Below are 144,179 nucleotides of genomic sequence, written 5' to 3'. Positions count from 1 at the left end.
CTGTGAAGAAGGCACAGGCAGCTCCTTGTGACTCTGGGCAAGTCACTTAACCCTCCATTGCCCCAGGTACAAATAAGAACCTGTATATAATATGTAAGCCGCATTGAGCCTGCCATGAGTGGGAAAGCGCGGGGTACAAATGTTAAAAAAAAAAAAAAAAAAAAAATGAGAGGTAAATTGGAGGTCATCTAAGGTTTATGGCATTATAGCAAGAAAGAAATTGTGCAGACTGGATGGAGCTTAACTCTCATCTTCGTATTCTGTTTCTATATTTGCATCTCCACAGAAGAGAGCTGTAGAATGCCTAGAAAATGCACATGTACTATACTTACCAAGTAGTCATAAGGGTAGCCTTTTTGCACTGTAAAACAAGCAAGTAGTGGCAGTTAGTACAAATGTATTAGGGGTAGTTGTATTGTCAGGCAAGTGAACTTGCATCTAAATTATAACTTACTGCCTAAATTTGCTTTGCAGAGAATATCAAGTCCAATCTTTAGTAGGAGTTTTGCTGATTAAACTCTTGAATTGGCATGCAAAAATCAGAGACAGTGATAAAAATAGTTGCCGCTGTCTCTCCCCAGCCCCACCCCCACATGTTCCAGATCCTGAAAACAAAATTGACTTATTTCATGGTATTGATTTACATTTAACAGTTGTATGTAATAGAGTGACATTTATTTGATGGAATTGCTTTCAGGCCCACCAGAGTGGTTTGCTGCAGAAGCTCTTGGGTGAAGGCATAAAGGCATATGACTATGATCTTATCATCGTGGGTGGTGGCTCTGGTGGTCTTGCGTGTTCAAAGGTATGACAATTCATTTACCTTTGTGGTTGTACTGCTTTGTGGTTCTTTTGAAAATGTTATTGATGAGAATTAACCTGAAGTTTCAAAATCAGCCTAGCACGATGGACATTTTTACCTAGTTGGCTGGGTGAGCTCTTTGTGGCCGTCTCTCTTGTTTCCAACCCAACAGAAGTTAGAACTATACAAAAAAGATTGTGAATGTCTGGAAGCAAAATAGCTCTCTGAAGTTTGACAAAATGGGACAAAACTTGGCATGTGAGGAAAAGCTGGTAATGACACATCAAATAAAAAATGGGCCAAATCAGATAGAAGGTTCCAGAGGAATAAGCCCCACAGAAATATGGTTCTGTTCACACATAGGAGGAGGAGTTCCATCTCTGTAGCAGACAGCAAAGCATAGCAGTGAAAGGAGTTGCTTCTTCCAAACTGCCTTTCCCTGTTCTCTACTGTTCCATTCCTGTAAAAATCCCCCCCCCCCCCCCACAACATTACACATTCAGAGCACAGACACACTACTGCATTTTAAGGTATTCACATTTATTTAGATGTTTGTTTTTTTTTTATTCTACTGTGAAATTCTTATTGAATTGTACTATTTTCTTACTGATTGCTGTGCTTACTGCCAACTATTATCTGTTGCCTTGGGCGGGGCCGGATTGAGGCACTGGCCCAAAATTTAAGGGAGGTCTGATGTGCTCAGGATTCGAGGTTAGAATAGATTTTTAAACTTCCACATTAGAAGCTAGAAGGATGGCTAAAGAGTCTGGGTGTTTTTCGGAGTTCAGAAACTATCTGTATTTCTCCAGTAATCCTTCTTGTGCTTGGCCAACCCTGTCTGTTTTCAGGGTAACCTTTTTGGATGACAACACCGCAAGTGTGCCCCATCACCCTGCTGTCTGCAAGAAAACACTTGTTAGGTTAACAGCATTGCTATTTGGATACCGGCTACACGGATTTGTCTATATTTGCAGTAACTGACACAGTAAACTTAGTGATTGGTACCCAGGATACTGAAAACATTTCAATATGGGTTACTGTTGAGCTAAAGCTTACTAGGTACATCAGGTTTGTAAGGAAGCTTCTTTAATATACTGTCAACTGTGATAATTGTTTGAAAGTAAAAACAAAATGGATGGAGGTGATGTAGTATAAGATCTTAAATGGAAATGTTCCTGATCGATTTTTATTGAAATACAATGAAGCAGATTTAACTGTTCTTTGTTTATCAGGAGGCAGCTTCATTTGGAAAGAAAGTCATGGTGTTGGATTACGTCGTACCAACACCTTTGGGTGCCTCATGGGGTAAGCTTCATAAGTACACTTTAAAAATTCTTGTATTGGCTTTACAGATTTTGATGCTTTTGTTTTTGTAATTGTCAACATGAGTTATCCTGATGAGCAGTACAAGTGGCTCTCATACTCTCTCTTTTGTACTGGGAAATGAACTGTAGGGATTCTGCATGTGGTAGAGTGAAAACAGCTGCAATTCAAGGAGTTAACTGAGTTTAGAGTCAACTGCCAGATCCTCAAAACCACCATTTCCCGGAACTTCTTTTCTGAGATTCATTATGGGTCATATGGTCTATGGAGTGGTTCCTCAGGCCAATTTGGTTTTTTTTTGTTTTTTTTTTGTTATTTTAGGGCTTGGAGGTACCTGTGTAAATGTAGGCTGTATTCCAAAAAAGCTGATGCATCAAGCAGCACTTCTAGGCCAAGCACTGAAAGACTCAACAAAGTTTGGATGGGAATATCAAGAACAAGGTGAATTTTTAGTGACTTGATTTGTTATAGTATCACAGTAAGGGAACAGATCTACCTGTGCATATTGAGAGGTAAAAAAAAATACCCAGTTCTATGTTTTGTATTGTTATGTTTACCCCTGTAGGGCTAAATTCTATATAGCACGCCTAAAAAAATCGGCGCTGGAATGAAAATGCCTAAGCGTATTCTATAAAGTACGCCTAAATTTCCGCATGGTTTATAGAGTACACCGAGCGCCCTTTTAACGTGATTAAATTTACTTGCAAGTGTGTTCTATAACAATGTGCAGAAATGCCCATGACTTGCTCATTCCGCATCATGGCCAAGCCCCCTTTTTAACTATGTGACTTAGAGTTTAGGCACATCACGTTATACAATACGCTTAGACAGCTGTGTGTGTGTGTACATTTTAATTGTTAGTGTCCGTGTTCATTGGCAATTATTGGCGTTGATTGGCTTAACTAATTAAGTTGCATGCACAAATATAGAATACGACTGTATTTGCATGCGCAACTTTAGTCGCACTATATAGAATCCGGGGATTAATGCTCAATATAAAGCTTGTGTGTGGTTTTTAGTTTTTTGGCAGAAAAGGTGAGCGGGGGCGCTTGTGACCTTAGGACTATGTGTCCTACAGTGAAGAAAGTTACCTGCCTTATTTTGTAGTTCTTGATGTGAAAGCAGTGTAAAGCATGTGCACCATATTCCCTCAAGACTTTTGCCTTGGGACAAGAGTAAATACTTTAGTGAATGAGATTAAGGGACCGCGGGAAGTAGCCAGGCTGTCTCCTGCAGTCAGTGCTGGACCCGGATATTCAATGCCGGGCCAAACTTAGCCTGCTCTGCAGTGAAAATCACTGGCTAGCTGGTTATATCACACCAAGTGGGTCGTCGCCAGTGTTTTTAGAAGAATTTTGAATAAACGTTGATTTGAACACCATCTGTGAGAAGTTTTGTTACTCTGCTCCTTTTGCTTGGTGCTCTTTTTCCAGTAGAGTATTTTGCCTTCCGTTTATGACTAGCCAGTTATATCGTGCAGCTATTTTTATCCAGTGCTGAATATTGCCGAAATGCGAAAATGTTGTTTTGGCGGTCAAACTGTTTTAAAATATCGAGCGGTAACTCTTTTAAAGTAAGTCCTTTGTTTCATATGCCTTTATTCAGGTATAGAGGATGAAATGTGACCTTTCTGTTTTCCCATTATCTAGTTCAGCACAACTGGAGCACCATGAAAGATAAAATTCAGGATTATATAAGCTCTCTGAATTGGGGTTACAGGGTAGCCCTGCGAGATAAAAGCATTAAATATGAAAATTCTTATGGAGAATTTGTTGAACCACACAAAATAAAGGTATGTAATTACCATAGCAATGTTTTACAAGGAGTCCTTTTCCTGTCATTATTTTTTTTCTAGTTACTGGAATTTGTGAGCAGCCGTAATACAAAAGCAGAGATAACAGAAAATGAAGCCACAGAGTTGCATGCAATTTGTGAGGACATGACTCACTAGCCCGAGCCAGTCTGGTTATTTGTTTGCTTGACTTTGAAGCCAGTGCAGTAAGTGTGCTGGGCTTTGCTGACCAGCTCAGTTTGTACAATTTTTTTTTTCACCCTTGTAGAAATAAGCTAGCTGTGCAGAGCCTTGGGTAGACATTAGCACACCATACATACCTTTAAATCCATGCTAACAAAGCTGTTAGCTTGTCTGCACAGAAGACAGGAAAGCTGAGCGCAACACTGGGGCTTCAACACAACGTCTGAGGAGGAGAAAAAGATTAGCCCATTCTTACATAAGAACATAAAAATAGCCACACTAAGTCAGACCAATGGTCCATCTAGCCCAGTATTCTGTTTCCAACACCGTCCAAGCCAGGTCACAAGTACCTGGCAGAATCCCAAATAGTTGCCAGCTTAAGGACTAGCAACGTTTTCCCAGATTCCATGCTAATCTTTGCAGAAATATGTATTTTTTAAAATTATTTAAAATTTTTTTTATTAAAATTGCAAATACAAAACGGAAAATGTACAACATACTTTATCACAGATGTTTGTTCCTCACACAGTCCATTTTACCCAAAACCCACCTCATACAAAGCGCCATAACATATAGACAATATAAAAAAAATGAGAATACTGGATTGAAGGTTTGGACTCCTTTGTGATGGATAGATGATGGGGGGGGGGGGGGCGGGAGGGTTATAACTCAGCCAATACTTATACATATACTTCATGCAAAATATAATATTGCATTGAACGTGTGAATACCTGTACGTAAAATAATGCAGTGCAATATATGCTAATAGGTTTTTTTTTTTCTTTGTTTGTTTTATGTTCACAAGACATAGGTGTTTGCACTAGTAGCAACTATGTGCATATCTTGGGGGGGGCTCTCCCACGATGGTGCACATCTTTGTGCTTGTGCTCTTTGCTTACAGAATTGAGGAGCAGAATTTTTGTGATGCGGTTACTTTCTATTATAGCCCCTTTGCTGTTGCATGACAGAAAAGCTGAAAATAGGAAATTGGTGCAGTGACATAGACTAGCAAGTAGGCTTTGTGTAAACATGTCTGAAAGATTGAATTACATTTATTGTCACACAGACATCTAACTCAAGTCACTTAACGTTAGTTTTTTACTACTTGTATGGTTTTCATGATGCTAGAAGACATACAATGCAGTTTGAAACAAGAGGACTCAAATACTGAAAACTGTAATGAAGAGTTAGCCATTGCAGATATTGCTACCAGTCAAAGCTGGAAAAGTTCTTAGATGCCTGAAATTGGTATTTGATGTCGACCTGTGGACTCAGCCCAGGAGAAGCAGTTGTTGATTTAGAGGGCTTGGACTAAGCAGAGCTTAGCATTTCTGTGGGAGGCTTAGGAGCTTGAGGCTGCTCCCTACCAGTACAGAAGAGAGACTGGTGAAAATAAAGTAAAATTGCACAGGAAAAATGTAGAACCAAAAATGGAGACAAAATTTAAAAGAAAAAAGAGAGAGAAACTTAGACAAAGCAAGAGATCAAAAATAGATATGTTGAAAGATTTAAAGTAAATTACAAGGATATAGTTTAGTGCTGGTGTTTTGAGTTTTGTTTTTAAATATTTTTCTACCCCGATACACGTCCTTACTCATGTCTCTCTAAATGGTTGTATTGCACCACATTAACTGGCACTAGAAATCTCTAAATCAGGGCTTTATTTCTAGGAACATGGCCTGAAATAAGGGTCTGCCTCTTCTCAGACTCCAGAGCAGCATGGATGTTTTGTTCCACTCCATCCCTTCCAAGCAACCTGCAGGGAAGGGGGGGGGGGTTGAGCTTGGAGCAGAGCAGCAGACATCCACTCTACTCTGTCAGCCCCTCTTCTGGTCTGGATTTGAACTTAAATCCCCAAAGCAGTGTGAGATTTGTAGTGCCTGATCTGCCCATTGGCATTTCTGGATTAAGTCCTGTTTAAATGATTCTTTAAACTTTTAATGAAACCGTTCTGTTAATGCTGAGGATAGATAAAAGCACATTGTGGGGCATCTTGTCTATTTCACTTCCCAGGGTGTTCCTCTCATGATTTGTTTAGATCTTGTATATTTTATGCGTATTTATTTTGGATGATTACCCCATTGGTTCTAAGGTTTATCTGCATATAGAATTTTTCCTAGACCAATATTTTAAAGAAGAGCAAGCATTGTGTTCTCACCAGAGCTGCAATAAGTTGCTGTGAAACTCCATTTGGCTACTGGAGGATTTTTGTTTCCCTTAGCAAGTGCTCCTTGTCCTTGCCTTTCATTATTCTGTACGCCATGAGTGGGCTCAGCCCTCTATTACATAAAATTAGCCACACCCACAATTGTGACTTGTTATGTTGGAAATTGTGTGTAACTTGTGGAATTTGTTTCATTTTTCTGGGTACTAGACAACAAACAGAAAGGGAAAAGTGGTCCATTACACAGCAGAGAACTTTGTCCTAGCAACAGGTGAAAGGCCTCGATATCTGGGCATCCCAGGAGATAAAGAATATTGTATTACAAGGTGAGAGCATATCCCCTGTGGCTGAATTTGCCTATGTTAGATTATTGGAGTCTTGAGGCTCAATTGTTACATAGAGTATGGTCTTTATCTTACACAACAGGGATTGTTGGAACTGTAAAGGCAGTGACTGAGCGAGGACAATAACATACTGGCACAGAACAGAGAAGCCTGGAATAGTTCTGTGCTTTCTCAGCTAAGTCAAAGTTAACACACAGTTACTTGAGATGAGAAGAAAATCTCTTAAATCTTAGTTTTATATCTATAGGTGTAGATATGTGGATCAATATCCAAAGCGTTTTAACAGCTCCTGGCCAGTTAATTGCTTGTTTGAAGCTAACTGGTCACATGTCAGCACTTAACCAGCTAAGGTCACTGCATAAATAGGACTACACATAAGTCAGTCCTATTTTATGCGGTGCCCCATAGCTGCTTAAATGTTGAATATTGCACTTAACTGTCTATGGTGTAGCCTGCTCTTCTAATCAGTGCCATAGCCCAGACGTTGCCTGGCATTGAATTTCCAGGGATAATGCTGGCAGTGGTCAGCAAAATGCAGGAGAACTTTTTTCATAAATAGGAAATAAAATCACTGCAGAGCAGTTCAGTGTAGCAATAGGAAGTATGAAACATGTTGATTAACGTCATTACAAAACTAATATATTGTAATAAAATTTGAGATCTCAAAATTTCTAGATTGGTAAATAATAGCGTTTACATTATTGAATAATACTCTTAAAGAGGTCATTGCACTGACTAGCCTTGATCCTTTCTGTCTCTTTGTACTGTATCCAATTCTGGGTCCTAAGACTGCAGTTCGTGGATCGTCTCTTGCTCGCACAACAGATACCCAGAATGATTTGGCTTGATTGTGCTTATAATGGTATCCCATAAATAGCATCTCTTCAAATGTATGACCTGTGAATTATCATTCTAGTTTAGTTGTAATGTGGGGAAATATGTATGATGGTAGCAGTCTAAAAATAGTTGTTGCAGGAGGCAGAGATGGAGAGTCCATATTTTCTTTGGGGGGGGGGAGGGGGGATTTAGCTCATGCCTTTTCATTGCAAGTCAAGATGTTGCATTCTGCTGTGGTAGGTATTTTCCTGTCCCAGAGGGCTTACAGTCTAAGTTTATACCGGTGAGAAGTGATATACTCCAGATCGTAAGGACCACTTGGTCACAAGGATTAGAACCGTGGCCTACACTGGCTTGTCTTGTTCGTCGCCCATTGCTTTAACCATTAGGCTAATTCAGTGTGAAAACATGTTATCTTGACATCTGCCACCTACAGCTGTTTCAGTGTATTTGTTGCAGGGGAAAAAAAATAGTAAAATGAGCTTGTCCTTTCCTGTGCCCTCTCCTTCAGTGATGACCTCTTCTCACTGAGTTACTGTCCTGGCAAGACTCTAGTTGTGGGTGCATCTTATGTGGCTTTAGAATGTGCCGGATTTCTCGCTGGGCTTGGTCTAGAGGTCACCGTGATGGTTCGGTCCATCCTCCTTCGTGGCTTTGATCAAGAAATGGCAGAAAGAGCAGGTGCCTACATGGAAAACCATGGTGTCAAATTCATCAGGAAGTTTGTCCCTACACTGGTAAGGTTTTTGTATTTTTTAATTCCTCAGCACTTAGTAATCTATAGATAGGACGTGTCTGTAACAAACAGTTGTATTTGGAAGGGAGTTGAGTATAGCAGGTTGAGTGAAATGGCATTTAACTATAATTTTAAAAGCACTGTACTGTAAGAGTGAATGAAATGTAAATCCTAAAACAAGTGTTGCTTTATACAGATTGAAAGGTTGAAAGAAGGTACACCTGGAACATTAAAAGTGACAGCCCGGTCCACAGAAACGGAGGAAACTATTGAAGGCGAATATAACACTGTAAGTATTTATAGAGGACGGTTCCTAAATCCTACTGTCTGCATATGTTAAACTGAACATCTGCTTCCATTATAACACAGTAACAAATATCTGTAAGAAAAGAATATACATGGACCATTATCAGCCAGCACAAAAGGCCACAAAAAGCAGTACAGTGGCATTTCATGTGTTATTCATCCCTTTTCTTTCATTAACAGTCTTTTTAAAAACCAGCTTATGTTTATTTCACAAGACGTATAGTCAAGGACAGGTGTGATTAAGTATACGCATCAAGACTTCTGAGGCAGGCACGTGTGTGCCGAAACATGGTACCGTGTCAAGTTGTCCTTACTAAACAGTTTCACATTGGGAGTCCTGAGTCTGTTTTTGAAGAGCCTGATCCAGTTCCCAGTCCTTTTTTTGCCATTATCAGGCAGAACATTTGTTCTTATTTGGAGGATGCAGACTACTTTCTTGGACATTGGACTGTAACTCTGGTCGGATCCTAAGTGATGAGTTAAACCTCTGCCACCATCTACCTGACTCTTCTAATTCCCTGTGCTTGTGTGTTCGGAATTACTGGTTGTGACCTGTTATGCATAGTTGCACTTCCTTGCATCTTTTAGCTTGTGATGGCTGCCTTAGCAAGATTTTGACTATGTGTTTCTTATCAGAAACAGGATACTTGCTTCATATTAACTATTTCATTGGCAATGTTGCCTCACTTTAACCAGTTCCTTAGCGGAAGGTGTCTTTGAGGTTGGTGTATGGTCTGCAATTATTCTGAATAAACCTCATCCATTTTGATTAGACAAAACTAATATTGTATTTAGTTTTTCCCAGTATTCTCAGCTTCTTACAAGTTACTAAACAACCAGTACCCTCATGTATAAGTGGTATTGGTAAAAGCTGCTAGATGTGCAGATCACATGAAAAAGCACTATTCTCTACTGCTGATTTGAGGGAGCAAACCTATATGATAAACAGACTGCTTTTACTGCTCATGAACTAACAAAAATGTAACAAACTGTAATGTTTTTTTTTATGCTTGGTTTCCTTTAGGGGGGGGAGAGGATGGATAATGTGTGTGTGGTGTGTCTTTAACAGATTGTGTTATATGGGGGTCTAATTTCTTCCTGATCTTTAAAATCTTAATTTTATATTTCCTTTCATATATTTTTGTATCAACTGTCAGTTTTTAACCTGCTAAATGTAATAAGTGAGGATAACATTAGTTCTCTGTGCTTCTGTTTAGGTTCTGATAGCAATTGGCCGGGATGCATGCACTAAAACCATTGGCTTGGAAAAAATTGGGGTTAACATTAATCCAAAGTAAGTTGCTGGGTTTTTATGGAGTGAAGGCAGGGAAGAGTTACTGTTAAGCCTCAGTTTTTTTTTATAGTACCGATACATTGTTTTCCCATTTTCATTTATCTTAGAACTGTCTAACCTTGTGTTTTAGTTTTTTAAAGCATATTGGTCAAACCCTAAACTGATTAGCCAATAAATGTAAAAATGGGTACCAAGTAAATTTAGTGTGGTGACCTATGCAGCATGAAGGTTCATAATTTGAGTGACCTTTCATACTGACTGGTTTTTCCCCATCATTTTTGAGACACTGAATATTGCAGTGAGTTGCTCAATAGCTGTTTTTGTTTTGAAAGTTTTAGTGTGGCTCGGAAAAGTAAACTAAGTAAATGAAACTGTTGTACTCAAGGCAGGTTCACAAAAGGATAAATGATTCCATAGCGTCCCACAGATCAATCCAGAGAATTGCGGGTTATGTCCCTCTATCAGCAGGTGGAGATATAGAGAACTTCATGAGGTTTACTATATGTGGTCATGTGCAGCCACCTTAACTTCAGTATTCTGTCTATCTAGTAGGTGGATGGTCATAACCATGCAGCTCTGGATTGATTTGGCTCCTGGCCTGGTCCCCAGGTTCTAGTTGAGCTTCTGGGGTCTGAGGTGTGCTGATCCTTGGGTGCACACCTGGTGGTGCCAGGTCTCTCCCTTCCTCCCCCATCACCCCCTCCGCTCTGCCTGACCAGGGTTTGTGGTTCTCACTCTCCTGATGAGTCTGAGGTTTCTTTTTCTCTGGCGTCCTGTCCTGCCTTGAAGAAAAAAAAATGCTGTTTTGAGCACTGTTTAAAAAAAAAAACTGTCTGATTCGTCCAGCGGAGCAAGCTGATGCCAGTTTGCAGTATTGGCTGAGGACTTGGCATGTGACAGCGATTCCCGAGGTGGTGAGTAGTCATTACCCTACCTGCGCCAGTGGGGAGAGCAAAAGCGGTTTTCACGGTTTCCCGTGCCGGAGCTCCACAGTACAGCCGGACTCCATGGTGCATTGTACTCCTTCCTGGCTCGTTTTGGCAGGTGCAGGGCAGCTGTTGAGCGCACGTGTGCGCCTAATGGTGCCATCTTTCCTGTCATGCCACATGGCAAGGCTGAAGCACCAGCGCTCCCTTGGGGCCCAATTTGTCTGGAATTCCAGCAGGCCTTTCAGAAGATGTGACTGGGGAACTGGGGTGCATTGCTCCCAGTTTCTTCATATTTGGTATTTAAGAGCTTCTGCGAAGGAGGCCTGGGGCAGTCTGCAGACTCTGGTGGGAGTCCTCGGGTCTTCCACAGCTTTGAGTCTCCCAAAGCAGATTCACAAAAGGGTAAATGCTAATTTTCTTTCAATTTTTGTTGATATTATACTATACATTTTACTGCTGGAAATTTAGTCTGCCTTTTTATTAGCACACTGCATAGGTATAAGTTAATAACATTCAACCCTTGATCAGAAAATTATTTAGGGAAAAATTAAAATTTTTAGGCAGCTTCCAAGGTGGAAAAAATAGCTGTAATAATAAAATGGAAGCTTGGTAAATTAGCAGTTATAAGAAACCACAGGGGTAAAGTGGTGAATTTCTGTTCTTTAGAGTGTCACAGTGATTCAGCAGTTTTGCTTATCTGCAGGATGTGGGTTGGAAAGAGGTTTTTCATATAGAGGATTCTAATTCCTGCCTATGAGAGCCGGCATACAACTTATGTACCATGTGTTCTTTAACCTTTGCTGATTATGAACAGTTAAAGAGGATACTTTGAATTGGGCTTAACATGCACATTGTTCGAAATTTCAGGAATTCACCTTTTCATAAGAACTTAAGAATGGCCATAGTCGATCAGACCAATGGTGGTCCATCTAGCCCAGTATCCTGCTTCCAGCAGTGGCCAATCCAGGTCGCAAGTACCTGGCAGAAACCCAGTTAGTAGCATCATTCCTTGCTACCAATCCCAGGGCGACCAGTGGCTTCCCCTATGTCCATCTCAATAACAGACTATGGACTTTTTCTCCAGGAACTTATACAAACCTTTTTTAAACCCAGATACACTAACAACTATTACCACATCCTCCGGCAAAGAGTTACAGAGCTTAACTAAATATTTAAAAATATTTCCTATTTGTTTTTAAAGTACTTCATATAACTTGATTTAGTGTCCCCTTGTCTTTGAACTTTTTGATTGAGTGAAAAATCAATTCATCTCTACCCACTGTACACCACAGGGGCTCATCCTGATGTTCCCAGAACACACTAAGTTATAATCATTTTTATTTAATGCAGACTTGCTCCTGCCTCTGCCGGTCCCTATGCAGTTTTGTTTAATCCTAAGAGCACATAGTAATTAACCTTAAAAACTATGGCTACAATTCAGATTATTAATCGGAGGGCATAGCCAGCAATCCATTGATGGAAAGGGCACAGAGATTACTGGGGAGGGGGACACACTTCCTCTCCCCCCGCCCTAACATTAGATATCATACCTTTGCTGGTGAGGATGACAAAGCTTTGCCAGTTGAAGAAATCCATTTCCAGAGCGTGACCCCTCCCCCCTTTTCCTCCTTCCGGTGCCTCAATAACAAGGAAGTCCGTGAGATGCAGACACTCACTGAACATGCTTGGGGAGTGGCTGTAGCTACACAGTTGAATACTGCGCTCATGAGGTAGCATGTGGAGGAATGTGCAAATTTAGTCACCTCACTTGTCTATTTTCCAGATCATTTATAAATATGTTAAATAGCATGATCCCAGTACAGATCCCTATGGCACTCCACTATTCACCCTCTTCCATTGAGAGAAATGGCCATTTAATCCTACCCTTTGTTTTCTATCCAGTAACCAATTCCTAATCCACAACAGAACATTGCCTCCTTTTCCAAGACTTTTTAAATTTTCTCAGGAGTCTCTCATGAGAAACTTTGTAAAAAGGTAAAAAGCCTTCTGAAAATCTAGATATACCTCATCAACCGGCTCACCTTTATCCACATGTTTCTTACTACTACTACTTAACATTTCTAAAGCGCTACTAGAGTTACGCAGCGCTGTACAATTTAACATAGAGGGACGGTCCCTGCTCAAAGAGCTTACCATCTAAGAGACAAATGAACAGTCAAAGAAATGAAGCAAATTGGGTGAAGCAAGACTTCCCTTGGCTGATTCCATTCTGACTCTCTCCACTATACTATGTTTGTGTGTTCTGTAATTTCTATTCTGCAGGATTGAGAAGGAGTCATCTGGTGATCTACTGTGAGGTGGGGGTGGCGGAAGTTCTTTGGCGTAAATCACTTCAGAAACTATTTGTTTAAACTCAGCATGCTTAGCTTGGCTCTTCATCCTTCCAATATACATAACTTTTACTAGTTTTAATTCAGTAATGTAAAGCATTTCATAAATAATTGCTGATGTCCAGTAACTGATTTAACCTGGGAAATGTCCTTTATATACCAGGAATGGTAAAATACCAGTCAATGACAAGGAAGAAACGAACATCCCTCATATTTATGCCATTGGTGATATCTTGGATGGAAAACTGGAACTTACACCTGTGGCCATTCAGGCAGGCAGGCTGCTGGCAAGAAGACTTTATGGTGGATCTTCTGTCAAGGTAATTTCAAATCCTAGTTGCACTTTGTTCTTAATACACCTTTCTCCGTATTTGTATTTAAAAATGGTTTGAAAATTGCCTACCCTCCTTTTGTGGGTCAATCTGCATATTTAAAAACTAGGTGTGCTGTTGCAGGTTTCCCTAGGTAATATTTAAGCAAAGTACATGCATACTTTCCCTCTTGAGAACTGATGCAAAGTCTGTGAGTTAGCTTACCCTTATAATAAAGTTAAGAACTGTAAAACCACTCCTCTTTATCTGCTGAACTGTGATTATTTGCTAAACAAGAAGTGGAGATTACATTTATTGGTGGTAAATTTTGGCTGCTAGCTTTCAGGCCTCAAATGAAGCAGTTTTAGATGGGAATTAATTGTTGGGGTTTTGATGCTTGTATCCATTGCCTCTATTTGCTAGTTCTTGTTTCAACAGCTTAAGAGTACATGAAAATAAGACTTGTAAATGTTTTCATGTTGCTAAGCTTTCTTTTGGCACCAGCAAACTGTGGGCAGGGCTGCTTTCAAAATGCTCTGTCAACTACTAGGGTTACTTTTCAAATGCTTAATGATATGACTCTGTGCTCTTGTATCCTCTGAAATTCAGTGGCAGGGACCTGACCGTTCCTTATAAGAAAGAGAAACACAAGGGTTTCTGTATGTAGGGAGGTGATTAGGGGTCATTAACCGTTTTACTACTACTACTTAACATTTCTAAAGCGCTACTAGGGTTACGCAGCGCTGTACAATTTTACCATCTGAATGAAACTGGCTGAAAGTTTCAAGTTTTATTTTGGGGAGGTAAGGCCTACAAGGAGGACAGACCCAACCATACAGAACATTATTGAATTTGGCGAGTAGTAAGCTTGTAAATAGACTTATTTTGAGAGACCAGTTTTCCTGTACAAAGAATGGGTAAACGTGTCCTGCATTCAAAGGAAATCTGTTTTCTTTTTCAATCTTAGTGTGATTACATCAATGTTCCAACTACGGTGTTTACTCCTTTGGAGTATGGTTGTTGTGGACTGTCAGAAGAGCGAGCTATTGAACTTTGTGGAAAGGAAAATATAGAGGTGAGACTGTTACCTTCTATTTTAATTTGTTTCATTTCCCTGTCCTTTTCTCCCTATAAACATTGTCAGAGATGAATAAAAATGTCGCATTTATCTAAAGTGCCTGTAAGCCTCCTGTCTGTTGCTTAAGTTTTGCTTGTAATAATGCCAGAATACATTTCTCTCTCCTTTTTTAAAGAAGATCCTCTTTTGCTTTACCTTTTCTTAAAAGGTAGAGTATCTTATTTGTTGTACTGTTCAGTTTTTAATTCGTGCTTTGGTAAAGCTGAAGTAGTGCTACTTTCCTTAGCGTCCCTCCGGACCGGACCAGGATTGGACTGATGGGTTGTGCTCGCCTACCAGCAGGTGGAGACTGAGAAAAAAACTCTGACTCTAGAGAGCCAATAGGAGCCCTGGCCATGTGACCTTAGCCTCAGTATTTTCTCAGTCTCCCAGCAGGTAGGAAGTGAGCCCATTAGTCTCTCTCCTTTTCTCTTTAGATATTACAGATATTTGTGATAATTCTTCTGTGCCTGGAATCTTATTTAGAGGCTTGACAGGGTTTCCTTTCTCTTCTTTCTTTGACAGCCTCGGGGGTGTTAAACTCGGGTGTCTCGAGTCCATCCCCCTTCCTCCCCATCTCCCTGGCTTAGCAGGGAAGGGCCGTCCCTTTCTCTGGAAAGGTGTACCGTCTTTGGGAGAGGCAGCCACTTTTAACAGGTAGCTGCTTTAAAAGAATTAAATCAAATAAAAGGAAATTCAAAGAAGCAGCCTTTCTTTCCCCAGACTTCTAACGAGCAGGCAGCTCCAGTGTTTTATTATGATTGAGGGGTTATAAAAAAAACAAAAAAAACAGAAGAAAATAATTCAGTATCTGTGACTTTAAACAGCGATTTTTCTTGTCAGATTTAATTTCCTCCATTTTCTTGCGTTTTGGCGGCGGCAGTTTAAACAAATGAAAAAAAAAAAAAAGAAAGGTGCGAACCGCGTAAGCGCGGCCACCTGTTTTTTCCGATATGGCTTAAAAGTTCAAACAGCTGCTGTCGGTCAGCGTCGCGCAGTTCACGCAGCCGGAACGTGTAAATTTTGCTCTCCCTTCAAGGTTTCTTCGGGTCCGGTGCTGCCTCCAGTTTTTTCGGGGCCTTTTTCGCCGGCAGTTGTTTCTTCGCCGTTCCACTGGGCTCCGCTTGTTCGGAGGTGTCGGGCGCGCTGTCGACGATCGCCACAGGGCCAGTGGAGCGAACGGCGGCCATTTTGTTTCTCCCTCCATCTTACCAGTCGGGGATCTCTCTGCTGAAGGTAAGGCTGCAGTTCATAGAGCAGTTCGGCTCCAAGATGTGTACACTTTTGTATGTGCTGAACGGCGTATTCTAAAATGCTCTTCACATCAGCAGGCAATATTTGGTTGAAAGGGGGCTCCTTTCATATATGGATATATAACAAGCTTTTCTTCTTTTAAATTTCTATGTATCACGGGGCTGTTAACACTAGTTTTTCTGGTGCTCAGTCATTTTCATTGCCTGGTGGAAAATCTACATCTTATCATAATATCATAATTCATTTCAAGCATTTTCCTCAATAGCTGTAGTATTATACAGTGTTTTAAGAACTTTAGAAACTTTCTCTATAGGCATAGAGTAAATTTCTGTCTTTCTCATTCCCTGGTGAATAGGACTACATTGTCTAAGAGTCAATTGATTGGTACTTTGTAATTCTGACCATAATATCTTAGTTCCTTTCAAGCATTTTACTCCATGCCTATGATGTTATATAGTGTTTTAAGAACTTAACAGACACTCACAATGGCTGTAGTGTTATACAGTGTTTTCTTTTTCCGACTTTAAGAAGCCTTCTCTAGAGGCATACAGTATATTGTTCAGATGCCATGGGGATATATCAGCTCTTTCATATTCTCTGAGGGACAGTCCTGTCTACCAAGCTCCCAGTCACTCAGCTGCCTTAGCAGGCATGCTTTATTCATGTCTTCCCTTCTTTTCCAACTGCCTTGAAGCCTCTCATTTTTCATTTTAGCTTTCTTCTGGTTTTTACAGGACATATGGTCACTTAGAGAATAAAGTCATCCTTTCACTTAAAGATAGTGGACGATCCTCAAACCATCTACTCGTGTTTGTCTCTACTCTATCAGTTCAGCATTGGCAGATTATAAACATCCTGGTTTGGTCCAGTATGCCTATACATACCATCTGCTATCTCTTCCTCTTCCTTAGAGACCTGATGTTATATCAAGCTTTCTTGAATTCAGATACAGTCTTGTCTACACTGCCTTCACCAAGTGGCTGTGGCACAACTTCACTTTTTTCGTTACAGGTAATTTCCAAGTTTGTCCTTTTTCATTTTCATTCTATGCGCCTTCACTCCAGAGTGTTCTTTCAATTGGAAGGGGATTCACTCACTTCCTGTGTATTTATACCATAGGTACATAAGTATGGTTATGCTGGGTAAGGCCTAAAGTCCATCAAGTCCAGCATTCATATCTAATAGGCATAGGTACATAAGTTTTGCCATTCTGGGGAAGCTCAAATGTCCACCTTTCTACAGCCAGAACAGCATTAAAGAAAAGAAAAAAAAAAACCTCTCACGAGAGTATCGAACAGAAATCTCTGCTCCAAAAGCAAGGCTTTGCAGTAATTCTGCAAACTAACGCATACAATATTTGCCATGGCTGTTCACCACTAGGAACACCGGGGACCCTGGGCCTAGGTTCGGTGTTTTAACCTGAAACAAGCTCAACATTCATATCTATTGGGTGTGAGTCTGGTACTACTACTACTACTTAACATTTCTAGAGCGCTACTAGGGTTACGCAGCGCTGTACAAATTAACAAAGAAGGACGTTCCCTGCTCAAAGGAGCTTACAATCTACATCTCAGTGAGGGAGGACGCATGACCGTGGTACGTGGATTAGTGGTATGTGGATTAGGGAGATCCAAGAAATTACAGGCCGGTGAATCAGACGTTCATACTGGGACAATTTTTTTCTGTCCGGAGCGTACTACCATAGCTGGTGGACTCCTATATTCAGAACTTTCTATATTCAGAACTTACCCAACTATGGAACGCCATAGAGATAGGGTTGGAGTTTGTAGCCCTATTTAACTGGTGTCCTTGGTCACCCTTCCTCTTCTCAGGATCCAGAGAATGGCTAGTTTTTTGCTTATGCATTAACCGGTCATTTTCAGCAGTACTCTCTCTTCCGTTCTTTTATAGATCTAAGAGGATGTTCATGGCGCTCTTAGGGTCATTTCATTCTTACCTAGACGACTGCCTAATTGGAGAAAGTCTTATCAGCAGAGTTCTCAGGTCACGCACCGGGTGTTGCATTTCTTACAGTCTCTAGGTTGGGTGGTGATTGTAGCCAGGCCTCTCATTTGATCTCTCATCAGATATCTCTGATTTTCTCTTTGTTTAGTTAGGTTGGCGCACAGTCTTTTGTCTCCTCTTCAAACATCCCAGTTTATATTTTTCTTGGTGACCTTGGGCCTTCGGCCATTTCCTCGCTCTATTCTGCAGAATGCAATTTTACTTTCTAATGCCCAAGAAGGAATTTTCCTTCATCCTATTGCGAATCTCAGGGTCATCAATCGCACTATTTAAGTGTCATCTAGTTATCTCAAGAACCTTAGTTCTGTCATTGGGATGCTTCGTGCAGTACACTTTTGGCAGAAGCTTGTTTGTATATATTTTTTTTCTGGGGGACCTCAGCAATTCGTTTTACCTTCGGGTGAATTTTGTTTTCCCTACTGACAAACAAGGCGGAGAGAGCTATGTTGGTCCTTGCCATGGCAATGGGTTATGTCATCCGCCAAGGAGGAGTTAAGAGTATACTCTTGAGTTTGTACTCATTTTTTCTTAGCTGTGTCACCCTGCATTTAGGTGAATGGACTCTCATTTTTTCAGCCTTACTTCCTCACTGCGACACTTCAGGGCTATCTCTTTTTGCCTTCAGGCTCACGAACATTTCTTGCTTCTTCCGTTCAGCAACAGTCTTGACGGAGACAGGGACAGATGCCAACGTCCAGCAGGGGTTTTTCAGCCTTCTTTATGCGTTTCTTCCATCATCTCACTAGGTGTTTACGCAGAACCAAGGCACCCTTCTACATCCGGACCCCCAGTCACTCAAACTTATGGCGTGGTTACTGGGTCTGCAACATCTTTGATATTTTCGCAGGAAGTACTTCAAGTTTTAATTGCTTCCAGACAGAAATCTACATTAAAGTCCTATGAATCAAAGTGGCGACGGTTCACTCTGTGGTACTCCTCTCGCCACTTCATTCCACAAACAGTATCCATTTTGCATGTTTTGGAATATCGTCTGCATCTTGCGAAATCTTGTCTGTCTTACTCATCCATTAGAGTTCATTTGGCAGCTCTATCAGTGATGCATGATACTGTTGACAACCGCACGCTTATGCAGCATCCACTGTCAAAGCGGTTTCTTAAAGGAGTCCTGCACCTGTACCTCCAGCTAGGTGAACTAGGTGAACAGACTCTTAAAGTTCTGTTTTCTAGTAGCCATAACTTTTTCTATAAAGTTTTCCTCTTCAAGCAGTGTTTCCCAGTAGCCATTGCAGCAAGTGGATCTATGTGTGGAATACTTCTACGGTTGGTAACTTCTTTTCGGTCTGCTGTAGTTTAAAGTTTTCACCTTTCCAAATCGGTTTTTTCTTATTGGTTTTGTCCTTCTAGCCAGTAGGCGTAAAAGTTTTTCATTGTTTCTAACCCGCTATATCGCGAAGGATCAAGGAAATGAGAATGTCTATTTCTCTTCTCGCTGAGAGGGCAGTTCCACAGCGTATTACAACATATTCCACAACTTCAGAAGCGGGCTCTATTCTTACTACGGCGATTTTTGGTGCTCTCGGTGCACATTGGTAAGTTGGCAACTTAGTCCTAGTTTCATTTTATTTTGCTCATTGGGACACACTACATGTTAGTTGTCGCCAGGTGGCCTATGCAGCATGAACATTTCTCTGCAGTTTTCATAGGGTCCCTCCCTTCAGATTACTGCTTTGGTACTTCCCATCAGTCCAATCCTGGTCCGGTCCGGAGGGACGCTAAGGAAGGAGAAATTAGATCTTACCTGCTAATTTGCTTTCCTTTAGTCCCTCCGGACCGGACCAGGCCCCTCCCATGTTCTCTCTACTCTTTAGCTTCTTTTATTAAGTAGGAAGTGTATTCATTCCTTTACGATTCATGGAACAATACTATATATATACAGAACTTTATGTGGTCTATACCACTTCTCTGGTGGTTGCTGGTGAGCTCAATTGCTGGAATCTATCTATAAAACCTTAAATACGCCATACCACTTCTCTGGTGAGAGTTGTGGCTGAGCTCAGTTGCTGGAATATCTATAAAACCTTAAATATGATTTACCACTTTTCTGGTGAGAGTTGCTGGTAAGCTCAGTTGATGGAATATATATAAAATCTTAAGTGGGCCATACCACTTCTCTGGTGAGAGTTGCTGGTGAGCTATAAGACAAGTGAGCCATACCACTTCTCTGGTGAGAGTTGCGGGTGAGCTATATTATACGTGAGCCATACCACTTCTCTGGGGAGAGTTGCTGGTGAGCTATATTACATGTGAGCCATATCGCTTCTCTGGTGAGAGTTGCTGGTGAGCTATATTACATGTGAGCCATATCGCTTCTCTGGTGAGAGTTGCTGGTGAGCTATAGTACATGTGAGCCATACTGCTTCTCTGGTGAGAGTTGCTGGTGAGCTATAGTACAAGTGAGCCATACCACTTCTCTAGTGAGAGTTGCTGGTGAGCTGTAATACATATCGGGCCATACCGCTTCTCTGGTGAGAGTTGCTGGTGAGCTCTGATACTTGGCATTGCCGAGTGCTTTGTGGCTGCTAGGATTCCATACGGCACAGAAGGTCTTTCTTTCTTTCCTGCTTTGTTATTCAAATACTGAGGCTAAGGTCACATGGCCAGAGCTCCTATTGGCTCTCTAGAGTCAGAGTTTTTTTCTCAGTCTCCACCTGCTGGTAGGCGAGCACAACCCATCAGTCCAATCCTGGTCCGGTCCGGAGGGACTAAAGGAAAGCAAATTAGCAGGTAAGATCTAATTTCTCCTTACAGAACAAGAACAAAATAGCCATACTGGGTCAGACCAATGGTCCATCTAGCCCAGTATCCTGCCTCCAACAGTGGCCAATCCAGGTCAGAGGTACCTGGTAGCAACATTCCATGCTACCGATTCCAGGGCAAGTAGCAGTTCCCCCATGTCCATCTCAATAACAGACTATGGACTTTTCCTCCAGGAACTTGTCCAAACCTTTTTTTTTTTAAGCCAGATACATTTCCTGTGGCAGCGAGTTACAGAGCTTAACTATTCTTTGCATGAAAAAAAATATTTCCTCCTATTTGTGTAAGTATTTCCATGCAATTTCATTGAATGTCTCTGGTCTTTGTACTTTTTTGAAAGAGCGAGAAATCGATTATCACTTTTACCCATTCTACACCTCTCAGGATTTTATAGACCTCAGTCATAGCCCCCCTCAGCCGTTTCTTTTTCAAGCTGAAGATCCCTAATCTCTTTAGCCTTTCCTCATATGGCAGGAGTTCCATCACCTTTATCATTTTGGTCGCTGTTCTTTAAACCTTTTTCTAATTGTACTATATCTCTTTTTTTTTTTTTTTTTAAGATACAGTGACCAGAATTAAACGCAATACTCAATGTGAGGTTGCACCATGGAGCAATAGAGGCATTAAAATATTCTTGGTCTTATTTTGCATTACTTTCCTAATAATTCATAGCATTCTGTTTTGCTTTTTTTGGCTACCACCACCACCACACCTGGGCAGAAGATTTCAGCTTATCTGCAATGACACCTAAATCTTTTTCTTGAATGCTGACTCCTAAGGTGGACCCTAGCATCAGGAAACTGATTCAGGTTATTCTACTCAATGTTCACCAATTGCATTTGTCCACATTAAATTTCATCTGCCATATGGATGCCCAGTTTTTCAGTTTCCTAAGGTCTTCCTGCAATTTTTCACAGTCCACATGTATTTTGAATAGTTTTGTCATTAACAAATTTAATCACCTCACCTCACTTGTCATCCCAATTGCCAGCTCATTTATAAATGTTAAATAGCACCTGTCCTAGTACTGATCCATGCAGCAATGTTCATCCTCCTCCGCTCTATTTTCTGTCCAATAACCAATTCCTAATCCTCAGAAGGACATTGCTTCCTATCCCATGACTCTTAATTTTCTCAGGAGTCTGTCATGAAGAACTTTGTCAAATTTTCTGAAAATCCAGATACTCTACATCAACTGGCTTATCTTTATCCATATGTTTATTCAAGCCTTCAAAGAAATGAAGCAAATTGGTGAGGCAAGACTTCTTTTGGCTGAACCCTTGCTGACTGTCCCATTAAACCACATTCCTCAGCGACCCTCCAGACCAGTCAAGACGTGTGGTTATGTCCTCCTACCAGCAGAGGTAGACTGAGAAAACACTAAGCTTTTGAAGCCTGTATATATAACCTGTGCAGAACCTCCACTAGCCAGTATTTTCTCAGTCTCAGCAGAGGTAGCAGTTGACAGCCTGTGCAGTCTCCAGTAGTCTGGTGAGGTAGTTTGTCATTGGGTCGTAGGATTTTTTTCCTTCCAAACTTTATTCTGTTGCAGTACCCTGTACGTGTGTGTAAAAAAAAAAAAAAAAAAAAAAGTGTTTAGGGGCCCTGGGTCCGATGGGGCCCAGTTTTTCCCCCTGGGGTGTTACACCTATGTTTGGATCCCTCCCCCTGTGCTGCTCTCTATTTCTGTTTGCTTGGCACCTTTGTGCCTCGGCTGCTTTCTCAGTATTGTAGCCTTGAGTGCCTTACAATTTCCAGATGCCAGAATTAGAGTACTGTACCTTTAAGGTCAGTTATTCTATTTCGTTTTGCTTGGCAGCTTTGTGCCTCGGCTGCTGTCTCAGTATTGTAGCCTTGAGTGCCTTACAATTTCCAGCTGCCAGAGTTGGAGTACTGTGCCCTTAAGGGCATTTATTTCTTTATTTTCAGCGGACCGAACGGGGGTTTCGATTCCTTGCTGGAACGAGGGAGCAGCGCTTTCTTCAGTGCTTTTGCAGTGTGAGTGAGTTTTTGGTTTGGCGCATTTGTGGAACAGCTTTTCCCTTCCCTCGTGGTTTATGGCGGCCCAGCTCTTCCGATGTCGCTCGTGGCGAGGGGTAGAGGCGCCAGGCGCTCAGTGTAGCTTTGCGGTGCGCCTATAAAGGTGGCTGCGGCTCCCCCCGTCTTGACCGCGGAGGGATCGATGGTGTCAGGAGTCTCCGGGTTAGCGGGAGCGTAGGCAGGGCCGCTGTCAGCGGGAACAGTTTTGGCGGGAACGGCCGCCATCTTGAGTCCGACGCGGCTCGTGGAGCCAGCTGTTTTTGGGCCTGCGGCCTCCATTTTTGGCACAAAAGGGCCTAATGACGGTCCAGGAATGGTGGGCTTTCCTCCAGATTTTGTCTGGACGCGGTATCAGGCCTGGAGATCGGGACCCCCCCCCCCCCCCCCCCCCCCCAATTGGAAGATGGGGCTGTTTCCGTCTTGGCTGAGAGACCATGGTTAGAGTGGTCAGAGGACAGGCAATGTTTTTCTCCTGTAGCTGCAGAAGCTGCGCTTAGTGATCTGGGGGAGTCAGATGGAATTGACGGCTCTCAGGAGCAGGATTGTTGGATTCCTGGAGAGGATCCTTCAGTAGTGCGGATTTTCCATAGAGATGAGCTGTCAGAACTCATAGATCAGGTGTCGTCCACCCTTCAGTTTGGTCCTGAGGTGGCTTTGGGGGAAACTGTCCAAGATCCGTTGGTGAAGGGCATTCAGCGTCAGGCGTGATCCTTCCTTATGAACAAGGATCTCCGGGAGATGATTTGTCAGGAATGGGATTTGCCGTGTAAGGTGGCAAAGGCAATGGCGAGGCTTTATCCCCTCCCTCAGGACGATAGGGATTTCTTTAAGGCTCCCACGGTAGATGCAGTAGTGACGGCAGTAATTATAGCTACGGCTATCCTGGTTGATGGAGGAACGGCCCTCGATGATCCTCAGGATAGGAGGTTGGGATCTTTTCTCAAGCGTAGTTTTGTTTTGTCTGCTCTAGCCCTGCAGGCCTCGGTTTGTGGGGTTTTGGTAGCTCGGGCATGTTTTCATTGGGCCGAGAAGCTCCTGGATGATTCGGTAGATGTTGGTTCTTCTGGGGGTCAGGAGTTAGCCAACTTGGACATGGGTTCATCCTTTTTGTCTGAGGCGTTTATGATTTGTTGCGTACTTCAGACAAAAAAATATGGCTATGGTTGTGGGTCTCTGCCACTTAAGGGAGCTGTGCTCTTTGGAGAAGATTTGGACAAGTTAGTGTGAGGTCTTAGTGATACCAAGGTTCTTTGGCTTCCAGATTTTCAGTTCAAGGCAGGGGCCAGAACTAGGTCCTCTCGGGGACGGTTTAGGGAGGCTCAGCGGTATAGGCCGGGCAGATCGAGTGGGACCTACCCCTAGCTGTCTGTTCGTCTGTCCAATTTAGATTGTAAGCTCTGTTGAGCAGGGACTGTCTTTTCATGTTAATTTGTACAGTGCTGCGTAAGTCTAGTAGCGCTATAGAAATGTGTAGTAGTAGTAGGACCTCTAGGGGTCGGTTTTTCCAGCGCACACAGTTCTTTCGTGAGAGTCGTCGCGGAGGGCGTGGCTTTTTCGCGGGAGGTTAGTATTCAGGCCACAGTTCCCAATGAAGGTGTGCGGGCTCAGGCTCTGGTGCATGTTGGGGCTCGGCTGAGTCTGTTTTACCAGAGCTGGGCCCAAATCAGGTCAGATCAGTGGGTTCTTGAGGTGTTTCGAGGCGGATATGCGCTGGAATTCGAAAGCTGTTCTCCCGAAGTGTTTCTGGAATCACTCTGTCGGTCTTGGAGCAAGAGGGCAGTAGTGAGGGACACTCTGCGGTGGCTGCTCGCGTTGGGAGCCGTGGTTCCTGTTCCTTCAGATCAGCAATGCTCAGGGTGCTATTTGATCTATTTTGTGGTCCACAAGAAAGAGGACACTTTTCGTCCATTTTAGATCTCAAAAGGGTCAATGCGGCACTCAAGGTGCCCTCTTTCCGGATGGAGACGTTGCGGTCGGTCACTGGTGCGGTCCGGAAAGGAGGGTTTCTCGCTTCCCTGGATTTGACGGAAGCTTATCTTCACTTTCCTTCGTGCGGCCTTTTGGTTCCAAGTTACAGGGTCTGATTCGTCGGTTCCTTGCAGAGAAGGCGCCGACGGCCCGTACTTATTGTCAGGTCCTGGGCCTGATGGCGGCGACCATAGAGGTAGTTCCATGGGCCAGGGCACACATGCGTCAGGTACAGTCAGCTCTGCTCAGTCGTTGGTCCCCTCTGTCGCAGGACTTGGAGATGTGTTGTCCGCTGTCGGTGGCCCCTCGTCTCAGTCTCCGCTGGTGGCTCAACCCGCGCAATTTGGGAAAAGGATTGCCGTTGGAGTCCCCACAGGGGCTGGTAATGGTCACGGATGCCAGTCTGCAAGGTTGGGCGGCACATTGTCTCGGTCAGGTAGCTCAAGGCCAGTGGTCTCGGGCAGAAGCAGAGTGGTCCATCAACCGGCTGGAAACTCGGGCCATTCGGGTGGCGCTCCAGGCCTTGCCGTCGGTTCGCCACAAGGCAGTCCGAGTGCTCTGCGACAACGCCATGGCAGTAGCGTATGTCAACCGTCAAGGGGGGACGAAGAGCCTTGGCAGTGCAGTTGAACTCATCTTCCGGCTCTCTTGGCAGTGCATGTGGCCGGGGTAGGTCACATAGATGCAGATTATCTCAGCAGGCACACTCTAGATCCCAGAGAGTGGTCTTTTCTTCGGTCAGTGTTCCAGCGAGTTGTGTCGGTCTGGGGACTTTCGGTGATAGATCTTAGGGCAACGGCTCGCTATGCGCAAGTTCAGAGATTTTTTTCAGTCGCTGCAGAGACCCTCGAGCGGAGGGAATCGACGCTCTTCTGTTGCCTTGGCCTCGGGAGTGGCTGTATGTGTTTCCTCCGTGGCTGTTAGTCGGTCGAGTAATATAGCGCATCGAACATCACTCCGGTCGGGTGGCTCCGGATTGGCAGCGTCGACCATGGTACGGAGACCTGGTGCGGTTGGCAGGGGCGGCGGCCCTGCCTTTGTTGGGATCAGTTCTGTGTCAAGGCCCGATAATCATGCCGGATCCGGCTCGGTTTTCGCTTACGGCTTGGCTCTTGAGCGGCACAAGTTGAAGAAGAGGGGGCTTTCGTCCAGTGGCTTTGCTACGATGTTGAGTTCCCATAGACGATCCACTTCCTTGGCGTATGTCCGGGTTTGGAGAATCTTTGAGCACTGGTGTGAAGACCATCGAGTTCGGCCGTGTCGCTCTTCGGTGGCGGAAGTTTTGGAATTTTTGCACGATGGTGTTGATAGGGGTCTGGCCTTGTCTACACTGAAGGTTCAGGTGGCAGCTTTGTCATGTTTTCGTGGGAAGCTTCAGTGAAAGTCCTTTGCTTCTGTGCCTGAGGTAGTGCGTTTTTTGAAGGGTGTTAAGTTGCTACGTCCGCCTCAGTGACGGATGGTGCCTACGTGGGATTTGAAGCTAGTTTTGGATGCTTTGATCAGGCCTCCGTTTGGGCCTCTGGTATCGGCATCTTGTAAGGATGTATCTTTAAAGACGGTCTTGTTGGTGGCGATTACTTCAGCACGGAGGGTTTCAGAGCTTCAGGCTTTGTCTTGTAGGGAACCATTTTTGTCCTTTTCTGAGGGAAAGGTTTCGTTGCGGACGGTGCTTTCCTTTTTTGCCCAAGGTGGTTTCCGAGTTCCATGTTAATCAGGTCATCTCTCTGCCAGTGTTGGGTGATATGGCTGGAGATTCGGAGCAGCGTGGTATTGCCAAGCTGGATGTCAGGAGAGTTTTGAGTTATCTCTCTGGAACTCAGGACTTCAGAGCCTCTGACCGTTTGTTCGTTCTTCATGGTGGCCCAAAGAAGGGTGCAGCGGCTCCTAAGGTGACCATAGCACGGTGGTTGAAGGAGGCGGTTGCATCTGCTTACTTGGTGAAGGGTCCTGTGGTGCCTAGGGGCTGATCTGCTCATTCCACTAGGGGAATGGCAGCCTCGTGGGCGGAGAATAGTATGATTTCTCCGTTAGATATTTGTCGGGCTGCGGTTTGGTTTTCGTTGCATTCCTTTGTGAAGCATTATAGGATTCCTGTGCATGCAAAGGACGAGGTGCGCTTTGGGGCAGCAGTTTTGACCTCTGGCCTTAGTAGGTCCCTCCTGTAAGTTAGTTACTGCTCTGGTACGTCCCACGCGTCTTGACCGGTCTGGAGGGTCGCTGAGGAAGGTAAAATTAGATCTTACCTGCTAATTTTCTTTCCTCTAGACCCTCCAGACCGGTCAAGAGCCCGCTCTGTCTGTATTGGAGGCCAGGAGGTGTGTTTGTTGGATAATTCTTGGCTGCTGTAGATTGTTTCTCTAATTGCAGACTCTGTTTATTTCTGTTTTGTGATAGGAGTCTGGGACAGGTGGGGCTCTTCTTTGATAGTCCACCTGTAGAAGCCCAACTGTTTTATCAAAGGCAAAGGAACATGTTTCCGTAAGAGCAAGCGGAAGATGTTTCTTGGTTTTTGCAGTTTACTGTGACCACGTACAGGGTTGCTAGTTGTTGTTAGTGTTTTTTGTTTCTCTGCTTTGTCAGGGTTATACTGGCTAGTGGAGGTTCTGCACAGGTTATATATACAGGCTTCAAAAGCTTAGTGTTTTCTCAGTCTCCCTCTGCTGGTAGGAGGACGTAACCACGCGTCTTGACCGGTCTGGAGGGTCTAGAGGAAAGAAAATTAGCAGGTAAGATCTAATTTTACCTTTGTCTACGTGTTCTGTAATTTTATGTCTTATAATTTAGATTGTAAGCTCCTTTGAGCAGGGACCGTCCTTCTTTGTTTATTTTGTACAGCGCTGCGTAACCCTAGTAGCGCTCTAGAAATGTTAAGTAGTAGTAGTAGTTTCCAGTATTTTGCCCAGCACTGTCGGGCTTACTGGTCTGTAATTTCTCGGATTACCCCAGAACCCTTTTTAAATTCGGTGTTACTTTGAACACCCTCTAATCTTCAGGTACTACAGATGATTTTAGCGACAGGTTACAGATCACTAACAGCAGATCAGCAATTTCATGTTTGAGTTCTTTCAGTAACCTGGGGTGTATGCCATCCTGTCCAGATGATTTATCACTTTTTAACTTGTCAATTTTGGCTCAGTATGTCTTCCAGGTTCACCAAGATTTCTTTCAGTTCTTCCACATCTTTGCCCTTGAAAACCATTTCCGGTACAGGTAGATCTTTTGCATCATCTTCCATAAAAACTGAAGAAAATGTATTCCATCTTTTCGCTATGGCCTTATCCTCCCTGAGTGCCCCTTTTGCTCCTTCATGATCTAAAGGTACCATGGATTCCTTTGTAGGCTATCTGCTTCTGATACACCTGAAAAAGTTGTTACTTTGTTTTGTCAACGCAGCAAGAATTTCTTCATATTTTGTTTTAACTCTCTTTATCAATGTTTTGCATCCAACTTGACATGCTTTATGCTTATTTTCTTCAGTTGGACCTTTTTCCCATTCTTTAAAGAATGTTCTTTTGGTTTTATATAGCCTCTTTCACTTCACCTTTTAATCACACTTGCTGTCTGTCATTTGCTTTTCTTTCCACCTTTGCTAATACATGGAATACATGTGGTCTGGGCTTCCAGGATTATATTTTTAAATGACATCCATTCCTGCTTTAAAGTCCTAACTTTTGTGGCCAACTTTTTTTTTTTTTTTTTTTAGCTTTTTAAACATGTTCCTCCATTTTTTTTTTTTTGTTTTATAATAAGTTTATTGAGTAGAAACTGAATATACAAATAGAACTGCAGATATACAACATAATATTTTCCAAATAAAAGTTATAATCTCTTCTGCTTGACATGAACCCACTGTATGTTTCCCCCTCCCCTCCCATTCTCCTAATTAGCAAGGCAGAGTCAGGCTGCGCCAACCACTCTGTTTATGGATCCCAAACCTGATGGTAGGGGATCAGACAGCCCAATCGCATCGCAGTCAGCTTAGACATCAACTGAATGTAGTCCAGTTTCCTCAGGATTGCCCGTAGCCCCGGCAAAGTCTGTTGTTTCCATGCGGCTGCCAGCACCAATTTGCTGGCTACCAGTATCTGTGTGGCCAATTGAAACCCACATTTTTTTGCTTCCTTGAGGCCGCACGTGTAAAAGGCAATGTTCAATTTTCATGGGAAAAACACTTTTTGTTATGCTAGTATCAATTTCCCAACTCTCGTCCAGTATTGTTGAGCCTGTGGACAAGCCCACCAGATGTGCGCCATATCCCCTTCCATTCCACATTGACGCCAGCAGAGGGGAGACCCCACTTTAAACATTTTGGCTAGTCTCTGTGGAGTGTAGTACCAGCAGTATAATATCTTATAGCCATTTTCTACCAGAGCATTAGAAACTGACACCTTGAGCAAGGATGCGAACACCCTTTCCCACATGCAGTATTCATATGCGCCCCCCAATATGCTTTCCCACTTGTGTGTATAGTGTAGAATGGGCCGTGATTGTAGCAGAAGTGCCTTGTAATGTTCCTCCATTTTGTTGTAGTCATCCTTTTGAAAATTAAATGCTGCTACAGTAGATTTCCTTAGTGACTTCACTAAGGAAATCTACTACTCTTGCGTTGATCGTTTTGACTTTCTACATGGTTGCAGCATGGCTGTTTGTATGAACAGTAGTCTTAAAAAATTGTTTTCCCAGAATATCTTTTGTTCTCCGAGGACAAGCAGGCTGCTTGTTCTCACTGATGGGTGACGTCCACGGCAGCCCCTCCAATCGGAAACTTCACTAGCAAAGTCCTTTGCTAGCCCTCGCGCGCCCGCGCGCACCGCGCATGCGCGGCCGTCTTCCCGCCCGAAACCGGCTCGAGCCGGCCAGTCTTCTTTTGTCCGCACTCGGTACGGTCGTGTTTTCGCCGTGTCGAGCCCCGGAAAGTCGACCTCGCGCGTCCAATTTGTTTGAACGTGTTTTTTTCCTTCGGGAAAGCTTTGTCCTAGTCGGGAAGTGCTCCGGAAACCCCCCGCCGGGTTTCGTGTAAATCCTCCCCTTACTTCCAGCTTTTTTGCCCCGGTAAGTTTTCTTTCGTCGTCGGGGTAGGCCTTTTTTCGGCCTCGGTCGAGATTTTTTCTCCCTCTAAATTTGGTGCTTCGAATTTCGCCATTTCGGCTTTTGATTTCGCCGGCGTGATTTTTTCCGCCCATGACATCGAAGCCTTCCAGCGGCTTCAAGAAGTGCACCCAGTGCGCCCGGGTTATCTCGCTCACTGATCGACACTCGTCGTGTCTTCAGTGTCTGGGGGCCGAGCACCGCCCTCAGAACTGCAGTCTGTGTTCCCTGCTTCAAAGGCGGACTCAGGTAGCGAGACTAGCCCAGTGGAACGTGTTGTTCTCGGGCTCTTCGTCGGCATCGGCACCGGGATCTTCGAGTGCATCGACGTCGTCAGCGTCCAGACCATCTTCCTCGGCCGCCCCTGCATCGAGTGCATCGAGGCATCGGGCCTCTGCATCGGCGCCGAGACATCGGATAGCTGCATCGACGTCGGTGGTACCAGGACCTCGTCTGCTGATGTCGTCGGACGGTGGTGCATCGGGTGGAGTGCAGGTGAGGGCTGTCCATTCCCCTGCTGGTGGCGGTGAGCCCTCGGGTGGGTCTCCGCCTACCCTGAGGGCTCCTGCGGTACAGCCCCCCCGAGATCGACCTTCTTCAGTCTCGGCCCCGAGGAAGCGACGGGTGGATTCGACGTCCTCCTCGTCGGTGCCGGGGAGCTCCGGTGACATGCTTCGGAAGAAATCGAAGAAGCATCGACACCGGTCTCCTCCCCGTGTCGGCACCGAGAGCTCTGGGTCGCCGAGGGATTCGGCACCCAGCAGGCATCGGCACCGAGAGGACCGCTCACCCTCTGTTCAGGAGGTGTCGATGCGCTCCGCTCTGGACAGCCCGGAACAGCCTCCACGCCCGGAACAGGTACTGACGTCGACGCCTGCATCGACCTCTCAGCCTTTCTCTGCAGCCGCTCTAAACGAGAGCCTCCGGGCCGTTCTCCCAGAGATTCTGGGAGAGCTGTTGCGCCCTACCCCTCCGGTACCGGCGGTGCTTGCGCCACCGGTACCGTCGAGCGTGGCGCCGGCTGGCCCATCGCCCAGGTTGAGGTCCCCGACGTCGGTACCCGCGTGCGGTACCGACCGCGGCCACCTCCCAGGAAGGCTCCCCGACTACGTCGGCGGAGGGAGCTTCGCCGATGCGGGCGAGGGAGTCTACCTCTCGACGCCCCCATCGTGGACAGGGTTCCACGGAGTCGAGCAGGGCGAGGTTGCAGACACAGGTCCGTGAACTTGTGTCTGACACCGAGGGTGAGGCCTCGTGGGAGGAAGAGGAAGATCCCAGATATTTCTCTGACGAGGAGTCTGGGGGTCTTCCGTCTGATCCCACTCCCTCTCCTGAGAGACAGCTTTCTCCTCCCGAGAGTCTGTCTTTTGCCTCCTTTGTCCGGGAGATGTCTACGGCCATCCCCTTCCCGGTGGTTGTGGAGGACGAGCCCAGGGCTGAAATGTTTGAGCTCCTGGACTATCCTTCTCCACCTAAGGAAGCGTCCACTGTTCCCTTGCACCATGTCCTGAAGAAGACATTGCTTGCGAACTGGACCAAACCATTAACTAATCCCCACATTCCCAAGAAGATCGAGTCCCAGTACCGGATCCATGGGGACCCAGAGCTGATGCGCACTCAGTTGCCTCATGACTCTGGAGTTGTGGATTTGGCCCTAAAGAAGGCTAAGAGTTCTAGGGAACATGCTTCGGCGCCCCCGGGCAAGGACGCTAGAACCTTAGACTCCTTTGGGAGGAAGGCCTACCATTCCTCTATGCTCGTGTCCAAGATCCAGTCTTACCAGCTCTACACGAGCATACACATGCGGAATAATGTGCGGCAGTTGGCGGGCTTGGTTGATGCTCTTCCCCCTGAGCAAGCCAAGCCTTTTCAGGAGGTGGTCAGGCAGCTGAAGGCGTGCAGAAAATTCCTGGCCAGAGGAGTTTATGACACTTTTGATGTTGCGTCCAGGGCCGCTGCTCAAGGTGTGGTGATGCGCAGGCTCTCATGGCTGCGTGCCGCCGACCTGGAGAATAGAGTCCAGCAGCGGATTACGGACTTGCCTTGCCGTGCGGATAACATTTTTGGCGAAAAAGTCGAGCAGGTGGTAGAGTCTCTCCACCAGCGGGACACCGCATTCGACAAGTTCGCCCGCCGGCAGCCTTCAGCTTCTACCTCTACAGGTAGACGATTTTTCGGGGGAAGGAAGACTGTTCCCTATACTTCTGGCAAGCGTAGGTACAATCCTCCTTCCCGACAGCCTGCGGCCCAGGCTAAGCCCCAGCGCGCTCGCTCTCGTCAGCAGCGTGCGAATCAGCAAGGCCCCGCGGCTCCCCAGCAAAAGCAAGGGGCGAGCTTTTGACTGGCTCCAGCAGAGCATAGCCGACATCCAAGTGTCAGTGCCGGGCGACCTGCCTGTCGGAGGGAGGTTGAAAGCTTTTCACCAAAGGTGACCTCTTATAACCTCCGATCAGTGGGTTCTCCAAATAGTCCGGCAAGGATACACCCTCAATTTGGCCTCTCAACCTCCAAATTGTCCACCGGGAGCTCAGTCCTACAGCTTCCAGCACAAGCAGGTACTTGCAGAGGAACTCTCCGCCCTTCTCAGCGCCAATGCGGTCGAGCCCGTGCCATCCGGGCAAGAAGGGCTGGGGTTCTATTCCAGGTACTTCCTTGTGGAAAAGAAAACAGGGGGGATGCGTCCCATCCTAGACCTAAGGGCCCTGAACAAATATCTCGTAAAAGAAAAGTTCAGGATGCTTTCCCTGGGCACCCTTCTCCCCATGATTCAGCAAAACGATTGGCTATGCTCTCTGGACTTGAAGGATGCCTACACACACATCCCGATACTGCCAGCTCACAGACAGTATCTGCGATTTCAGCTGGGCGCACGCCACTTCCAGTACTGCGTGCTACCCTTTGGGCTCGCCTCTGCGCCCAGGGTGTTCACAAAGTGCCTAGCTGTGGTAGCAGCGGCGCTTCGCAGGCTGGGGGTGCACGTGTTCCCATATCTCGACGATTGGCTGGTGAAGAACACATCCGAGGCAGGAGCCCTGCAGTCCATGCAGATGACTATTCGCCTCCTGGAGCTACTGGGGTTTGTGATAAATTACCCAAAGTCCCATCTTCTCCCAGTGCAGAAACTCGAATTCATCGGAGCCCTGCTGGATTCTCGGACGGCTCGCGCCTATCTCCCAGAGGCGAGGGCCAACAACTTGTTGTCCCTCGTCTCGCGGGTGCGAGCGTCCCAGCAGATCACAGCTCGGCAGATGTTGAGATTGCTGGGCCACATGGCTTCCACAGTTCATGTGACTCCCATGGCCCGCCTTCACATGAGATCTGCTCAATGGACCCTAGCCTCCCAGTGGTATCAGGCCGCCGGGGGTCTAGAGGACGTGATCCACCTGTCCACGAGTTTTCTCGAATCCCTGTATTGGTGGACGATTTGCTCCAATTTGACTCTGGGACGTCCCTTCCAAATTCCTCAGCCTCAAAAAGTGCTGACCACGGATGCGTCTCTCCTGGGATGGGGAGCTCATGTCGATGGGCTTCACACCCAAGGAAGGTGGTCCCTCCAAGAAAGCGATCTACAGATCAATCTTCTGGAGTTGCGAGCGATCTGGAACGCTCTGAAGGCTTTCAGAGATCGGCTGTCCCACCAAATTATCCAAATTCAGACAGACAATCAGGTTGCCATGTACTATGTCAACAAGCAGGGGGGCACCGGATCTCGCCCCCTGTGTCAGGAAGCCGTCAGCATGTGGCTCTGGGCTCGCCGTCAAGGCATGGTGCTCCAAGCCACATATCTGGCAGGCGTAAACAACAGTCTGGCCGACAGGTTGAGCAGGATTATGCAACCTCACGAGTGGTCGCTCAATTCCCGTGTGGTGCGACAGATCTTCCGGGCGTGGGGCACCCCCCTGGTAGATCTCTTCGCATCTCAAGTGAACCACAAGGTCCCTCAGTTCTGTTCCAGGCTTCAGGCCCACGGCAGACTGGCGTCGGATGCCTTCCTCCTGGATTGGGGGGAAGGTCTGCTGTATGCTTATCCTCCCATTCCTCTGGTGGGGAAGACTTTGTTGAAACTCAAGCAAGACCGAGGCACCATGATTCTGATTGCTCCCTTTTGGCCGCGTCAGATCTGGTTCCCTCTTCTTCTGGAGTTATCCTCCGAAGAACCGTGGAGATTGGAGTGTTTTCCGACCCTCATCACGCAGGACGAAGGGGCTCTGCTGCATCCCAACCTCCAGTCCCTGGCTCTCACGGCCTGGATGTTGAGGGCGTAGACTTTGCCTCTTTGGGTCTGCCAGAGGGTGTCTCCCGCATCTTGCTTGCTTCCAGGAAAGACTCCACTAAGAGAAGTTACTTCTTTCATTGGAGGAGGTTTGCCGTCTGGTGTGACAGCAAGGCCCTAGATCCTCGCTCTTGTCCTACACAGACCCTGCTTGAATACCTTCTCCACTTGTCGGAGTCTGGTCTGAAGACCAACTCCGTAAGGGCTCACCTTAGTGCAATCAGTGCATACCATTACCAAGTGGAAGGTAAGCCGATCTCAGGACAGCCTTTAGTTGTTCGCTTCATGAGAGGTTTGCTTTTGTCAAAGCCCCCTGTCAAGCCTCCTACAGTGTCATGGGATCTCAATGTCGTTCTCACCCAGCTGATGAAACCTCCTTTCGAGCCACTGAATTCCTGCCATCCGAAGTACTTGACCTGGAAGGTCATTTTCTTGGTGGCAGTTACCTCGGCTCGTAGAGTCAGTGAGCTTCAGGCCCTGGTAGCCCAGGCCCCTTACACCAAATTTCATCACAACAGAGTAGTCCTCCGCACTCACCCTAAGTTTCTGCCAAAGGTTGTGTCGGAGTTCCATCTGAACCAGTCAATTGTCTTGCCAACATTCTTTCCCCGTCCTCATTCCTGCCCTGCTGAACGTCAGCTGCACACATTGGACTGCAAGAGAGCATTGGCCTTCTATCTGGAGCGGACACAGCCCCACAGACAGTCCGCCCAATTGTTTGTTTCTTTTGATCCCAACAAGAGGGGAGTGGCTGTAGGGAAACGCACCATATCCAATTGGCTAGCAGATTGCATTTCCTTCACTTACGCCCAGGCTGGGCTGGCTCTTGAGGGTCATGTCACGGCTCATAATGTTAGAGCCATGGCAGCGTCGGTAGCCCACTTGAAGTCAGCCACCATGGAGGAAATTTGCAAAGCTGCGACGTGGTCATCTGTCCACACATTCACATCTCATTACTGCCTGCAGCAGGATACCCGACGCGACAGTCGGTTCGGGCAGTCAGTTCTTCAGAACCTGTTTGGGCTTTAGGATCCAACTCCACCCCCCGAGGGCCCTGTTTGTTCTGTTCCAGGCTACACTCTCAGTTAGTTGGTAAATTTTTTAGGTCAATCTCAGTTATGTCCTCGCCGTTGCGAGGCCCAATTGACCATGGTTGTTGTTTTGAGTGAGCCTGGGGGCTAGGGATACCCCATCAGTGAGAACAAGCAGCCTGCTTGTCCTCGGAGAAAGCGAATGCTACATACCTGTAGAAGGTATTCTCCGAGGACAGCAGGCTGATTGTTCTCACAAACCCGCCCGCCTCCCCTTTGGAGTTGTGTCTTCCCTTGAAGTGTATTGTCTTGCTACATACTGGACTGGCCGGCTCGAGCCGGTTTCGGGCGGGAAGACGGCCGCGCATGCGCGGTGCGCGCGGGCGCGCGAGGGCTAGCAAAGGACTTTGCTAGTGAAGTTTCCGATTGGAGGGGCTGCCGTGGACGTCACCCATCAGTGAGAACAATCAGCCTGCTGTCCTCGGAGAATACCTTCTACAGGTATGTAGCATTCGCTTTATAAGCACTCCATCATCAAAAACATCCTATTTGGAGCTCCTTGTACAGGTAATGTTAGGGTTTTGAAATTACAAAACTCAAGGTTCAGTGCAACTGAATGAACAGAACTAGTTTGAAAGTGTTCATGAAGAATGTGTGTTACCCAAAGAGTTATAATGATGGTTAGTAGTAATCTCAAAAATAAAATTCTTAAATTTCTCTGAACGAGGAGGCCTGTGGAATGCAGGAAGAGAATCCATTCTTTCTCATTCTAGATGACACTATTCTAGTACAGGTCACAGTATTCTTGTTGTAATGCTGACATAAATATCTGTGATTTAACCTTATTATAGTGAAAAGAGGTTAATGGGATTGAGACAGTAAATGAACTACGGTCTGAGCCCTCTTTGCCCTTTCTTTAGGTGTATCATACATTGTTCTGGCCTCTCGAGTGGACTGTTCCTGGCCGAGACAACAATCGATGCTTTGGGAAGATAGTCTGTGATAAACGGGACAATGTAAGTACTGTAACGGAGCATACAGATTTGCAGGAGTGAAGTATGCTGTGAGACGGGGGCATCTGAATCTGGCTGTCAAACTCCCGGAGTCGTCTTCTGTGAGGAACTTCATAATTTGGCTGCCAGAGATAGTAAAGGGGTAATTTTCAAACAGGTGTGTAAAAGCTACATCAGAACCCATTTCTAGCCTGTTGTATAAAGACTTTTCCACATTTTTATAAACAACTAAGGATAAACCAGCAGAAATTGTGGCTAGATTGAAGCGATGGACGTTTATTCCTGCTCAGGAGCAGGTGTAAATGTGTCAAGCGCATGCATATTTTGTAAAGTGCATGCATAAATCTTGACCATGCAAACTCTGCCCCAGAACAAGCGTAGACATAGGTCACAAATATACACAGTACCTTGGCACTGTGCATCCTTTTACACATGTAACCATGGAGTAATTTTCATAAAATCCTTTATACACTGAAAGATTTTATAACATTTCCCTGTGTGATGACTGCAGAGCTTAAACACACTGGTTTAATTAGTATGAGAGTATATGCATACATTCCGTTGTGGCTACAGGACAGGGCCCATCTGGTTTTATGAAATTTGCTCGAAAATATCACATTTTTGATCTTGGATCCGACTTTCTTTGATTCAGCAAGCCTCATAGCTTTTCTTTTTGGATATGGGAATTTTAGCATTACTATAAGGAAGAACTTTTCAGACTTGTAAAATGGGTGCTGGGCACTCTGCCCAAAGGTTGGTTTTGTTTGAATGATCACATTTACTGAATTTAGTTTGAGGTGAGCCCGCTGATTTCGGGCAGCATATAAATGTTTTAAGCATAAACAGTCTGTGGTAGACTTGGTATTTTATACCAAACATCTGATGTGTTCTCATTTTCGTTTTAAGGATCGAGTGATAGGCTTTCATGTTCTGGGCCCAAATGCTGGGGAAATTACCCAAGGTTTTGGTGCAGCCATTAAATGTGGCCTTACCAAGAAGGTACTTGATGACACAATTGGCATACATCCTACGTGTGCAGAGGTAAGCAGCTCATGGTGCTCACAGTCACCACAGTTCAAAACCGATGCTTTACTTTTCTGTCAGATGGCTGGTTATCTTTTTTACTATGAGATGAACTTGTGGTTTGTCCTCCCCCCCCCCCCCCCCCCCCCACCCCTTCTCAGTAAACACAGGTGATCTGTGCAGGATGTAGCGTAATTCTGTTTGGTGGTGACATAATTACACAGTACATCAGATATGTTTGAGAAAAATCACATGCATACAGAGTAATAAGTCTGTTCTATTAAAAAAAAAATTGCCTTAAAATTAGGATTATCAGATTTTGGGGTTGGCTTTAGTTTTTTGTTTCCCTTAAATTAGGCAGAGAACTGTTTGCTTGTGCATAATACCAGATACTGGAAAGTTACCTAGTATTGTTCCAATTTGTGAGCAATGAATGTAATGTTATAATGCTGTTTCTGCCCTTATCTTACAGGTGTTCACCACACTGAATATTACAAAATCATCCGGAGCAGATATTACACAGAAAGGCTGCTGAGGTTAAACCCTGCTGTTAACTATTGCCTGGACATCTCTGTGGATGGCATGTAATGAAGCATCCTAACACCCTCAGGTTTAATGAAAAGACGCCAAATGTTACGTTTGTAGCTGCTTTATTTGTCATCCAAATCAGAGAACATTGTCAAGGTTAGATAGTATGACAGCGGGGCAACCTCCAGTTTTGCACCCTGACTTGCTTGGAGAAGCCTTTCTAGTGCTTATAGTGAAGCCCTGGCTCACAACCCCAATCTGGGGTGAGCTGTGACTGATGACTGTCTTGCAGAGTTAGGGGTCTCCTCCGATCAGCTGACTGAAATTTTCTGTGCAGAGTTAAACTCCTTAATTTAAATGTGCTAGCTACCATACTTGTATAAAATTATTTCTATACTTTAGTAGAGGTATCTAATTGTTGCATGTACAAACATCTCAGGCTTTGCACCTACATTTGACTCGTATCTTAATATTTCTTAATATTGCTTCTGTTATCACCGTTTGAGCTTTGTTAAAATAAATATCATGGAATTTGAAGATTTAATGGCAAGCATTCCTTGAGTCTGTGAGCTAGACTAAAAATGTAGCAGAGTTTGCTTCTCTTGCTTTATGCATTGCTTTAGTCTTGATCAAGCTGATCAGATTTTGGCAAATAGTGAACAATGTCACCCCTTAAAAGATTGAGAGTTTTGAGAATGAATTCTAAAAATGTTGCTTTGTTTCTATACCTGTCATGCACATCTTCTCCAGGTAGTGCTGTATTAGATTACAGGTTCTGTGACTCTTCCCCCCCCCCCCCCCCCCCCCCCCCAACACACACATACACACACTTTGAGGACAAGCAGGGCTATGAATACTCACCTTTTGAGTGACATTAGACAGAGCTTGGCGTAGGAAACAGTACTCCAGCATCTTATACTAGAAGTGTTTGGGCAAACAAATTGAGTCAAGTTCTGTGGCCTTATGAGTGGACACTGGATGATGAAGTTGTCTGCAGGATCTTTAAGGAGTGGGGAACCCCTTCTATAGATTATTCCACATGAATCTGTTTTGCTCCAGGAGAGGGTCACAAGACAAATTTAGCTTTATACCTTCCTTGTGCATTGGGCGAGGATCTTGCCTATGTGTATTCTCCAGTATCCCTCATTGTAAAAACCATTCTGAAGCTTGAGCAAGATTGGGAAACTGAAATCCTCATAGCTTCTTATTGGCAGAGACAAGAATGGTTCCCACTTCTGTATTTTTCCATCAGAAGTCCTAAGAAGCTGAAGTGTTCTCCAGCACTAACTATGCAAGAGCAGGACACCCTGTTGCCTCCCAGTTTACAGTCCCTATCCCTTAGCTTGGATGTTGAGAGGTTGATATTGTCTTCCCTGGTCTCTCTTGATAACTGCCAGGAAGTATTCCACTGAGAGGGCATACAGTTTGTTTGTTTTTTTAATGGAAGAGGTTGCCTTCTAGTGTATGAGCAGACAGGAAAGGTTCTGTGGCCTCTAAATAAAAACTGCTTGAATCAGAGGCAGGTCTAAAGATCAACTCTGTGAATGTGCACCTTGGTGAAATCCTTCCATTAAGCCTCCTGCAGTGTCCTGGGACTTCAGTGTTCTCACCCAGCTGATAATGTTTCTTTTGAGCCACTAGATACTTTCATTTGAAGTACCTGTTCTGAGATGATTTTTTTTTTTTTTTTTTTTTTTGGGGGGGGGGGGGGGGGGTTAACTTCATTATGCAGGGTTAGTGAGCTCCAGGCCCAGAAGTTTCTTCTTAAAGTTGTCAGAGGTCCACTGTAACCAATCAGCAATCCTTCCAACCTTTCTTTTTCTCTCTTCCTAAACCACATACCCATAAAGGTGTACAGTTTGGACTGCAAGAGCCTTGGACTTCCATCTGGAGCAGACTAAAGCCCATAGAAATTCCACTCAGCGTTGTTTTGCTTTTGTTTTGACCCAAACAAATTTGGGATGCCATGAGCAAACACACATTTTCCAGCTGGCTTGCGCACTCCATTTCCTTCACTTATTCCCAGGCTAGGCTGAGGCATGTCATGGCTTACAATGTCTGATATGGAGATCAGCCTCCATAGAGATTTTCGGAGCTGTGATAATGGACTTCTGTCTATACAATCGCATTCTACTACTGTCTATAATCCAACTTCCATCTCCCCTAGGCCCTTCTCTTTTCAGTTCCAGGCTGCTTTGTCAAAAAATACTAGCAATCGCCTTTTTCTGATGAAAACAGCCTGTAGCTAGAGACTCGGAGGTGAGGAGTCCCAGTCCTGCTTGTCCTCTGAGAAAACAGTTTCTTATCTGTAGCAGGTGTTCTCTGAGGACAGCTGGAATCCTCACAACTCGCCCACCTCCCTGACTGGTTGTATTTCTGTGTCTAGTAATAGACCAGGTTTCTTAGGACACACCCAGCCAGTCAGTTGTCAGGATCTAAGCATTTCATGTGCACTACCTTCATTTTATGCAAATCTGTCTCGTGCATATATATTGTTCATATCTTGAAAACTGGACTACGTTGAGAACCCTGCTCTACAGTGACTCTTTTCTTAATGAAAATGGATCTAAAAATCTTTCATGTGTTGCAAGAAAACCAAGCTTGCTGAAGAAATTGACTGGAGCAGTTCTTAATGAAAAGCCTAGGTAATTATTGCTATTTATACTGATGTAATGACACTGCTAATGGTCATGAAGACCAGAAAAAAATGTGTAAGGAAGTTCACCATTGCAGTGTATTTTACAAAAGGTGCACTGTAGAAACGTGTGGCAGCACATGCAACAGGAACAGCTGTTTTAGGAAGGGGGGGGGGGGAGAAACATGCCTCCTGATTTGGCAAACTGCATATACTACTACTACTTCTCATTTCCATAGCGCTGCTAGACATATGCAGCGCTGTACAATTGAACATGAAGAGACAGTTCCTGCTCAACAGAGCTTACAATCTAATTAGGACAGACAAAACAGGACAAATAAGAGATAAGGGAATTACTAAGGTAGGGATGATAAAATAAGGGTACTGAACAAGTGAGTAAGGGTTAGGAATTAAAAGCATCAAAAAGGTGGGCTTTTAGCCTAGGTTTGAAGACGGCCAGAGATGGAGCTTGACGTACCAGCTCAGGAAGTCTATTCCAGGCATATGATGCAGCAAGATAAAAGGAACTGCGTTAGTGGTGGAGAAGGGTACAGATAAGAGAGAATTACCCAGTGAATGGAGTTCCCGGGGAGGAGTGTAGGAGCTGCAGAGTGAATGCACTTATAAGTCAATAAGAGGAGTTTGAACTGTATGTGGAATTGTATAGGGAGCCAGTGAAGTGACTTGAGGAGAGGGCTAATATGAGCGTAGCGACACTAGCGGAATATAAGTCGTGTGGCAGAATTTTGAACAGATTGAAGAGAAGAGAAAGAAGGGTTCTGGTAGTGTGCTTAGAAAGGAAAGGGCGAATTTTGGTGATATTGAGAAAAACTGGCAGGTTTTAGTAGTCTGCTGAATATGTTCAAAGAAGGAGAAAGAGGAGTCGAAGATGACCCCAAGGTTACGAGCTGATGAGACAGGGAGGATGAGAGTGTTATCCACAGAAATAGAGAATGGGGGAAAGATAAGAAGCTCAGTCGTGGTCATGTTTAGTTTCAGGTGGCGGTGAGACATCCAGGCGGCAATGTCAGACAGGCAGGCTGATACTAAAAGCAATGAGTGTGCCAAGCTGCAGCTCAGTATTATGCTATTTGTTGAAAAGTAGAGAAGCAAGCACAGTTCCCCTGAATCACTACCCACCCCCACCTCGGTTCAGGAGCAGAGGTAAATGCTGGTGCTGAAATTTTTTAATGTACTTATATTTCCATTGTAAAATAGGGCATAACTTGTGCCCAGAGCATCCCCTTTTCCAATCTGTGTCGGATGCATATAAGCAGTGCCTCTTCCAAAATCGCTCCTCATTTGACATTTCTGTTCCAGTCCATCTCTTATAGATCTAGGCGGGTGCTGATTTCCTTGAAGAAATGGGGTGTTTTGCACATATAAACCTAACGTTGCCTACTTTGTCACACAGTTGATGCTGTTTTCTCATTACTGATATATTGCCCAGCATCGAGCTGTGTTCAACTCTTCCCAGCATGCTGGTGTTACTTGAGTTTTCATTGGTGAGCACAGACCTCGTCCTAAGTGACTGGCTGCATCTATGTGTAGCATCTTGATCGCATGCTCAAATCTGGTGATTAAGAAACTGAGGATAATCGCTTGTGTTTTTCTAAGTGGTATCAACATATCTAAAGGAAGATGAGGCCATATTAAGGGCAATTTGCACTAAGTTACTGTTACACATGTAAATCAGCAGTGGCACATACAGTTATGATGGAGAACAGAAGAACCAATGGACTCCCAAATCACCAAAGATGATCCGCAGAAATAAAATTATGCAAAGGTTTGAGAAGCCAGTAGTAAGGCTTGACATAGTGCAATGTTTCAGCAGCCGCATTCCTGCATCAGGAGTCTGTGTATCTGCAATCATATATAAAAATGAAATGTAACAAACATAATATAGCAAAAAGTATTCTATATATAATCAAGCAATAATAGGACAGATTACACAAAGTAACAAAAAATATATAAAGACAATATGGACGGAATTAAATTAATAATGTGGCTTAACCAAATATTGAATTTAATCTGTTGAATTTTTGTGTTCACCTTTCCAATGTTTCTATGTTGATGTCCCATTGTTATATTCCTAATGATATTTGAATGTCTCGCTTAACTCTGTACAATGTAATCCATAACCAAGTTGTAACAAATGTATTTTCATTATTCATATCTTATTGTAAGCCACACTGAGCCCGCAAAAAGGTGGGAAAATGTGGGATACAAATGCAATAAATAATAATAATAATAACTAAGCACAAAATGAAAGAGATATAAATGATATCTATTAATTGAGTTATATTCCAAAATTACCAACAATATGTAAGCGAATAAACATAAATCTGGAAATCTCTAAAAAAAAACATTCATAAAACAATAAATATAATTGGCAGTTTATGCACGCTGAGACTTACCACCCGGTTAGCACGTGAGACCTTAAAGCTAAGTTGATGGGTGGTGGTAAGATCTCAGGTCGAAAATGGACGCGTGCTGGTTTTAATTTTGCCACACATCCATTTTTGGCCACAAAAAGACCTTTTTTCCAGGCACCCAAAACATGTGCCCACACCAGTGCAGGCCACTTCTCAGCGTGCCTTGGTAAAAGGGCACCTAAATGAATCCTTTGCTTCGGTCTTCTCCAAGGAGGATGTGGGAGAGATACCAGTACCAGAAACGGCATCAGTGCTGATAAGTCAGAGAAACTGAATCAAATCTTTAAACTTGGAAGATGTAATGGGGCAATTTGACAAATTGAAGAACAGCAGATTGCCTGGACCAGTTGGTATACATCCCAGAGTACTGATAGAATTGAAAAATGAACTTGCAGAGTTATTAGTAATATGTAATTTATCTTTAAAATCTAGCGTGGTACCGGAAGATTGGAGGGTGGCCAATGTAACTCCAGGAAATTATAGACCGGTGAGCCTGACGTCGGTGCCAGACAAAACGGTAGTGACTATTATAAAGAACAAATTTACAGAGTATAAGCATGGATTAATGAGACAAAGCCAACATGGATTTAGTGAAGAAAATCTTGCTTCACTAGTCTACTACATTTCTTTGAAGAGTTGAACAGACATTTGGAGAAAGGTGAACAGGTTGATACTGTGCATCTGGATTTTCAAAAGGCATTTGACAAAGTACCTCATGAAAGACTACTGAAGAAATTAAAGAGTCATGGGTTAGGAGGTAATGTCCTATTGTGGATTAAGAACTGGTTAAAAGAAAACAGAGTAGGGTTAAATGGTGAGGATTCTCAATGGAGAAGGGTAGGTAGTGGGGTTTCCCAGGGGTCTGTGTTGGGACTGCTGTTTTTTTAACATGTATAAATTATCTAGAGATGGGAATAACTAGTGAGGTAATAAATTTGCTGATGAGACAAAGTTATTCAAAGTTCTTAAATTGCAAGAGGACCTTACACTGGGAGATAGCATCCAAATGGCAGATGACATTTAATGTGATCAAGTGCAAAGTGGGACCCCGAACTATAGCTATGAGAGGCAAGGTTCCACCGACCAGGAAAAAGGATCTAGGTATCATCATTGTTGATAATACTTTGAAACCCTCTGCTCAGTGTGCAGCGACAGCTAAGAAAGCAAGTAGAATGTTAGGTATTATTAGGAAAGGAATGGAAAACAAAAATGAGAATGTTATGATGCCTTTGTATTGCTCCATGGTGCGACCGTACCTCAAATATTGTGGGCAGTTCTGGTCACCGTATCTCAAAGATATAATGAGAATTAGAAAAGGTACAGAGAAGAGTGACGAAATGATAAAGGGGATGGGATGACTTTTTATGAGGAAAGGCTAAAGCTTCTAGGGCTCTTCAGCTCAGAGAAGAAATGGCTGATAGAGGTCTATAGAATAATAAATGAGTGGACATGATTCGCCTCTTCAAAAATACTAGGACTAGGGGGCATGCCGTGAAGCTATTAGTAAATTTTAAAACACATCTGAAAATATTTCTTCACTCACTATGTAATTAAACTCTGGGATTTGTTGCCAGAGAATGTAATAGCAGTTAGCTTAGCAGGTTTTTAAAAAGTTTTTGATAACTTCCTAAAACAAAAATCCATAAGCCATTATTAAGATGGACTTGTGGAAAAATCCTCTGCTTATATATAGGATAAACAGCATAAAATCTATTTTTCTGTTTTGAGATCTTGCCAGGTACTTGTAACCTGTATTGGCCACTATAGGAAACAGAATACTGGGCTTGATGGTCCTTCGGTCTATCCCAGTATGGCAACACTTATGTACTTATGTAAAAATTAATATACTAGAATAATTGGTACTGAAAAAAACGCTAGTGAAAAATCATCCCACTGAACTGCGCCTATGATAAAATTAAATTGTGTGATGTAACACAAACAAAATATATTCTCCTTACAAAGCAGGCATTTCATTATCATGCTACTATCACAGACCTAAAGGAAGGTCTGAAACTCAAATTGTAGCAGCACGGCTAAGCTAACCGATGTCTTGTGAAAAGGCATAAGTGTATCGTATATAAGAAATAAAAACCATGTTCATTTGTCCACATTAAACTTTGTCTGCCATTTCGATGCCCAGTCCAGTTTCCTATGATCTTCTTGCAAGTTTTCACAATCCGCTTGCATTTTTACAACTTTGAATAGTTTTGTGTCATCAGCAAATTTAATCACGTACTCATTCCGTTTTCCAGATAATTTATAAATGTTAAATAGCACCAGTCCCAGTACAGATCCCTGCGGCACTCCACTATTCACCCTCCTCTGTTGAGAAAAATAGTCATTTAACCATACCTTCTGTTTTCTAATAACCAATTCCTAGTCCACAGAAGGACATTGCCTCCTATCCCATGACTTTTTAATTTTCTCAGGAGTCTCTCATGAGGAACTTTGTCAAAAGCTTTCTGAAAATCTAGATACACTACATCAACCAGCTCACCTTTATTCACATTTGTTTACGCCTTCAAAGAAAAGAAGCAAATTGAGTAAGGCAAGACTTCCCTTTGTTGAACCCATGCTGACTCTGTCCCATTAATCCATATTTGTCTCTGTTCCATAATTTCATTCTTTATAATAGTTTCCACTATTTTCCCTGGCACTGTTGGACTTACCAATCTGTAATTTCCTGGATCACCCTTGGAATCCTTTTTAAAAATTGGTGTTACATTGGCCACCCTCCAATCTTCAAGTATTACGGATGATTTTAAGGACGGGTTACAGATCAATAACAGATCAGCAATTTCATGTTTTGAGTTCTTTCAGTACTCTGGGGTGTATACCATCCAGTCCAGGTGATTTATCACTCTTTAATTGTCAAGTTGGCTCAGTACGTCTTCCAGGTTCACCAAGATTTTTCAGTTCTTCCACATAATGACCCTTGAAAACCATTTCCAGTACAAGTAGATCTCTTACATCATCTTCCATAAAGACCAAAGGTACTGGAAGTTACAATGCCCATAAAATGCCCTTAACTTGCATGTAATATAGTTTTATGACATGTGAATGTGGTAAGTACATAAGATTCCAGGGCGTACTGCAAAGTGAAATCCTACGTCAGCAAAATATTTCAACATCTTGTACCTGCAGCAATCTAATGAGAGGATCCTGTAGTTTTTCTTCTTTCAAAAATCATTCATACCAGGCTCAATCTAATGCTTGAGAAACAGTTTGGAAGAAAGCTTTCCATTAGGTTCTGATTTAGGATTTTTTTTCTTCCAGTAACCTATAACAAAGAATTTCCATCTTCTATTCTTTTTGCACTTTCCTGGCAGTGATGAAAGGAATATTGATTGTTCTCTAATTGTGCTTTTGACTAGAATGATTTTACATTATTGTGATTTATAGCATGAAAAAGTCATAAGCTCTTGTCTGATTGTGAGAGTTATGAGCTGTGCTGCAGTCACTGATCAGAACCAAATGTGTTGTTGCTACAACTTAGCCAACTTATAAGGAAGGAACATGTCTGTTTCTAATGCAGTGTAGGAGATCTCTCCCATTTTATGTGCCTTAGTGTTCATGATGGAAGTTTTTTATTTTTGTGTTATTTTTTTATGTATTTTGTAAGTGTATCTTGAATGTGGTCCAAAGATTGCTACTTGTAGTTTCAGGTAAAGTTCATGTGCTACCAGATCAAGGTAAGAACTGGTTAAGTAGATGCAGGTTTTTTTTTCTTTTCTTTTTCGTTGCTAGAAGCAGAGGTGCCATCACTTTATTCCAGGGTAGATGGAATCAATCATTCTCGTCTCCTGTAGCTGTTACCAAGTGTTGCTTCTGGTGCCCTCTGAAAGTCTCCTTTTCAGATCTGCTTGGTGCAGCTTTGTGGGGTCCACCAGTGCATCATGGGAACGCTGAAGCCTGTGCCCGTCACATTGGTTCCTTTCTTTTTAGTATTGCTTTGTATGTTTAAACTTGTCAGATGAGGCGTCAGACTGGCAAAAGAGCTAGGAAAGTTAGAAAAGAATTTATACGTTTTCTTATAAGGGGAGATGATAGTTCTCAAGCAGCGTATTGCAACACTGCACTTTTCATAACAACTACCTGTGTTTGCTGGCTAAAGAGAGCAGAGCAGGTATTCACACATACTCAAAATCCACATTTTGGTTACCTTTTGTTGCTTTATCTTCATTCCTAGTTCTCATTACCCCATAGTTATTCGCCTGTACTGCATCACAGTCACTGCCACCACCACCACGAGCCTGGACTGGAAATTATGTATCTGGCTCCTTTCCTGGTGGCCACATTCACCAGTGCAAGCCTAACCTATAAAGATTGGGTCCTGGTCTCCCTGCTTGTGGTTCTAGTACTCACAGACTAGAAGGAGGAGCTTGAGACACCCCTCCCCATTCTCTCTTTCCAGCTCTAAAGGGGACTGGAGCAGGGCATCGTAGATGAGAGGGGGTGAGCCTAGCGCAATGGCATTGATATCCAAGTCAGGAAAGACAAGTTACTTCAAAAAAAAAAAAAGCTTACAGGATTGTACTTACATTTGGGAATAGATTTGTATCAAGAGACTTGGGATGGAGGAAGTGCGGACTAGAATATGGGTTATATGTAGGGGTGGGCTGGGGTGTGAGGGAGAGTGTAGAAATATGAGGAAGGGTAAAGAAATTATATGATACAGAAGGATCTGACCTCAGACTGAAAAGGGGGGGCAGATCATTGAAAAAGATGAGAAAATAGAAATAGGGGATTTGGGAAGAAGGTTAAAGGGGAAATGAGAAGAGACTGGCAGCTAGCATGGTGCAGCTAAAACAAATTTCTCTTTTTAAAAAGGGCACAGAAACCTAATGTTAAACTGATGGGGAGTGCTAAAATGAATATAATTTCACCTTCTCTGGTCATGGTGAAGCAGTTTACTCCAGCAAGAGGCATGTGGCACATAGTGCATGCTAAGCTTTTGTTAGTGTCCCTTTATCTCGTGTTACTTCAAATAAGCTCTTGGTAGAAGGAACTTACTGTACCTGAATTACACCTCCAGCAGCATACAGACCAAAAGGAAAAAAGAATCCTGGCCACGCCTGCTCAGAAACTGCTATGAACTGCGCCTGGCCCACTCTGCCTGGGTGTTGCCGCTTTGCCCCAAGGGCACGAGGGGAGTCCAAACGCGTTCCCCATTAAGTAAGCTCTGACATAAGGAAGTGCACCAGAGGAGGAGAATGGGCCCTCCCGCTCCTGTGCAAGGAGAAAACCTATATGGGAGAGCCTTTGCTGTGGAATTATATAATTTTTAGCAATGGTGCTGCATACAGCATTCAACCCCTCTTTTTTTTAATAACAAAGGCAACCCTAAAAGGATTTCCATGGGGAAAATGGAGCTCGCGCCTAAATTGTTTCCTAGGCACCAAGGCCAGGAGGCTCCCCTTCGTGTAGGGTAAAGAGGGCTTTTCTAGTCAGCTTGTGGTCTCTTAAGCCCCTGACTCCGGCGCTTCCCTTCCCAGTAGGGAGCCTAGTTTCGGCGTGAGTGCTCCCTTCCGCGCCCAGGCTCCTGTTCTTTGCAACAATGCCCCCTCTTTCCCCACAGCTGGGACATGCGTGCATGGCGCTATGTTAAGGTCGGCTCCGTGCACTCGTGCCCACCACCTTATTTCAATGTAAGCCATTGTGCAGCAAGGTTAAAAATCAAAAATTTTATCACGTGTATTCTGCAAAAAGAAACGGAATTCTCTTTGCTTGGCTGCCTGGATCTTTTTCGTTCTGCTAGTTTCGTCTCTAATGTTCAGTGCTATTTTTCTGCTGTAATGCATTTTTGACTGCAGTGCTGGCATCCTTTTCTGTTCTGCCCTTGTTTGCTTGTGCAGGGAACAATGCCAAGCTGGATACTGTGCTTTGTCAATAATTAAGTATGAAATAGTAGTCATTAGGCAGCACTCAAGTTCAAGTGACCCTATGCCTGTTAGCCTCATTCCTCTCAGCTCTTGCGAGATTTCTGATAGGATAAAGGACATTTCCAGCCTCTTGCTGGTACAGCAGTATGACAGTGCAGTTTTTCCTAAAGTGGGAGCTTTGCCAGACTTTCACACACCAGCATAGTGCTACACTACAAGCTAAGACCTGCTTGTTCTAGGAAAACAGTTTAGTTACTGCATGCATAGCATGCTCTGCTAGTCATATTGGTCTCCTTGCCATTCAGCTTTTTGGGATATCCATAATGCATATGCATGAACTTGATTTGTATACACTGCCTCCATTATATGAAAATTTTGTATACATATTCATTGTGGATAAATACTGTCTTAAACTATGTGGGAAGAAAAAGCAAAAACCTCTCAAAGAATTAGGTACTTTTAGTTTTCAGTTATATTTTATTAAATTATCTCACCAGCCCAGGCCTGGCCTGGTGTTAGTGTGCAAACAGGACCATTGCCCTGGGCCCCAAGCTAGTTAGAACCTGAAGGAGATGCCCACCTGCTGATGGGCTTTTGTATGCTTAATACGAACCCTGCACGGAGAGGAGCATAACCCTCACTCTGCAAATTAGAACCGGGCTACATAGACTGGCTTCCAGAAGTGTGCACAGCAATCCAAAAGGGAAACCACCGAGGACTTACAAAAGATTTTATTAGCCTGATCGCCATTGCTGATCTCCCTTTCCGGTATGCAGAGAAACCTCTTGAACAATGCTCCGGCTTAGTGCTCCAACTCGTATAACTCACGTAAGGTTAAAGCATACACGTATTGTAGTATTGAATTGTAAGCCTTTTAAATCTCTTAGAAATGCTTGTTATGCAGCTTACAGCACTACACTGTAGCAAGACTTGCAGTTAGAACTGTAATTTGCTTTAAATTCCCTTAACCTGCATCTAGAACTGCTTTAAATGCCTGTAATTTACATCTAGAACTGCTTTAAATGCCTGTAATTTGCACCTAGAACTGTAATTTGCTCTAAATGCCTGTAATTGGCACCTAGAACTGGAATTTGCTTTAAATGTCTGTAATTTGCATCTACTAGCATGATACTGTATCTGGAAATGTAATCTGCTTTGTAATTGCATCTAGAACGATAATCTGCTGTTAAACCTTTAAGCAATAATACTATGACTTGATAACCAAATCCTCTAACGCTCTAAATACACAAATTAATATTCAAACACTGATATGAACACCAGCAAGTTACTCCTAACCATCTACTGTCTCACCCTAATCCAATACACACTCGCAATCCCTAGCATAGACAACAATAGTCCCATAATTCACAGACCACTCACGCAACCCATACACAACATGCTTATCCAAAAAATCAAAACAAGCCACGAAATACCTACCATCCATGGACAACACCAACAGAAAAGAAAGAAAGAACTTAACAAACTCACATATCAGGCAGACAGACAACAGATAGAAATTACCACTATCCCGAAACCAACCGAACACCACCAACTAATACAAATAGGCTACATTAATGCCAGATCGGCAGTCAACAAAACCACAATTATAAATGACTGGATTACTGATGACCACCTTGATCTCCTACTTATTAGCGAAACTTGGGGATCCATGACTCCAAAGACCCAATAACCTTAGAACTCTGTCCTCCAGGATACAAAATCACCCACTGGACAAGAGAAGGAAAAAGAGGAGCAGGCATAGCAATAATCTATAAATCTCAATTCACAGTTATAACAACAGCAGAATCTATGCTTCCCCAACTTGAAATGGCCTCAGTCAGAATTAACCACCCCAATTTACGTGATCACCTAAACCTAATCTTATTTTACAGACCCCAGGGAAATTGGCAAGATTCACAAATGCACTTTATGGACTTCATTTTGAATACCTGCGTTTCCTGCCAAGACCTCCTCATAGCAGGAGACATTAGTGAAGACACTAACTCAAATAATGTATGTGAATGCAAGGCTTGCTCCAACTATGGGAGCTTCACTGGCCAAACATGCAACCCACCCACAACAAAGGACACACACTAGATATGATCACCCACAAACTCTCATCAGAACCTAACCTCACACTTACAGCTACAAAATGAACAGCCACACCATGGCCCGATCACTACAAAGCAAACCTTTCCCTCCATTGGAGAACAAAAAAGGCACAACAAAAACAAGAACAAAAAACATATACTACGAGAGGCAAAATAGACCCACTAAAATTCTGGCAACAATTCTATACTGACAAATGGACAACACCTACAGACTCGCCCCAATTTCTCCAAGAATGGGACAACAGATGCAGAACAATACTAGACAACATAGCACCACTTCAAACCAGAACCTCACATAGAAAAAACTCAATGCCATGGTTGAATGAGGAATTGAAAGAACTAAAAACACAGATCAGAAGACTAGAAAGAGCATGGAGCAAGAAAAAAGACGAACACATACTCAAAGACTGGAAACAGTTACAAAAAAAATACAAATACACTATCAGACAAACTAAAAGAATGTACTACAAAACCATAATAGGACCAAACTACAAGGATACACAAACTCTTCTCACTCGTAAACAAACTCCTAAATACTACATCGGTCACCTCTAATAACATAGACACCCCATCTGCAACCAATCTTGCAAACTACTTCAATGAAAAAATTATAAAGCTCCGACTCATGATACCTACCAACATCACTGAGTACACAAACATTCTTGAATGTCTAGACCCGAAACCCGGGGAATGCCCAGCAGATCGATCATGGACTAACTTTGACATGTTATCGTCAGATGAAATCTCACAGTGGCTTGGAAAATATGCCAAGTCACAATGCAAACTAGACATTTGCCCTACTAGCCTAATAAGATCCGCCCCCAAACAATTCAAAAAAGACCTCACGAATCATGTAAAACACAGGCTTCAAAATGGTCTCTTCCCCAGTAGGGCGAAACACGGCCCGTGTCGGGCTATTGTATGCACATTTTAATTTATTATTAAAATCATTTTTATCCATCAACAATCTGCTTTGTATATTTTCCATCTTGGAGTTTGCAGATCGTTTGTCCCTTTGTTTCCTTGGACACAACCTCAACCCCTACATATATGCAGACGATGTAACGATTTATATCCCGTTCAAACATGATCTAAACGAAATCACCAATGAAATCAACCAAAGTCTCCAGATCATGCACTCCTGGGCAGATGCATTCCAGCTAAAACTCAACGCAGAAAAAACACAATGGTACTCACTTCTCAACACAACACAAACAACTACTCCACCATAACCACACCATACTGTTCTCTTCCCGTCTCACAAAATCTGAAAATCCTTGGAGTTACCATTGATCGAAACCTCACACTCAATACCCACATAAAGAATACGACAAAAACGATGTTCTCCGAGGACAAGCAGGCTGCTTGTTCTCACGACTGGGTTGACGTCCACGGCAGCCCCCACCAACCGGACGAAAACTTCGCAGGCGGTCCCGCACACAGGGCACGCCCACTACGCATGCGCGGCCGTCTTCTCGCCCATGCGTGACCGTTCCCGCTCAGTATTTTTCTATTCCACGCTGGAGAGAGACGTGTTATCGTCTCTCTGTCAGCCCTGGAAACCGGATTGCGGCCTAGCCGCGACTTTGTTTCTATTCACGTATGCGTTCGCGTATTTTTTTCCTATCGCTTTTAAAAAAAAAAAAAAAAAAGAAGTTTCCTTGTCGTTCTTCGGTCGTTTTCTTTTCAGGTGTGCTTTTCACCGCCACCATCGACGACTTTGACTTCACCGACGTGATTTTTCCGTCGATGTCCTCGAAGGTCCCGAGCGGATTCAAAAAGTGTGGTCGGTGCGGCCGGCAGATCTCGCAAACCGATACCCACGCTTGGTGCCTCCAGTGCCTCGGCCCGGAGCATAATATCAAGACGTGCACCTTGTTTCTCGGCTTAAGGAAGCGGACACAGGTGGCGAGGCAAGTTCTTCGGGACCGTCTTTTCGGAACTTGCGCCAGCCCTTCTATGTCGACTTCGACGGCATCGGTACCGATGTCGACGAAATCGGCGCCGACTCTGCCACTGACCCCAGGAGTACAGGTACCGTTGGCCCGCCAGCCTGCCGGTGGGGGTGAGTGGCCGCGCGGGCAGTCGGCCCCGGCCACTCCCTCTACCCAGGGCCATCGGGACCGAACCCTGTCGGATCCGATTCCTCGAGGCCTGGGGGATTCTACCCCCTCATCGTCTCTCCCGCCGAGCGCTGATGACGGGCATCGAAAGAAAGCGAAGAAACACCGTCATCGGTCGCCCACGGTGCACGGGACTGCCAGCTCTGGTACCTCGAGGGATAACTCGACGCCCAGGAAGCGGCAGTGCCGAGAGGAGCGTTCCTCCTAGGTTGAAGAGGTGTCACTGCGTCAGTCCGCGGGTACTTCGGTACTGTCTCCTGGACCCGAGCAGCTTCCGGCACCGACACCCACACTGGCCCCCCTGCCTTTTCCGACAGCGGGCCTTGACGAGTGCCTCCGAGCCATCCTTCCGGGGATTCTGGAAGGGCTGATGTGCCAGGCTCTGCCGGCACCGGGGGTGCTTGCACCCCCGGCGCTGTTGATGGAGGCGCCGGTGTGCTCTAGCCCGAGGCCGCCGACACCGCTTGCAGCACCGGTGTCGACCGCCACGCAGGTGGAGTCGACGTCGATGGAGAGAGCTTCTTCCCCACTGGCGCGGGAGTCCACTGCTCGACGCCATCATCGAGGATGTGGTTCCTCGCAGTCGAGACAGGCCCGGTTGAGGTCTGAGCTGCAAGAGCTCATGTCCGACACCGAGGAAGAGGAGGCCTCGTGGGGGGAGGAGGAGGACCCCAGATATTTCTCCTCAGAGGAGTCTGTGGGCCTTCCCTCCGACCCCACTCCTTCACCGGAGAGGAAGCTCTCGCCCCCTGAGAGTCTCTCCTTTGCCTCCTTTGTCAGGGATATGTCTATTTGCATTCCCTTTCCCGTGGTCACTGTGGATGAGCCGAGGGCTGAGATGCTCAAAGTCCTCGACTATCCATCACCACCTAGAGAGTCTTCCACGGTGCCATTGCACAATGTCCTCAAAGAGACACTGCTTCGGAACTGGCTGAAGCCATTATCTAATCCCACCATCCCCATAAAAGCGGAGTCCCAATACAGGATCCACTCTGACCCAGAGTTGATGCGGCCTCAATTGCCTTATGACTCGGCGGTCGTGGACTCTGCTCTCAAGAGAGCACGGAGTTCGAGGGATACCGCCTCGGCGCCCCCGGGACGGAGGTCTCGCACTCTGGACTCGTTTGGGAGGAAGGCCTACCAATCGTCCATGCTCGTGACCAGCATCCAATCATACCAGCTCTACACTACTACTACTACTATTTAACATTTCTAGAGCGCTACAAAGTGTACGCAGCGCTGTACAAACACAGAAGAAAGACAGTCCCTGCTCAAAGAGCTTACAATCTAATAGACAAAAAGTAAAGCATTTAAATTTAAAATATTTAAGCAGTCAAGCACAAGAGAACAGTCACAGAAGGACAGAAGATGTTGAAGGGTGGTCAGTGTGATTAGGTGTAACTCTGGTTGGAGTAGTGGGAGAAGGTGATAGAAGAATAGAAATTGGTGAGGTAAAGTAATGAGTGGGTTGATAGGGAGGTTATATAAGACATGTCACTCTAGGGGTGGGTGGGTAGAGGGGTAGGGTGGGTAGGATTAAGTCTAAAGCAGGAGAAGGTATTCTCTGCAGCCTATCTGTGAGATGGAAAATGCTCTCTGAAGCTGCTGCTATAAGTTGTTAGTTTTCTCTCCCTGAAAGAGATCCAAGCCACACCCACGAAGTTCAAACTGTCAGTGGGGAGGGTGAGGGGAGGAAATGGCAGTGCTTGATGAAAAAGAGAGCTCAGTTTGATAGGAGATATACTATAGGATGTCATTCTGAGGCCAGGCTAAGTCTAAAGCAGGAGAAGGTATTCTCTGCAGCCTATCTGTGAGATGGAAAATGCTCTCTGAAGCTGCTGCTATAAGTTGTTAGTTTTCTCTCCCTGAAAGAGATCCAAGCCACACCCACGAAGTTCAAACTGTCAGTGGGGAGGGTGAGGGGAGGAAATGGCAGTGCTTGATGAAAAAGAGAGCTCAGTTTGATAGGAGATATACTATAGGATGTCATTCTGAGGCCAGGCTAAGTCTAAAGCAGGAGAAGGTATTCTCTGCAGCCTATCTGTGAGATGGAAAATGCTCTCTGAAGCTGCTGCTATAAGTTGTTAGTTTTCTCTCCCTGAAAGAGATCCAAGCCACACCCACGAAGTTCAAACTGTCAGTGGGGAGGGTGAGGGGAGGAAATGGCAGTGCTTGATGAAAAAGAGAGCTCAGTTTGATAGGAGATATACTATAGGATGTCATTCTGAGGCCAGGCTAAGTATAAAGCAGGAGAAGGTATTCTCTGCAGCCTATCTGTGAGATGGAAAATGCTCTCTGAAGCTGCTGCTATAAGCATTCATATGCGGAATAATGTGAGGCAACTGGCGGACCTGGTCGACAAGCTTCCCCTGGAGCAGTCCAGGCCTTTTCAGGAGGTGGTCAGGCAGCTGAAGGCGTGCAGAAAGTTCCTGTCCAGGGGTATCTATGACACCTGTGATGTGGCATCTCGAGCTGCGGCCCAAGGTATAGTGATGCGCAGACTCTCCTGGCTGCATGCCTCTGACCTGGACAACCGCACCCAGCAGCGGCTGGCGGATGTCCCTTGCCAGGGGGACAACATTTTCGGCGAGAAGGTCGAGCAGTTGGTGGACCAACTACACCAGTGGGAAACCGCCCTCGACAAGCTCTCCCACCGGGCGCCTTCAGCATCCACCTCTGCAGGTGGACGTTTTTCCCGGGCCCGGCAGGCTCCAACCTAGGCCTACAGCAAGCGTAGGTACACCCAGCCGGCCCGAAGGCCTCCTCAGGCACAGGGACAGTCCCAGCGCGCTCATTCCCGTCAACAGCGTGCGCCTAAGCAGCCCCCTGCGCCTCCACAGCAAAAGCAGGGGATGAGCTTTTGACTGGGTCCATGGGAACATAGCCGCCATCAAAGTGTCCATGCCGGACGACCTGCCGGTCGGGGGGAGGTTGAAAGCTTTTCACCAAAGGTGGCCTCTTATAACCTCCGACCAGTGCGGTGCGGATACACCCTGAATTTGGTCTCCACTCCACCAAATTGGCCACCGGGAGCCCAATCCTTCAGCTCCCATCACAAGCAGGTACTTGCAGAGGAACTCTCCGCCCTTCTCAGCGCCAATGCGGTCGAGCCCGTGCCACCTGGGCAGGAAGGGCAGGGATTCTATTCCAGGTACTTCCTTGTGGAAAAGAAAACGGGGGATGCGCCCCATCCTAGACCTGAGAGGCCTGACCAAATATCTGGTCAAAGAAAAGTTCAGGATGCTTTCCTTGGGCACCCTTCTACCCATGATTCAGAAAGACGATTGGCTATGTTCCCTGGATTTAAAGGACGCTTATACTCACATCCCGATACTGCCAGCTCACAGACAGTATCTCCGATTCCGTCTGGGGACACGGCACTTTTAGTATTGTGTGCTGCTCTTTGGGCTCGCCTCTGCACCATGGGTGTTCACGAAGTGTCTCGTGGTGGTTGCGGTGTACCTACGCAAGCTGGGGGTGCACGTGTTCCCGTATCTCGACGATTGGCTGGTCAAGAGCACCTCAGAGGCAGGAGCTCTTCGGTCCATGCAGTGCACTATTCACCTTCTGGAGCTGCTGGGGTTTGTGATAAATTACCTGAAGTCCCATCTCCAGCCAGTCCAATCTCTGGAATTCATAGGAGCTCTGATGAATTCTCAGACGGCTCAGGCCTTTCTTCCCGAAGCAAGGGCGCAGAATCTTCTGTCGCTCGCTTCCCAGACCAAAGCGTCTCAGCAGGTCACAGCTCGGCAGATGTTGAGACTCCTGGGTCATATGGCCTCCACGGTTCATGTGACTCCCATGGCTCGTCTTCACATGAGATCTGCTCAATGGACCCTAGCTTCCCAGTGGTGCCAAGCTACCGGGAATCTAGAAGATGTTATCCGCCTGTCTGCCAGTTGCCGCAATTCGCTGCACTGGTGGACGATTCGGACCAATTTGACCCTGGGACGTCCATTCCAAATTCCGCAGCCCATGAAGGTGCTGACGACGGATGCATCTCACCTGGGGTGGGGAGCTCATGTCGATGGGCTCCACACCCAGGGAGTGTGGTCCCTCCAGGAACAAGATCTTCAGATCAACCTCCTGGATCTCCGAGCGGTCTGGAACGCACTGAAGGCCTTCAGAGATCGGCTGTCCTACCAAATTATCCAAATTCGGACAGACAATCAGGTTGCAATGTATTATATCAACAAGCAGGGGGGCACCGGATCTCGCCCCCTGTGTCAGGAAGCCGTCGGGATGTGGAGTTGGGCATGCCAGTTCGGCATGCTTCTCCAAGCCACGTACCTGGCAAGCGTAAACAACAGTCTGGCCGACAGGCTGAGCAGAGTCATGCAACCGCACGAGTGGCCGCTCCATTCCAGAGTGGTACGCAAGATCTTCCGAGAGTAGGGCACCCCCTCGGTGGACCTTTTCGCCTCTCAGACCAACCACAAGCTGCCTCTGTTCTGTTCCAGACTACAGGCGCACGGCAGACTGGCGTCGGATGCCTTTCTCCTTCATTGGGGGAACGGCCTCCTGTATGCTTATCCTCCCATACCTTTGGTGGGGAAGACCTTGCTGAAGCTCAAGCAAGACCACTGCCACATGATTCTTATAGCGCCTTTTTGGCCCCGTCAGATCTGGTTCCCTCTACTTCTGGAGTTGTCCTCCGAAGAACCGTGGAGATTGGAGTGTTTTCCGACTCTCATTTCGCAGAACGACGGAGCGCTTCTGCACCCCAACCTTCAGTCTCTGGTTCTCACGGCTTGGATGTTGAGGGCGTAGATTTTGCTTCGTTGGGTTTGTCTTGCTTGCCTCTAGAAAGGATTCCACTAAAAAGAGTTACTTTTTCAAGTGGAGGAGGTTTGTCATTTGGTGTGAGAGCAAGGCCCTAGAACCTCGTTCTTGTCCTGCACAGAACCTGCTTGAATACCTTCTGCACTTATCAGAGTCTGGTCTCAAGACCAACTCAGTAAGGAATCACCTCAGTGCGATTAGTGCTTACCATCATCGTATAGAGGGTAAAGCCATCTCTGGAGAGCCTTTAGTCGTTCGATTTATGAGAGGCTTGCTTTTGTCAAGGCCTTCTGTCAAGCCTCCTGCAGTGTCATGGGATCTCAACGTCGTCCTCACCCAGCTGATGAAACCTCCTTTTGCGCCACTGAATTCTTGCCATCTGCAGTACTTGACCTGGAACCATTTTCTTGGTGGCAGTTACTTCAGCTCGTAGAGTCAGTGAGCTTCAAGCCTTGGTAGCTCATGCTCCTTATACCAAATTTCATCATAACCGAGTACTCCGCACTCACCCTAAGTTCCTGCCAAAGGTGGTGTCGGAGTTCCATCTTAACCAGTCAATTGTCTTGCCAACATTCTTTCCCAGACCGCATACCCGCCCTGCTGAACGTCAGTTGCACACATTGGACTGCAAGCGAGCGTTGGCCTTCTATCTGGAGCGGACACAGCCCCACAGACAGTCCGCCCAATTGTTTATTTCTTTTGACCCCAATAGGAAAGGGGTCGCTGTCGGGAAACGCACCATCTCCAATTGGCTAGCAGATTGCATTTCCTTCACTTACGCCCAGGCTGGGCTGGCTCTTGAGGGTCATGTCACGGCTCATAGTGTTAGAGCCATGGCAGCGTCAGTGGCCCACTTGAAGTCAGCTACTATTGAAGAGATTTGCAAGGCTGCGACGTGGTCTTCGGTCCACACATTCACATCGCATTACTGCCTCCAGCAGGATACCCAACGCGACAGTCGGTTCGGGCAGTCGGTGCTGCAGAATCTGTTTGGGGTTCGAATCCAACTCCACCCTCCAGGACCCGATTTTATTCTGTTCAGGCTGCACTCTGTTAGTTGTTCTTCGTAGGTCAATTTCTGTTATGCCCTTGCCGTTGCGAGGTTAAATTGACCTGGGTTCTTGTTTTGAGTGAGCCTGAGAGCTAGGGATACCCCAGTCGTGAGAACAAGCAGCCTGCTTGTCCTCGGAGAAAGCGAATGATACATACCTGTAGCAGGTATTCTCCGAGGACAGCAAGCTGATTGTTCTCACCTACCCTCCCTCCTCCCCTTTGGAGTTGCGTTTTACTCATTCCTTTGCTTGTCAATCAACTGAGCGGGGTACGGTCGTGCACGGGCGGGAAGACGGCCGCGCATGCGCGGTGGGCGTGCCCTGCGTGCGGGACCGCCCGCGAAGTTTTCTTCCGGTTGGTGGGGGCTGCCGTGGACATCAACCCAGTCGTGAGAACAATCAGCCTGCTGTCCTCGGAGAACACCTGCTACAGGTATGTATCATTCGCTTTCCACTCCATGTGGAAACTCAAAAGAATAAAACCTTTCCTCCCGAGAGACATCTTCCGTACCCTGGTACAGTCTATGGTAATAAGTCATCTAGACTACTGCAATGCACTATATGCTGGCTGCAAAGAACAGACTATCAAAAAACTCCAAACAGCCCAGAATACCGCGGCCAGACTCATATTTGGAAAAGCTAAATATGAAAGCGCAAAGCCCTTAAGAGAGAAATTGCACTGGCTCCCACTCAAGGAACGTATTGAATTCAGGTTCTTCACAATTGTACATAAAATAATTCACGCAGACGCCCCAATCTACAAGCTGAGCCTTGTGGACTTGCCCCCCAGAAATGCCATAAGATCAGCCCGTAAATTTCTCAATCTACACTTCCCCAGCTGTAAAGGACTAAAATACAAGCTGATACACGCCACCACCTTCTCTTACCTGAGCACGCAGTTATGGAATGCATTACCTACAGCCCTGAAAACCATTCACAAAATAACCAACTTCCGCAAATCTCTGAAGACATATCTCTTCAACAAGGTCTACAAAGAGAACCCATAGCCTTACAAAACTACCCCACCAACCCATCCAGCTATTAAAGTTCACAGTCTATACTACCTTGCCTAACACCTTCCTTCTCTCTTCTCTTACTCAATCTTTGTACAATACTAACTGTATTTGATTTCCTGGAATGACTTTGTCATAACAAAACTCTGTAAGCCACATTGAGCCTGCAAATAGGTGGGAAAATGTGGGATACAAATGCAATAAATAAATACATAAACTAATACTCTTTATTAAGCTGTTGGCTATATAGATTATTATTCAGTTTGATTACCATAATGCTTTGTATGCGGGATAACCTAAATATTGACTGTGGAAATTGCAGTTAATTCAGAATATCGCCACAACGGTGATTACATGTAGGAAATTTCCCTCAGTGGCTTGATTTTAGTTTTAGTCTTGAAGATTTTACCAGACTTAGCTCCGGAAGTACTAGTGCCTTGTATCAGGTACTATATAGATTGCTCAGGGCTTTTCATTTATCTCAAAAGGGTTTGTTGGAAAGACCTAAGAGTGTAACATTAGTGTGGAATAAACTTGGGAAGAGTTGAGGAATATCATTGACTTTCTACATTTTCATAAGTGCTGTAAGACCTGGTCATTTCATTTAGGTGCTTTCATGTAAACCTGCCTTTCACATGGTGTGAATTCCTAAATGTTGGCACACACGTGTCAATTTGGGCTCTGTAACAGAATCTGGGTGCCCAAATGCCATAATAAGATACCACTCAAGCACACAGCTTTTTAGTGCCCTGTATAGAATTATCCCCAAAATTGTGTAATTCATGATTAGAAATCATTTTGCCAGAGCCAGGCACATCTGTATCCAGGTGATCATTTTCCTATCACTTGGTAATCTGCTACACCCTCCCATAGCAGCAGGGAGCAACAATATAATATGAAATCAGTAAAGCATTTACGTATGTCCTGCCAGAACCAAGTCCATGCATGCTGCAATTAAAGTATCTATTGATCTCTTAATCTTGTTTAGGTCTATATGTCAGTGTTTAGGTAGCCCTTGGAAACTATCCTGTGCTTAGTTGCTGATCTATGACATTATCTGCTTTTCTGAGCTGCAGTGATTTTGTACAACACCCCCTTTCTCTGCAGCCAGGTTTGCCTGGGGGCAGGGAGTAGCCAGGCAGTGGCATAGCTGGGAATTTTTAACAGGGGGTATATGTCTGCCCTCCCCTTTGCAGGCAGAGGCAGCTTAAAATCATTTCTGCTCCAGTCTTTGCCAGGGCAACAGCAGCTGTAGCAGGACTTTCTCTGAACCGTCCTGCTCTTCACAAAACACGAATATAGGGACAAAACATGTAGCTCTACAATCGAGCTCTAATCTAAATTATGAACCTGACTTTCAGACTTTGGACATACCAGTTCCTAGGAAGAGGCTTGTTCCTGTAATAGGCCTCAAGCACATTACTGACACATTAAGGCTAACAGGCAAAACAACTGTTCACAACAACATTTGTTTACTGTGCTGGGGACCTTCATGCAGAAGAAGAAAATATCTAAGGCGTCAAAGAGTCAGGTCCTTGGGCCCCCAAAGCCACAACACTGGAAAACATAAGATTTTGTTATTCTAACCAGAATGGCACCAAAACTGGATCAAAGGGTATAAGCGAGACTGTAGCGAGAGACTTGGGATGAGCTAATAGGTAGTTGGCTGTTAGCAGCTTTCGCCTGACCTGCCCAAGATATCAGCTAACCTGAGCTGCTCAAAAATAAAGGCTCGTTAAAAGATATGCGCCCCCCCCCCCCCCCCTCCGCCTACATTCTCATGTGCCTGGGTAGAGCTACCATGCTGACCTGCCTGGGGTTCCTGCCAAGTCCTTCCTGAGAGTAGAAACACTTGTCATCCAGCTGTGGTACCTCTGTCTACAACAGCTCCCTGACTAATCATGGATCCATGATTGGGTGAGAGTGTTGTCTTCTGTCAGGTTGATCTTTTTTCCTAGTGCTTAGGGTTTCAGGTGTCCTATAACTTTAGGACTTAGGGTAGTGAGCATTCTCTTTATTCCACCTTGACAGGTACTTAAAACTTATTCTCCGAGGACAAGCAGGCTGATATTCTCACATGTGGGTGACGTCACATCAGCCCGGAGGATTTTGTAGCAAAATCTTTAAAATCTCTTCTAGAGCATTCCGTCGCGTGAGACGATTCCCATCGCGCATGCGCGCGCACGTTTTCCCGCTCGCCGCGCAGACACACTCCTTAGTTCTTTCTTTTCTGCATCTGAGGAGACACGGAGTTCGTCTTCGTGCTTCGTGTTTTTCCCAGGCCTTCGGAGTGAAAGTTCTCTTCGTTTTACCCTTTCGGGTGTTGTTTAAAAAAAAAAAAAAAAAAGAAGACCTTTAGTCTTGTAGTTTTTTTTTTTTTCATTTCCTAAGTTTCCTTTCTTTTTCCATGCGACCGTTCTTAGGTCGCTCGACCGGGTATTTTTCCCCCCTTTTTTTTGTGTGTCTGTTTTTCTGACACAATCGCGTCCTTTGATTTTGCAGAGGCGATTTTTCCCGCGATGTCATCGAAGACGCCCAGCGGCTTCAAGCCATGCGCCCGCTGCAACCGGACCATCTCTGGCACTGATCCGCACTCCTGGTGTCTTCAGTGCCTTGAGCCAGACCATCTTCAGGAAAGTTGTAAGTTGTGCCTTAAAATGAAAAAGTGCATTCAACTTTCTAGAGAGGCCCAAAGAGAAAAGCTTTTTGGGTCCGATACCTCAGCGTCGGTGGCGTCGACATCGGTACTGTCGAGGGCAGCGTTGGCATCAGGAGACTGGGTACAGGCTGCCAAGAGACCGATGCACGTGGGGAGCAGTGATGCATCGAGCAGGTCTCCACCCGCCTCGGCACCTCCTGCTTTGCAGGCCCCCCGGGACCGACCTCTATCGGACCCGGCCCCGAGGAAACGTGTGGATTCCACGTCTTCCTCACCGGTACCGAGGAGTCTCGATGACGGGCGTCGGGCGAAGGCCAAGAAGCACTGTCATCGTTCTCCTTCTCGACACGGTACCGCGAGCTCCGGGTCATCGAGGCATTCGGTACCCGAGAAGCGTCGGTGCCGAGAGGATCGCTCTCCCTCTGTTATGGAGGTATCGACGCGAAGGTCGTCTGGCAGCCCGGTACCGGCTCCCCAGCCTCTGCAGATTCTGCCTCTGCCCACACCGGCACCGCAGCCTTCCCCGACAGCTTCTGTAGATGAGCGAATCAAGGCTATTTTTCCAGATTTCATGGAAGCGGTGCTGCATTACTTGCGCCCAGCACCGGAGGTACCAGTACCAACGGTGCCGGATTCTCCTGCAGCACCGTGCCTCTTCCCGGTGGTGAGGTCTCCTTCTCCGGTACCGCTTCCGGTATCGGAGCCGTTTGCCTCCCGGGTCGACTCTCCATTGCCTTCGGTGGAGGAAGCTTCACCGGAGTCTCCTGGGGAGTCGACTTCTCAACACCGTCTTCGAGGTCCCCGTACCTCCATGTCGAGACGGGCTCGGATCTGGGCTGCTCTTTCTGAGTTGCTAGCCCCATCCGATGATGGCTTATCTGATGAAGATGGGGGTCATGGAGTTTTCTCTGCCGAGGATTCTCTAGGTCTTCGTCTGATTCGACCCCCTCACCTCAAAGACAGCTCTCCCCTCCGGAGAGCTTATCTTTTTCATCTTTTGTGTGGGAAATGTCTGAGGCCATTCCCTTCCCTGTGGAGAATGTGGATGAGCCCAGGGCCAAGATGCTCGAGGTCCTTTATTATCCATCTCCACCTAAGTCTTCTACCACAGCTCCTTTTCACGATACACTCAGGGAAGTGCAGATGAGGAACTGGGAGAAGCCTCTTTCTTGGCCAACTATCCCCAAAAAAGCTGAATCCCAATATTGGATCCACGGGGAACCCAGGTTTGTTCGGCCTCAGTTGCCTCATGACTCTGCAGTGTTGGATTCCGCTCTCAGAAGAGCTAAGAGTTCTAGGAACTTTGCCTCGGCGCCCACGGGGCGAGAACATAGAACCTTGGATTCTTTTGCGAGGAAGGCGTATCAGGCTGGCATGCTCGCTTCCAAAATTCAGTCCTACCAGCTGTACATGAGCATTCATTTGCGGAACTCAGTGCGGCAGCTTGAGAGCTTGGTTGATGCACTTCCACCGGAGCAGGCCGAGCCTTTTCGCCAAGTGGTCAGGCAGCAGAAGCCGTGTCACAAGTTCCTGTCCAGGGGCATTTACAACACTTGCGATGTGACATCCAGATTTTCTGCTCTAAGTATAGTGACACGCAGACTCTCATGGCTGCGTGCCTCTAACCTGGAGGAACGAACTCAGCAGAAAATTGCAGATATCCCTTGCTGGGAGGATCATCTTTTTGGTGAGAAGGTCGAAGAGTTGATTGATCATCTCTATCAGCGTGATAACGCTATGGACTCTCTCTCTCCCGCCGGACGCCTTCTGCATCCGCTTCCTCTTCTAGGAAGTTTTTTAAAGGGAAGAGAAGTGTGCCTTACGCCTCTAGGGGCCGTAAGTACACTCCTACTTCCCGACAGTCGGGTCAGGCTCTGCCACAGCATGCTCGTTCTCGTCAACAGCATGCACCTAAACAGGCCCCTGCAGCTCCCCAGCTAAAACCAGGGACTGGTTTTTGACTGGCTCCAGATGAGCATAGCCACCATAAATGTGTCCGTGCCGGACGATCTGCCTGTCGGAGGGAGGTTAATATTTTTTCGCCAAAGGTGGCCTCTCATAACCTCCGACCGGTGGGTTCTTCAAATAGTCCAGTTAGGATACACCCTAAATCTGGAAACCAAACCTCCAAATTGCCCACCGGGAGCTCAGTCCTTCAGCTCCCAACACAAGCAGGTACTTGCAGAGGAACTCTCCGCCCTTCTCAGCGCCAATGCGGTCGAGCCCGTTCCACCAGGGCAAGAAGGGCTGGGATTCTATTCCAGGTACTTCCTTGTGGAAAAGAAGACGGGGGGGGATGCGTCCCATCATAGACCTAAGGGGCCTGAACAAATATCTGGTTCGAGAAAAGTTCAGGATGCTTTCCCTGGGCACCCTTCTTCCCATGATTCAGGAAAACGATTGGCTATGCTCTCTGGACTTAAAGGATGCTTACACTCACATCTCGATACTTCCAGCTCACAGGAAGTATCTGCGGTTTCAGGTAGGAACGCAGCACTTTCAGTACTATGTGTTGCCTTTTGGCTTGGTGTCTGCGCCCAGGGTCTACCAAGTGCCTGGCAGTTGTTGCAGCGTCTCTACACAGACTGGGAGTGCATGTCTTCCCTTATCTGGACGATTGGCTGGTGAAGAGCACCTCCCACGACGGGGCTTTACAGTCCATGTGGATGACTATTCAAGTGCTGGAGCTTCTAGGGTTTGTCAACAATTACCCAAAGTCCCATCTCAACCCAGTTCAAAAATTGGAATTCATTTTTGCTCTGTTGTGTACGAAGACAGCTTGTGCCTACCTTCCCGAGCCCAGAGCGGACAACCTTCTGTCTCTAGTCTCCAGGGTTCAAGCATCTCAGCAGATCACAGCTCGGCAGATGTTGAGACTTCTGGGGCACATGGCTTCCACAGTTATGTAACTCCCATGACACGTCTTCACATGAGATCGGCTCAGTGGACCCTAGCTTCCCAGTGGTTTCAAGCTGCAGGGAATCTACAAGGTGTGATCCAGCTGTCCATCGACTTTCGGAATTCACTTCAGTGGTGGACAATTCGATCCAATCTGGTTTTGGGGCGCCCATTCCAAATTCCTCAGCCACAAAAAGTGCTGACGATGGATGCATCCCTCCTCGGGTGGGAAGCGCATGTAGATGGGCTTCACACTCAAGGAGCTTGGTCCCTTCAGGAAAAGCATCTTCAGATCAACCTCCTGGAGTTACGAGCGATCTGGAACGCTCTAAAGGCTTTCAGAGATCGGTTATCCAACCAAATTATTCTGATTCAAACAGACAATCAGGTTGCAATGTACTACACAAACAAGCAAGGGGGCACCGGATCTCGCCCTTTGTGTCAGGAAACCGTACAGATGTGGCTTTGTGCTCGCCAACACGGCATGTTTCTCCAAGCCATTTATCTGGCCGGCGTAAACAACAGTCTGGCCGACAGATTGAGCAGGATAATGCAACCTCACGAGTGGTCACTGAGCATGGCTGTCGCCAGAAAGATCTTCCAAGAGTGGGGCACCCCATCGGTGGATCGTTTTGCCACTCAATTCAATCACAAGGTCCCTCAGTTCTGTTCCAGACTACAGACCCACGGCAGGCTAGTGTCGGATGCCTTTCTGGCCGCGTCAGATCTGGTTCCCTCTTCTTCTGGAGTTGTCCTCAGAAGAACCGTGGAGATTGGAGTGTTTTCCAACCCTCATCACTCAGAACGAGGGGGCGCTTCTACATCCCAACCTCCAGTCTCTGGCTCTCACGGCCTGGATGTTGAGAGCTTAGAATTTGCCTCCTTGGGTCTTTCTGAGGGTGTCTCCCGAATCTTGCTTGCTTCCAGGAAAGATTCCACTAAAAGATGTTACTCTTTTAAATGGAAGAGGTTTGCTGTCTGGTGTGACAGCAGGGCCCTAGAGCCCTTTTCATGTCCTACACAGACCTTGCTTGAGTACCTTCTGCATTTATCAGAGTCTGGTCTCAAGACCAACTCCGTAAGAGTTCGCCTTAGTGCGATTAGTGCTTACCATCAGCGTGTAGAAGGTCAGCCTATCTCTGGACAGCCTTTAGTTGTTCGCTTCATGAGAGGTTTGCTTTTGTCAAAGCCCCCTGTCAAACCTCCTCCAGTGTCATGGGATCTCAATGTTCTCACCCAGCTGATGAAACCCCCTTTCGAGCCACTGAATTCCTGCCATCTGAAGTACTTGACCTGGAAGGTCATTTTCTTGGTGGCTGTTACTTCAGCTCGTAGGGTCAGTGAGCTTCAGGCCCTAGTGGTTCATGCTCCTTACCTTAAATTTCATCAAAACAGAGTAGTCCTCCGCACGCACCCTAAGTTCTTGCCAAAGGTGGTGTCGGAGTTCCATCTGAACCAGTCAATTGTCTTGCCAATATTTTTTCCTCGTCCTCATACAAGTCCTGGCGAAAGCAAGCTGCACACTCTGGACTGCAAAGAGCATTAGCCTTTTACGTGGAGCGGACAAGCCCCCACAGACCGCCCAGTTGTTTATTTCTTTTAATCCCAACAAGAGGGGAGTTGCTGTCAGGAAATGCACCATATCTAATTGGCTAGCAGATTGCATTTCCTTCACTTACGCCCAAGCTGGGCTGACTTTAGAGGGCCATGTCACAGCTCATAATGTTAGAGCCATGGCTACGTCAGTGGCTCATCTGAGGTCAGCCACTATTGAAGAGATCTGCAAGGCTGCAACGTGGTCATCAGTCCACACATTCACATCTCACTAGTGCCTTCAGCAGGATAGCCGACGCGACAGTCGGTTTGGGCAGTCGGTGCTGCAGAATCTATTTGGGGTTTAGAATCCAACTCCATCCCTCCTAGGCCCACTTTTATTCTGTTCCAGGCTGCACTCTCAGATGTTTCTTGTTTCAGGTCAATTTTTGTTATGTCCTCGCTGTTGCGAGGCCCAATTGACCACTGTTTGTTGTGTTGAGTGAGCCTGGGGGCTAGGGATACCCCACATGTGAGAATATCAGCCAGCTTGTCCTTGGAGAAAGCGAAGTTTCTTACCTGAAGCAGGTATTCTCCGAGGACAGCAGGCTGCATATTCTCACAAACCCTCCTACCTCCCCTTTTGGAGTTGTTTTCTTTCATCTTTTGGATTCAACTGAGGAGCGTGTCTGCGCGGCGAGCGGTAAAACGTGCGCGCGCATGCGCGATGGGATCGTCTCGCGCGACGGAACGCTCTAGAAGAGACTCTTAAGATTTTGCTACAAAATCCTCTGGGCCGACGTGACGTCACCCACATGTGAGAATATGCGGCCTGCTGTCCTCGGAGAATACCTGCTTCAGGTAAAAAAAACTTCGCTTTACTGTATACCCTGGGTATTTCAGCGGAAGTGCAGGATCTCTGATTACATTTGCTATTTGCTGTCATTATCTTTAATAAAACAGCTTTCCTATTTTTCTAATACCTAAGCCTTGTGTCCTTTTGTCTCAGTGTTCTGAATTTGGATTGCATGAGTGGGAAGTTTGTAAGCTGGATGCACACAGATTAGTGTCTCTTACCTGGTTACTAAGCACCTACCAGTTCTATGGTTTCAATTTCTAAAAATCCATTTTTAAGTGTGATGGCTAAAATGTTCTTTGGAGCCAGAACTAGCAGAGGGGGGTGGGCATGGTATCTACTGGCTTCAAGAGGCATGACTGAGTGTGGTCTGCTCTTGTAGGTACTTCATGCCTTTAATGGTAACGTTTGGCTAAGCAGGTCAAATTTGTGGGCTTCCTAAATTACCAAGTTAATCTGTCTGGTTTCTGTCAAATAATTGCAAGGAAAAACTTAATCTTTCTTAATCACACAAGGAGCTGGGGGGATGAAAGATTGTAATCTAGTCCTATGTTTTATAATTCTGCAATGCTCACCTAATGGTAGCCACAGGGCTGAGAATTCACTGAGACAGCAGCTGGAAACACAGGATTTCTGGAAATACATTTAAGTTGGCAGGTAGCCTAACATATCTGAATGCTGAGGCCACATGTATAGAAAGATGCTGCCCAGGCATCTGTTGCTATGGTGACAGGGTAAAAAATGCAGACATCCCTTCCACAGCTACTTCAGCTGTGCAAATGATCAGAAGCCTCTGGTCCGCCCACCGGCCCCACAACCAAACACCAACTGCAACTGGATTTTGTCTTTTCCATGTGAGTTCATTCCCAAACACACAAAAGCTGACAACCCACCCGATGATAAGTTTCCACTTGAAAGCAGCACCTTATTTTTTTGGCAGTTCTGTTATTTACAGAACATCATCATTTCATTGCCTGAGCTACCAGTAAAATCTAGATGTGAATAGGATGCGTAAACTCCATAGAAACACTCGACCACCTTTATTTTTTTTTTAACTTGTCTCTGGCGGATCACTGGCCCTCCCCTCATTCTTCACTGCCAGGGATCTCCTATGTTTTCTTAAATTTTGCTACTCTGTTTGTACCATCTTCAGTAGGATCCATTTTATGCATCCACCACACAGTCAGTAAAGAAACATTCTCCGAGGACAAGCAGGCTGCTTGTTCTCACTGATGGGTGACGTCCACGGCAGCCCCTCCAATCGGAATCTTCACTAGCAAAGTCCTTTGCTAGCCCTCGCGCGCCCGTGCGGCCGTCTTCCCGCCCGAAACCGGCTCGAGCCGGCCAGTCTTCTTTCGTCCGCACTCGGTACGGTCGTGTTTTCGCCGTGTCGAGCCCCGGAAAGTCGACCTCGCGCGTCCGTTTTTTCGACGTGTTTTTTCTTCGGAAAATCCTCAAACTGTTTGGGAAGTGCTCCGGAAGCCCTCGGGTTTCGTTTGCCCCTTCCCGTATTTTTCAGATTTTGCCCTGGTAAGTTTTCTTTCGTCGTCGGGGTAGGCCTCTTTTCGGCCTCGGTCGAGATTTTTCTCCCTTAAAGTTTTGGTGCTCACCATTCGTCATTTCGGATTTTGATTTCGCCGGCGTGATTTTTCCGCCCATGACATCGAAGCCTTCCAGCGGCTTCAAGAAGTGCACCCAGTGCGCCCGGGTAATCTCGCTCACTGATAGGCACTCGTCGTGTCTTCAGAGTCTGGGGGCCGAGCACCGTCCTCAGAACTGTAGTCTGTGTTCCCTGTTACAAAGGCGGACTCAGATAGCGAGATTGGCCCAGTGGAACGTTTTGTTCTCGGGCTTTTCGTCGGCATCGGCACCAGGGTCATCGAGTGCATCGACGTCGTCAGCGTCCAGACCTTCATCCTCGGCCGCCAGTGCATCGAGGCATCGGCCCTCTGCATCGGCGCCGAGACATCGGATAGCTGCATCGACGTCGGTGGTACTGGGACCTCGTCTGCTGATGTCGTCGGACGGTGGTGCATCGTCAGGAGTGCAGGTGAGGGTTGTCCATTCCCCTGCTGGTGGCGGTGAGCCTTCGGGTGGGTCTCCCCCTACCCTGAGGGCTCCTGCGGTACAGCCCCCCCGAGATCGACCTCCTTCGACCTCGGCCCCGAGGAAGCGACGGCTGGATTCTACGTCCTCCTCATTGGTGCCGGGGAGCTCCGGTGACATGCTTCGGAAGAAGTCGAAGAAGCATCGACACCGGTCTCCTCCCCGCGTCGGCACCGAGAGCTCTGGGTCGCCGAGGGAGTCGGCACCCAGCAGGCATCGGCACCGAGAGGACCGCTCACCCTCTGTGCAGGAGGTGTCGATGCGCTCCACTCTGGACAGCCCAGAACAGCCTCCACGCCCGGAACAGGTTCTGACATCGACGCCTGCATCGGCCTCCATGCCTTTCTCTGCAGCCGCTCTGAACGAGAGCCTCCGGGCCGTTCTCCCAGAGATTCTGGGAGAGCTGTTGCGCCCTACCCCTCCGGTACCGGCGGTGCTTGCGCCTCCGGTACCGTCGAGCGTGGCGCCGGCTGGCCCATCGCCCGGGGTGAGGTCCCCGACGTCGGTACCGCGTGCGGTGCCGACTGCGGCCACCTCCCAGGAGGGCTCCCCGACTACGTCGGCGGAGGGAGCTTCGCCGATGCGGGCGAGGGAGTCTACCTCTCGACGCCCCCATCGTGGACGTGGCTCCACTGAGTCGAGCCTGGCGAGGTTGCAGACACAGGTTCGTGAACTTGTGTCTGACACCGAAGGTGAGGCCTCGTGGGAGGAAGAGGAAGACCCCAGATATTTCTCTGACGAGGAGTCTGAGGGTCTTCCTTCTGATCCTACTCCCTCCCCTGAAAGACAGCTTTCTCCTCCTGAGAGTCTGTCTTTCGCTTCCTTTGTCCGGGAGATGTCTACGGCCATCCCCTTCCCGGTGGTTGTGGAGGACGAGCCCAGGGCTGAAATGTTTGAGCTCCTGGACTATCCTTCTCCACCTAAGGAAGCGTCCACTGTTCCCTTGCACCATGTCCTGAAAAAGACATTGCTTGCGAACTGGACCAAGCCACTAAGTAATCCCCACATCCCCAAGAAGATCGAGTCCCAGTACCGGATCCATGGGGACCCAGAGCTGATGCGCACTCAGTTGCCTCACGACTCTGGAGTTGTGGATCTGGCCCTAAAGAAGGCTAAGAGTTCTAGAGAGCATGCTTCGGCGCCCCCGGGCAAAGACTCTAGAACCTTAGACTCCTTTGGGAGGAAGGCCTACCATTCCTCTATGCTCGTGGCCAAAATCCAGTCTTACCAACTCTACACGAGCATACACATGCGGAACAATGTGCGGCAGTTGGCGGGCTTGGTTGATGCGCTCCCCCCTGAGCAAGCCAAGCCTTTTCAGGAGGTGGTCAGGCAGCTGAAGGCGTGCAGAAAATTCCTGGCCAGAGGGGTGTATGACACCTTTGATGTTGCGTCCAGGGCCGCTGCTCAAGGTGTGGTGATGCGCAGGCTCTCATGGCTGCGTGCCTCCGACCTGGAGAATAGACTCCAGCAGCGGATTGCGGACTCGCCTTGCCGTGCGGACAATATTTTTGGAGAGAAGGTCGAGCAGGTGGTAGAGCATCTCCACCAGCGGGATACCGCATTCGACAAGTTCTCCTGCCGGCAGCCTTCAGCATCTACCTCTACAGGTAGAAGATTTTTTGGGGGGAAGGAGGACTGTTCCCTACTCTTCTGGCAAGCGTAGGTACAATCCTCCTTCTCGACAGCCTGCAGCCCAGGCTAAGCCCCAGCACGCTCACTCTCGTCAGCAGCGTGCGCCTCAGCAAGGCCCCGCGGCTCCCCAGCAAAAGCAAGGGGCGAGCTTTTGACTGGCTCCAGCAGAGCATAGCCGACATCTAAGTGTCAGTGCCGGGCGACCTGCCGGTCGGGGGGAGGTTGAAAGCTTTTCACCAAAGGTGGCCTCTCGTAACCTCCGACCAGTGGGTTCTGCAAATAGTCCGGCAAGGATACACCCTCAATTTGGCCTCAAAACCTCCAAATTGTCCACCGGGAGCTCAGTCTTACAGCTTCCAGCACAAGCAGGTACTTGCAGAGGAACTCTCCGCCCTTCTCAGCACCAATGCGGTCGAGCCCGTGCCATCCGGGCAAGAAGGGCTGGGATTCTATTCCAGGTACTTCCTTGTGGAAAAGAAAACAGGGGGGATGCGTCCCATCCTAGACCTAAGGGCCCTGAACAAATATCTCATAAAAGAAAAGTTCAGGATGCTTTCCCTGGGCACCCTCCTTCCCATGATTCAGGAAAACGATTGGCTATGCTCTCTGGACTTGAAGGATGCCTACACACACATCCCGATACTGCCAGCTCACAGACAGTATCTGCGATTTCAGCTGGGCACACGTCACTTCCAGTACTGTGTGCTACCCTTTGGGCTCGCCTCTGCGCCCAGGGTGTTCACAAAGTGCTTGGCTGTAGTAGCAGCAGCACTTCGCAGGCTGGGGGTGCACGTGTTCCCATATCTCGACGATTGGCTGGTGAAGAACACGTCCGAGGCAGGAGCCCTGCAGTCCATGCAGTTGACTATTCGCCTCCTGGAGCTACTGGGGTTTGTGATAAATTACCCAAAGTCCCATCTTCTCCCAGCACAGAGACTCGAATTCATAGGAGCTCTGCTGGATTCTCTGACGGCTCGCGCCTATCTCCCAGAGGCGAGAGCCAACAACTTGTTGTCCCTCGTCTCGCGGGTGCGAGCGTCCCAGCAGATCACAGCTCGGCAGATGTTGAGATTGCTGGGCCACATGGCCTCCACAGTTCATGTGACTCCCATGGCCCGCCTTCACATGAGATCTGCTCAATGGACCCTAGCTTCTCAGTGGTTTCAGGCTGCTGGGGATCTAGAAGACGTGATCCACCTGTCCACGAGTTTTCTCGAATCCCTGTATTGGTGGACGATTTGGTCCAATTTGACTCTGGGACGTCCTTTCCAAATTCCTCAGCCACAAAAAGTGCTGACCACGGATGCGTCTCTCCTGGGATGGGGAGCTCATGTCGATGGGCTTCACACCCAAGGAAGCTGGTCCCTCCAGGAACGCGGTCTGCAGATCAATCTCCTGGAGTTGCGAGCGATCTGGAACGCTATGAAGGCTTTCAGAGATCGGCTGTCCCACCAAATTATCCAAATTCAGACAGACAACCAGGTTGCCATGTATTACATCAACAAGCAGGGGGGCACCGGATCTCGCCCCCTGTGTCAGGAAGCCGTCAGCATGTGGCTCTGGGCTCGCCGGCACGGCATGGGGCTCCAAGCCACATATCTGGCAGGCGTAAACAACAGTCTGGCCGACAGACTGAGCAGGATCATGCAACCTCACGAGTGATTGCTCAACTCCCGAGTGGTGCGCCAGATCTTCCAAGCGTGGGGCACCCCCTTGGTGGATCTCTTCGCATCTCGAGCAAACCACAAAGTCCTTCAGTTCTGTTCCAGGCTTCAGGCCCACGGCAGACTGGCATCGGATGCCTTCCTCCTGGATTGGGGGGAGGGCCTGCTGTATGCTTATCCTCCCATTCCTCTGGTGGGGAAGACTTTGTTGAAACTCAAGCAAGACCGAGGCACCATGATTCTGATTGCTCCCTTTTGGCCGCGTCAGATCTGGTTCCCTCTTCTTCTGGAGTTATCCTCCGAAGAACCCTGGAGATTGGAGTGTTTTCCGACCCTCATCACGCAGGACGAAGGGGCTCTTCTGCATTCCAGCCTCCGGTCCCTGGCTCTCACGGCCTGGATGTTGAGAGCATAGACTTTGCCTCTTTGGGTCTGTCAGAGGGTGTCTCCCGCATCTTGCTTGCTTCCAGGAAAGATTCCACTAAGAGGAGTTACTTCTTCCTATGGAGGAGGTTTGCCGTCTGGTGTGACAGCAAGGCCCTAGATCCTCGCTCTTGTCCTACACAGACCCTGCTTGAATACCTTCTGCACTTGTCTGAGTCTGGTCTCAAGACCAACTCTGTAAGGGTTCACCTTAGTGCAATCAGTGCATACCATTACCGTGTGGAAGGTAAGCCGATCTCAGGACAGCCTTTAGTTGTTCGCTTCATGAGAGGTTTGCTTTTGTCAAAGCCCCCTGTCAAGCCTCCTACAGTGTCATGGGATCTCAATGTCGTTCTCACCCAGCTGATGAAACCTCCTTTTGAGCCACTGAACTCCTGCCATCTGAAGTACTTGACCTGGAAGGTCATTTTCTTGGTGGCAGTTACTTCAGCTCGTAGAGTCAGTGAGCTTCAGGCCCTGGTAGCCCAGGCCCCTTACACCAAATTTCATCATAACAGAGTAGTCCTCCGCACTCACCCTAAGTTCTTGCCAAAGGTTGTGTCGGAGTTCCATCTGAACCAGTCAATTGTCTTGCCAACATTCTTTCCCCGTCCTCATTCCTGCCCTGCTGAACGTCAGCTGCACACATTGGACTGCAAGAGAGCATTGGCCTTCTATCTGGAGCGGACACAGCCCAACAGACAGTCCGCCCAATTGTTTGTTTCTTTTGATCCCAATAGGAGGGGAGTGGCTGTAGGGAAACGCACCATATCCAATTGGCTAGCAGATTGCATTTCCTTCACTTACGCCCAGGCGGGGCTGGCTCTTGAGGGTCATGTCACGGCTCATAATGTTAGAGCCATGGCAGCGTCGGTAGCCCACTTGAAGTCAGCCTCTATTGAAGAAATTTGCAAAGCTGCGACGTGGTCATCTGTCCACACATTCACATCTCATTACTGCCTGCAGCAGGATACCCGACGCAACAGTCGGTTCGGGCAGTCAGTTCTTCAGAACCTGTTTGGGCTTTAGGATCCAACTCCACCCCCCGAGGGCCCTGTTTGTTCTGTTCCAGGCTGCACTCTCAGTTAGTTGGTAAATTTTTTAGGTCAATCTCAGTTATGTCCTCGCCGTTGCGAGGCCCAATTGACCATGGTTGTTGTTTTGAGTGAGCCTGGGGGCTAGGGATACCCCATCAGTGAGAACAAGCAGCCTGCTTGTCCTCGGAGAAAGCGAATGCTACATACCTGTAGAAGGTATTCTCCGAGGACAGCAGGCTGATTGTTCTCACAAACCCGCCCGCCTCCCCTTTGGAGTTGTCTTCCCTTGTTTCTCTTTTGCTACATACGAGACTGGCCGGTTTCGGGCGGGAAGACGGCCGCGCATGCGCGGTGCGCGCGAGGGCTAGCAAAGGACTTTGCTAGTGAAGATTCCGATTGGAGGGGCTGCCGTGGACGTCACCCATCAGTGAGAACAATCAGCCTGCTGTCCTCGGAGAATACCTTCTACAGGTATGTAGCATTCGCTTTTTCTGATGTTGCTCCTGAGTTGCCCCTTTTTCTCTCCCCCAGAGCTATGTCCCTTAATAGGCTTCCCAAGCCTGTACGTCTAGCCCCGTCTTCAGCTGTTATGCCCTTACGCTACAGAGTTGGCACCTAAATCCTACAGTATGCAATTGCAGTGGAGGTGTACATGTGAGTAGGATATGGCCACGTCAAGGAGGGGTACTGACGACTGTAGCAGGAACTTCACAGAATGCTGGCAGTGACCCATACAATTGCTGCATTTAGGCTTGAGCAGTTCCGCCTGCCGTACAACCAGCATAAGTGGTTTTGCCTACATTTAGGTGCATCTTTGCTAACGTAAGCTGGTATTTTGTAATGGTTTTGGTGCACAATTTAGCTGTTATAGAATTCTTAGCGCTCACTTGTTGAGTACCAGAATTGTGATATCCTATATAGTATTGCCCCTTTAGCTCTTGTTGTTGTTCAGAAAAAAAGACTTCCCTCTTGTATTCCAAGGTATAAATCAGACACTGGCATTAAAAACTTTAAAAACAAAAACAAAGCAGCATGAATATGCTAATCAAGTTGGTGTAGAATAATTTAACAGGTTCATTTTACAGACTCTGGAATTCGTTGCCAGAGAATGTGGTAAAGGCAGTTAGCTTAACGGAGTTTTAAAAAGGTTTGGACGGCTTCCTAAAGGAAAAGTCCATAGACTATTATTAAATGGACTTGGGGGAAAATCCACTGTTTCTGGGATAAGCAGTATAAAATGTTTTGTACATTTTGGGGATTTTGCCGGGTATCTGTGACCTGGATTGGCCACTGTTGGAAACAGGATGCTGGGCTTGATGGACCTTTGGTCTTTCCCAGTATGGCAATACTTATGTACTAAAAGTTAATTGTACGCTGTGGGCTTCAGCAAACAAAATTACGTAAGCAGAAAAAGATCACCTGTTATAACAGAGAGAGGCATGAAACAGGAAGCAGAAACTGTCTGAAATGAGAGAACTTATTCTCTTCTAGCTGCCCCAGCCTCTTCCATCTTTCACTCTCTATCCCTGCTCCCACGCACAGTAGCTGAAGCATGGGGGCCCGCCCTGAGCTTGTGCCAGCTGGTACCTGGAAGCTCAATTTCCTTCTTCCTGTTAGAATCACTAGTGGTTTGTTTCTTTCGTAACACCTCTGGGTTTCAGAAATTACACGGCTGCCATGTTGCAATTTGCCAGTCTAATGTGGTACAGGAAGTTCTTTTTCTCTCAGGCTATACTTGAGCTGCCTCACCCATCCTACCTTCTTCCACCTTATTTCACTTATGTTCACAGCCTTCATTTATAACTATTTTTTAAATAATTATTTTTACTCAAAGATTTGGGGAAAGTATTTCAAGTGACAGAGACTGCAGAGGGGGAAAATGCATTATGGACTAGATTCTATATATGGTTCCTGAAAAATTGGCACTGAAAAAAATGCCTAGGCATATTCTATAAAGTGCATCTAGATTTACGCACGGTTTATAGAATACCCCTAGTGTACCCATATGTACATTTGGCGTAAAAACTGGCACGTAAATTGGGCACAAAGCAGGTGTATTCTAGGTCTAGGGCTTTTCAGTTTAGAGAAGAGACGGCTGAGGGGAGACATGATTGAGGGATATAAAATAATGAGTGGAGTGGAACAGGTGGATGTGAAGCGTCTGTTCACGCTTTCCAAAAATACTAGGACTAGGGGGCATGCGATGAAACTACAGTGTAGTAAATTTAAAACAAATCGGAGAAAATTTTCTTCACCCAACGCGTAATTAAACTCTGGAATTCGTTGCCCGAGAATGTGGTGAAGGCGGTTAGCTTGACAGAGTTTAAAAAGGGGTTATACAGTTTCCTAAAGGACAAGTCCATAAACCACTACTAAATGGACTTGGGAAAAATCCACAATTCCAGGAATAAGTACATAAGTAGTGCCATACTAGGAAAGACCAAAGGTCCATCTAGCCCAGCATCCTGTCACCGACAGTGGCCAATCCAGGTCAAGGGCACCTGGCACGCTCCCCAAACGTAAAAACATTCCAGACAAGTTATACCTAAAAATGCGGAATTTTTCCAAGTCCATTTAATAGCGGTCTATGGACTTGTCCTTTAGGAATCTATCTAACCCCTTTTTAAACTCCGTCAAGCTAACCGCCCGTACCACGTTCTCCGGCAACGAATTCCAGAGTCTAATTACACGTTGGGTGAAGAAATAATAATGTGTCATCGGCGAATTTAATTACCTCACTAGTTATTCCCATCTCTAGGTCATTTATAAATACATTAAAAAGCAACGGACCCAGCACAGACCCCTGCGGGACCCCACTAACTACCCTCCTCCACTGAGAATACTGGCCACGCAATCCTACTCTCTGCTTCCTATCTTTCAACCAGTTCTTAATCCATAATAATACCCTACCTCCGATTCCATGACTCTGCAATTTCTTCAGGAGTCTTTCGTGCGGCACTTTGTCAAACGCCTTCTGAAAATGTACGTTTGGGAAGCTTGCCAGGTGCCCTTGGCCTGGATTGACCGTTGTCGTGGACAGGATGCTGGGCTCGATGGACCCTTGGTCTTTTCTCAGTGTGGCATTACTTATGTACTTATGTAACCGTGCATGTAGATTTTCAGAACACCCATGGTCTGCCCGCTCCACGCCCATGGACATGCTCCCTTTTTAGCAGTGTGCATTAGAATTATGCACACCAGTTTACAGAATATGCCTAGTAAGTTGTGTGTGTAAATTCTAATTAATGCTATTAGTATCAACTGCTTGTTATGTGGCAATTATTGATTGGCTTGTTAATTAAATTGTGTGCACAAATCCAGAATATGACCGGATTTGCATATGCAATTTAGGTCGCACTATAGAATCCGGGGGGTATCTGCATTTTCTGTGGTAGAACTAATGTTTTGTGCTTCTGAAAATACCATTAATGTGCATTTGAAGTTTTTAGCCTGAAATAACAGAAAAAAAATAGAGGAGCAGATATTCAGTGGGAGATGAGGTGGGAGAGACCATTTTTCCTGTGCGCCAGGGTCCTTTTTACCGTAGTGGGTAAAAAGCCCCCAGACACACGTGGCCATGTGGTAAGAGAACCCATTGAGGTGGCAATAAGGGCTCCTGCTAACCCGGCAGTAACCGGGCAGTGTGCGGCGATGCCCGATTACCACTGGGTTATTATCACACAAGCCATTTCTGGGGGGTTTCTTTTTCCCCCGGAAATGGTACACGCTCGGGGCAGGACTACCACCAGCGTCCACGTTGGGCCAGCAGTAGTCCTGAAAGAATGAGCGGTAAGCCCGCGTTTGGCCCCTATGTGCAGACTACACAATACAGATTCTTCATGAGTAGGCCTGGATTCAGTAACTGATGTTCAAAATTGAGTGCCCTAAAAAAAAAAATCAATGCTAAGTGCGCCCTTTATGGAATCGCATTTAGTGCTAACTTTACGCCTACTGAAACCTGCTGTAAATCCTGGTGCCCAAGTTAACTGTGCTGAGGCCATATTCTATAATTCCATGCGTAACTTCTCAGAACGCCCCTGACATGCCCATGGCCACGCCCCCTTTGAGTTATGCGCTAATAGAGAGAGGTACCATGCCTTATAGAAGTGCGTATCCAGATTCATGTGTATATTGTAATGAATGCCAATTAACATCAATTGGTTGTTAACTATTAACATCAATAATTAAGTGCTTTCATGTGCATCTTGGGTGTGTGTACGAATTTGGGCACGCAATTCTGGAAGCCATATAGAGAATCTGAGGGGGGGGTGCACTATTTGTGAAATGAAAAAAATTGTTGTTTTTTTTTTTGTTAACAGAACCAAAGGAACAAAAATGAAGTGAAAATTTGTGGCCTGCAGAGTCCTAGAAAATGCACATAACTTTCAGCAGGTTTATTTGCTGCTGATAATTAACTTCTAAATATATATCCACACACTACTAACTGTTGTGGAGGGGCATTAAAAAAAAAAGTCTACAAAAAATGATGTTCTCCAAGGACAAGCAGGCTGCTTGTTCTCGCTGATGGGTGACGTCCTTGGCAGCCCCTCCAATCGGAAACTTCACTAGAAAAGGCCTTTGCTAGCTCTCGCGCGCCCATGCGCACCGCCCATGCGCACCGCACATGTGCGGCCGTCTTCCCGCCTGAACCGGCTCGTGTTCGTCAGTCGTCTTTTGTCCGCGCTCGGGACGGTCGTGTTTTGCCGCCGTTTCGTGCCCCTTAAGTTGACCCTCGCGCGTCTTCGCGATTTTCGTTAAAAAAAAAAAAAGAGAGACCTTTTGGTCTTTGTCCCTTCCCGTGTGTCCAGTTTGTTTCCCCGGCGTAAGTTTCCTTTCGCTTTTGAGGTAGGCCTTTTTCGTGGCCTCGGTACGTTTTTTTTCTCTCTCCCTTATTTTTGGTGCCCTTCGTCGCCATCACGAATTTTGATTTCGCCGGCGTGATTTTTCCGCCCATGTCATCGAAGTCTCCCAGCGGCTTCAAGAAGTGCACCCAATGCGCCCAGGTAATCTCGCTCACTGATGGGCACGCTTCGTGTCTTCAGTGTCTGGGGGCTGGGCACCGCCCGCAGGCCTGTAGTCTTTGTGCTCTTTTACAGAAGAGGACTCAGGTAGCGAGATTGGCCCAGTGGAACGTGTTGTTCTCGGGCTCTTCGTCGACAACAGCACCGGAGGCATCGACGGCATCGAGGTTTCGACCCTCTGCATTGTCGGTACCGAGACATCGGAAGGCTGCATCGGCATCGGTGGTACTGGGACCTCCGCTGTTGCTGATGTCGTCGGACGGTGGTGCTTCGACTGGAGTGCAGGTGAGGGCTGTCCATTCCCCTGCTGGTGGCGGTGAGCCTTCGGGTGGGTCTCCTCCCGCCCTGAGGGCTCCTGCGGTACAGCCCCCCGAGACCGACCTTCTTCGGCCTCGGCCCCGAGGAAGCGACGGCTGGATTCTACGTCCTCCTCGTCGGTACCGGGAAGCTCCGGTGACATGCTTCGTTTGAAGAAATCAAAGAAGCATCGACACCGGTCTCCTTCCCGCATCGGTACCGAGAGCTCTGGGTCGCCGAGGGAGTCGGCACCCAGTAGGCATCGGCACTGGGAGGATCGCTCACCCTCTGTTCAGGAGGTGTCGATGCGCTCCCCCCTTGGACAGCCCGGAACCGCCTCCACACCCAGAACAGACTCTGACCTCGACGCCTGCATCGGCTTCCATGTCTTTCTCCACAGCCGCTCTGCACGAGAGTCTCCGGGCCATTCTCCCAGAGATCCTGGGAGACCTGTTGCGCCCTTCCCCTCCGGTACCGGGGGTGCCTGCGCCTCCGGTACCGTCGAGTGAGGCGCCGGCTGGCCCTTTGCCCGGGGTGAGGTCTCCGACATTGGTGCCGCTTGCGGTACCGGTTGCCGCCGCCTCCCAGGAAGACTCCCCGACGACATCGGTGGAGGGAGCTTCGCCGGTGCTGGCGAGGGAGTCTACCTCTCGACGCTCCCACCGTGGCCGTGTTTCCACGGAGTCGAGTCGGGCACGGCTTCAGACACAGGTTCATGAACTTGTGTCTGATACCGATGGTGAGGCCTCATGGGAGGAGGAGGAGGACATCAGATATTTCTCTGACGAGGAGTCTGATGGCCTTCCTTCTGATCCCACTCCCTCCCCTGAAAGGCAGCTTTCTCCTCCAGAGAGTCTGTCTTTTGCGGCCTTTGTCCGGGAGATGTCTACGGCCATCCCCTTCCCGGTGGTTGTGGAGGATGAGCCCAGGGCTGAAATGTTTGAGCTCTTGGACTATCCTTCTCCACCTAAGGAAGCGTCCACAGTACCCATGCATCATGTCCTAAAAAAGACATTGCTGGCGAACTGGACCAAGCTTCTAACTAATCCCCACATTCCCAAGAAGATCGAGTCCCAGTACCAGATCCATGGGGACCCAGAGCTGATGCGCACTCAGTTGCCTCACGACTCTGGGTTGGTGGATCTGGCCCTAAAGAAGGCTAAGAGTTCTAGGGAGCATGCTTCGGCGCCCCCGGGCAAGGACTCTAGAACCTTAGACTCCTTTGGGAGGAAGGCCTACCATTCTTCAATGCTCGTGGCCAAGATTCAGTCCTACCAGCTCTACACGAGCATTCACATGCGGAACAATGTGCGGCAGTTGGCGGGCTTGGTGGACAAGCTCCCTTCTGAGCAAGCCAAGCCGTTTCAGGAGGTGGTCAGGCAGCTGAAGGCGTGCAGAAAATTCCTGGCCAGAGGGGTATATGATACCTTTGATGTTGCGTCCAGGGCCGCTGCTCAAGGTGTGGTGATGCGCAGACTCTCATGGCTGTGTGCCTCCGACCTGGAGAATAGAATCCAGCAGCGGATTGCGGACTCCCCTTGCCGAGCGGACAACATTTTTGGAGAAAAAGTCGAACAGGTGGTAGAGCAGCTCCACCAGCGGGATAACGCTTTCGACAAATTCTCCCGCCGGCAGCCTTCAGTATCTACCTCTTCAGGTAGACGTTTTTATGGGGGAAGGAGGACTGTTCCCTACTCTTCTGGTAAGCGTAGGTACAATCCTCCTTCTCGACAGCCTGCGGCCCAGGCTAAGCCCCAGCGCGCGCGCTCTCGTCAGCAGCGTGCGCCTCAGCAAGGCCCCACAGCTCCCCAGCAAAAGCAGGGGGCGAGGTTTTGACTGGCTCCAGAAGAGCATAGCCGATGTCAAAGTGTCTGTGCCGGGCGATGTGCCGGTCGGGGGGAGGTTGAAAGTTTTTCACCAAAGGTGGCCTCTCATAACCTCCGACCAGTGGGTCCTCCAAATAGTCCGGCAAGGATACACCCTCAATTTGGCCTCGAAACCTCCAAATTGCCCACCGGGAGCTCAATCCTTCAGCTTCCAGCACAAGCAGCTACTTGCAAAGGAACTCTCCGCCCTTCTCAGCGCCAATGTGGTCGAGCCCGTGCCATCCGGGCAAGAAGGGCTGGGATTCTAATCCAGGTACTTCCTTGTGGAAAAGAAAACAGGGGGGATGCGTCCCATCCTAGACCTAAGGGCCCTGAACAAATATCTGGTCAAGGAAAAGTTCAGGATGCTTTCCCTGGGCACCCTTCTTCCCATGATTCAGCAAAACGATAGGCTATGCTCTCTGGACTTAAAGGATGCTTATACACACATCCCGATACTGCCAGCCCACAGACAGTATCTTCGATTTCGTCTGGGATCACGTCACTTCCAGTACTGTGTGCTACCCTTTGGGCTCGCCTCTGTGCCCAGAGTGTTCACGAAGTGCCTAGCTGTGGTAGAAGCAGCGCTTCGCAGGCTCGGAGTGCACGTGTTCCCTTATCTCGACAATTGGCTGGTGAAGAACACATCTGAGGCAGGAGCTCTACAGTCCATGCAGATGACTATTCGCCTCCTGGAGCTACTGTACACCTTCTCCCAGTACAGAGACTCGAATTCATAGGAGCTCTGCTGGATTCTCGGACGGCTCGGGCCTATCTCCCGGAGACGAGGGCCAACAATCTGCTGTCCCTCGTCTCCCGGGTACGAGCGTCCCAGCAGATCACAGCTCGGCAGATGTTGAGATTGCTTGGCCACATGGCCTCCACAGTCCATGTGACTCCCATGGCACGCCTTCACATGCGATCTGCTCAATGGACCCTAGCTTCCCAGTGGTTTCATGCTGCTGGGGATCTAGAGGACGTGATCCATCTGTCCATGAGTTTTCTCAAATCCCTGTATTGGTGGACGATTTGGACCAATTTGACTCTGGGACGCCCCTTCCAAATTCCTCAGCCACAAAAGGTGCTGACTACGGATGCGTCTCTCCTCGGGTGGGGAGCTCATGTCGATGGACTTCACACCCAAGGAAGCTGGTCCCTCCAGGAACGCGACTGCAGATCAATCTCCTGGAGTTACGAGCGATCTGGAACGCTCTGAAGGCTTTCAGAGATCGGCTGTCCCATCAAATTATCTAAATTCAGACAGACAACCAGGTTGCCATGTATTACATCAACAAGCAGGGGGGCACCGGATCTCGCCCCCTGTGTCAGGAAGCCGTCAGCATGTGGCTCTGGGCTCGCCGTTATGGCATGTGGCTCCAAGCCACATATCTGGCAGGCGTAAACAGTCTGGCCGGCAGGTTGAGCAAGATTATGCAACCTCACGAGTGGTTGCTCAACTCCAGAGTGGTGCGCCAGATCTTCCAAGTGTGGGGCACCCCCTTGGTAGATCTCTTTGCATCTCGAGCCAACCACAAGATCCCTCAGTTCTGTTACAGACTTCAGGCCCACGGTCGACTGGCATCGGATGCCTTCCTCCTGGACTGGGGGGAAGGCCTGCTGTATGCTTATCCTCCCATACCTCTGGTGGGGAAGACTTTGTTGAAACTCAAGCAAGACCGGGGCACCATGATTCTGATTGCTCTCTTTTGGCCGCGTCAGATCTGGTTTCCTCTTCTTCTGGAGTTGTCCTCCGAAGAACCCTGGAGATTGGAGTGTTTTCCGACCCTCATTACACAGGACGAAGGGGCGCTTCTGCATCCCAGCCTCCGGTCTCTGGCTCTCACGGCCTGGATGTTGAGAGCGTAGACTTTGCCTCTTTGGGTCTGTCGGAGGGTGTCTCCCGTGTCTTGCTTGCTTCCAGGAAAGATTCCACTAAGAGGAGCTACTTCTTTTTATGGAGGAGGTTTACCGTCTGGTGTGACAGCAAGGCCTTAGATCCTCGCTCCTGTCCTACACAGACCCTGCTTGAATACCTTCTGCACTTGTCTGAGTCTGGTCTCAAGACCAACTCTGTAAGAGTTCACCTTAGCGCAATCAGTGCATACCATTACCGTGTGGAAGGTAAGCCGATCTCAGGAGAGCCTTTAGTTGTTCGCTTCATGAGAGGTTTGCTTTTGTCAAAGCCCCCCCGTCAAACCTCCTACAGTGTCATGGGATCTCAATGTCGTTCTCACCCAGCTGATGAAACCTCCTTTTGAGCCACTGAACTCCTGCCATCTGAAGTACTTGACCTGGAAGGTCATTTTCTTGGTGGCAGTTACTTCAGCTCGTAGAGTCAGTGAGCTTCAGGCCTTGGTAGCCCAGGCCCCTTACACCAAGTTTCATCATAATAGAGTAGTCCTCCGCACTCACCCTAAGTTCTTGTCGAAGGTAGTGTCGGAGTTCCATCTGAACCAGTCAATTGTCTTGCCAACATTTTTTCCCCGTCCACATTCCTGCCTTGCTGAACGTCAGCTGCACACATTGGACTGCAAAAGAGCATTGGCCTTCTATCTGGAGTGGACACAGCCCAACAGACAGTCCGCCCAATTGTTTGTTTCTTTTGATCCCAACAGGAGGGGGGTGGCTGTGGGGAAACGCACCATTTCCAATTGGCTAGCAGATTGCATTTCCTTCACTTACGCCCAGGCTGGGCTGGCTCTTGAGGGTCATGTCACGGCTCACAATGTTAGAGCCATGGCAGCGTCAGTGGCCCACTTGAAGTCAGCCACTATTGAAGAGATTTGCAAGGCTGCGACGTGGTCATCTGTCCACACATTCACATCTCATTACTGCCTGCAGCAGGATACCCGATGCGACAGTCGGTTCGGGCAGTCAGTGCTTCAGAATCTGTTCGGGGTTTAGAATCCAACTCCACCCCCCCTAGGCCCATGTTTTATTCTGTTCCAGGCTACACTCTCTGTTAGTTGGATAAGTTGTTAGGTCAATCTCAGTTATGTCCTCGCCGTTGCGAGGCCCAATTGACCATGTTTATTGTTTTGAGTGAGCCTGGGGGCTAGGGATACCCCATCAGTGAGAACAAGCAGCCTGCTTGTCCTCTGAGAAAGCGAATGCTACATACCTGTAGAAGGTATTCTCCGAGGACAGCAGGCTGATTGTTCTCACAAACCCGCCCGCCTCCCCTTTAGAGTTGTGTCTTCCCTGTCTTTGTCTTGCTACATATGAGACTGACGAACACGAGCCGGTTCGGGCGGGAAGACGGCTGCGCATGGGCGCGCGAGAGCTAGCAAAGGCCTTTGCTAGTGAAGTTTCCGATTGGAGGGGCTGCCGAGGACGTCACCCATCAGTGAGAACAATCAGCCTGCTGTCCTCGGAGAATACCTTCTACAGGTATGTAGCATTCGTTTTATAGTCGTAATCTAAAAGGAAATCTAGATGTTTTTCCTGTTCGATTATGACTGTGAGATGGGATGGTTTTGCACTGAAAATGTCCAAAATAAATAGCCCTTTTCCAAAGTAAAACATCCAATTTTTGAATGACAAAAAAACAAGGACATGAATGTCTGCATCATTTTCAAAAATATGGCTACACAGGTATCCCTACAAAAGAGAGGAGTAGCCTTGTGGTTAATGTAGTGAACAACAGACCAAGAGACAGAAGTTCAAGCCTTATAATTCCTTTTTTTTGGTAAATGTGACCCCTTCAGGACCTGAAGAATACCTACTGTACTTGAATTTATGCTACTTCAATAGTCTTCAGGCTTGCAGGTGGCTTATATATTTAGATATGGTAGGTATTTTTCTGTTTCTGGAGGGCTTAGACTTGTTGTTGTTTTTAGAGGGGCGGAGAAAAGTGTGTTGAAGTAGGACTTGAACCTGGGTCCCTTAGTTCATAATCCACTACACTACCCATTAGGCTACTCCTCGGTCATACCTGCAGCTGACACAAAGCCTGGTTTTCCTTTCCAGTTTCACTATCAGGGAAAAGGGAGGGGAACAGCCATAGGAGCCAACTTTTCAAAATTATTGGGGGTGCTAAGCCCAATGGAAATAACCTCTCCCTGGACACATACAAGGAATTTTCCCAATATTGGAGGTGCTCAAGCACCCACAGAGTTAGCTCCTATTGGAACAGCAACCACTGGGGCATTAACAAGGAGTCATGTCTTAATCTTTCAGTGGTCAGCTGCTCAATTAGAGCAACTTTTATAACTTTGACATGACTGAAACAAGTCTAGATAAAAAGGTGCTTCGTTTTAGACATGGGCTTTTCTTCCCATTTGAAAATCCCTGTTGGACGCCCTACTTTTTCATCTTCCCTAGTCCCTCCCAAAACACAGAAAGCCCCCCCCCCCCCCCTTTGCTATTTGGACAAACTTCAGTGTGAAAAATCCAGATTACCAGATTATCAGGATGTGGAAGTTTTTAGCATATGGGGGCGTTTTTATAAGTGTCTTAAAACGTCCATCTAGTTTGTAAATAACGAGCCCCATAGTATTATAATATAGTTATCAATTTCCTGGTGTTTTACTGACATCTGCTGGTATTAGTATAGTCACAAGGAGTTCATTGTTAAACATTTATGTAGCTTGGCAAGGTGTACACAACACGCTACAGACACAGGAAAAGGTGATGTCTTACTTATGAGAAGTACGATGGAAAGTGAGGGTGATGCTTTCTCTATCTGTTCCCTCTATTTCTACACCAATAACTAAATAAAATCATGTTTGTGAGAGATTGAGGAGTCTTGGGGGCAGTATCTCTAGGTGAGTTTGTTTGTGCATACCATGACAGTCATGAACCTCATTCCTAAACCAGAGTATGTAGAGTATGATCTCAGTTTCTCAAATTTACTACTAACTTTTTGCTGTTGAACTTGCATTGTGTCAGAGAGCTTCTTTCTTTGTTCGAAATATACTGGACCGAAAAAGAGACCAGTGAAATATCGTATAGTGGAGCATTTAAGCAAGCTGAGGTTGGGACGTGTGGAGGCTCCATTAGGTCCAGCATTGGCGTGAGGCTCACCATAGATTGTAAGGTTTAAAATTTGTGGTATTACAATCTGTCAAACATGCATTGCTTCAGAGGGAACAGAGATTAATTTTTAAATGGGTAGCAGTACATCCCTTAGGACTGAACAAAGAAATTGATGGGACATTATTATGAAGAGACTGATTGATTGTTGTGATAATTTAATGAGCATGTGCAGTCTTTCATTATAGCGACACCGCTGTCGTTGTAGCCAGCAGCCATTTTTGAGGCTGGTAGCCTCTTCTGCTCCCATTATTAATCCAGATATATATTTGGATTATATTTGTGATTTATTATCGTTTTTTATATTGTGATATTGACATTTTGTTTTGATTTAGATACATAAAAATAAGTTTTTTGTTGTGATACCTGAATGTTTAGGGTATTTTGGTGTTCATAAGATTTAACATATATAGACAACATCAAGGTGTGCTTGGAAATCTTTTAATCAATCAAGTAACACCCAATATGATGGCAGATATTTCTGTCTTTTTCTGCCACATTCTTGGTTTCTGGTGGCATTTCCTTGTACTTGAGGATCTTCTGTCTCTCCATGTGACCAGGGCAGTGCAGCTACACAGTGTTCAATGGATATAGGAGTGCAAAAATCAATCCCCATCTATTGTCTTCCTTGCAATGGCTGCAGCACAGTGGGCGGAGCAGGAGCGCTAGGGGCGTGTCACACAGGGCACAACTGTGGCTCAGGACAGCCCTGCACATGATTCAGAGTAATCACTTGGGTTGAAGTTAGGAGACTCCATTGTGTTTATGTTAATGTTTTTATGTATTGATTTTCAATGTCATATGTCAAAATGATGAACAAACATTGATCTAGGAAAGTGGTATAAAAGATTTTTAAACAAATAAAAAGCTGCTAGAAAGAGGACATGTTACTCCAAGAAGGTATACCAGGAATGCATTCAGCATTATTTTTTATTTTTACAGGTATGTATATAATTAGCTAAATAGACCTGTGTATACACGTGAGTATTACTAAACACACTTCTTACTGTTATGATGATGGTGAAGTCATTTGGTTGCTCTAGGTATAGAGGCCTATCAAATTTCACTTTTGATTTCAGCTTCATTGTTAAAACCAACCTGAAATTGGTATTCAGTCGTGTGACAAAATGCCTAGCCACCCACCTGCTTACCCTGTGGCCACTTAGAGGGTCTATCCCCAGCGCAGCTCAGGTCCACCTGCCACTTGTGCTCTACACTAGCATCCTCCTCCCACCGACTGGGTCACAACCACCTCTGGGCAAGTCTCCCGCTCTCCAATTATCCCCAATGATTTCTAGGTTACTGGGGCCACACTCACAGAGATCCCACAGTTCCACAAAAGCGTTCACAGACCCAACACGCAAATCACCAGGATTCTTTATCAGTCCAGACAGGCACAATGAACAAGCAATTGTGTTTATTCTCAGAACTTGGAACAGTGGACAAAAATGTGCAATTAGCAAACAATAACAGGTAACTGAACTATGGATCAATTATAACCCTAACTAAACATTTATATACTGTCTAAACAGTATCTGGGAAGATCAGGACATATAATTCACCAAGCCTCAGCAAAGAGATCTGTCTCTCTCTCTCTCTTCCTGATTAAGACTGAAGGCAAAATTAGTACACTCTAAGGCCAGTCAGATTTGAAAGTATTCTGCTTGCTTCCTGCTTGTGTTAAAGAAAAAGAACATTCAGTTCCCTAAAACAGCTTTACAGCAAAGCCACACCACCTGCTGGCCAAATAGGAGAAATACATTTCAGACATAATTCAAACAGGAAAATATCCAACACATTTTATAGGCTTAAAACACACTGTTTCTTAACAAGTCTTATTTATTTTCGGCCAAAAATGCTGCTGGAGATCACAATAGCCATTTTGACTGAGGACTCAACATGGACAGGAGCAACTTGGGATCAATCCTGCTCCAGCTAGCCGCTCTACCACCAATGAAATAGCAGGCCTGGGGGGAGACTCCTTTCCAGGGGGAGGGGAGTGAGGCTTCTTCAGGAGGGGAGCTCCAAGAGGGAAGGAGTGGGGGCCAGGCCAAGGCATGGCAGGGTCAGTTTCAGACAGCCTCTGTCTAGCTGTGGATCACTTCCTGCTATGTGTCTAGTGAGTTTGTGTTACGTACTTAGCTTGCCTTTTCTTTGTCCCACGTTTTGAAAAGCCGGTTATATATTGGGCTGTGACTATAAGCGGGTAAGCTTCAGCCGGAATACCTAGTATTTCACAAAAGTATTTTTTTTCAACATATCCATTGCTGAAATAAGTGGTGGTCTAGGAAAAATTAGAAATCTTAAATTGTTCCTTCCATGATTTTCTAAATATTCAAGCTTATGAGCTTGAATATCTCTGTCCCTGACAACTAATAAAGCAAAGTTCTGTAGTTGTTTAATTTCACTTTCTATAGAGGCAGTCTTATTTTCTTGCAGTTCCAATTTACCCAACAGAAGCTGATAAGATTGTTTTAACTCCAAAACCTCTCCCCTAAAGGAGTTAGACACTTGAAGGAGGGAAGAGTTCAAATCTTGGATTGTGTCCCATAGAGACTCCATTGTCACCACAGCTGGTCACTTTAATCCACCATTCCCTCTGGGAGCAGGTCCCTAGTTGAAGAAAGAGGAAGGCTGAACAACTTGGCTATTCTCCGGTGTGACGGGTCCTCCTCTTGCAGGGGAAACCTGTCCTACTTTGGGTGTTTCACCTTGCTGCATCTCTGTCAGCACGGAACTGCTTCTGGGTCGTGGGAGAGCTGCGACTGAGGGAGGACTAAATGAAACTCCCTCGATGCTGCGGTCTGCTTCACTACCCATGGATCCCATTGAAGCGGCTGTTGGATCTCCCAGCGGTTGGATGCTGAAACCCTCTAGAGTGGCCTGACGTAAAGTAGGATTTTCTACCAGGCTCGGGGAGAAAAGAGCCTTAGTTTTTCCTTTTCTTTTCCCCATTTCCAGCATGGGGAAAAGCTCCAAACATTTGGCCCACTCGCAGAGGTTCAGGAGCTCACCGAATGCCTGTCTGCTTGGATCCGGTGTAGTAGTAGTATCTTCAGGGTTGGTTCACCTTATAATTTATATGATGCTTGACTGAGCTTATGGGTTTAAGTGGAGACTGTAAAGGTTCACATTAAATTAGATTAAATTATACTCACCCTTGGTCTCCTCCCCCTGCAGTCCCGCCTCCTTGTCTAATCCTCATTCTGGTCTCTGTTCATATTGCTGTTTCCTCTCAGTACCTCCACCCGCCCTTGCTTATTGCCAACACCACTGTCTGCTGCCCATTACACCAGGAGTGTGGCTGTAACAATAGGGGCTGGTAGGAATCAAGCTTTCAGATAGCACCAGCGGCAAAGCAAGTGCCAGTGAAATTCCACTGCAATGTTGCAGCCATTTGTCAGGTGAGGTGGAGCACAGGCAGGCAGGACAGAGAGATAGGCACAACCAGGACCTGTGGCAGATAATTTTATAACAGGAAGGTAAGAGGACATCTACTTAGGCTCAATTTCACATAGGTGACTCCTTTTCTTTATGTAATAATAGTGTTAGTGGCAGGCGCAGACCCTGAAGCAGTTGTAAATGTTTGTCATGTAGCTGCATAAATTATAATAATAATCTACAGGAGGGTTGTACGCACTGCACCCAAATTCCATCCCTGTGTGTGCCCTCTGGCTCAGTGTGTACCATCATGTTTCTGGCATGTGCTTTTTAGCTAGCAGTACTGTAGCCACATTACTACTACTACTACTTATCATTTCTATAACGCTACAAGGCATACGCAGCGCTGCACACCATACACAAAAAAAAAGACAGTCCCTGCTCAAAGAGCTTACAATCTAGATAAGACATGAGACAGACAGAACAATTAAGGGTAGGGAAATAAAGAGGTGAGGATAAAGGATAGGGCAATAAGTGAGGGTACTGTAAATGATTAAAACACCCCAAAACAGCGCATACTTCAGCACTTCAAGTACCCACCCCCTCATCGAATCGTCCCAAGGCCTACTTTTCTTTCCTTCCTATAAAACAAGGATGAACAACCCGCACACAGAGGGCCACACGAATGGTGGTACTGTTCCTAGCAGGCTGCGACATTAAGTAATACACAGAGCTCCATAGACCTCCTGTGATAGATAAAGAAGTAAGTAAAAACCATGGAAACAAACTGCTAAATGGGCTATTCTGAAAATATTTGAGAACTATAGTATTTAAAATTGCCAAAACTCTGGTTAATGACATTTTCTGTGTCTCGGGGGCCACATAAAATTCAGTGGTGGGCTGCAGATTGTTCACCCCTGCTAATAAAAGAATGCCTGAAAATGGCATCCAGATAGGAGTTAGGGAAGGAAACTGAAAATTAAACACTGTACTGCGTCTCCCCCCACCCTCTCCCATGCACTCAACTCCAAATTCTTCTTGTGTTGCACCTGGGTGCAGGATATGTCCCAGTATGGCAATACTTATGTACAGTGCTGTTAAATGTATATATTTTTGATACTGTTTCATGATAGTTCTGTTATTAGGTTTCAATTTACTGTTTTTACGTTTACCTCATGTATTGCATTTATGTTTATTCTTGGTTATTTTACTATTGTTACATTAACAAAATTGTAATTTTATGTTAAACTGTACCTGCTGTGCACTGCCTTGGGTGAATCTCTTCATAAAGGTGGTTAATAAATCCAAATAAATAATCTATTCAATGTTGTACCCTTCGGAGAGGCTCTGAGGCATGCACCTCTCTGTGTCCCTCTACAGCTTAAGCACCACAAGGCACCCCACTCTGTGCCACGTCAGGAGCTATGGTTATGAGACTTTCCAGAATGTGCACAGTGCTGACAGAGGATCACAGCCTTTACTGTGATGCAGTGTAGTGACATCATTCTCATTCTAGCACCCTGAGGTTCTGTGCGACAGACAGCCATTGCAGAGGAATGTCACCGGGTGTCGGGATTTGCAGACTTACAGCACAGTGATCAAGGTGAAGCCTTTTATTCTGTACTAAGATAAACATTTTTTCAGGACTGTATAATTGTACTGCAGTTAACTATCCATTGCTTTAAAGGTCTCACCTATCGTAAGAGAACCAAAATTACAAACTACCTAAACTCTGCAGTAAATGCTGGACAAGCGTGTGCTTCCTGTCATTGGCCAGTAGATGGAGCACACACACCTTGTAGTATGTCAGCATTAACTGGGGAAGGGGACATGAAAGGGGTGGGGTGGGAAGAGATGTCCTGAGACAGTGATGGGTGCAGTACAGTTTCTACTCACTGTCAGTTGTTTTGCCTTCTGCCAGGCTCCTGCCTGTGCTGTCTGAGTGGTTCCTTAACCGTGGACACTGCTGATGTATGTAAGACTTCAGAAGCATCTGTACTTTGTTGCTGTATTAATTTTGAATCTAGTACATCTGTCATGCTTAGGAGAGCGGGGCACTGCTCTCAAAGTTTCAATAGGACAAAGGTTTTGCTTGGGTTAGCAGGTGCTAGAACTGCATATGTATAATGGGAAATACATATACACAGAAACATATATAGCACTGATATTAAAAAGCAAACCAGAGAAAGGCTGCTATTATCTGGATCATTGTACTATAGCCAGCACTATCTAGGGATTTTCAGTGGCCCTGCATGAATAATGTATCATAATAATGCAACTATGTATCAATACAAAAATTTTTTATTTATTGAATCCTTGTTTATCATATCTTATCAAACACACAATACAAAATCATAAATCACAGAAAATCCATACTCTTTCATCTACATTCAAACCACATACATCCATACTCTTTCATCCAACATTCTCCTCTTACTACTTATACAAAATATTTTAATCACCATGTTGACATCCCCAAAATTTCCACTTGCTGCCAATATCGTAAAGTCTATACGTCAATAATGTCTTTTCCACCTAACTGAAACACAGATTATACATAATCTGTACTAGTTGTATCTCATACTGCTAGATGCTAAACCATCCTCAATGTTCATTGTCCATGCAAGTATTAACCGGATTTTATTTATTTATTTGTTGCATTTATACCCCGCTCTTTCCTGCTCAGTAGCAGGTTCAGTGCGGCTTACATAGTATGGATTACATGGAGGGGCATAATCGACCAGAAACGCCTATCTCCATGGGCGTTAATCTCCGAGAACGGGTCCGTGAAGGGGCGGAGTGAACCGTATTTTTAAAAAAAAAATAGACGCCCATGCTTTATTCGCCAAGGTGTGAGCTGGGCGTTTTTGCTTTTCACCGATAATGGAAAATGAAATCGCCCAGCTCAAAAACGAATAAATGCAAGGCATTTGTTCGTGGGAGGGGCCAGGATTCATAGTGCACTGGTCCCCCTCACATGCCAGGACACCAACCGGGCACCCTAGGGGGCACTTTTACAAAAACAAAAAAAAAGGTAAAAGAGCTCCCAGGTGCATAGCACCCTTCCCTTGGGTGTTGAGCCCCCCAAATCCCCCTCAAAACCCACTGCCCACAAGTCTACACCAGTACTATAGCCCTAAGCGGTGAAGGGGGGCACCTACATGTGGGTACAGGGGGTTTGGGGGGGTTGGACGACTAGTAGCATTAAGCAGCACAATTGTAACAGGTAGGGGGGGGATGGGCCTGGGTCCACCTGCCTGACGTCCACTGCACCCCCTAACAACTGTTCCAGGGACCTGCATACTGCTGCTTGGGAGGAGGGTATGACATTTGAGGGTGAAAGTAAAAAGTTGTGAAACATCATTTGTTGTGGTGGGAGGGGGTTAGTGACCACTGGGGGAGTCAGGGGAGGTCATCCCCGACTCCCTCTGGGAGTCATCTGGTCATTTAGGGCACTTTTTGGGGCCTTATTCGTCAAAAAACAGGGTCCAGGAAAAGTGCCCTAAATTCTAGCTACAAACGCATCCATTATCGGCGAAGGGCGCCCATCTCTGTTCGGGTGATAACCACGCCCCAGTTCCGCCTTCACCACGCCTCCGACACTCCCCCGTCAACTTTGTCCGCATCCGCGACGGAGTGCAGTTGAAAGCGTCCAAAGTTCGGCTTTCGATTATGCCGCTTTATTTGTTTTTGTGAGAAGAACGCCCATCTCCCGATTTAGGTCGGAACTTGGGCGTTATTCTCGTTCGATTATAAGCTGGATAGTATCACAGAAAGAACACACAGTTCTTATAATCAACTGATTCAGTTTAGAACAACCCACATGCTTCACATTCAGTGGAATCTTATATACTCATCAGGCAACATGTGAAATCGGGAACTCGTCAGCTCACGCTTCAACTTCAAAGATCTTCTGACCCTCTTATCATACATAGGTCTCCATTAGTTGTTCTGACTCCGCATGACTCTCTAGTTTTGTGCAAATTTTGAATTTTGTGCAAATTTCCACAAGCACTTCTTGATCCTCTATGACCTTACACGGTGCCGTGTTTCGCTCTGAGCGTCATCAGAGGTCTGTATTATTACTGCCAAGCACAATCCGGAATCTGCGTGCTGTAAACACAAATGTGGTAAAACCACATATCTATTTCTTTATATATCTCACATATATCACTATTAATCAGCTTTACATCTCATTTCTTATACCATGACTTAATATTTCCATATTTCAACCTCATTACTGTCCTTACCAGGTGGTTGGGACGACCAGCTGAAAAGTCCTGCTGATGCAGGCACTAACAAGAAACGCCAACACATGCACACAAATGTTTGGCGGGAAAAGTTCCCTTAAAAAGGTTGGGCTATTAGTGCCCCACCCATTCAATTTCTTTGTTCAAACCGTAGGGGGCAACAGTGTTCCATTGAAAAATTAAATGCTGTTCCTTTCTAAATAGTATCTGTGGAACATTGCCTCCCCTCTGCGCTGACACTATCTGTAAAACCACAAATTGTAAATCCTGTATACAATGATTCTTGTGTTGCCAATGCAAAATGTGGGAAAGTGCGGGGTACAAATGTAATAAATAAGTTGCTCAAACGTTCTTCAGTCCGGATTTTAACCCGACGCAATGTTTGACCAATATACCACAGACCACAGGGGCAGGTAATTCCATACACACATCTCGCTGTATTACAATTTGTCTTATGTTTTAATTGGAATTTTTGTCCCTGTGTATTAGGGATACATACCTCCGTGGTCTGTAAAGCATATGCACAATATGCACAGTGTCCACAACTTGAATGACATTTTTGACGTAAAGAGTTTACGATATTGGCAGCAAGTAGAAATTTTGGGGATGTCAACATTGTGATTAAAATATTTTGTATAAGTAGTAAGAGGAGAATGTTGGATGAAATATGATGTATGTGGTTTGAATGTAGATGAAAGAGTATGGATTTTCTGTGATTTATGATTTTGTATTGTGTGTTTGATAAGATATGATAAACAAGGATTCAATAAATAAAAAATGTTTGTATTGATAAATAGTTGCGTTATTGTAATACATTGAGTATTTTTTGCTACTATATTGAATTTGTTTAACCCTGTGTTTTCAAGACTGCATGAATAATGCCACTGAAAATCCTTCCAGACCACTTCTATGCTCTCCAGATAGTGCTAGAGTAAAGTGAAAAGTTAGCTGGAGAGCAATGATAATCAGTCCATTATCCACAAATTAGCAGGAAGCAAAAAAAAAAAAAAAAAAAGCTGTCCTAATTTTATGCAGAGAGTGCAGTGAATATCATCACTTTCTGTATAACACCACAGTACGGTCCACTCTTTACAGTTATTCAGTATTACATGGGATTTGGGGGGGGGGGATGTTTCTGGTCTTAGCTCACACCTTTTCAGTAGTAGGTCATAGTGAGTTCTATTCAGGTACACCAGGAATGTCCTGCCCCTGGAGGGCTCACAGTCTGAGTTTGTACCTGATGTAGTAGAAAGTTATGTGACTTGCCCAAGATCATAAGCAGCTGTAGTGGGATTTGAACTGGCTTCCCTGGTTGTCAGCAAGGAAGCAGGAGTGGGAAACGGATCCAGGCACTTCAAACACAGACCAAGGCACACCCAAAATGACATTTTAAACTTTTATTGGTGATTCTTAACAATGACTCGACATGGCACCGTGTTTCAGCCCACACATGCCTGCCTCAGGAGGCTACATGAACAATCAAAATAACATTATAAACATCAACATAGTATTACATGAATAAACATTAAAAGAATACTAAAATGTGAAGACTTATGGTCAGGAACAAGTGAGCTAACTAACTTCCGCAAACTACTGAAGACCCATCTCTTTAACAAGGCATACCACAAAGATCAACAAATGTGAACTCTTACACATATATTCAGAATTGCCTTACGATATTTGCTTGTTATACTAATATCATGCTTTATCATTATCATGTTACCCAAGATCCTTATGCAATACTAAATGTCTATTATCTTATATATTTCCACTATTCATGATGTAATGTAAGCCACATTGAGCCTGCAAAGAGGTGGGAAAATGTGGGATACAAATGCAATAAATAAATAAAAAAATATATATGTATCAAAAACATGAATGGCATTGTCAGAAAGTAGAAAAAATGTTTTTAAACACCCCAGAATGAGTGTAATTTGATTAAAAACAGAAATAAGACATAAAAGAAACAAACTAACCTCTTCAACATAAACTCATTGGTCAAAAAATGAGAGAAGGAGTGGAAACATAACAGTTACATGATTGAAAAAAAGGTAAAAGAGTGAAAAAGAAAGACATACCATCAAAGGAAAAAAATCGAAGTGAGGAGAGCAATGCAATCATTGCAAGCAAGTATCACATTTAAAAAAAAAGAAAGAACCAGTGCAACACATCAAAGAACTTAGGGAAACGTAGGTAATGACCAATGAATGAATGACATCCCATGAAAAAAAGATCCATCCAAACAAAGTGCTGCTAGATGAGTAGCGGCATTGAATCTCTGTGATGAATTTAAATGCCACAGGTGGCCTTTAAAACAAATGTGACCATGTAGTTTAAATATCAACCCTGTAGAAGTACTTTTGAGCTGTCAAGCAAGGATCCTGCAGCCACACCCCATTAGTTCACCAGATGAAGCAGGTCATTGATCTGCTCTGTGCTGGGACAGTGCTCCCTTCATTCTTTCTCATCTGCTTGAATAAACTGGAGAAGAAGATCTGCTCACTGCCATGTGTGAAACCAGAAATCAAATTATATGGACACTTCTTTAAATGCAGGGATATCAGTTATACTGAGTCAACCACAGCAGAACCCTGGGACAAGGAAGACATTAGAACTTTGGCCACTAATCAGATCGGAACCCTCAAATCAGTAAGACTGGCAAAGAAACTGACCCACCAGGATCATCTCCAGCACCCAACAGCAAAACAAAATGCAGTACAAAAGCCTCTAGAAAAACTAACTCCACAGGTTCCTTGAGGGAACCTGCAGGCAGAGCCAAGATCAGCACAAATGTGCCAAGGGTGGTAACCCAATGGGTTTCTCTGCAGCATCTAAGGAAAACTGCTGGACTTACCAAAACCTGCCCTGAGGAAGTAGCAGCCTCATCTCATCTAAACTCAGTATAGCACTGACATCACTCAAGCCTTCTCTGCAGGGCTGATGCTCCTAGTCCTGCTTCAACAACGAAGCAATTTTATTCCAGCTGGCACTTAGTGGATAAGCCCTACCTAAAAAGGAGCCTTAAAGCCACAGTTTCACCTGGCACCCCTGCAGCCAAACAGCCTGAACTTTTCAGTCTCCTCACCTGTCAAGTCAATGGGTAACACCTTCATTCTCTAGATATCAAGCAGCACAAAGGGCCTGCCCCAACATGGCCATGCTGGATCTCGTGGGTCTTGAGCTTCAGGCAACTTTCTTCCCCACAAGACCACACTTTCTTCCTCCAACTACTGCAAGAAGTTCTTCCTAGCAGCCAACAAAGCACCAGAGCCCTACTGCCTCCAGGCCAGGACACCTCCCCCCCCCCCCCCCCCCCCCACCTAAAAAAAAAACCTGCTAAGATTCTCCTGTACACTCTCCACAAGATTTCTCTGACAGTGATGGTATCAAAACAAGCTAGAGGCACAAACACAGCTCATATTCACATGACACATATGTCAAAGCAGAACTGCTTTCTCTGAAAGTCTGTTCTGATCCAGCCCCTCCTCAGACACCAGTCAGTGAACCTAACCAGGAAGACAGCTACTATCCTAGACCTGTCTAAGGCTTTGCCACTCAGTGTTCAAGAGACTCCAGGCAGCAGGCAAATGTAATGGGCACCCTTGAGTTTAGTGATGTTCTAAAAGAGATAGTAACATTGCCAGCCCACATAATCCTACTGGGCTTCACTTCAAAAAAAATCTCTGTGCCACTTGTGTCCAAAAGGCTTGACCTCAATTATAAGGTACAATTGTCCATTGGATATAATAAGACTCTGCTGCTATTTATTTATTAGTTTGTTTATTTATTAAAGTTTATTAACCATCTTTATGAAAACAGTCACTCAAGGCAGTGTATAACAAGTAGGGATGGTGGAGGCAGTTCTCCAGAAATCAAAAAGCTACATAACCCACTCTGATACTTTACTGAAGAAGTGCCCTAAATCCTGAGATGTTGCAGGAAGAAAGGTTTTTAAGGGAGTGATACTAAACTCCACAATCTCCACCCATCAACTACAAATTGTACAGTACCACTACTCATTAGTGGAGCAAGCTTCAGCTTTCTTGTCCTCTGTCCCACCAGAATTCTAAGCTCAGCTTGATCAGATCCTACACAACATTGAGGTTTATTACTGTCACGTGTGCACAAAACTAACCCATTTGGAAATAGTGTCGCCAAGAGAATGACATGTAAGCTAGATCAGCAGCAGTCACCATAGGTGGCTTGCTATATAGAGGACACAGGATTTACGTCATTTACAGCTAATTCAGAGCACCTTTTAGCCAAGGTCAGTGTCAGACCTGTGAGTTCTTGTACCAAGTAGAGCGCTGCCGAGCCCGGTACTTGGACCAGGTTCTGCTTGGCGGCCAGACAGCCCTGGGTTTCACCTGCGCTGACCGCCATTCCCCAAAGGTTGAGCCCCTAGGTGCGGGAGGCCTGCAGGGCTTACGAGATGGAGCAGGAAGCGGGGTGATGAACATAACGACCAGAGCAGGCAAGAGAGTGATTCAGGTACAGGCAGAGTCAGGAGGTAGGCAGCAGGTCAAGAGAGTAATCCAGGTACAGGCAAGGTTAGGAGGCAGGCAGCAGACACACAAGAGTAATCCAGGTACAGGCAGAGTCAGTAGGCAGGCAGCAGACACACAAGAGTAATCCAGGTACAAGCAGAGTCAGGAGGCAGGCAGCAGACACACAAGAGTAATCCAGGTACAGGCAAGGTCAGGAGGCAGGCAGCAGACACGAGAGTAATCCAGGTACAAGCAGAGTCAGTAGGCAGGCAGCAGACACGAGAGTAATCCAGGTACAGGCAGAGTCAGTAGGCAGGCAGCAGACACGAGAGTAATCCAGGTACAGGCAGAGTCAGTAGGCAGGCAGCAGACACGAGAGTAATCCAGGTACAAGCAGAGTCAGTAGGCAGGCAGCAGACACAAGAGTAATCCAGGTACAAGCAGAGTCAGTAGGCAGGCAGCAGACACAAGAGTAATCCAGGTACAAGCAGAGTCAGTAGGCAGGCAGCAGACACGAGAGTAATCCAGGTACAGGCAGAGTCAGCAACGAAGAACAAAGTAAAGGAGAAGCACACTACTGAGCAAGTAACACCTATCAAAGTAGAAGCCGAAGCAAAGAGTCTAGGGAGAGCTCAGCTGATGAAGTGCTGGCGTCTGACATCAGCAGGGAGAAGGGGCACAGCCATAGGACAAGAGCAGGAGAAGGAGGAACCGGAAGACCAATAGGAGAGAAGCAAGGGAAGCCAGGCAGAGGAAGAGCAGACCCAGGTGGGTGGAAGCAAAGCAATGAAGAAGCCTACAGCCAGAGAAGAACTACACACACATGGCTCAGGGCTGTGCCAGTCAAGTGTGCGTATCAACGGGACCCTGCACAGCCCGAGGACGCCGCTTGCGTTGAGGTAGGGGACATAACAGTTGGGAAATTTAAGCATATCACCCCTTCATAAAGGTGCTTAATCACAATAAATAAAACATAAACTATGGCCATGGCCTGTTGTATTTAGTGGCTGGTTACAGTAAATTTATTTTTAAATCCAGAAATTGTATTTGTTTTAGAGAAATTTAGGGCTTCTTTTACTCAGCTGCAGTAGTGATTCTCGTGCAGCAAATGTGACCAAGCTCATACAAATTGAATGGACTTCGTTGCATTGCCGCACTGGGAATCGCCACCGCGGCTCAGTAAAAGGAGCCCTTAGTTTCAGGTTTGATTGGGTTTAACCCTTAAGCTCAATGGTCTGATGGTAAAGAATTGTGAATTAAGTTGAATTCCTTCATACAAGTTTATTTCACCTGTTCTCACTGTTCTAGCACATCTACAGTGGCATAAGTCAGAAGTCACACATGATTACAAGGAGACCCTGCCCCAGATAGCTTGAAAGCTAAAGGGATATCTGAAGCCACAGGAGGGCATAAGGAGTGTTAGTGGCAGAAGTGGAATGTGAACCCAGTCCCTTATTCCTGGTCCGTTATTTTAAATGCTAGGCATGGATGTTCCAGTGGTATAACCAGGACTGAAATGGCCCTGGGCAGGAAAATTAAGATGGGACCCCTATAGCGCCATCTCTCCAAAGGTAGTGGGGACCATGGGATGTACCCAAATACAATATACAGAAATACAGCAACTAGCCCAGAGTATTGGAATAATAAAAGAAAGTTAGAAATCAAGAACTTGGGGTAGGGCTTGTATTTAGGCTTACCCCATGAATTAAGTGTAGAAGGGTGTGGCTGTAATTAGCAGGAGTGATTTTATCAAATTAGTGGTTTCTAGAAGCTGAGTTTTCCTTTAACAAAGCTGGAGCTTTTCCATATTTGCAGTAAATGAGCAGTCTGTGCTTTTTTTTTTTAGATCATCTTTTTATATTAACTCGCATTGCATCACTCTGAGCCGGGAACTTCAATGGAACTTACAGGCACAGTGTGGTCATAGGCTGGTATGATGGGAAATAAGGTTCTGCATCCAGAGGCTAGAATGGAAGAGGCTGACTTGAATATAGTGGTTCAGAAAGAACTATGACTGGGATACATTTATACCAGGCTATAATCTATTTAACAAGGAAACGATGAGAAGTGATGCTATATGTTAAAAATAATGAACCTGAAATTCAGCCCACAGTGGTAAGTGGCTTGTAAGCTGCTCACAGCTATAGGCAGAATTGTCCCCGGGATAATTCAGGGCTGGGTCATATCCGGTCTCTGGCTATGAACATCCAGGTTATTGTGCCAACCCAGATGGGATTCCACTCACTCATCGGCTTTCTATTTTCTCTCCCCAGCATTATGGAATTCTTTACCAAATCAAATCCGACTAGATGGATCCTACTCCAAATTCTGTAAAGCATTAAAAACACATTTCTACCAACCGGCTTTTTTCCATGGAATGACGCAGGATCTCAATAGATAGATCACACAGGAATCTGAAGTGTAATGCATGTCTCTGTGTTTGACATATGAACGTTACTTTATGTTTGACCCACTATATTGAGTGAGAGATTTGTCTTTTTTTCTATCTTTTAAATGGAGTTCTTAAATGTATATTCTAAAAATGTTTTAAATTTAGTTTGTAAACCATTCTGTTTTGCTATGCAATAATTAATGGTAGAGTAAATAAATAATGATAACCCAAAAGTTAACCAAACACCGGCCAATATTTATACAGATGAAGTTAGGACAGCACTTTACTCTCTTACCTTTATCCATTTACTTAGCAGTTAGTGAAAGGGGAAGTACTTCTTACAGGTGATTTTAACATGCCAGATGTTGACTGAGACATCCTTGTTGTGGGGGTCATCTAGAACTAGGGAGATCCTGGATTCTGTACAGGAAGAACTGTTCCAGCAACTGGTAATGGAACCCATGCAGGAGGGGGCCGTACTGGACCTGGTGCTTACGACTGAGGAGAATGTTTTTGATGTTGCAGTAGGTGATGATCCCAGCACATGTTAAGAGGTTTCATTCAAAATTAAGGGTCCTAGACTTGAAGACTGTACAACTTTACAGCTACATGCTCTGTATTTGCATTTTGAATTCTGTCTGTTCCTCTTCATCTTGATTGCAGCAGCCCATGCTAGTCAGCCTGTCAATCTTCCCTCAGACTCCACCCACATGACGGAGGTGAAATACAGCTCTGTTTCAGTCCCGCTATATTAGAAGCCTAAAATAGCAGCATTCTGGTGCAGCGGTGTGTGACGTAGGCGCACACCAAAGGAGCCAAGCCTAAGGAGTAGGACATACTCCTTGGGACATCCCCTAGGTGTGTCTCCTAAATAGCTTAAGGACCGAGCTCTGTTTGCCAATTTTGATTTGGCACTCCTCCTTAGAATAATTATGCACTTTTATTTTCAGATTGTTTAGTGGTTTTTACTTGTTTTTATAGATTTTCATGGCACAGAAAGTACCAGTAGTATCTGCTCCCGGCTGGCTGATCAGGATTTAAACAAGTAGCAGCCTCTCCTGCCCACCTAAACGTCTTTGAATATCTCTCTCAATCATTTTGTTTTGTGTACAGAAAATTTAAGTTTTCTGCAACATGTGTGGAGATCAACACGCATTGGTACTCACACTGTTGATTTTATGCTCCCTCTAGATGACTGAACACATCTTGTTTAATGAGATTCCTTTGTCTGTCCCCTCTCTATTACCTTTTAACCAATGTACTTTTTCTAGCGAAAAAGGTGCCGGTACTCAAATGCCAGGCCAGCCTTCAGGGGTGGGGTGATCACTGAGGGACCCACCCCACAATAGCCAGGCCCCCTGCAACCAGTCACAGAATCTATGACTTGGCAGAATTGGTGTGTGGAGCCTGAGCTTCTTCATTAAAACTTGGGGACCATGGGTCAATTTTAGCAGACAATGGAAAAGGTGCCGGTACTCAGTTACCCACAAATACCCCCTCAAAAAAGCCCTTCTTTTAATATTTTGGCTTCTACTCCACAAGACAGGTGAATCGCCTGTCTGGTTTCAGAACCTAAAGAATTTGGATTATGATTATTTAACTTCCAAATGTGATTTTCCTAATAATTTTACAATGTTTTCAATTGGCCATCAGGCATCCTTGGGATTTGTGCCTAATTCAAGTGCGAGCATTTGCACCACGTTTCCATTGGTGTAAATGATCAATGCCTAAATGTAGTTGCAATTCCCGGGTATAAGCTGCCCCTAACTTTATAGAATAGCACTGAGCAGGGATTTTTTTTTTTTTGTGCTGATTTTTTTGGGCACCACATATAGAATTTAGTCCATGTTGCCTTGGAGGTGTTTTGAAAACTAATCCCACTTCCAGGATCACAGTGTAGAATTTCCAAGGCATTGTGAAATTGAATGTCCTGTATGTTGTGTCGATCTGAAAGGCTAATTATATACTGCCTCAATTATTACCATGCAGCATAGACAAGATGGAAGGCGACAGGAAGTCCAGTGGAAAGACAGAGCTGGAATGGTAAGTCAACTTAACGTTTTGGAGTAATAATCAGGCCGCAGTGGTAAACTGCTTGTAAGCCACTGACAGCCATGACCTGAAGTAACCCTGGATATTGAAAGTAGGGTGAATGTCTGGCCGCTGGCATTGAATATCTGACCTTGAAGTAACCTGGGCACCAGCTGATATTCAGACTGGTGTCCAGTTAATTTGCTGCATAAAGTTAGCACAGCCATTTTGCTGTCCTCATTTTTTGCTCTTACGTTAGCGGAACAAATATTGCCTCCAACCCGCTCTGCCCAAACTCCACCCCTTGTCTGCCCTTAACCTACATTAAGATTGCTGTATGAATCAAGAACCGCATCTCACATGCGGCACTGTTCTGAAAATGCTAAGATTCAAAATCCATTCATACAGCGCTCTTTCTCAGAATTACCCTGGAAGCAGGTTCTGTGCAACCAAAACGCCATTCTGTGTTAGTGGTGGATGTCGGGAGCAACAACTGTTTTCAGCACTGTGATTATGATGCGTCTGCTAAGTACTGGGGTCGCTGGTTGCCAATTATCATTATTTTTAGATGAAATATGAAAATTCAATGTTTATACTAAATGTGATAGCATTAGAGGCAAATGATATGTTTATAAGTGCTGCAGATCTGAAATAGCTGCGGGCTATAAGAGATCTCATAGCCTATATGTTTGTCATACGATGCCTCTTTGCTAGATTTAATAATAAAAAAAATCAAAAAAAGTAAAAGACGTTTTAAATTTTGTGAAATAGGTATGACCCTACCTATCCTTCCAACTATTGCCCCATCTCCCTCCTCCCTTTCCTATCCAAGATACTTGAACGTGTTGTTCACCGCCGTTGCCTTGACTTTCTTTCTTCTCAAGCTATTCTTGATCCACTTCAGTCTGTCTTTCGCCCTCTTCATTCAACTGAAACAGCACTTGCTAAGGTCTCCAATGACCTGTTCCTGGCCAGATCCAAAGGTCTCTATTCTATCCTCATCTTTCTCGATCTATCTCCTGCTTCTGACATTGTTGATCACAGCCTACTCCTTGATACGCTGTCCTCACTTTGGTTTCAGGGCTCTGTTCTTTCCTGGTTTTCCTCTTATCTCTCCCATTGTACTTTTAGTGTATACTCTGGTGGATCCTCCAGAGCTGGTGTACCTCGGGGGGGGGGGGGGGGGCTGTCCTGGGACCTCTTCTTTTCTCCATCTATACTTCCTTTGGCACCCCGAGGACACTGCACACATGTGAAAAGTGCGGGCCCTGCTCTTACCTGATCTGTGTGTAGCTGTTCCCAGGAATGGAGTCTGGGTGGAGTGGAGGTGGGGTTGTGATGTACCTGTATATTTTATAAAATATGCAAGCACATGCATAAGAATACTTCCCCTAATTTTCATTTACTTCAGAACAAGAGTAAAATTTGTGCAGCAGTAGGGCTGGATCTGGAAGTGTATTTTATAAAGGCAACACATCATCTATTTTGTCTTTATAAATAGGCATAAAAGAGAGGCCTTTTTGACTTCCCACATAGGTGTGACATATTATAAAAATCTATTTCATCTAGGGCATTTCAAGGGAAGAAGGACAACTGCCAGCCTCAGAAGAAGACTGTCGGTCAAATTGGAGACTGGACAGTCAAACAGCTGCAGAGGTATACTGATATTTTAAACAGAGTCACAGAAAGGTATACGGGTACACATATATAGACACACAGACATACGGGTACACATCCACTGAAAGACACAGAGGTTGACAGATACATGTACTCAGACACACTGAGGTACAGGGGTACATGTGCACAGAGACACAGAAGTACATGGGTACACATATATAGACACACAGACATTTGCTGGCACATGTACAGAGAAACACACAGAGGTACATGGGTACACATCCACTGAAACACACAGAGGACCACGGAGACACATAGATGTACATATAAACAGAAACATACAGAGGTGCACGGGTACAAATCCACAGAAACACACAGAGGAAGACAGATACATGTATCCAGATACACTGAGGTACATGTAAACAGAAATATAAAAAGGTACCTGGGTACGCATCCACAGACACACAGACATGCACTGGTACATATAAACAGAGACATATAGAGAGGTACATGTACACAGAGGTACAGGGGTACACAGACACAGACATATGCTGCTACATGTACACAGAGCTACACGGGTATATGTACATAGAAACACACCCAGGTATGCAGGTATATGTACTGTACACAAAGTGTACACACAGACACAAAGATATATTTAATCCATCATGTCTCATACTGGTATCAGCGCCGTACCAAGGGCTGTGCAAATATTGAAGGGTGCAAAAACTTGCACCTAGCCTACCGCCTCCTCTCATTGGCTTTGGCGAAGCTGGCAGGGTGGGGGGGGGAGGGTACCAATGGGAAAACTGCATAAGGAGTGGCTATAGCTCGGTCAGTCCTGACTGACATGGTGTTGTAATAGAAGAGACATTGGCATAAAAGAATCTGAAATAGACTCATAAGGGCAATTTTGTATTTTACTGGCCCATATCTTATGTTACACGATTCTTATATTCCGCAATTCCCATTACTAGTTCTATGTGGGTCACATGGCAAGATCACAGGCTCAGTTTCCTGGAGTTATCAGTAATGTATAATTACATAATTAATGTTATAATTGAAAATGTTTTACAAATAAATGAGTTTTAAGAGTCTCATGAAATATAAGATAAATTTGATATATGACGGATTGATAAAGGTAATGAATTCCAAAACATATGCAACCTGGTAACAATCACAGTACAAATCTGAGAACCTGGAAAGGCCGTACTGGGTGACGGCTTCTTTCTTCCACAGGATCCCACAGATTGATGACTGTGAGTCCTTGGTGGGCAGCGTTCTATCTATAGACACACTGGACCCTGAACTGGCATCCTGCCATGTTATTTTAGGGCTGGGCAAGGAGTTGTTTCAGCTGGAGCTGTGCAACTTAATAAGGAGACCACAATGTTCCTGTCTGCCACAATACATGATTTCCACAGAAACAGGGCAAAGTTTGACCTTGTCTGCAGAAGATGACATGCAATCCAAATCTGGAATGTGCTGGGGAAGGGGTGGGGGGGAGCAGAATGTACAATTGCATCTTTCTACTGCTGTCTAACATTAGGTTTCCTATGGAATTCTCAAAGCATTCCTGGAAACCAAACTTATGATACTGTGAGCGAGGGTTGAGGGTGGGGCCTTTGCAATAACACGGCGGGACACGGTTGTAAACATAAAGGAAGTGCTTTATTAAACTTCAGTATGAGGCCAGGCCCAGGAACAAAGGTAAGGTCTCCTTACTTCAGAGAACAAAGTCTTAACCAGGGTCGTAGCTGACAGGGTCCAAAACACAGTCTGTAGCTTGTTATTAGACAAGTACATAAATACATAAGTATTAACACACTGGGACAGACCAAAGGTCCATCAAGTCCAGCATCCTGTTTCCAACAGCGGCCAATCCAGGTCACAAGTACCTGGCAAGATCCCAGAAAAGTACAATACATTTTATGCTGCTTATCCTAGAAATAAGCAGTGGATTTTCCCCAAGTCCATTTTAATACTGGTCTATGGACTTTTCCTTTAGGAAGCCATCCAAGTATTTTTAAACCCCGCTAAGCTAACTGCCTTTACCACATTCTCTGGCAACGAATTCCGGAGTTTAATTACACGTTGAGTGAAGAAAACGTTTTCTCTGATTCATTTTAAATTTACTGCTTTGTAGCTTCATTGCGTGCCCCAAAGTCCTAGTATTTTTGGAAAGAGTAAACAAATGATTCACGTTTACCCATTCCACTCCACTTATTATTTTATAGACCTCTATCATATCTCCCCTCAGCCGTCTTTTCTCCATGCTGAAGAGCCCTAGCCACTTCAATCTTTCCGCATAGGAATGTCATCCCATCCCCTTTTATCATTTTCATCACCCTTCTCTGTACCTTTGTATTCCACAAACACAGTGTGTAAGTTTCTGCGGTTTCTCTGGGTTTCCAGGTCTGGCCCCAGCCGGATCCCAGAACAAGGTTTACAAGTCTTCAAATCAAAAGTTGGCTTACCTCAGCCAGGTCACAGTAGCAGACATATTATATTACATCGCAAGTGGTCTTAAATTCTGCAATAACATTTACAGTTCAATGCAGATAACACTTAAAGAATGCCAGAACGATTTATCTGGAATAAACAAAGCCAGTCATCCTATATAATAATTCTCACCTCCAACGTTCTGACTTGCCTGGGACCATGGCTCATTCCGAGTTGGTCTGCTAGGCTTCGTAGATCAGGCTGACATCACTGTAGCCATTATGATGTCAACTTCAGAACCTGGGGGGGGGGAACATACCTCACAGCTGATCCATGTCCAGAGGAGGGTCGCTGGACATGGGTGGCTGCAGGGGGGGCAGGGGAGAGAGGAGGGTCGCTGGACATGGGTGGCTGGAGGGGGGCCAGAGAGAGAGGAGGGTCGCTGGACATGGGTGGCAGGAGGGGGGGCAGGGGAGAGAGGAGGGTCGCTGGACATGGGTGGCAGGAGGGGGGCAGGGGAGAGAGGAGGGTCGCTGGACATGGGTGGCTGGAGGGGGGCAGGGGAGAGAGGAGGGTCGCTGGACATGGGTGGCAGGAGGGGGGCAGGGGAGAGAGGAGGGTCGCTGGACATGGGTGGCTGCAGGGGGGGCAGGGGAGAGAGGAGGGTCGCTGGACATGGGTGGCTGGAGGGGGGCAGGGGAGAGAGGAGGGTCGCTGGACATGGGTGGCTGGAGGGGGGCCAGAGAGAGAGGAGGGTCGCTGGACATGGGTGGCAGGAGGGGGGGCAGGGGAGAGAGGAGGGTCGCTGGACATGGGTGGCAGGAGGGGGGCAGGGGAGAGAGGAGGGTCGCTGGACATGGGTGGCTGGAGGGGGGCAGGGGAGAGAGGAGGGTCGCTGGACATGGGTGGCTGGAGGGGGGCCAGAGAGAGAGGAGGGTCGCTGGATATGGGTGACTGGAGGGGGGCAGGGGAGAGAGGAGGGTCGCTGGACATGGGTGGCTGGAGGGGGGCAGGAGAGAGGAGGGTCGCTGGACATGGGTGGCTGGAGGGGGGCAGGGGAGAGAGGAGGGTCACTGGACATGGGTGGCTGGAGGGGGGCCAGAGAGAGAGGAGGGTCGCTGGACATGGGTGGCTGGAGGGGGGGCAGGGGAGAGAGGAGGGTCACTGGACATGGGTGGCTGGAAGGGGGGCAGGGGACAGAGGAGGGTCGCTGGACATGGGTGGGTGCAGGGGGAGAGGAGGGTCGCTGGACATGGGTGGCTGCAGCAGAGCCGAGGAAAACCTTGCTATCGCCAGTTTCATTTCTGTCAGAAATGGGCCTTTCTTAGTAGTAGAATATAACAAGTCAACCCACATATTTCTTAAAAGAGTTGTTACGAAAACTACAATATTCCTTTTGGAAGTTCCAAACAGAGGCGGCCTGATAGGGCAGAGATGATGATAACTGTCTAAACAACTTAATTGAGTTTACAGATGGAAAACATAACATTAATTGACCCTGTAAAAGTTGTTTGTCCAGAAGTGAAAAATAATTAGAGAAATAAGAGGGAGCAGAACCATATAGAGTTTGAAAAACTAACATGCATAGTTTAAAATTAAGCCTTGCCATAATCAGAAACCAATGAAGTTTGTAAAAATAAGGCTTAACTGACTCAATGGCCTTTAATGAGTAAATTTATCCTTATAGCCAGATTTTGAACTGTCAACAATTTTTTCACAATAGAATTATACAACCTACATAGACAACATTACAGTAATCAAACTTTGAAAATAATAAGGACTGAACTACAGGATGGCAATTCAAAATATTTCCGGACAATTCATAATTTCCTTAATGGAAAAAGGAACTCTTAGCTATCTTATTTACCTGATTAAGCACAGTGAGTTGACTATCTACCTCAACCCCCGGGATATGAGTGGAAAATTTGAATTTAAATCCAGTTTTCTAATAGTAAATCGTTCTTTCCCATAATATCCTTAACAGGACCTAACCATAAAAATATGTTTTTTTCCTGATTAAGGTTCAGATAAAAATTTGAAGCCTGATGTTCAACAGTCTGAATACACTGTTGAATTTTCTGCATCACTTTAGTATACTCTCTGGGGACCAGCATTAGTATAGTAATGTCATCTACATAAATAAGTGTTTTCCCAAAAGGTTACAGAAGAAGGTTGAATAGAGTAGGAGAGAGGGGGGAACCCTGTGGGACTCCACAAACAGGTGTCCAGATTTCCAATAAGTCCCCCCTGATTCTTAACTCTAGAACTTCTTTCCTTGAAAAACTCCCTAAACCAATCTGATACTACCGTTCTTACACCAAAACTATCCAACAGATACATTAATTCCTTACGATCAACAAGGTCAAATGCACTTGCTAAATCAATTGGATTACTACAGCACATTGTGCATGGCTCAAAAGTGTCTCCCATATGCAATTAAAGCACCCAAAATGGTCTCGACGGTATACCCCTTATGGAATACCAATTGAAAGGTATGTAGCAAATCAAATTTGCTCAGATAATTCTCTAGTTGCAACATAACCCAGCCCTCCATAACTTTTATCAACAACGGTATTGAAGTAACCGGTCTATAGTTCGAAACTTCATGTAAATAACCCTTGGGATTTTTTGGGATCTGTGTCAAGGTGATATTACCACCACTCTCAGGAAATAAATCCCTGTCTAAGGCAGTTATTTAACCATAAGGACATAAGAATAGCCATACTAGGTCAGACCAATTGGCCATTACCACAAGCAACGAGTTTCAAGGCTTAAATATTCTTTACATGAAAAACTATTTCCTTCATGTGGTGCCAAAGAAAACAGAACAGCTGTTCCAGATGTGGAACTGCCAACAAATCTATTGAGCAAATCAAGGAGGATTAAAAAAACTGGGGGAAGAGGCAGTTTGAAGGGGTTGAAGTAAAGACAGGATAGTGAAGGCTGACTGGTGGGGATAGGAATTGAGACTAGCTGGGATGGAATGTGTTGGGGAGAGGAACTGGGGAACAGGAGTAGGGAATGTTTTAGCGGTAGATTATTTTACTGACACAAATTACTCAGAATATTCCTGAGCAGCCAGGCTGATGGTATCAGAAGGGGACTGCTCCTAGACAGCTGTGTCATTGGAGGAGGAATACCCCAGTCCCATGCCTCACCCCCCCCCCCCCGCCAGACCAGTGTGCTGTCCACCAATAGGGTCCCTCTTATTGTGCTAGAGCAAGCATACAGGGATATAAAGCTTCAGACGAAGAGGCTGGGGCACTTTAATGCAAATGTCTTTAACCCACATTAAATTCTGAGCTCCATATGTAATTTCATGTAGACATGAGGCTTTGAAACAAAGGAATTTTGAACGAGCAAAGAGTGCGCTGGAGAAGCGAGCTGTGATAAACCTGCAGCGACAGGAGTACTTCCAGAGCCTGCTGCTCCCCAAGATCAATGGGAAGATTGCTCCTCAGTCGTCTTCCGTTCAAAGTAAGTCTGAAGTGGGAGGTCTTCAAGAGATGGGGCCAGGGAGAGAACCATTTTGGGAAGCACCAGAATTCTGAACCGCGCAGTCAATGAGCAAGAATTCTGCTCCGCTCCACAATCAGGGCACTTTGATGTAGTGAACATTGATTATACGTGGAAATAACCAGAATAATGACATGTTGAGCTCAAAGTCTACCTAAGCACTATTCTGTAAATACACACAGCAGGGGCGTAGCCAGACCTCGGCGGGAGGGGGGTCCAGAGCCCAAGGTGGGGGGGGCACATTTTAGCATGCCTCCCCCAGCCGCCGGCTCCCCTGCCACTGACCCTCCCCCACCACTTTTGGACCCCCCCCCCCCCCCACCACTTTCAGACCCCCCCCCCAAGTACCTTTGCTGGCGGGGGTCCCCAACCCCCGCCAGCCTTAGTCTTCTTCAGCGCCAGTCTTGGGCATGTTCGCTGATATGTGCTGCACTGAAGAAGACTAAGGCTGGCGGGGGTTGGGGACATGTTATTTTCCATGAAAATGTTACCTATGCAAATGTCCACAGCCTTTTTATGCCTGCAGAAAGTTGAAACATGAAAACCTGTACAAACTTTTCTCTTTAAAACTTGGTGGAAAGTCATTTGCTAGATCATACCTGTAGTCTGAAATTTACTTCCCCAAAGGGCCCTCGAGCTTGTGCAATCCAGGGTCTCTATGCAGTGCAAAACAGCTGCACCTGACAATATTCTGTCCTTGCAGTGTATTTGGCCTGTCTGCTGAAAACAGGTTTATTTATTTGAGTCAATATTCAGCCAATACCATCCGTGGTGTTTAATATTCAGCGACACTGAAGGTGCGTACAGATCGCTGACTGCCACCGGCTCTACAGATAACTGGAGACACTCAGGTGCTGTCCATAAAGCTAAGCAGTCATTTTGTCATCCTAAATAAACCACTTCACTATCCCCCGGATTCTATATAGTGCGCTTAGATTTAGGCGCTGAAATCGGCATGGATTCTATAACACTGCGCATAACTTAATTGGCTTAACAAGATAATTAGCACTGAGAACATCACTTAACAAGCAATAATAAGCACTAATTGGCACTGATTAGAATTTAGGCGCACAACTCGCTTAGTGCATTCTGTAGCGATGTGCACCGAACTTCTAACGTGTAGAAGTAAAAAGGGGTGTGGTTATGGGTTGGGAATTGGGCATTCCAAAATTTAGATGCCTAGTTATAGAATATGGGCCACTGTACTAAATCTACCAGGTTTTCATTGGTGTAAATGGCTGTACGCAGATATCGGCACTGAAATATCAACTAAGCTTATTCTATAATCGGCACCTAAATCTACGTAAGTTCATAAGTATTGCCATACTGGGACAGACCGAAGGTCCATCAAGCCCAGCATCCTGTTTCCAACAGTGGCCAATCCAGGTCACAAGAACCTGGCAAGATCCCAAAAAAGTACAATACATTTTATGCTGCTTATCCTAGAAATAGTGGATTTTCCCCAAGTCCAATTTAACAATGGGCTATGGACTTTTCCTTTAGGAAGCCGTCCAAACCTTTTTTAAACTCTGCTAAGCTAACCACCTTAACCATATTCTCCGGCAACGAATTCCAGAGTTTAATTACACGAGTGAAGAAAAATATTCTCTGACTCGTTTTAAATTTACTACTTTGTAGCTTCATCGCATGACCCCCTAGTCCTAGTATTTTGGAAAGCGTAAACAGACGCTTCACATCTACCTGTTCAACTCCACTAGGTGCCGATTATAGAATACGCTTATTTGCACTGATTTCAGCGCTGTTTTTTTAGGTGCCATATATAGAATCTCCTCCTATATGGATAGTTATTGAATATTCCTGGCAGTTTATACAGTCAAGCAGATCGTCCACCTGAACTCTGTCTTCTCCCCAAATAGTACCGCCGAAAATTCACAGGTAGATCTTGTCGTACAGATAAATACTTTTAAAGCTGTGCCTTAGTTATTTACTGGCTGATGTTCAAAGGCACTTACCTGGTTAGCAGGTAATGCTAGCTAGAGAAATGGTTTATTAATTATTTATTAATTAGGATTTATTTACCGCCTTTTTGAAGGAATTCACTCAAGGCGGTGTACAGTAAGAATAGATCAAACACGAACAACAGACAATTACAGCAGTAAAAATATTCAAGTCACAATACGAAGGACAGCATAGTATATGTAGCAGTGGCCTAGTGGTTAGGGTGGTGGATTTTGGTCCTGGGGAACTGAGGAACTGAGTTTGATTCCCAGCACAGGCAGCTCCTTGTGACTCTGGGCAAGTCACTTAACCCTCCATTGCCTGCCGCATTGAGCCTGCCATGAGTGGGAAAGCGCGGGGTACAAATGTAACAATAAAATTAAAAAAAATAAATAAAGAGTAGTTACTTACCTGTAACAGGTGTTCTCCGAAGACAGCAGGCTGCATATTCTCATAAGTGGGTGACGCCACGTCGGCCCCGGAGGATTTTAAAGCAAAATCTCAAAATCTCTTTACGGCGTTCCGTCGCGCGAGCGATCGTACTGCGCATGTGCGCACACCTATTCCCGCTCGCCGAGCGGACACGCCCCTCAGTTATATCCAAAAGATGGAGGAGACAACTCCAAAAGGGGAAGGTGGGAGGGTTTGTGAGAATATGCAGCCTGCTGTCTTCGGAGAACACCTGTTACAGGTAAGTAACTACTCTTTCTCCAAAGACAAGCAGGCTGATATTCTCACAAGTGGGGTATCCCAAGCTTTCAGGCTTACACAACAAACAGTGGTCAATAGAGTCTCGCAACGGCGAGGCCAGAATAAACATTGACCCGAAATATCAAAATGAGTGTAGCCTGGAACAGAACAAACATGGGCTTAGGAGGGTTGGAGTTGGATTCTAAACCCCAAAGAAGTTCTGCAGCCCCGACTGCCCAAAACCGACTGACGCGTCGGCTATTCTGCTGAAGGCAGTAGTGAGATGTGAATGTGTGGACTGATGACCACGCCACAGCTTTGCAGATCCCTTCAATAGTGACTGATTTTAGATTAGTCACCGATTCAGCCATGGCTCTAATTTTGTGAGCCGTGACATGGCCTTCTAGAGTCAGTCCAGCTTGGACAAAAATGAAGGAGATGCAATCTGCCAGTTAAGAAGAAATGATGCGGTTTCCGACAGCAACTGGCATTAAAAGAAATAAACAACTGGGCGGACCTTCCGAGGGAGCTCGTCTGCTCCACGCAAAAAGTGCGCAGCTTGCTTTCGCCAGGGCTTGTAAGATGAGGGAGAAAGCATGTTGGCAAGACAATTGACTGGATCAGATGGTACTCTGATACCAGCGCCAGTAAGAACATTGGCTGCATGCGGAGAACTACTCTGTTAAGATGAGAAGTAAGGTAAGGAGCTTGAGCTACTAGAGTCTGAAGCTCACCGACCTTTCGAGTTGAAGGAACAGCCACCAAGGAGAATGACCTTCCAGGTCCAATACTTCAGATGACAGGAATCCAGTGGCCCGAATTGAGCTTGCAGCAGCTGGATGAAAACGACATTGAGACTCCAAGATACTGAATAAGGAGTGATAGGGGCTCTGACCGAAGCATAAGAGCCAACTTGAAAAATTATTGTGGGTGCTAAGCCCAACAGAAATAATCCCCCTTAGATACAGACAAGGAATTCTCTCAATACTGTGGGAGAAGTAAACGTCATGAAGTGGACAGCTGAAGGCTGACGTTGTACACGTTGATGATAAGCTCTTATTGCACGAAGATGAATACAGACCGAGTTGGTCTTGAGACCAGATTCAGACAGGTGTGGAAAGAACTCAAGCAAGGTCTGTATAAGACTAGAGGCAGGATCTAGGACCTCGCTGTCACACCAGACGGCAAACCTCTTCCATGAAAAGAATAACACCTCTTTGTGAAATCTTTTTCTGGAAGCAGGCAAGAGTCGGGAGACACTCTTCTGGAAAAGTCAACGAAACCTACACTCTGAACATCCAGACCGTGTGAGCCATAGATTGGAGGTTGGGATGTAGAAGTGCCCCCTCGTTCTGCGTAATGAGAGCTGGAAAACATTTCAACTCCAGAAGAAGAGGGAATCGTATCTGACGTAGCTAGAAAGGAGCAATCAGAATCATGGCTCCACAATCTTGCTTGAGAATCAGCAAAGTCTTTTCCATCAGATGTATGGTAGGATATGCATACAGAAAACTTGTCCTCCAAAGAAGGAGAAAGGCATCCGATGGTAGTCTGTCGTGAGCCTGCAGCCTGGAACAGAACTGAGGGACTTTGTGATTGAACTAAGTTGCTCAGCCTGTCGGCCAGACTGCTGTTTACGCCAATTAGATAAATGGCTTGGAGAAACCAAGCCGCGTTGGCGAGCCCACCGCTACATCTGCATGGCATCTTGACTCAGAGGACAAGATCCAGTACTCCTTTGTTATCGAGTACATCACAACCCGATTGTGTGGTTGATTAAAATAATTAGGTTGGATAGTCAGGAGGGATGCAACCTTCGTCAGCAGCTTTTGACTGAGTAAGGTGGACTGGACACCTCAGAATCAAAATGGAGAGAATTAACCACCTCTGAGGGGAATTCCGAAGACTGGCGAACAGTTGGGTTACATCCTCTAGATGTGCAAAAGTGTCAAGGGAGTGACGTGAACTGTGGAAGCCATGTGTCTAGAAGTCTCAATATTACTGTGCTGTAATCTGTTGAGACGGGCAATCAACGTGGTAAGGGAACACTTGCACTCCCAGTCCATGAAGATACGCTGCAACAACAGCTAGGCACTAGGAAAAACATACTCTGGACGCAAAGTGAGTAGAAGTATCTTGTAAGTCCAGAGAGCATAACCATTCGTTTTCCTGAAGTATGGGGAGAAGGATGCCCAGGGAAATCATCCTGAACGAAATCTGTTGAGGCCCCTTATGTCTATGATGGGACGGAACCCACAAGGAAGGACCTGGGATAGAAACTCAATCCTTCTTACCCTTGTGGAACAGGCTCGACTGCATTGGTACTGAGAAAGGCAGAGAGTTTCTCTACAAGTACTCACTGTTGATGGAAGCTAAAGGATTAAACTTCCAATGAACAATGTGGAGGGTTTGATTCCAGACTGAGAATGTATCCTAACCGGACTATTTGAAAAAAACCCCCGGTTGGAGGATATAGAAGTCACCTGTGGTGGAGAAAATTTGAACTTCCCCCCGACAGGCAGATTGGCCGGTACGGACATTTGTTGCCCCTCTCTGGTTCCTGCGGAATAGCTGCAGGAGCCTGATTAGGTGCACGCCGCTGACTAGAACGAGCGTGCTGATCTCTTTAAAGAAGTTCCGAGATGAGGAAGTGTATGCACAGCATATCAACAATTTTCTGCTGAGTCTCCTCCTCCAGGTGAGAGGCACACAGTCATGAGAGTCTGCGCATCACCATACCTAGAGCAGAAATCTAGGTGTTACAATACAAGTGATGAAAACGCCATTGGACAGGAACTTGCGACACTTGGAAAAAAGATGTAGCCTACCCCGGTGGGAATGCTCATAAATATCTGGCAGGACTTGGTCTTGGATGCGATCATGCCAGCCTGGTACGCCAATCTCCAAAGGAGGCTAAGGATGTATGCTCTGGCCTCGGGGGCGCCGAAGCAAGTTCTTAGAACTGCTATCAGTTCTGAGTTGAAGATGGTAGTCCAGGACCTCGAGCATCTGGCATTGGGCTGATTGACAATCTCCATTGCAATGTGTCAAGACAAATAGAGGATCTAGAGGATTCTCAGCAGAGAAAACCCCATGACCTTCATGTTCATCAGATGAACCATCATTGAACTGAGCCAACTACTCAAACAGAGCAGGTCAGATGCAAACATTGACCAGTATAGAGCAACTGTCATACATACAATTCTAAAGAACAGCTATGGAAAAATATGTTCTCCTGTAGCAAAATGGCTGTTCTTAACATGCATTTCTGGGCCTGGAAGCCAAGGTATGGAGGCGCGGTAAGTTCTACGAGCGAACACCCATACCAGAGGCAGCATCGGTGAAGGAGACCAGTTGAAAAGCTAGATGCCGCGGGAGGCGGTAGCATCCATGGCGTCCAATGGTACCCATGGTCTCGAAGCCAAGGACAACATCTGGCAATGCAAGGGAATCGAAACCAGACTGCCAGATGACTTCCATAACAGAGATATGACCGATGGTACTGATAGTACTCATGGCACCGACGGTGCCGATGATACACATGGTACCGATGACCCCCGGTACCAATGGAACCCATGGTACTTGGTACCGATGATAGTCATGATATCTGGTATCGATGGTACCCATGATACCCTAGTACCGAAGGGACCCTTGACATGTGGTACCGATGGTACCCATGATATTCGGCACCAACAGCACCGACGGTACCTATGGTACACATGGTATCGACGGTGCTCAAGACACCCGGTACCAATGGCACCCATGGTACCGATGGTACCTGGTCATGATATTTGGTATCGACGGTACTCATGTACCGACGGTATCCATGATAGCTATCCATGGTACCGACGATACCCGATACCGATGGACTCGTGATACTCGGTACCGATGGGCGATGATACCTGTGATCGATGGTGCCCATGATATCTGATGCCGATGGTGATACCTGGTGCCGACGGTGCCCATGCACCGAAGATACTCGGCACCGATGATACCCGGTGCCGATGGAATCCATGGCACCGATGGTACCGACGGGACCCATGGCACCGACCATGGTACCAATGTTCCCGGTACCGATACTCCTCGGTACCGACGCACCGGTGACATTCGGCACCGACGGCACCCATGGTACCGATGATACTCGGTACCGACGGCACCCATGGTACCGATGAAACTCGGTACCGACGCCATGACACCCGGTACCGATGATACTCGGTACCGACGGTACCCATGACACCCGGTACCGATGATACTCGGTACCGACGGTACCCATGACACCCGGTACCGATGATACTCGGTACCGACGGTACCGATGATGCCCGGCACCGACGGCACCCATGGTACCGATGATACTCGGTACCGACGGCACCCATGGTACCGATGATACTCGGTACCGATGGTACCCATGACACCCGGTACCGATGATACTCGGTACCGACGGTACCGATGATGCCCGGTACCGATGCGGTGTATCGACGTCCAATGCCAGGATACCTCCATAATAGAGGGAGCAACGCTCTCGGCACCGACTGATGTCTGAAGCCCGAATACCTCCATAACAGAGGGAGCAAAGCTCTGGGCACCGATGGTACCGACACCCGCTGATGCGCCCGAATGACCTGCCAAGCAGGAGGCGCCGAGGCAGGTGGAGACCTACTCGATGCATAACTATACCCAGCGTGCATCGGTCTCTGTCGGACTCCCTGACAAGTAGCATAAGTCTCGTCTTTGAGACACTACTTGCGCTTCACAGGGAGATGATCCGTCCTTTGGGCATCCCTGGCAGAGTAGAATACGTCTCGGTACTTTGAGACACTACTTGCGCTTCACAGGGAGATGATCTGGTCCTTTGGGCATCCCTGGCAGAGTAGAATACGTCTCGGTACTTTGAGACACTACTTGCGCTTCACAGGGAGATGATCCAGCCCAAGACACTTCCGCCGATGCGTCCGAATGACCTGCAGAGCAGGAGACGCCGAGACGGGTGGAGACTCACTTCAAAGGTTACACCACTGATATTGTGTCACCAGGCTGCCCATTCAGTGGCTGTGACATACACCTTCACCATGAAGCAGGCTCTCACAGCTCTCGAGAGCAATTTGTATAAGTTTTAATAAATGGATCAAAAAATGTGGGCTTGTTTTATTTGCTGGCTAGAGAGAGCCCACAGATAACAATATACCAGCACTTTTCAAGTAAAAAGAAAAAGAGAAGCTTATAAGCTTCGTTGAGGCACAGCCCCTTGTGACTCTGGCAATTACTTAAATTTTTTTCTTGCCTCAGGTACAAAAAATACCTGTATATATAAGCCACAATGAGCCTGCCATAAAAATAAAAAATAAAAAGAGATTTACTCCGAAGACCTGAAGAAAACACGAAGCCCTAACGAACTCCGTGTCTCCTCAGACGCGGAAAAAGAAAAACTGAGGGGCGTGTCCGCTCGGCGAGCGGGAATAGGTGTGCGCACATGCGCAGTACGATCGCTCGCGCGACGGAACGCCGTAAAGAGATTTTGAGATTTTGCTTTAAAATCCTCCGGGGCCGACGTGGCGTCACCCACTTGTGAGAATATCAGCCTGCTTGTCTTTGGAGAAAAATACTTACAATCTCAACACAATGCCTAATAGAACATTTCTTTTTTGTTTTTTTTTATTTTATTTGTATTAAAATTTACTACTATGTAAAACAAACAAAACACTTACATAAATGCATTATAGCGCAACTAACATTGAGTTCTGTATACAACCCAAACACTATATAACTAATCATTACAAGATAAATAAAAATCCAGTTTCCCACTTCTTAAGACCAGCAAAATGTCCCACTGAAGAATAAGAAACAGATTGTTCATATTTCTTGCACCATAAAATCCAGTTCCACCAAAGATGTAGTCACTTGAGAGTTGTCTTTCCAATGTGATATAATTAATTTTAAAGCAACAGTTATAAGAAAGTCAAACAATAATTTATCATCGTCTGAAAGAATGAATAAAATACAAACGGACTTCCGGATTATATATTTTGGTAAAAATGATGCTTGAAAACCAAAAATTTCAACTGACATTGTAGGGTATAAGCAAAGATGGAACATATAGGGGTCCTTTTACTAAGCCACATAAACATCTACATGCGCCCAACATGCACCAAAATGGAGTTACCGCCTGGCTACCAAGTGGCTCTTGCGGTAATTTCATTTTTGGCGCACGTCCAATACGTGTGGCTGAAAAAAAGTTTTATTTTGGACGCACGTATTGGATGTGCATCAAGTGGCGTTTGACGCGCATAGGTCATTACCGCCTGGTTACCGTGTGAGACTTTACTGCTAGGTCAATGGCTGGCGGTAAGGTCTGAGACCCAAAATGGACACGCGCCAATTTTTGATTTTGCTGCACATCCATTTTCGGCAAAACTTTTAATAAAGGCATTTTTTGCAGGCATGCTGAAAATTGGATCTGCGTGCGCCCAAGACACGCGCCTCCACTACCGCAGGCCATTTTTCAGTGTGCCTTAGTAAAAGGACCCCATAGATAGGTAAGACAGTAAGAGGAATTAGAAAATTAGGTGACTAAAGAAAGTTGCACATGAGGTCAGAGAGATGGTTAAATATTATCTCATCTAGGTAGGAGTGGATAAACATGCCGCTGAATACTCCCTCTGAGCGCCTGAGTACTATCTGGACAGTACAGAGAGGTCCATGGGTCCAGTGGTGGATACTTGGAATATGCCCTCCTGCGGGAGGTGGTGGAGGTGAAAACGGTAACGGAATTCAAAAATGCATGGGATAAACATAAAGGAATCCTGTTCAAAAGGAAGGGATCCTCAGAAGCTTAGCAGAGATGGGGTGGCAGAGCCAGTGGTGGGAGGTGGGGCTAGTGGTTGGGAGGCGGGGCTAGTGTTGGGCAGACTCCTATGGTCTGTGCCCTGAAAATGGCAGATACAAATCAAAGTCAAGTATACACATAAAGTAGCACATATGAGTTTATCTTGTTGGGCAGACTGGATGGACCGTACAGGTCTTTCTCTGCCGTCATCTACTATGTTACTATGTATATGCAGTTAACAGTCAGATATCACCACTGGTCGGTGTTAATGTCTAGATCTTCAGCCCCAGCTGGCATTAAAGCATTTTGCAGTAATGTTGCCCTGTCTGCCCACTAACCACAAGTGATTTATTTTTGCAATATTTTGAGGGGGGCGTGTCATGGGTGGAGAATGGGTGTGGAAGCCTTGACCAGCTAGCGCATCTGCACTACTGCACACAACTGGCTAAGCTTGAGTTATCGCGGGAGCCCTTATTTAGAAGATGGGGACTGCTCCCACATTAATTTTTTGCAAGTTCCATTTGCTAATGGAAAGATTAGCATGAAACCTGCTAAAAAGGCCCTAAATACTGCTACATTAAATCTGGGCTTAGTGCACTGGAAGGTCCTTCATTAAGATGAGCTAAACTCAGATTCTAATGCCCTTTAGTTATTAATTTAAATATGTAGCAGATGCGGTTACCTCAATGTTTGCAACAACTTTACAGACATAAACGATATATACAATGATACAATATAACATTTAAACTAAAACACACAGATTCCTGATCCCCCTCCCAGCAGCAACTTCACTCTATTTCCCGGTTACTCAGAGGAAAGAAACCAAAAACTTGCTATGTATTAAGGACAAAACTCAGCTCTGGCACTTAATCAAGAGGCTGTTCTGTGACAGGTTTAAACTTTACTGAATGTGTAGCTGCTGTAGAGTCAGGAATAACTCGAAATCACGGTTGCTCGTAATATCCATAGCAGGAGTCCGACTATTTCCTAGTTTCCGACCGGAGGATGAAATAACCAGTAGCAACAGCAGTAACGTGGACTCCTTTTAACTTGTATTCTATATAATTAGATGCATTTCTCTCTTTACTGGTACATATATTTCCCAAAATGTTGTTGACAACCTATAATATGCTTCACCACCGGTTTGCTCAAACTGCAGTTTTCTAAATTTAAACTAACTCCTACTCTCCACCCCCACCCCAAAATAATCCCTTGCGTTTTTTTTTTCCTTCAAACACTGAACATTAAAAACCAATTCTTAGTCTGTAATAAGTGATGTGTTAGCTGTGTTAGTCTACTTTTAAAGGTAATAAAATAGGAATAAATCAAAGCAGAGAAAAGAAAATAGGATGATGCTTTTTGTATTGGACTAATTTTAGGGTCCTGTTGACTAAGGTGGTCTAGCATTTTTAGCATGTGCTAAAATTTATCAGGTGCTAATTGTTTAGATGCCTATAGGAATATTATGACAAGTTATAAGAACCAGAGTATGGTATAAAGGAGACAAAATAGTGAAAGGATTGACACAAAAAAGAATTGTAAAAGATATGGAGATCGTTTTTGTATATGAATTAATTAATTTATTTATTTGTAGCATTTGTATCCCACATTTTCCCACCAATTTGCAGGCTCAATGTGACTTACATTTGCCGTAATGGTGGTTGCCATTCCGGGTAACAGAATTACAAATGGTATTGCATTAAGGTGCATTCATACATGGTAACATACATGGAGCATAACATATATGGAACAGATCATGGTATATATATATCATGTGTGTACATACATGGTAGAGAAGAATACATTATGGTTTTGCATGAAGGTTCCTGAGTAATAAATTGGATTGTAACATACATTAGGTCATCGACTATAGAGGGATCCTATTCAGCATATGGTTTTAAGTAATATTGCTTGATCATTAAGGTCAGAGAGGTTGATCAGTCCTGTGCTAATAGTTCGGTTTTGTATAGATCGTATATAGTGTTATTTTTCGTATTTAAGATGGATGTTTATGGTATGCCTTCTTGAAAAGGTGTGTTTTCATTAGTCTTTGGAAGATGGTTAGGTCTTGGGTTGTTTTTATGGCTTTCAGTAGTGCGTTCCATAGCTGCGTGCAGATGTATGAGAAACTGGTCACGTATGTGGATTTATATTTTAGCCCTTTACAGTTAGGATAATGGAGATTGAGGAATGTGTGTGATCTTTTTGCATTCCTAATAGGCGGTCTATTAGGTCTGACATATAGGTCGGGACTTCCCCGTGAACGATTTTGTGGACCAGGATGTAAGCTTTGAACGCAATTCGTTCTTTTAGTGGGAGCCAGTGTAGTTTTTCTCTTAAGGGTTTGGTGCTTTCGTATTTCGTTTTTCCAAATATGAGTCTGGCTGCTGTGTTTTGAGCGGTTTGAAGCTTCTTAATGATTTGTTCTTTGCATCTGGCATAAATGGCATTGCAGTAGTCTAGATGGCTTAGCACCATTGATTGTACTAGGCTGCGGAATACTTCCCTTAGGAAGAAAGGTTTGATTCTTTTAAGTTTCCACATTGAGTAGAACATTTTCTTTACTGTATTTTTCGCATGGTCTTCAAGTGTGACATTTCAGTCAATTGTGACTCCCAGAATTTTCAGGCTGTCTGAGACCGGAAGGGTGTAGTCTGGGGTGTTTATGGTATCGGGTTTGTTTGTGTTGTATTGTGAGGACAGGATGAGACATTGTGTTTTTTCTGTGTTTAGCTTTAGTTGGAATGTGTCCGCCCATGAGTTAATTGTTTGGAGGCTGTGTGTGATTTCATTTGTGATGCTAATATATGAAGATTATAAGGAAGTTTTCACCCAAGCGAGACTACACCGAAGTGATTTACGTCTCTAAGGGTGGACAAGTTTCTCGATCATAGAACTTCACTTTAAATATTTTTTTCAGTTTTTATGAGCAATTGCACACCCGTGCTCTAATTGATTTTAAATAATAAAGATAAATATTCACCTCCCACAAAATTAAAGAACTAATGAGTCAATTCTATCACTTGCTCCAATGAACGTCGTGCACACAAGAGTAAAAATATGCTATATTACAAAAGTACATAAGTATTGCCATACTGGGAAAGACCAAAGTCCCATCGAGCCCAGCATCCTGTTTCCAACAGTGGCCAATCCAGGTCACAAATACCTGGCAAGATCCCAAAAAAGTACAAAACATTTTATACTGCTTATCCCAGAAACAGTGGATTTTCCCCAAGTCCATTTAATACCGGTCTATGGACTTTTCCTTTAGCAAGCCGTCCAAACCTTTTTTAAACTCTGCTAAGCTAACTGCCTTTACCACATTCTCTGGCAACAAATTCCAGAGATCACTTTTGTGTACTGTTTCTATAAACAGTAAACCTTAACTTTCACTGTTTTCCATGATAATCAAATGTAATAAATCCAGGCACTTAACGTTATATGGTCAGGAATACTACATCCATACTTGATTCAATCCGTGTCCGCATGTGGTTACCGTATCAAGCAGTATTATGGGCATCTACACGGATAGCTCATGCTAATGCTTAGCATGAACTAAAAACGCTATTGCGCCTCTAGCACGGCTTAGTAACAGGGCCCTAAATACATCTTTCGATTTAGCTGCTTGTTCAGATCAGAATAGTCTGTAATAGAATTTCATGACTGCTGGATCTACAGAGCATTTATTTTTTTTTTTGTAAAACTTTTTTATTAATACATCAAAGTGACAAATTCATGGAGATTGATTCTTCTATAACTAACTAATACAACAAGTATCCTACTGTGTCCAAATGACAAACACTTGGAGATCAATTCTCCTATAACTATCTAATACAACAATGATCCTGCTATGCCAATCATCCTTTTCCCTTTCCCTTTTCTCCCCCTCCTCCCTACCCTCCCTCCACCCACCCTCCCCACCCATCCTTTCACCCTTCCCCACTATTTAGACTTGATACATTGCCAAATCTATAACAGTTCCAGGTGGTTAACAAAATAAGCAAACACCCACAGAAGGTGATCTCTCCACAGGAGAACCAAAGACAAACGTACAAACAGTGGATCCAATAAAAGTCCTCTCACAGTTGGTGTCTTCCTGAACAAGCTCTTTATTTAAATCAATAAAAACAACCCGACACGTGATGTGTTTCGGCCGTAAAGGCCTGCATCGGGGGGTCTATTGATTTTTTTTATGCAAGATACCTTGTAAATCAGATGACTCACGGTCAGTTAACTGTCAACAGAGATATCTTGAATTTTCGTAGATTCCTGTCTGAAGGAGCACTCACAAGGACATTTATGGCCTGGATTTGATCAATGTTAATAGAGCTCCCAGCCCATAATTCTTAAAAGAAAACCTTCAGCAGCTGTGACTAGTTAGCAGCTAAGAGCCCAGTGAGTGAAAAAAAACTGTTAACAGTTAACTGACTGTGAGTCATCTGATTTACAAGGTATTTTGCATCAAAAATCAATAGATCCCTGACGCAGGCCTTTACGGCCGAAACACGTCATGTGTTGGGTTGTTTTTATTGATTTGAATAAAGACCTTGTTCGGGTTAACAACATAAAACAGCAGGAAAAGAACTCCAAAAGGTAATAGGGAAGTAAAAACATCCACAAAATCTCAACCCACTCCCTTTTGTAAACTGAGAGGAGGCAGGACTTGATATTTGTGTCCGACTGGCACACAGGGCTTGAATTTCTCGTGTTCTGCTTCTGTTCAAACACATGTCTGTTATTATGCCTGGGAGTCACCTACCCAAGAGCCCTTGAACATAGTATTTCAATTCTTGATATCTACTCAAAATAAAAAAATAAAATAAAATTTAGCAAATCAAATAGAAACAACAAAAAAAAATTTCTGGAACCTCCTGTGAAGAAAGACAAATCTCTCCTAAGCTCATTCTCGCCACCCTCTCCTGAATTTTTATCGGTCTGTTTGACATGGAACAGGAAATTTCAATAACATTTCCCATTTAATTCAAATGAAAGCACCTCCCTACTAACCTGGAAAGCTGGGGGAGAAGATCCAACCCTCTGTCCACTTTTATTCCTGGTGAAAGCCTGTGTCAAGGGTGGTTAGAGCCGGAGAAACCTCAATATAAATTACTACTCATGCAAATGGAGTGACAGGGTAGGGACATGGTATCTCACTAGAAGAGAAGGCCAGTTGGCAGCTCTGAAGGTGAGATTTTCAGAAAGATTTGAGATTATGGATTCACTTTTGTTTGACTGGTTGCTTCTGTATTCCAGCTGCTTCTTTCTATTCTTATGTCCAGAAATTCTCATTGGTTCTTGTAATGTTTTTCCCTTTGTGCTCAGTCGATTTGCAGAAATATGACAACTTCTATCTTGATTCCCCTCATGAGAAAAGAAGTTTCACTCCTGTACTCACAGAAGTTCGCCCTCAAAGTGTGAGAGAGCTGTCAGCAGTTCAGCCCAAAGTAGACTTTCCTTACAGGTAAGGAAAACAGTAAGTCATCAAGGGACAAGCTGATCTTGAGAGACTTTCAAAATGACTTATTACAACATTGGTTACAGCAGGTATTGCAGATACAGGAGTTTGATTAAGATATGCAAATCTTGCCAAGACTGGAGGGTTGGAGCTACCTAAGGCAGTCTGGGGGAATCACGTTCCCAGAATTCAAAGCCAGCACAGATTAATAACATGCCCACAGGTTAACAGCAAGCACATAAGCTCATCACCAGGATGTCCTTCCAAACCCAGCACTGATATTACATGACTCTTATAACAGAAATATCTACTAAGCAGCCCAATCCAAATTCTGTGAAGACAGCTGGCAAGAAAAAAAAAAGAGTTGCAGTTATGTGCTGTTTCAACTGAGATGTCTCCTTCTGATATCAGGGCTGATTCTGAGGAGGGATGATAACTGATTGGAGCCCCAGCTCCTCAAGAGGCCTGTTTGGCAAAATTGAGTGATATCACTGGCTGGACCCCCTCCTTAGCTTCGATCCCAGACCCTAAGGTGTCTTAACACTGGCCATGGTGTGATGGCCTCACTCTTGACAGTGTATTTAGCCCCATGTTCACATCACTAAAAGAGCCATCACTATTGATTCATTCTAGAAACACAACTGGAAGTAGTGACAAAAGGGATAAAATATATCAGAATGAGTTTTGCCCATAAGAAGACCTGATCCATGCAAACAGATTCCTGGGGCTGCATGCAGCAAAACTGCTTACATTGCATGAATACAAGGTTCTTATACCGGAAGCCTTTGCAAGAGGTTTCTACTGTGTAGAAGCATTTAAAAAAAAAAACAGAAAGATACCCTCAACATGGTAGCACCGCAATTACCTGCTCAGTTAAGTGATATGGCCCCCCTCTCATTCACTGGATTGAGATGACCTGTCCATGTCACGATTCTAATGCCTTGTCAAAGGTTGTCTTGCAGGTCCACACCGGACAGAGCCTTGAGGATGCAGAAGCCCAAACCACTGGATGATACCTGGAAAGGAAAGCGAATTGAACTCCAACACCTGCAGAAATGGCTGAAGCCCATGAGATCCATCCCTTCCAAAAAACACGGGTATGCAGAAACCACCAGTTCGAACGATCTACAGAGGTCTGGTATTTATTTACCGCTTTTTTGAAGGAATTCACTCAAGGGGTGTACAGCAAAAATAAGTCAAACATAATCAACAGACAATTACAGCAGTAAAAATATTCAAATAATACAAAATATGGCATAGTATGCTATGTACAATGTCAACATAATACATAGTAAAACATTTTAATAGCATAGGATATAGTAACAGGAGTATAAAAATAAGTTGCAAATGAGGTCAGCAAGGTGCTTGAGTATTATGTTAGATGTGCGAGATAGAGAGAGACTAGCAAGTTCGTTACTTTTTCCAGTAAAGGCCTGGTTGAAGAGCCAAGTTTTCACCTGCTTCCTGAAGTAGAGATAGTTTTGTGTTAAGCAAAGCCTTTCAGGCAGTGCATTCCAGAGTGTGGGGGCTACTCCGGAGAAGGTTTGCTGGCAGGTATCACATTGTGTGATGTCCTTTGGAGAGAGTATGGTTATGGACACTCCTTGGGGAGAACCTTAGTGTCCTTGGAAGTGTGTAGAGGGTGATCCTGTTCTTCAAGTACTCTGGGCCATTTAGCCCTATATTGCACTGATAGCCAGTGAAGTTTTTTTTTAAAAATGGTGTGATATGATCACGTCGCTTGCAACCTTCTATTAGTCTTGCTACATCATTCTGAATCAATTGGAGCTGGTGCAGACCCTTTGTAGTCAGACCGTTGTAGAGTGCATTACAGTAATCCAGTCTTGATGTTATCATGGCATGCACAACTGAGACAAGATTTGCCTTCTCAGTGTAAGGAGACAGGTAGTGTAGTTGTCACAAATGATAGAAGCCGCTCTTGAAGGTTGCTTGGATTTGGAGGATCAGAGTAAGTGTTGAATCTAACTGTATTCTAAGGTTCCTGACTTGTCATTTGAGGCCCACTTGTGTTAGGGATCCAGAGAAGCTCTGTTTTACTTGGGTTCAGGCAAGGTTTGTTGTTTTTAGTCCATTCCTGAATTCATGTTGGACAGGTAGTCAGTTTATTCAGGGCTGTGGGTAAGTCAGGTTCAATGGGTGTGAGTAGCTGCACATCATCCGCTTACATGTAGAACTGAGTGTCCATCGATCAAATCAGCTCAGCTAGTGGCTTAAGGTAGATATTGAACAGAATAGGTGACAGTATCGATCCTTACGCTACCCCATGGTAGCGATGGGGTCTGCCAAACAGTATGGACTGTTGCCTGTCTGATAGATAGGATCTAAACCAAGCAAGTACCGTTCCATTGATGCCTGTTTCTTCCAGTTGTGCTAGCGTGATTTCGTGATCCACAGTGTCAAAACTGCTGAGAAATCTAGCAAGGATACGAGGACTATTTCTGTTCCATAACTGGGTCTGAATGTAGATTGACATGGATTTAGCCACTTTCTCTCTTCTAGACCATCACTGAGTTGAACACAGACGGTTTGTTCTATAGGTTCTCCTAGAAATGGGATGGTAATGTTCTATGACTGGGCTCCATTATAGACATGATGTTGGTGTCTACCAAATCGCCTCTCCAGTTCAGAAGCAGGCATTGACAGGGATGATCACTAGAAGCAAACTAATATTAGTTAACTTGCATTGCAACTTGATTTTTTGCTCTATATCATGCTAGCAGTTGCTTTTCATTTCTGCATCCTCTGAGCAGCACTCACAAATATTACCTCCATGACCTCTTTCCTGTTTTTTTTTCTCTGCAGACAGTTTGTTCTAGTGAAATTGAAACCTTCTTGTCCAGATGTGCCTAAGCCTACCCCAATAGAAAAGAGGCTACTGGAAGCCCGTTTTCCCAATTATGAAGCTTGGTATTGCCGCAGATGGCAGAAGCATGGAGAAATTCCTGGGATGGCAGACTAGGTCACCTGCTGAGGAAAATGCTCCAGGATGGCCCAGTCTGAATTCTGCTCCCTTTTCGCTTGGTTTGTTATCCTGCTGAAACATTCCCTGGATGCTGCTGTACAGAAAAGTGTGAAAGTATCTAATCAACTCACGCAATAAAACTAATAGTGACAGGGAGCCACGGCACCCCCAGCATTGATGATATGGTGACATGTTCCTACAACTGGCCCTCTAAAGCCATGATTGGTGGACATGGGATGTGTGGGGGCTTCCTGACCATTTTCACAGATAATGGGTTAAACTAGCAACTGCTTTCAACAAAACCACAGTAAAACCCAATAAGTCTAAGAAAGGATCTTAGTTCCTTCAATCTAGCATAGAGCTTTCCAAGCCAATCCTGGGGACCTTATAGACAGGGTTTTCAGGATATCCATAATGAATATGCATGACAATAAACTTGAATATAAAGCAGTAACTTCCAAATATGTCCTGGTGAACTCCTAACCAGTTGGGTTTTTAGGGATGTCCTACTACTACTACTACTACTACTTGACATTTCTATAGCGCTACTAGGGTTGCGCAGTGCTGTACATTTTAACAAAAAAAGGACAGTCCCTGCTCAAAGGAGCTTACAATCTAAAGGACGAAATGACAAGTTGGGCAGTCTAGATTTCTTGAATAGTGGTTAGGTGCCAAAGGCGACATTGAAGAGATGGGCTTTGAGCAAGGATTTGAAGATGGGCAGGGAGGGGGCCTGGCGTATGGGCTCAGGGAGTTTATTCCAAGCATGGGGTGAAGTGAGGCAGAAAGGGCGGAGCCTGGAGTTGGTGGTGGAGGAGAAGGGTACTGAAAGGAGGGATTTGTCTTGAGAGCGGAGGTTACGGGTAGGAACGTAAGGGGAGATGAGGGTAGAGAGGTAAGGAGGGGCTGCAGATCGAGTGTATTTGTAGGTTAGAAGGAGAAGCTTGAACTATATGCGGTACTTGATTGGAAGCCAGTGAAGTGATTTGAGGAGAGGGGTGATGTGAGTATGTCGGTCCAGGCGGAAGATGAGACGTGCAGCAGAGTTCTGAACGGACTGAAGGGGTGATAGGTGGCAAAGTGGGAGGCCAGTGAGGAGTAGGTTGCAGTAGTCAAGGCGAGAGGTAATGAGAGAGTGGATGAGAGTTTGGGTGGTGTGCTCAGAGAGGAAAGGGCGAATTTTGCTAATGTCCTCATTGAATATGCATAATATACCACACTCTATCAGTTATGCTACACCTTTGTTTATTGCTTAATACAAAATCACATATTACAGATTTTATCTACTTCTCATTCACTCCCACATTCATACTCCTTCACCCTTCTCTTCACATACATCTTTGCACATTTTGAGAAAACTTACTAATACAACATATCACTGACTACCCGGTGCCCCCTCTAATCCCCCTCTAAATAAATTACTTCTTGGACTGTGACTCCCACTTTGAGTCAACTTTTTGATGTTCAATCGTGCTGATTCCAGATGATTCCATCATACACAGTTCACTTTGTACAAAGCTTAATAGTCCAAAAGTCATCTCCCACGTTCTTAAACGAAATCCACAATTCCACGCAGCAGCCACATATACAGAACCCGGGTATTCAAATCGAGTCGTACACTCAATTCCACAAATTCTCAGCTTAGTGCATTAATCCATCCACTCAGCCGGAACACCCCAGATGAATGCACTAAGCTGAGAATTTGTGGAATTGAGTGTACGACTCGATTTGAGTACCCGGGTTCTGTATATGTGGCTGCTGCGTGGAATTGTGGATTTCGTTTAAGAACGTGGGAGATGACTTTTGGACTATTAAGCTTTGTACAAAGTGAACTGTGTATGAAGGAATCATCTGGAATCGGCACGATTGAACATCAAAAAGTTGACTCAAAGTGGGAATCACAGTCCAAGAAGTAATTTATTTAGAGGGGGATTGGAGGGGGCACCGGGTAGTCAGTGATATGTTGTATTACTAGTAAGTTTTCTCAAAATGTGCAGAGATGTATGTGAAGAGAAGGGTGAAGGAGTATGAATGTGGGAGTGAATGAGAAGTAGATAATACAAAATCACATATTACAAATTTTAAGCAATAAACAAAGGTGTAGCATAACTGATAGTGTGGTATATTATACATATAGTGTTCAGTTAGTTGAGAGGTGGATTCAGCCCAGGTGTTGGTATCACTGAATACGCGTGAGATATGTTTGCATGCACTGCCTCCCCTGCATGCACTTTTATCTCATATATATTCATTGATATTTCATACAAGATCATTGAGTTATCATGAACATTCTTTATTATATTATCACAAATCACTACCTTAAAACATACTTACTTCTACCAATCAGTTCAACTCAATGTTACAGCAGTTATTGACATGTGAGAGAGAGATTGAATTTTTAACAATGGTTTTTACATACCTATATATTTTCTTTAAGGGTTGACTGAATAGAAAATTTGATCACCAATCTGTGGCTAAAAGTCCCCAAAACAAATCATAAAAGTCCTGTGATTATATTCAGTGCTTCAGTCTATCACTTCCTAATCCTAAATCAAAATACATCTTGGCTACCATTCCACAAGTCCCCGAATGTTTCCAAAATTTTTAAAGGTTAGAAGAATTAATGTTCATCATTTATGGATCTGAATGCACGTTCTCATAATGTCACATTCTGACTGATCAGCCAAGTCAAGTTGATTCCAGTTAAAATCCAATGTCATGGACTCGATGTGGGTCCATGTTTTGCTATGATAGCATCTTCAGGAGTCGAGACTTTACAGACTTCACAACAATGCTCTGTAAAGGAGGATAATTCCCTGGGTGGTTGCTCACAAAACAGCTTCCCAAACCCAGAATTTGGTTCTGGGTTTGGGAGACTCACCACCCAGGGAATTATCCTCCTTTAGAGAGGTCACTGTGAAGTCTGGACTGTTGAAGACGCTATCATAGCACTAACCTGTGAGCTGAGTGACTTGAATTTAGCTTTCCAGTGGTAGCTCATGGCAAGTCATATTTAGGTTCTGTAGGTGTTCCCTGTCCCTGGTGGCTCACAATCTAAGTTTATTCCTGAGACAATGGAGGGCTGTGAAGTCCTGGCACAGAATAATAAGAGATGGGAGTCTTACAATCCCAGGGTAGAAACAAAGGCTCATGCAATGACCAAAGGGAAATACTGAATATTGCTCTTGTGTCTTATGTTCTGGAGGGTGGCAGGGAGCGGGGACAAAAGCAGTGATACATAGGAGACCATGTATGATAGGAGCCTGATGAGTGCCTATTGAAAATCCATATGGAAAAAATGTATCTATTTGTGGAAAGGCAAGACAATCTCTAGAGACAATGAAGCCCTGAGAGGTGGGGCAGAGATGCTTCCTTCCAGATGATAGTACCTGCCCCTGCACACAGAGGGGGCAGGTTGGGTCAGTTGATGACAGTGTGGCACACATACCCTCAGAATGAAGGGGGGCAGGTTGGATATGCAGTATTCCCAGTTTAGCTCCTGGTGATGCCCCTTGTCACATATTGCCCCAGGTGACTGCCCTGCTTTACCCCATCCTGAAGCCATCCCTGGGGAAAGGCAAGCCCTGCCTAATGAATGAATGCTGACTGCTTTGGCTATCTCTTCCTCTCTTCTGTGTTTCAGTCAATGCCAGGTTTACTGGTCTCAGTGGGCATTGTTTTTACTTAAGTCTGTTGGACAATATTTCCAGCTTTGTTCTAATTTGACTGCATTTTACAGTGTAAATATTTTTAGCACTTTAAAACAAGATGGAAAAGGGTTTATGTGCATCCTTTCGGATAAGAAAAACTGTCAGTGGACGTCTTCAGCTGCAGTTTCAGAGGTGAGGGGGGAATGAGACCATGATCTTGGAATCTATCTGGTTGGAAATTTCCTTGATCTCATAAGGATGAAGTAATTTTAAATAAAGCCAGATCTGAACAGTGCTCAAAATCCAGGCCTATTCAGGATTTCTTTCTGAGGAAATATGTATTTCTCAGGTCACCGCTGCCAGTTTTGGCAGCTATTCTGAGGTCTTGATCCAGTTCAGTGAATGTGTAGAATGATGCCTAGACTTTTGTCTTTTCAGAACATGTAATTCGGTTACCAGTGTTAGCTCATAAGCTGCTGAAAATCTGCAGGTCATTTGTAGAAGTTCTCTCTCACGCTGCAGAAAAGATAGTGGGACTGGCCCACGGGATATCTGCAGGGCAAATTCCTCTGACCTTTGAAGAGTGTGGATGAATTTTGCATAGATTTGGAGCTGACAGACCCCTGAATCCTTATTTTGTTTCTACTAGGTATGGTAAGAGGTCAGAAATAAGAATTACTGGTATATGTAAATTCCTAAATTATAGAGAAAATATCCACAGTTAATTGCTTCTTGAATAGGGAATAACGTTGGTAACATATAGAGTAGTTTAGAGATGTGTTGGGAATCAACTGAGTTGAATGCTGCCTTAAACGTGGTAAGTAGCTAAAAAAAAATGTGTTTCTTAATTTCATTATCCCACATCTAAGAACATAAGAACAGCCATACTGGGGCAAACCAATGGTCCATCAAGCCCTGTATTCTGCTTCCAACAGTGGCCAATCCAGGTCACGAGTACCTGAAAAAACCCAATTAATAATAATATTCCATAATACCAATCCCATGGCAAGCAGTGGCTTCCCCATGTCTATCTCAATAACAAACTATGGACTTTTCCTCCAGGAACTTGTCCAAACCTTTTTAAAACCCAGATACAGTAACCACTGTTACCACATCCTCTGGCAATGAGTGACAGAGCTTAACTATTTGTTGAGTGAAAATTATTTCCTCCTACTTGTTTTAAAACTATTTCCATGTAAATCGTTGAGTGTGCCCTAGTCTTTGTACCTTTTGAAAGAGTAAAAAATCAATTTATTCATACCTTTTCTACACCACTCAGGATTTTGTAGTCCTTGATCATATCTCCCCTCAGCCATTTCTTTTCCAAGTTAAAGAGCCCTAACCTCTTTAGCCTTTTGTCATAGGGAAGTCATCCCATCCCCTTTATGATTTTGGTCATCCTTTGAATCTTTTCTAATTCCACTATATCTTTATTGAGATATGGTGACCAGAGCCAGCTGTTTAACTCATCTGCCATTTGTCCTTCTCTTTTGCCGACTGTTATTAGAGCACTTGGGATGATTCTCTATTTCCATACAGGGCTCATGCATATATACTGGGCATCCTAAGCAAATCACAACATTAACAACAGGAAGGGCTGGCCCTGCAACCATGCGTTTTGAACATGCTGCTGGAGCCAAGCAGTAGGGAGCTGGGGTACAGATTCCCACCATCCCACACCATCGATTAGCTCTATTTGCTGCCCTCAAATTCTGGCTGGCACCTTGGGCCACTTCTTAGTGGCCTAGTGCTGGACTGGTCCTATGCATCAGTATTTTAGTAGGTCAGTGGGAAGGCTGAGTTAAGACAAATAATCACAAATCCTAGAAGTGAGCCCACCCCCTCTAGCCTTGTCTAGTTCTCAATGTTTTCATTGTCCTAGACAAGGGAGCTTAGTCTCTGGTGCCTGTAGGAGGAAACTGTTAAGCTGCCCCCTGCCCTAAAGCAACGTCATGAGCTAAGTTGTCTCAGACTTTCCTACTGAGGAATGAAGTGGCCTTTTCTTGGAATTTATTCCAAAGTTTTGTTTTCTCACATCAGAAGAGAATTAACTTGACCTGGAAGGAAGGGAAAGTTTTGAGCTGTAGATGTCTGCTAGCAAAACCTTACTGTTCTCCCCGGGCCAATATTTCCAACTGGGTTGGTTTTGCAACTACCATGACAATTGCAAAGCCAGGGAATGTGGATATGGTCTCAGTCTCTCAAATTAACTGCTAGTGCTAGAAATGTACAGCCCCCAAATTTTTGTGTTATGTAATTTCTGGTCAGTATAGCATGGCATTCGTGATTTCTTAGTAGGAGTAGGGTGCAGTGGTGCACCTAGCTTAGTTGTCACCCGGGACCGGTGGAGCATCCCTCTGCTCCAGGCACATCGCCCATCTCCCCCTCCTCCAAGCAATAAAGGGGTGCATTTAGCAGTCATTGGGGTGCAGTTTATATATACACCTCTGTCAGTTCTACTGATCCCCTGCCCCAGAACAGGAAGTTGACGTTGGGGGCAGGGGATCGGTAGAGCCAACAGCTGCACCCATCTAGGCTATAACTGCTCAATGCATCTCCTTACTGCCTGCACCTGGGATAGACTGCACCCAACACCCCACCCTGGGTACGCCACTGGTAGGCTGTACCTCTGTATTACAGGCATGAAACTGTGTGGGGGGGGGGGAAGTTATCATCATGTGGTAAAATAACCCATCTTAACAGTAGCTCGATTCATGCTAAATGTGGGATAAGTAGCATAAAATTTGTTTTACTCTTTTGGGATTGGCCACTGTTGGAAACAGGATGCTGGGCTTGATGGACCTTTTGATCAGTCCCAGTAGGACAATACTTATGTACTTGGGATTCTGAATGGAATCTTGCTGCTCTTTGGGGTTTTACATGGAATGTTGCTACACTTTGAAATTCTGCATGGAATCTTGTTATTCTTTAGAATTCTAGAATCTTGCTATTCTTTGCAGTTCTACATGGAATGTTGCTACTCTTTGGGGTTCTGCCAGGTACTTGGGACCTGGATTGGCCACTGCTGGAAACAGGATACTAGGCTTAATGGACCTTCGGTCTGACCCAGTATGGCTACTCTTATGTTAGTACGGGGTCCTGTTGCATAAAATGGGACTTGTGGTAAAAGAACACATCTTCAGGGTAGCCTATATTGATAACTCCCCCTATGAGTTACAGTCATATTATGAATTGTTTAATAATAGGGCAGCCCCTTGTTCCCAGTTCACAATATTCCTTCTTTGGCTTGTTAAAATGCACTGCTGATGCCCCTGCCATGTTAACTGGCTGCTCATTGACTGCAGTGAAAGAATGGTACTCAGGTTGCCCCTCGGTTGCTCAGATTGGTGCCCATAACTGGGATTTTGTAGACCTCAGACATCCAGCACAGCTTCCAGGAATGTTCAGAAGGGCTGACCAGCTGCTGCAGACTTTATCCTGCCTCCAGCTCCCTCCCAGAGGAAAGTAATTAAAGGACATGGCTGCGGTTTGATTTCTAGAAGAGAGACGTGGGCCTTGCAAGCTCTCCTCATATGCTGCCACCAAAAATAGAAAGAAAAATGGTAGGTTTCCAATAGGCAAGCAATTTTTCAGGGTTTGTCCAACGAAGCAAAGCAGTGTATCATTTTTACTCTTAACCACAGTCAGATTCCTAAATAGCATGACACCATCAGTTTCTGTCTGATGAATCACCCTATACATGAATTCAGACTTTTTTTTTTTTTTACTCTCAGAAAAGAAAATCTGGAAATACATTTCCTAATGTTCCTGAGAGCAAGCTGATAAACCGATGAAAAGCATTTCCAAGGGCTTTGTGTACTGAAACAGGCACACAGAGAAATAGGAGGCATTCCTACAGTTTAATGTAGATATCATCCCAATTCAAAAGGGTTCCCTGTGAAGTTCAGCTTCAGAGCCAAAATAAAATCAGGCTTATTTTCGAAAGAGAAGGGCGCCCATCTTTTGACACAAATTGGGAGATGGCCGACCTTCTCGCAGTGTCGCCCAAATCGGCATAATCGAAAGCTGATTTTGACGTCCTCAACTGCTTTCCGTCGCAGGGATGACCAAAGTTCATGGGGGTGTGTCAAAAACATAGTGAAGGCAGGACTGGGGCATGCCTAACACATGGGCTTCCTTGACCGATAATAAAAAAAAGAAGGGCGTCTCTGATGAGCAGTTGGGCGACTTGGTCCATTTTTTTTTTTTTACGATCAAGCCTCAAAAAGGTGCCTGAACTGAACAGATGAGCACCAGAGGGAATCGGGGATGACCTCCCCTTACTCCCCCAGTGGTCACCACCCCCCCCCCCCAAAAAAGCTTTTTAAATATTTTTTGCCAGCCTAAATGTCATACCCAGCTCCATTACAGCAGTATGTAGGTCCCTGGAGCAGTTTTAGTGGGTGCAGTGCACTTCAGGCAAGCGGACACAGCCCCCCCCCCCACCTGTTACACTTATGTGAGCCCTTCAAAACCCACTGTACCCACATGTAGGTGCCCCCCTTCGCCCCTTAGGGCTATGGTAGTGGTGTACAGTTGTGGGGAGTGGGTTTTGGGGGGGCTCAGCACACAAGGTAAGGGAGCTATGGACCTGGAAGCAATTTGTGAAGTCCACTGCAGTGCCCCCTAGGGTGCCCGGTTGGGGTCCTGGCATGTGAGGGGGACCAGTGCACTAAGAATGCAGGCTCCTCCCACAACCAAATGACTTGGCTTTGGTCTTTTATCAGATGGGCGCCCTTGGTTTCCATTATGGCCAAAAATCGGGGACAACCATCTCTAAGGTCAACCTAAATTTCGTGACACCCATCTTGTTTCAATAATATGGGTTTCCCTGCCCCTTCGCCGGGATGTACTGCGAGGACGTCCTCAGGAAAACTTGGGCACCCCTTTCGATTATGCCCCTCTGTGTCACCTTAAAATCAGTGGCATAGTGTGTTCCACTTTGGGGAGCTCAGTGCTTCCTTTTTCCCTACAAAGCTGCTCCACATTAATTACTATTTTTTGAAATCCAGCTATTGCTCCTAATTTGTTTTTCTGCCTTTGTTGTCTGGCTTTTCATTTCTGATCTGGCCTCCCAAGGCTTATTTGTACCAGAAAGAGAGAAGAGAGGATTTCCTCGAGGCTCCTACAGCCATCCAAAATGAAAGCAGCTGGTTTTATTCTGAAACTCGTTGGCTGCTCTACTAATATCAGTCCCTTGAGAATAAGGTAATACAGGAGGCTGCACAGCATCAGGCCAGCTGGACAGAGCTCAGGAGGAATTTCTTCTAATGGCAGAGCACAACTCATTTTCTCTTCCTCTGGAGCATTTATTTGATTTTATCTTTATACGAGCAAAAATGCTGCCAAACCTTTTTTTTTTTTTTTTGTAACTGGAATAGAAAGAAACATGAGAGTAGTTGCAATCTGGAATACGAATTAAATTCATTTGGAACGAGACAGTGGAGGAATGGAATAAGTCTGGAGCTGTGGTTACAGCAAGGAACTGGAGATGAGAAACATGGCTAGGACAGGGCCAGATTTAGGAATAATACAAACAAAAACAAATAGAGGGGCTGTTTTACTAAGCCGGACTCAAAAGTTGCTGGAGCTGTTTGTAGCACTTGGGTTTACCATGTGCTACAGCCACATTTAGTGCAGTGGTGAAATGGCCAGGTGTTAATTTTCCAATTAGGGCATGGCCATTAACATGTGAACCCTTATGCCATCTGTTTACTAGGTGGAAAGGGCTTTTGTGCTAATCCCACAGCACACGGCAAGGTAACCGTGCTATCTAATTAGAGCAGAGCACGCCCACTCTCCTCCATAGATCTGCCTCCTGCACCAAAAAAATAGAAAATATTTTTTAATGTGGATTAGCACACACTGATCAGCACACGTTACCGTGGGATACCTCAGCATGTCCCATGACAGTGCTTTTTGCCACATGGTAAGCATGCGCTGGTTCCTACCACGACTTAGTAAAAGAGCCACAGAGAAAAGAGGGAAGGGCAAAAGGCCCTTAAGGCAGTTTGCTTGGATTTTGTTGGGTTCCACAGTTTTGCTTCTGCTCCATTGTACTTACAGCTTAGTCAGAACCTGGGTCAGGATGGGGTACCATCGGACTCTATTTTATAGACCAGACATTGCAGGGATAGGCCCTAGGTGGGGCCCACACAACAAGGCCCCTGAAATCCTGGGCCCTGAATCTGGCCACTAGGTGTCACCATTGCACACTGACTGTGACTCCCTGATGCCTCTATAGCTTAATCAGGTCCTGCACATACCAAAACCAATTTCATGGCAGCACAGCCTTTGCCTTGCACAATTTAGAATAGCATTTGTTCAGGATATAATTTCCTGTAACTTCTGATAGGTACAAATGTACACAGGAACTAAATAAACATGATAAAAACAAATATCTTACATGAACTTGCTTTTACTTTCAGGACAGGGGCGTAGCTACGGGTGGGCCTAGCTGGGCCAAAGCCCACCCAATTTCAGCCCAGGCCCGCCCAGCTCCCATTGCCGGCCACTGCTGCTTTTCCTGTTGAGCAGCAGGGCCGGCGCTACAAAAAGAAGAAGTGCTAACGCTAAGGACGAAAAATGTTTTTTAAAAAAAGCTCGGCACCGGTAGGCACTGTCTAGGCAGCCTTGAGGCATTGGCTGCTGGCTCGCAGGCTCCTCCCGTCTCCTACGTCACTGCCCCTGGAGTGACACAGGGGCAGTAACATAAGAGACGGGAGGAGCCTGCAGAGCTAGCAGCCAATGCCTCAAGGCTGCCTAGACAGTGCCTGCCGGTGCCACGCTTTTTTTTTTTACATTTTTCATCCTTAGCGTTAGCGCTCTGCTCAGTCAGCTGAGCGCTTCTTCTTTTTGTAGCGCCAGCCCTGCTGCTCAACAGGAAAAGCAGCAGTGGCCGGCAATGGGAGCTGGCGCTGGCATGCAGGGCGGGCCTCGAGGAAAAGAGAAAAGAGGGAAAACAGATGGAAGGATGGCAGAGAAAGAGGAAAAACATGGAAGAATGGGGAGAAAAAGAGGGAAAACAGATGGAAGGATGGCAGAGAAAGGGGAAACAGCTGGAAGGATGGCAGAGAATGAGGGAAACATGGAAGGATGGGGAGAAAGAGGGAAAACTTGGAAGGATGGGGAGAAAGAGGGAAAACAGATGGAAGGATGGGGAGAAAAGAGGGAAAACAGATGGAAGGATGGCAGAGAAAGAGGGAAAACGGATGGATGGGGAGAGAGACTCTGGATGGAAGGATGGGGAGAGAAAGAGGGGAGATGGATGAAAGGATGCAGAGAGAAAGGGGAGAGACTGGAAGGATGTGGAGAGAGAAGGGACACTGAACAGAAAAGGGTAGAAAGATACAGAGACACTGGTTAGAAAGAGGGAGAGAGAGACATTAGATGGAAGGATCAGGAGAGAGGGTAGATGGATGGAAGGATGGGGAGAGAAAGGGAAGACGCTGGATGGAAGGGTAGGGAGAAAGAGGTGACACTGGACGGAAGGATGCAGAAAGAAAGAGGGGAGACTACTGGAAGGATGGGGAGAGTGAGGGGAGACTGGAAGGATGGGGAGAGAAAGAGTAGAGCTGCTGGATGGAAAAGGGGAGTAGTGAAAGACTGGAGAATAAGAGGAAGGGGCATGGGGAGAACAAGGGTGAGAAAAAGATGAAAAGCCATAAGTAGATGAAGGAAATGAAAGAATGGATAGTAAGAATGAATTAAATCAGGACAGAGAGAGATAAAGAAATATTAAGACTAGAGAAGCAAATCAGGGAATTGAGGAAAATATATGGGGAGAGGCTTACGGTACAACTGAAAACAGATCTTGTGTCAGCTCAAGTAACCCTGAACTCTCTCATTCATGAGAGGGAGAAGAAATCTCAGGATTACTACAGATTTCAGTTGTACAGACATGGTAGTAAGGGAGGGAAGATGCTGGCCCGACTGATTGCTCGTAAGCAAGCTTCGAGAACAGTCACATCACTAAAAGATGAAAACGGTAAAATATGTCACACAGATAAGGAGATTCGAGACATATTCAAAACATTTTATCAGAAACTATATCGGGCGGAAGAAGATACGGGACTACCGAGTAGTCTATACCTGGATGGTGTGAAACACCCAATACTCTCGGATAAAGAACGAAATTAGTTAAATGCCCCTATTACAGTGGAGGAGGTTCATTGGGCAATAGCTAATAGCCAAATGGGGAAAGCACCGGGACCGGATGGAATGCGAGTTGAGTTTTACAAGTTGATGGGCGCAGAGATAGAACCAATTCTGGTGGAAGTCTTTACGGAATGGGTGGAAGGGGGTAACTTACCTGGGCAATTAAATACGGCACAAATTATTTTAATTCCTAAACCTAAAAGAGATGTTACCTTGCCGGAGTCCTACCGACCAATATCATTGTTGAATTGTGAAATGAAATTATTTGCTAAGATACTAGCTAAACGATTGGGAAAAATTTTGCCGAATATTGTGCAGGATGTGCAAGTAGGATTTGTTAAAGAGAGATCAGTTTCAAAAAACTTACGAAAGATCTTGGCAGCCTTGGAGAAAATAGGGATGGAGGCAGAACCTGCAATAATGGTCAGCTTCGATGCAGAGAAGGCTTTTGACCGAGTGCAGTGGGGTTACCTGTTTGAGACACTGAAAGCATATGGGTACACAGGGTGGTTTGTAAAGGCGATCACAACTTTATATGCCCAGCCGATAGCACGCATTATGGTCAATGATAATTGCTCGGGGGAGTTTGCCATAGAGCGAGGTACCAGGCAGGGTTGCCCACTTTCACCTTTGTTATTTGCTCTCTATTTGGATCCCCTGATTAGAGATATCTGCTCTATGCCCGCAGTGCGAGGGGTAAAAATCAATAAGCAAGAGTTCAAGTTAGCCGCGTTTGCAGATGACTTACTAGTCATGATTACGAACCCAGTAGAGTCGTTAAATGCCCTGTTGGAAATATTTGAAGAATTTGGAACTTATTCAGGGTTTAAATTAAATTTAGAAAAGTCAGAGGCACTGGCTAGTAATCTTAACATCAGAGAAGCCTGGCAGGGTAGATTTCCTCTTAGATGGGCGGCGGGTACATTTCGATATTTAGGAATACAGTTAACCCCTAAGACTGCGGATCTTTATTCTGCTAATATTAAGTTATTAATAGCCCAGACTAGACAACAACTAGAAAGTTGGAGCATTCTGCAGCTGCCGCTAATAGGGCGCATCTGTCTAATTCGCATGGTTATACTACCCAGGTGGCTCTACGTGTTGCAAACTATCCCAATATGCTTATTGCGCAAGGATCTTAATGCCTTTTACAAGTTGGTGGTGAAATTTTGCTGGGCAAATAAAAAGGCAAAGGTGAAATATCAATGGATGCTAGGAGGCTGGGAACAGGGAGGGCTAGGATTGCCGGACTTGCAATTGTATAATATGGCTTGCTTGCTACGGCATATTAGAGACTGGATTTTTGGATCCAGTTATCAAACACCACTTGAAATAGAAGAAGCAATCTTTGAACCTTATCAGCCGCAAACCTTGCTGCAATTGGAGAAATCTCAGATACCTGATAGATACAAGCAAAACTTATTGTTGTATCCCTTGAGGAGGGCATGGAGGTTTATGGAGAATAAATTGAGACTAGGAAATGGCATAACTGAGCTTTTAAATATTAGAGGGAACCCGTTGTTTGAAGCAGGTATAACAAACCAGGTATTTCGATGTTGGGAAGACCGGGGATTGGTCTCCTTAGGAGATGTTTTGAATGAAAATGGAGAGATCAAAACCCGGGAACAATTGTTAGGCACTGATAATACACAGTGGAGGGATATATTTGCATATTGTCAATTGAAACATTTTATTCAATCGTTGAATAAGGAAAGACTTGCGCAGAACCTGGGAGCTAAGGTGAAACATTTTTTTGAAAAAATTTCCACAACAGACCCTTCCATTTCTGGGTTACATAGGGCGCTTTGGGAGTGTGCAGGGCCCAGGAATCTGACACAATTGAAGGAGCGCTGGGAAAAAGATTTGGGAATTAATCTAGCGACATGGGATATTAATAAGCAGTTGAAAGGAATACCAAAAGTAGTTGGTGGTGCACAATATAGGGAATGTGCCTTTCGTTTTATACATCGCGCCTATATGTCTCAAGTACAACTAGCAAAGATTGGAGGAACACAGACATCGATGTGCAGGCGTTGTGGGAATGCGGAAAACACCTTTTATCATGGCTTTTGGGGCTGTAGGAAAATTAAAGCATTCTGGGGGAAAATATCTAATTACTTGTCCACATTATTAGGATATAGGATAGTGGGATCACCCCAGCAGTTGTTGTTGAATCTGCCGGGATCGGTTGGGGCAGGAGCACTTCACGGGACACTCCTATTTTGTAAACTTACCTTACTGGCAAAGAAATGTATCTTGCAGCATTGGACATCTGATAGTGGGCCGGAGTTTTGGCATTGGCGAAACTTGGTTCATCAGTTGATGATGTGGGAAGCAAAAGAAGCAAAAAGTGGGCCTAAACGGAAAATTGTTTTTTTTAAACTTTGGGGTAAATATATAGGCTCTTTGACTCACAGGGGGAGAAGCTTGGTCCTTAATACACTGTAGGGGATGTAAATTGATTAGTTTGGAATCAGACATGAGCGGAGAAGCAGGGGGGAGGGGTCGGGGGGTGGATAGGGAAGAGATATAAGGTAGCCTAATGGAGCCATTGAGGAGATGGATATCATTGGGGCAAAGAATTTAGTATGGGACTGTAATTTCTGCCAATATTAATGACATTAAGGGATAGATATATAAATAATGTCTAAAGGCTGGGACACATACTAGTCTCTAGGGATGACCTGGAGACTTGATTCCTTTGTTTAAGTCATCGAAGAGTTGGAGGCTTATTTTCAAAGCACTTAGCCTCCCAAAGTTCCATAGAAACCTATGGGACTTAGCCTCCCAAAGTGCTTTGAAAATATGCCTCTTGGTGTCCTACCGACATTACTGTTTTGGTGTAGGTTGTTGATTGTATTCAGTAATGATTGATGATTGTTCGACTATGCTTCGCAAAAAGTGGAAGTGAGAGTGATAATGTAAAAAAGGGGGGGGGGGGGGTTGAACAATTGATGTGAGTTAATGGTTGCATTACTTTAGTGTCAGTTCTATAAAACCTGCTTAGTTAACAGTTGAAGAATATATAGAGGGAGGGGAAGGGGGGGGGGTAGATACAATGATAAAAAAAAAATTTGATGACTGTTAGTAACATACTGATTCATTTGTTTATTTGGCCTGGACTGTATCTATGTATATTCAGAATGTGGACTGTGATTTCTGTTTGAAGTGTCATCAATAAAAACGTTGAAATATAAATCAGGACAGAGAGAGAGAGAGAGAGGCAGAAAAATATTGAAGAAAGCAAAGAAAAAGGAGAGAAAAATGACAAATGGCCAGGAAAACCTGGCAGAAGAGTTAAGCGAAAACGAAGGAAAGCAGAATCTAGAGACTGGGAGCGACACAATGAGAAAAAGTAAATGGCCATACAAGAAAGGTAAAGAAAATAATTTTATTTTTAATTTAGGATAAAGTAATATGGTACCTGTGTTAATGAAGTTTCAGAGACCAATACTTCCTTCCTTAGGTCAGGCGAGGATACCGTAACAGCATTATACTGACCTGAGGCAGGAGGTTTTGGCCTCTGAAAGCTCACTGAAAAGGGTGTTGGGCTATTAAATAAATTTTCTAAAATCTGATGCACTGAAAAGCAGCACTTTACCCTGTGTGACAAATGCATCTGATTAGCGTGACTAAATTTTGCTGGGGGAGGGGGGTAGAGAGAAAATTTTGTGCCCACCCACTTTGGGTTCAGGCCCATCCAAAATTGGCAGTCTGGCTACGCTACTGTTTCAGGAGACAAGTTTAAGGACCCGACAGCTCTCCCATAGGCCTCTTAGTA

The 144,179-nt window shown here is 45.5% G+C and overlaps 2 protein-coding genes across 5 annotated transcripts in view; both read left to right on the top strand.

Moving 5' to 3' along the window:
* Window positions 1–38,051, top strand: part of TXNRD3 (thioredoxin reductase 3) — a 54,839-nt gene extending 16,788 nt beyond the window's left edge. For all 4 annotated transcript variants that reach the window (XM_030205724.1, XM_030205723.1, XM_030205726.1 and 1 more), the window contains 13 exons: window positions 698–805; window positions 2,035–2,107; window positions 2,447–2,566; window positions 3,775–3,917; window positions 6,475–6,590; window positions 7,957–8,182; window positions 8,378–8,470; window positions 9,705–9,781; window positions 13,225–13,381; window positions 14,340–14,447; window positions 35,864–35,959; window positions 36,863–36,997; window positions 37,452–38,051. In XM_030205724.1, coding sequence (XP_030061584.1) covers window positions 698–805; window positions 2,035–2,107; window positions 2,447–2,566; window positions 3,775–3,917; window positions 6,475–6,590; window positions 7,957–8,182; window positions 8,378–8,470; window positions 9,705–9,781; window positions 13,225–13,381; window positions 14,340–14,447; window positions 35,864–35,959; window positions 36,863–36,997; window positions 37,452–37,514 — 1,515 coding nt within the window. In that variant the 3' untranslated portion in view covers window positions 37,515–38,051. The remainder of the gene's footprint in view (window positions 1–697; window positions 806–2,034; window positions 2,108–2,446; window positions 2,567–3,774; window positions 3,918–6,474; window positions 6,591–7,956; window positions 8,183–8,377; window positions 8,471–9,704; window positions 9,782–13,224; window positions 13,382–14,339; window positions 14,448–35,863; window positions 35,960–36,862; window positions 36,998–37,451) is intronic.
* A 23,221-nt stretch (window positions 38,052–61,272) lies between these two features.
* On the top strand, window positions 61,273–129,093 carry LOC115472178. Its single transcript, XM_030206333.1, has 8 exons — window positions 61,273–61,457; window positions 91,330–91,552; window positions 103,068–103,121; window positions 104,679–104,765; window positions 110,494–110,645; window positions 125,476–125,614; window positions 126,559–126,705; window positions 128,432–129,093. The coding sequence occupies exons 3-8, from the start codon at window positions 103,078–103,080 to the stop codon at window positions 128,586–128,588; spliced, it is 726 nt and encodes a 241-aa protein (XP_030062193.1). The 5' UTR covers window positions 61,273–61,457; window positions 91,330–91,552; window positions 103,068–103,077; the 3' UTR covers window positions 128,589–129,093.
* The last annotated feature ends 15,086 nt before the right edge of the window (window positions 129,094–144,179 follow it).

Source organism: Microcaecilia unicolor, chromosome 6 (assembly GCF_901765095.1).
Source record: "Microcaecilia unicolor chromosome 6, aMicUni1.1, whole genome shotgun sequence".
Classification (NCBI taxonomy): Eukaryota; Metazoa; Chordata; class Amphibia; order Gymnophiona; family Siphonopidae; genus Microcaecilia; species Microcaecilia unicolor.
Note: the sequence above shows the minus strand (reverse complement) of the source record. Positions and strands in the feature narration are given on the sequence as shown.

Excerpts from the sequence above, each read along its gene's own strand:
- LOC115472178 (XM_030206333.1), top strand. The coding sequence starts at position 103,078 with ATGGAAGGCGACAGGAAGTCCAGTGGAAAGACAGAGCTGGAATG. Across the intron at positions 103,122-104,678 it reads GGAAAGACAGAGCTGGAATG|GGCATTTCAAGGGAAGAAGG; the intron begins GTAAGTCAACTT and ends TATTTCATCTAG. Across the intron at positions 125,615-126,558 it reads AAAGTAGACTTTCCTTACAG|GTTGTCTTGCAGGTCCACAC; the intron begins GTAAGGAAAACA and ends GCCTTGTCAAAG.